At 56.0% G+C, this 139380-nt stretch overlaps 3 protein-coding genes across 9 annotated transcripts; 1 reads left to right on the top strand and 2 right to left on the bottom strand.

Annotated features, from left to right (window-relative positions):
- Nucleotides 1–527: 527 nt before the first annotated feature.
- On the bottom strand, nt 528–20575 carry PTTG1IP (PTTG1 interacting protein). The gene is made up of 6 exons (XM_074323988.2): nt 20387–20575; nt 13534–13586; nt 9761–9869; nt 5800–5977; nt 4843–4889; nt 528–2309 (listed from the first exon to the last, which is right to left on the bottom strand). The coding sequence occupies exons 1-6, from the start codon at nt 20508–20510 to the stop codon at nt 2263–2265; spliced, it is 558 nt and encodes a 185-aa protein (XP_074180089.2). The 5' UTR covers nt 20511–20575; the 3' UTR covers nt 528–2262.
- Nucleotides 20576–26744: 6169 nt separating this feature from the next.
- Nucleotides 26745–49796, bottom strand: ITGB2 (integrin subunit beta 2). 2 transcript variants are annotated; one of them, XM_019715734.3, is made up of 16 exons: nt 49660–49796; nt 40696–40756; nt 40369–40457; nt 37181–37361; nt 36769–36939; nt 35879–36120; nt 34769–34924; nt 33793–33888; nt 33326–33415; nt 32277–32417; nt 30485–30672; nt 30169–30413; nt 29802–30021; nt 29181–29410; nt 27424–27590; nt 26745–27230 (listed from the first exon to the last, which is right to left on the bottom strand). In XM_019715734.3, the coding sequence occupies exons 2-16, from the start codon at nt 40751–40753 to the stop codon at nt 27168–27170; spliced, it is 2337 nt and encodes a 778-aa protein (XP_019571293.2). In that variant the 5' UTR covers nt 40754–40756; nt 49660–49796; the 3' UTR covers nt 26745–27167. The 2 variants fall into 2 exon arrangements, with proteins under 2 accessions (XP_019571293.2, XP_019571294.2); XM_019715735.3 differs by having other exon boundaries at nt 49697–49791.
- Nucleotides 49797–64128: 14332 nt separating this feature from the next.
- SLX9 (SLX9 ribosome biogenesis factor) lies at nt 64129–114500 on the top strand. 6 transcript variants are annotated; one of them, XR_016019720.1, is made up of 8 exons: nt 64136–64370; nt 72285–72393; nt 85283–85351; nt 93790–93940; nt 98545–98613; nt 99853–100073; nt 100557–102300; nt 114150–114500. XR_016019720.1 is itself a non-coding variant. In XM_074323781.2 (6 exons), exons 1-6 carry the CDS (start codon nt 64233–64235, stop codon nt 99974–99976), a joined length of 657 nt encoding a protein of 218 aa, XP_074179882.2. In that variant the 5' UTR covers nt 64133–64232; the 3' UTR covers nt 99977–100124. The 6 variants fall into 6 exon arrangements, 4 of the variants coding, with proteins under 4 accessions (XP_074179916.2, XP_074179882.2, XP_074179801.2 ...); XR_012493355.2 differs by having other exon boundaries at nt 100557–114500; XM_074323781.2 differs by lacking the exons at nt 100557–102300; nt 114150–114500 and having other exon boundaries at nt 64133–64370; nt 98548–98613; nt 99853–100124.
- Nucleotides 114501–139380: the final 24880 nt, after the last annotated feature.

Here is a 139380-nt window from a genome sequence, read left to right as displayed (position 1 = left end):
AGGGAGGGCAGGGGGCAGCCTCGGGACCTGGGTACCAAGCTGAGACACCACACACATTGTGAAACGGGCCGGAAGTCTGTGTTCACCTGGAGCACCTCCCTGCTCTCCAAGTACCAATGGTCCCTCACAATGGTTCCACTTACAAGTTTTCGACTTCACATGGTGCAAAAGTGGTATGAACTCTGCAGAAATCGTAGCTCGAATTTTGAATTCTGGTGCATTCCCAGGCTGGGGTATGCGGTACGATCCTGTCTCGTGCCGCTCCGCAGCAGGTAAACTGCAGCCCCACGCCAGCCCTGCGATCGTGAGGGTGACAACGGGTCCTCGATAGTGTCTTAGGCTAATGTAAGTGTCCTTAGCACGGCTACGGTGGGCGAGGCTGAGCTATGAGGCTGGCAGGTTCGACATAGGAACTACACTTTTGACTTCTGATGGGTTTATCTGGATGTAACCCCATCGGCAGTGGGGGAGCATCTGTAATCTTATCAACACCACTGAGAGATGAAACACAAGGAACACAAAGTATATTCAGCAAAAGCATGTATTAAACCATTTAATGGAAAGTGGTTAAAAATTAAGGCACTCCAAACTTCTGGTTTCCTTGAGGCTGCAGGTGTGGGCTGCTATCAGTACTTGTCACGTGGACCAGGCTGGCCTCCCCACGGGCTGGTGGGCTCTGCACTCACGACACGGTTACACACTCTACTGAACCCACCCCAGCTCCGCTCTCAGCGCAGCAGCCCACTCTGAGCGATTCACATACTGTAACCACTGCACCAACACCAAGTTCATTAGAATCTATTGTTACAAAGTTTCTTCTATGAATAAAAAGCAGAAAGTGAAAATTCGCAGGCTGCTATAAAACTTAGGAATGTTTCACAATACTTTAAATTGCTGTCAAATGCCCAAGAAGTCAGAGAAATAAGACTAAAGACTTTTTAAAGGTTAGTTTCTTAGTGTGTGTGGAAATGTTACGTCACAGCACAGACCTCTGCAGTTACAGGCTCCTCACGCTGTTTGCTGGTATCTCGAGCACATGGACTTGCATGTGACTTTATCTGATGCGTGGAGAGCAGGAGTGTGAACACGGACACACGGCTTCTGCTATGTGACCGCTGACCTGCTTTCCCGAAGCTCAATGTTTACCAAATTCAGAGTAATCGGGCATGGGCACTACTCCAGACTGACTCAGGCTGCGCCCAGTTACTTCCTCGTCTGCGGCCGCCCTGCCGTGTGCTAGTCTAGCTACTGAAGCCACGCCTCTTGATGGGAAAGAAATGGAGCCACTATACGTGGTGCCACAGGGCCCCTGGAGGCCACCAATGATGACCTTCAGAGAAGCCACCTCTGAAGGACAGTCTGATGACACACAGGTCAAAGGGCGCGGCTCAGAGCAGGGCCATCTTACAAGCAGGACAGTCAGCAATGGCACCGTGTGGAACCCCCACCTGGTGCACAGAACCCCCCAGAGGGGCTGCCCAGAGCACGGGGCCAGGGCACCGCCTGCTGGAAGGGAGACGCTCCGAGACCCAGGAAAGCGCCTCAGAGGACAGGTGACTGCACACGGACTGACAGGGTCACGGGGGCACAGGAGGGCCCAGCCGCCTTGGGGGGGTTGTTTCAGAACTGCATTTACAATTCAGGCTCTCACTGGAAAACAGTCTTCATGTTCTAGTAAAGATACAAATTTAAGTCACCCAATAAATGGTCTGACTTTGACAGTAAAGTTTTTTGATGAAATCTTTTAGGTGGGGGGAATAAAATCCAATCATTAGTTTGAAAAAGGGTTTCAGGTAAGTTTCCTCATCTATGCTCTTCACAGCAGCTGAGCCAGTAACTAAGGCCGCTGACACTGCCCTGGACGCACAGGGCCGCCTGACCTGACACCTGGAAATGCCCACCTGTGGGTTCTGGGGAATGAGGAGAGGCTGGCGTCACCGTGGGAAGTGGAGGGTGGGGACAGCAGTAGACCCTCGGGATGGAGGAGCACAGAGGAGGATGCAGGACACGTGGCTGGGGGCTGGGCTGTGTGGCGACAGCTCCTCACAGACCAGTGGAATGTGCAGTTTCCTCCGGAAAGTCACAGTAAAAACAAAAAGCCAACCTCCGCAGGCTTAACATCTCAAGTGAGGAGACACAGAGAAAGAGAATGGGACAGAGGCTCACAGGACAAGGCAGGCCTGCCCCCGGGGCGGCCCCCATCAGCTCACGTCAGGGTCAGGAGCAGGCGGCCTTGGGCTGCTTACAAGACAGGAGTGCGCTTTAGTTGTTCTCAAATCGGGCATATGGGTTTTCTTCTTTAAACAGACCTGAAAACAAAATGGACTTGGTTACAAATGCACAATTCCGACAGGAAACAAAATCTAAGAAAGCAATACAACTGAGTTTTACACGAAGATTCACTGAGGCCATAAGAAAAACGAGTATTCTAAGCAGATTCAAATACTCCGCTACACCATTTCTGAAAGTCAAACCATAGGTAATTTTAAAATTGAAATAAAATTTACCAAAAACAATAATTTTAAGAAAAACAGATCCTAAGAAGTAAAGACTTAATTGTTGATTCTCTCAAAAATAAATTAAGACATTTAAAGCCGGTATCTCTTCCCACAGTGGTTGGCTAATATTACACAGAAAAGAAAACAAAACAAAACCACCTTACTTTAAATGTCCTTATTTACAAACGTTGATTAACTTTTAGAATTAAGTCTAAGAAGAACTAAGGCCACCATCAATTTAACTGTCTAGTATTAGGACAGAACCACAGTAAAATGTGTATTTAACCGTAAACATAAGTATCCAGAGACTAGGCGAGTGCTCTTCATGGGGACACACACTCCCCGCCCCCCGAACCTGTGGCACCCACCACTGCAGCCTACCCGCCTGCTGCAGGGTTCCGGTGTTCAGGGTGGGGGTGGGGAGAAGACAAGAAGGGGGAGAGGAGGTGGGGGATGCAGCAGGGTGCCCGTCTGTCAGGAGGCGGGCGCCTCAGACTTGGGAGACTCCTCAGACTTGGGGAGACTCGGTAAGAGCCAGCACAGTCCGTGCCCAAGAAGCAGCAGTCAACGTCGGGCTGAGAAGAGGCAACAGCTCCCAGCTCTACTTCCCGTTCAGAGGGGAAAAGAGGTGAGCTGTTCTGTGATGAGGAAAGCAGACCCCTTGTAAAGCCAAGAAAAGGCTTTCACACGGGTGGTGTGCAGACTGGACCACGGCACTCACAGGACACGCCACTCATCCCTGGTAACCCTGGGGCTTCCTCTCAACGTCCAGGCCATGCAATGGGCTTTACTGGCACACAGTTAATTTCATCAGTGTAATGAAAGGCCAATTAACCATGGAAATGGTAGGGACATCGGTACCTGTTACAGCAAGTGTGCCGTCTACTGAGAGCCCTGGCTTCAGGCCCTGGCACACAAGCAGGGGCACAGCCGCGTCCGAGTGCCTGGCACTGGAAAGCACTTTGCTGTGTGCGCAAGCACACACTCACCTTGTCTTTTATTTGCATTCATGTTAATCAGATGCCAGAAAGCTCCTGTGGAGGCTTCTCCCTTTCGTGGAAGACCAAGCTGCCCCAGCCAAGGGGACGCATACTGACGCTCGGTGGGCGTGGCAAGCACCCATGCCTGGGGAGGCTAGGGGACAGGGGACTGCACCCCTGGGGAGGCCACCACCACCGACGCCAGAGCAGGCCCCACACCGGTGTTTGTGCTGCAGCTGGGAAGAGCATGGAGGCCGGGGGCCAAGACAGGAGCGGCAGCTGTGACTCACAGGACCCCAAAGGCAGCGGCAGGGGGATGGGGCAGCAGCCTCAGGCCCCAGACCCAACACGTGGGGCCGCCTGAGGCCTGGTGGGGAGCACAGCCCACAGAGGCCCTTCAGAGGCCTGTACAGACGGGAGAAGGCCGGCCGCCGGCGGGCCGTACACAGCCCAGAGCAGCGGCCACCGCAGTCAGGGAACTGAGCCTTCAGGATTTACTGTTTAGTGGGGAGGGTCCTACAATACCACTAAAGCACGGGATTTCTGTGTACACACATGGAAGACGTCAAGTGCACGTCGCAAAAGATTCTGACGTGCTCTTGGTCGAGTCCAGGATTTAGCACAGCAGCCTGGTCCACTTAGCAGGGGGCAAGGGTCGAGGAGGCATGGCACAGCGCAGCTCAGTGCCAGGGGCCCCAGGCCTGCCGTTAGGCAGGGCCTCGCTCGGACGGGCCAAAGGAATACACTCGTCATTCCCCACAACGCTGAGCAATCACTGAGCAGGAGCAGAAACGCTAATGTCATCCCTGAGTTTGGAAACCAGTACAGAAGCAACTAACCACAGGAGCAGACTTGGTGCGGCTGAAACACTCAAACACAGACCCTCCCTACCCTCTGAACAAAATCAAAACAAAACTAGGACGGAACACCCAGCAAACAGGAAAAATGACAGCACGGCCTGTGTTGCCTGGCTCCTTAAAAGGAGCGCAGCTGCAACCCCGAAGTCGGGGTGACAGTGCCGCAGCCCTGGGCAGAGACCAGAGACTTGCCCTGCACTTTCGCGGGCGCAGCCCACTGCAGGCAGACAGGGTGACAACAGGAAAGGGCCCACAGTGGACCGCTGCGACGCCCTGTATTCCCTGAGCAAACAAGTGTCCCCGGAGGGGTCTGGCTGAGGAAACTTGTTTCGAGGCTTCGTCTCTAAGGCCTCCGGGGGATCAGCTCACAGCAGCACCTCTGGGAATAAGCTGCTCCCAGAAGCGACTTCCTTCGGTCCCGATGAGCCCACAGCCCAACCTCCAGGGCACCAACAATGACCTGGCATCAGCTCCTCACCAACCAAAACGGAGTCAAACAGCTCTTACCATATTTTTTCCTGATTTCATCATGTCTCGACTTCATCTCTGCTCTCCTGAAAAACCAAGGAATCTCGTTTAGCACCAAAATACAGTGTAATTTTCCAAGCACCACCCTTCATTTCGTCAGCAGAGAAGCTGTAGGTTGGTTCTGGTTCCCGGGAATGAGGCAGGGTGCGGATGAGCTCAGCCACCGGACCACACTGCACTGGGACAGGCCGGGTGACGGTTTTCTCAGGCGCCCCAACATCGTGTCCTTCAGTTCTTTATTTGAACGACAGCAATTCAAACGGCCGATGCTGAGAGTTTTTAGAAGTTCTTTTCTCACATGAAGAAAATGTACTGATCCATAAAAGTCTTGTGTGAGGTTCTCGAGATGGTTTGGGGCATGGAAATGCTCGCTTTGATTTAGGGGAACATAGCTTTAGGGCGACGGCGTGGAGACGCACCCCGCCTCAGGAAACACCAGCTGCTGTCCTGACAAGTTATCACCTCCCTGAGCCACAAGCCTGCCCTCGTCAGGGCAGGACAGTGTCCTACGGCCACATCCACACCCGCCTAAGTGCCCCATAACCAGCGAACTGCTATTTATCAGCTTTCATGGCACAAGAGAGCAATTTGGCCACAGGCAGACAAGTGACCCGATCACATGCTCTCCCCCTCTGAGCCCCCATTTGCTCATCATAAATGAGGGCCGAACAAACTGCCAGCGTAGCGTTGAGAAGCCACAGCCACGACCCTGCCAGCACCTCCAGCCACAACCCTGGCTGCACTGACTAGAGGAAACAAACCAGGAGGCGGCAGGCCTGCGAAAGCAAGGTGGTGGCCCCGGCCATGTCCCCACACCCAGCTCCCCACTCTGCACCACAGCCTAGAAGAACCCACGACTTACAACGCTGCTTGCCACTGCCCCCAGATCCCAGTGCCCTGGAGGGAGGCCCCGGTGGGACGCGCCCGTGGCCTCACCTCTCTTCCTGCCGCACCCTCCTCTCTTCCTGCTCCCTCATGGCCTTCTCCTCGCTTCTGTCCGGCTTACGGTTCCTCTTCTTCCTTCTGCAGCAGCAGCAGCAGCAGCAGGTGACAATCGCCAGGAGGAGGATGCCCCCGATCACCGACATGGCGATAATGAGCGCCTCGAAATTCACTGCGGACGCCAAGGGTCAGAGCCAGAGTCAGGGCTGCTTGGGGGGGGGGCCACCAGGGAGCACCTCTCCCCCCCATGGTGTGCCATCTCAGAGCCACCAAGGGTCGGAGCAGAGTCAGGGCTGCTTGGAGGGGGGGCCGCCGGGGAGCAACACCCTCACCTCCCCCAATGGTGTGCCATCTCACATCCAAGGGCCCGGGGAGCAGCTCACACACAGCCAGCACTCCGACAGTGTCAGTTAACCACGGGGGGCAAGGTCACGGGGAGCTAGCTCTTCCCACCACCAGATATTGAAAAGATGTTTTGAGCCCCAGAAAAGTGACAAACACCAGGAAGAGTAGCCTAAAACATTTTAAGTCTTCATTTTGTGGAACTCATGGAAACGAAAGTTAAGCCTGAGGTGGCTTATTCGGTGATCTGAGTCAAAGCCGAGAGTGTTCCATTCACTTCCCACAGGAACAAACCGCTGAGGCGAGCTGAGACGGACCGTGGAGGGCGGTGTGGACACGGCGCCCGGTCGGCGTCAAAGGAGAGTATGACCTCCTGTCTGGACCCAACTCCGGAGACAAGTACCAGCTTAAGACCGGTTTTACAATTCTTTTCACTTTCTCTTAAGGATTTATAAATTAAAACCAGTCAGTATCTGCCTGTTCAATTCGTAGGTGTTTGTCAATCATCCGTTAGAACAGCCACTGAACAGGCTTCAAGAGCTGCTCAGGGTGACAGCAGTGTCGCCAAGCTCTGCGAACCCCACGGCAGTTCCCTTCCTTTCCGAAGGTGAGGTTAATCCCTCCAGCACTGATCCTCTCTCATCTCACTGGTCTTGCCTGAGGCAAGGGTGGGGCCCAGAGGGCAGCGCCCACCCTCGGGCAGCGAGCAGACCCCAGTGCCTGTGGGTCCCTCCAGCCCCCCTGTGCCTGTGTGGACCCCAGACACAGCTCCGGGTGGCCGCTTGTGTAACAGCACCCACACATCCACATCGTTTATTAGTTGTTTTTAGAACCAAGAAGAGGCATGACACGGTCCTGGAGGCTAGAAGTCTGAGATGAAGACAGCAGGGAGCTGGTTTCGTCCCAGGTGTCCCTCCTTGGCTTGTAGACCGCCATCCTTGCCCTGTGTCTTCACTTACCTCCTAGTCTTCTAAGGATACCATCATATTAGATTAAGGCCCATCCTAACAACCTAATTTTACCTTTAAATTCCCAAACACAGTCACATTCTGAGGTACTGGGGGTTAATTTTTGGAGGCCACAACTCAGCCCAAAAAAGATGGTAATGCAACTGCAAAGCAAACACTTATAAGGGAATTTGATGAAGTATTTTAAAACATCCACTTATTTAATTAACAAATGTTTAGCAAACATTTGCTAAATATGAACTTGGAGCAGAAAACTACACTACACTCTAGGAAATAATACTGAAAAACATATAAAATAAAGATCAGAATTCACGGGGTGGCCGGTTGGCTCAGTTGGTTGGAGCACGTTGCTCATAACACCAATGTCTCCAGTTCGATTCCCACATGGCCAGTGAGCTGCACCTTCCACAACTAGACTGAAAACGACAACTTGACTTGGAGCTGATGGGTCCTGGAAAAACACACGGTTCCCCAGTAAAAATAAATAAATAAATAAAATAAAGATCAGAATTCTTAAAAAGAAAGGAAGAAAGAAAAGAGAGAAAGAAAACAGAGGAGTGACAGCAATCAAATGCCTTGAGGTTGACTCATGTGAACTGCAAGAAATCGTACTAATGGGTGTAGTTACAAAGGAGACCGTCACTAGCAGACGGTGGAACTTCTGACTAGAGAAATCTAGAAAAGTCAACTTTAAAAACCAATGAGGTCAGTAAGATAGCTGGCTCTGGAATCTTCCTCCCCTCAAACAGCTTTCCTGATTAGCTGCTAAAATCAGTTACAAATAAGAACAGAAATCCCATCCTAGCAGGAAAGAGAACCATGGGCTGCTTTCCCCGTGAACCCCACACAGCGACTCTGGTGCTGAAGGAAGGAGGGATGCCCGATGGCGGCAGTGACACTTGCTTCTGGACAAAGGCTCAAAACGGCCAAGACCTCATTTCTCTCTCTCCAAACACCACACACAGTTCAGGGAATCACCACTGACCCCACGACCGTTTTGCCCACACGGGACAAAATGCCTCTGAACTGGAGGATGAGAAGCACGTGTGCAGCCAGGCCTACGTTTAGTGTCAAGTGCGCCCTGACACCTGCTGAAGCAGCAGGCCCTCCAACGGCACGACCACCAGTCCCCTCCCCACCTGCTCCCACGGGCAGGGCCCTGGCCAAACCACCGTCCTCACCGTGGGGAGCAGGCAGCTCCTGCTTGTCTCCGGGGGGCAGGCCTCCGCTCTTGCCAGCCTGTGGAATTGCTCCAGCGATCACATCTTCTCTCGGGACCGGGGCACTGCACCCTCTCCTTACGACCAAGCCTCCTCCGACAGCCCCTGGCCCATTCCCGTGTCCCCCTCCCCGAGACTGTGACTATACATGATAAAGAAACTGCTGTGGATCTCCTCTGTCCGATGTCCCCACAGTTCTAGGGCGGTACTTTCATTTCACAAGAGAATTCTCAAAAACGCCCACCACCTGGAACACCAGCCTCAGACACCAGGGAGACGCCCCCCCACCCCCTCAATGGGCTATGAGGAGGGTGACCGCATACCAGCAGGGACATGCGACAACTGGGACGCCCACATGGCCTGTAGTGGTCGCACACCTCCCAAGGCTGGACGTCAGTGGGTGCTTGAGGCAGCGATCCCGTGTGTGCATGTGTGCGGTGCAGTCTGCAGGGGGCGGGGGACCTACCACGTGTGCACCCTGTTAGAAGTCCCACTTCACCTTAAACAGCTCTGCTCAGTATGCCCGGGCCCTGCCAGGAGTGTCTCTGGGGCAGGGAGAGGCTCCACAGGAAGACAGCCGTCACGTGGGGGCAGACGGCAGGAAGCCCAGGACGGCCCTTCTGTACGAGGGCAGCAGAGACCACGGCCGGCTGCACAGGCATGACAAGTGCATATGCGTGTACCTCTGCACACCCATGGGCGCCCACACTGCTGGCACCCCACAGCCATACACACGAGTGGGTCCCGGGGCCTCGACACTGGAGTGAGCATGACGGATTCTAAGATGGAAATCAATTAGACAGATAAGGAGTAAGCTGCAGGCAGATGCAAGAGGCACACACACAGCTGAAGCATCAAAGAGCCCCAAGAGAACAATGGCTCCTTTACTAGCTTAAGAAGGCGACTTCTGCATGACCCCAAACCGGAAGCCACAGAAGAAAGGACTGATAAATCCGACTATGTAAAAACGGGATCCACATAGCAACACACCGCAAACAAGTGTAAAAGGCCAACTAGGAACTAGTTTGGATCTCACAAAGGGCCACCTTCCCAAGGAAAGAACACCCGTGACACCAACCGCATGCAGACAGAGGGACATGAGAAAAGGTAGGCATGCGCTCACGCTGAGCGGGGACCCCCTGCAGACAGCGCGAGGAGTCGCCAGGGAGGTGTGGAGGCGTCCCCGAGGCAGCCCTCCACTCACCCTCCCCGACTGCCGGGACCAGAGAGACCCAGTGCACAGCCATGGAGACGGCCTGCCTGGGCCCCAGACCATGGTGGCTTTCCCACACCCCCGGCTTCCCGCTGGGAGCATCACACAACTACTGGGGAGAGTACCTCGTGGCAGCTGAGGTTAACTGAGCACAACCAAAATTCTCAAGACGGCACTGATTCTGCAAGAAGCCAGTGAAAATGCGGACTTACCCCAGCATACGCCCCAGCGTGCAGAGCTCAGCTTACACAGAGAAGCAGGAGGCAAGATTTTTGTCACTGGGTAATCGAGGCACGCGTTATCCGTGTTGCACCAAAGACACTGAAAGAGACGGACATTGGATGAGCGCTAGAACTCCAAGGAAAACACGCAGAACCAGACTGCTCAGGTCCCAAACCCACACCACCTGTTCCGCCAGCCACCCACCCACTCACCCTCAGGGACGGTAATGGCCTTGGCCCCAACCCCCACACAGCACTCAACACCCTCCCGTCCACCAAGACCCATGTTACTCAAACCTCTTCTCTTAGGCACCCTGCACACCCACGTGGCCTCCATGCTGACCCTGAGATGCCAGCCGGCTCCCTGGCCAGGGTCTTTGCACGGCCTGCTTCAGAGCCTGGAACGTTCCTCCCCAGACACAGGTGGCTCCCTAACCCTCTCCAGGAGGCCTACCCTGAGCAAGAGAAACTGCCCTCTCACCCCATTCCCTTCTGCAACACCTCCTCCCGACACACTCAGGTGTCCATTGGCCTGCCTGCAGGAAGGCAGGTGTCTGCGTGTGACACGGGAGGAGCCCACTAAGCACCTGGTGGTGGCCTTCTGCGGCTGAGGTCATCACCACATAAAGAGCCCACCTTTGACCTCTACACGTGCACGGATGAGCAGCCTCACCTCCGGCCATCCTAAAGACGATGCAAGCGAGCTCAAAGGGGCTGGACCTCAGAGCTGGGACCTCACAGGTGCTCAAGCCCCCGTGTCAGGGAGGCAGCTCGGGGAAGGACGGCCTCCACCGCAGCGAGGGCGAGCCCGGAGCTGGCACTCAGCCTGCAGAAACCTGCTCACGCAGGTCAGCACTGGGCTTGGTAGTTTACGCCTTGAAGGGAACAGTTTTCCTTGCAGTTTTTTGTTTGTTTTGTTTTGTTTTAAGATTTTATTGGGGAAGGGAACAGGACTTTATTGGGGAACAGTGTGTACTTCCAGGCCTTTTTTCCAAGTCAAGTTGCTGTCCTTTCAATCTTAGTTGTGGAGGGTTCTGTTCAGCTTCAAGTTGTTGCCCTTTCAGTCTTAGTTGTGGAGGGCGCAGCTCAGCTCCAGGTCCAGTTGCCATTGCTAATTGCAGGGGCACAGCCCACCATCCCTTGTGGGATTCGAAACCAGCAACCTTGTGGTTGAGAGGATGCGCTCCGACCGAGCCATCCAGGAGCTCAGCGGCAGCTCAGCTCAAGGTGCAGTGTTCAATCTTAGTTGCAGGGGGCGCTGCCCACCATCCCTTGCGGGACTCGAGGAATTGAACTGGCAACCTTGTTGTGGTTAAGAGCCCACTGGCCCACGTGGGAATCTGCAGCCTTCGGAGTTAGGAGCACGGAGCTCCAACCGCCTGAGCCACCGGGCTGGCCCCTCCTTGCAGTTTTTAATGGGACGGAAAGTCACGGTGGTTTTCTGTCCCAGGTTAGGGTGAATGTCTATTACAAAGAATATTACAACGGAGCCTGGGCTTCCCCAGGCCTATTTACGTAACATCCACATTAGTGTGCTGTGTTTACAATGGTTCAGAGAGTACTTAACCTACAGCAATAAAACCCTTTCAGGGGCGGACAGGTGGCTCAGTTGGTTAAAGCGTGAGCTGTGGGCAACAGGGTTGCTGGTTCGATTCCCACATGGGCCAGTGAGCTGCGCCCTCCACAACTAGAATGAAGACAATGAGCTACCACTGAGCTGCCAGAGGGGCGGCCGGATGGCTCACTTGGTTGGAGAGCGAGCTCTTAACAACAGGGTTGCCAGTTCAACTCCTGCAAGGGGTGGTGGGAAGCGCTCCCTGGAACTAAGATTGAACAAGGCAACTGGACTTGGAGCTGAGCTGCGCCCTCCACAACTAAGGACAACTTGACTTGGAGCTGATGGATCCTGGGAAAAACACACTGTTCCCCAATAAAGTCCTGGAAATATACTCTGTTCCCCAATAAAGTCCTGTTCCCCTTCCACAATAAAAGCTTTAAAAAAAAAAACCTTTCAGTCTGGATGTTGGAGACTGTTGTGCATTTTAGTGGTTTTGTCCTGGCTTAACAATTGTTGGCCAATCCTCCATTTTCAAACAGCTCAAGTTTTAAATGCCTACTGTCCTGTTTTTCTACAACAGCTTTACCCACAGCCATGGAGTTCTCCCCTGAGCTGGTGTTGCGGGTGTTTTGTCAGCCTAATGAAGTCACATGCACATGCTCAGCAATTCAAGTAACACCAACAGGACACAACACACAGCGTGTCCCCGGCCTCCCTTCTAGCGTACTCAAGCTCCTGTCAGGCCTCCCAGGCACTGCACACCCTTCCAAAAACTTCCGTATGTCCCCGGATTTGCAGGCGCGGGCCGACTCATTTTCATCCACATGCACATGGATGAAATTCTGACCGGACCTGCCAGGGTTCAGAGTGGGGGTCAGACCTTCAGGGGAAGTACTCACCCCACCGTGATCTGGACACATCCCTCATGTACACCCCCCTGCCCCCACGAGGCGACACTTAAACAGGACAATGTCAAAGGTGCTCTGGGAACTGCAAAGTCACGTGGACCGCAGGCCACTTTCTTTGCTGAAATGACTTCCAACAGGAAAATACACACTGAAAAGAAGCACCATTGAGAAAATGCTGCTGTGAAGACCAGAGCCACGTGGGGACCTGGGCCACGTGGGGACTAGAGCCACGTGGGGACCTGGGCCACGTGGGGACTAGAGCCACGTGGGGACCAGAGCCACGTGGGGACCTGGACCACCTGAGCCAGGTCAGTGTTGTCAACAGCAATACGTGAAACGCGCTCCTTTGCAGCTTCATCGGCAGAAGTATGACCCACAAGGTGTGTCTGGGACCCACAACACTGCCACATGGGTATGGGTGCTTTTTGAAAATCTGGCAGCATCTTATGGCAGAAGCTGTCTGATAACATCTTTCGTGACGTGTCTCGTGTCGTGAAACCCCACTGCTGTGTAGTTCTAACACATGCAGAAGGCCCGACAGAAGCGGGGGCCTCCCCTAGGACCCCAGGCGGAGGCCCTGCAGTGGTGTTTTTCTCCCAGCCACCCCCAGCCCAGGCCAGTTTCCCTCGGGTTGTCGGGGCAGCACTGTGCTGAAATGGGCGACACTCACAGCCGCAGGGCTGCTGCATAGGGGCTGTTGGGGAAGCCGGGGGCGGATGCATAGGGGTTGCCAAGAGGGGTGGCAGCAGGACCCTAACAAACAGCACTGTCCCCACAAGTCCTCTGACGAGCCCAATACGGTAGTAAGTTCTCCAGCGTCACTCTCTACTTCTCCCTGATGGCCAGCTGTAAAAACCCACAATAGATCCTAGGACACGCCGCACTTCTTAGAGAGCTGAACCCTCATCCCTGGGTACTTCCACTGTGTGCAAGACGGGGTGCCAATAGGGCCTCTGCAGGCCTCTAAGGTCTAATGGCAGCAGCATGAGGCCCTGGCACAGGTCACCAGTCAGCGATTAGCGGTGCTCCCGCTCCCCTGCACCCCACCTGCACCTTGGGGGGCCCTGCGCACACTTTTATAGCCCTACACCTGTCTCAGGAATTAATATGCACGCCAACGGTGCTCAGGTGGTATCTACAGCCTCTGTGGACAGCTCGATATGCCTCAGAAAGGCTAAAACAACACCCAGTCCCACCATGAAAACACCCCCAGAAGCGGAGCCATGACACACCAGCGACCCATGGGTCACAAAACTGGGTCTGCTTCCAGGTCACGTGCTGGCCCTTGTGCTACTTACAGAGACATTTTTCAGACACTCTTCACAGGTTCTGTTTGTGTTCTGAGAACAAGCTGTGGAGAAAAGAAGAAACAAGTCACTGAAAGTCATGTGTGAGAATTAGCCAGGAGGGTGGGTGGGGGGGGTCCTCTCTGGGCTCCACGGAGGACACGGGAACAGCACACGCGGTCCTGCCAGCGGGAGTCTTCCGGGAAAGGTGGCTCAGCAAACCCTTGGAGGAGGCAAGCCACGGGGCGGGACCGCAGCCCACCAGCTGGCTGAGGCTACCGGCTCAGCAGCGGACACTGTCTTTGGAACCAATGTCCACAGCAATGCGAGGCCCACATGAATAAAGCCAGGCTCTGGAGCCCTGGCAGCCCCCCCGCCCCCCGCAGACAGGCACATGCTCCCGGCACACACGGGAGAAGCGAGCTCCAATCCTGCAGAGCCTGGGGCCTCCAGGAGGCGGTCAAACCCACACCGCCTGTCGCCCTGAGAAGCTAACCAGAAGTCAGAACGTGGGGCCAAATAAAGCACTTCCAGTGCTGCAAGGCAGCTACAATCACCCTGTAAGACACACACACACACTGCAAAGGGCTCTGTGCACAAACTCGGGGGGCCCCGGGAATTGCAAGTTAAAACCCTAATGAGATACACTCCACATTCACCAGAATGGCTAACATCGCAAAGACTGACAGCGCTCAGTGCCATGCAGGCTGCCGAGTGGCGCAAGCTCTGGGACAGTGCGGTGGCCGGGCCCAATGGCTCCGCGCTGAGCAAAGGCCTGGCACGCAGCAACTGCGCTCTTAGGTCCCGTACCCAGAGAAATTGGAACGTACGTCCCCAGGAAGACTTGTCCAGGAGTGTTCACAGCAACTTTATTTATAATGCCCAAAGCTGCCAACAGCCCAGGTTGTCCATGTACAGACGGATGGACAAACTGGTACGGCACACAATGGGACACTTCAGCCATCAGAAGTAGTGCTCTTCATACGTAAGACATGGGCCACTCTGTAAACAGTGTCAACAGAGCCGCCCGAAAACGGAGCGGGGCTGCCGTCCCCGAGGAGCTGCCTGGCCCATCTCACTCCTCAAACCTTGGAAAGTTAAAACAGCACAAAACAGCCCTTGCACTGGGACTGAGCAATGTGTCCCCAAGAGCTGTTTGCAAAGGTAACAGGAAAACCGCCATTACGACTCCGGGACTGGACGTTAAAGACGCTCATAGAACCTGTGTCATTGTGCTGTCACCTGCACTCAGAGCAGCCTTCCTTCTAGGGATGGAACCGCCCCCTGCCCTTGTGGTCAGCACCCCGGCCTGTCTCCTCCGGCGGCCACGGCTCTGCCTGAACCACGCTGCGCGAACAGCTCTTCTTATGGATCCCAGCAAAGGCTCCCCAAGGCCTCGCACTTGGAAGGCCTTGGACTTTCAGGGGAGTGGGTCTCATCACTCACCCAGTGGCCCACTCAGGATTCCTGCACGTCACCGCATCTACAACTTTTCTCCGGAAAAGACAAAGGTGGACCTGTAGTTAGCGACACATGCAGGGAAGTGCTGGGGACAGAGCATGGTGTCTGGACATTCAAAGTGCACTCACGGAAGGGTCGGTCTGGTGGACTCCTGGATGGATGAGCTACAACCAAACGCAAAGGCCAAAACAAGAGTGTCGGACACACGAGTGTTCACTCCATTATCCAACTTCGTTGTGTGTTTGAGTATTTGCATAATAAAATGCAGGGAAAAGAGCTTTAGCTTCAAGTTACAACTTTTAGTCACTGTGTTTGCTAACTGGGGCTCACTCTGAAGCGGCTGAGTCTTCTATTCAGAGTCTGTTTCTTCTAAATCGTATTCCTCCAAATAAAAATCCCATTTTACCTGAGACGGAATGAGAAAGGCCACCGTGCCGTGTGTTATTCTGTCATTGTATTATTATTGAGTACTACTCGTCGGCATCTTCAATGGTGTGCTCTTAGGTTTACGGCTGGAGCTTATTTTACACTATTTTAAGTGCTCAGAACAGCAGATTTTATTCAGCCCCAAGAGGTAAAGAAAAGTAACAAGCACTGAAATGCCTCGGTTTCCGAAAGCACTGCTGAGAGGCAGGGTGACAGTGGCACTCTGGTAAACACAGCACCACTGCCATTGCAGAGGTCCTGATGCCCTGGCATGTGGGAGAACGGACAGGCAACTGGGCAGGGGCGAAGCCCCCATGGTGTTGGGGGAAGTCTGTCTGCCATGGGCCCAGAAAGGGTAGCACCCGGTAGCGCGGGCACGTGTGGGCCGGGCCTTGATTTCTAGACACTGCTCCCCACTAAACGGAACCAGGGCTCCTAGGACAAACAGCAGATTCCAGAACTGGGGCAGAGAAAGGACAAGACCAGTCCTGGGCAGCTTGCTGTGCCGGAAAGTGGCACAAACTGATGGGGAAATAGTAACAGGGCCCATAAGCCAGCTTGGAGGGGGGACCTCCCTGTCAAGCTAGGACGTTTCAAACACCAAAGTGAATGACAGTAATAGACCCTGCCTCTTGAATTGTCCGCGATTTCATACTGACATGAAAGACAGAGAAGGCAACCAGCAAAGGTAGAAGTTTCACTTTGCAACCATCACAGTAAACAGGGGCATCAAGACCACTGTGCCCAGTTTAATTGTCACTTATGACAAGAAAATGGCACTGAAAAGTGATCAAATAGCTCCAGGGTAACCTGTGACGACATGACAAAGTGACAGCAGGTGCCTCCCGGGGTGAGGACAGTTACCAAGCAGTTGACAGAATCAGAGGAAGCCAGACGAGACCAAACTGAGGACCCTTCCACAAAGCGACTCTCTGGAAACACAGGCAGCTGAGGAGTACTCAGAGGAACAGAGATTAAGAGACACTGTCACCAAGGCCCTGCGGGAGCCTGCACGGGGACGGGACGGGTCACAGGCCACTACTGGGCTGACTGGTCAACTGTGCACAGGACTGCATGTTACACCAAGTAGGCACGTCTCACACTTCCCTGGAGCTGTCCATATCCGGGTCGTCAGGCGCCTGTTACATGAAGAAGCCATCGTTCTCAGGAGAGAACCCTAAGAATTGAGGGGTGAAGGACCACATCACGACTTACTCTCAAACGGTCTGGTCACACCAGTAACAAGCAGATAGGGCAAAGCAAACGTGGCCAAGCCTGGGACCCGAGGGCGAAGCGGGAGGTCACCATCTGGCTGTTCCTTCACCTTCTCGGCAGCAGGGCCCGGGGAAACCTGCCCGACTGCCCAGCACCCACTCTCAGGTCCCTCGGAAAACTCCTCATTGGTCCTAATGGGCCACAACAAGCAGGGGAGATGAGGTACAGGGACTTTTTCATAGGGACTTTTGTTTTTAAAGTCTTCTTGATAACTGGTCTTCCTTCTGTGAACCAAAAGAACTAAGCTCCAAAGTGCACACCATTAACCTCGTCCACCCCCAGGGCTGCTGACTGTGGGCCGGTGTGAGTCAACGAAGAGGCATGGGAGTGAGGGCCTGGGCACTGCCCAGCCGTCCTCCTGTGCCCCGCACACACGCACGCACACGCACGTGGCCCTAACAGGGCAGGTTTCCAGCACAGGCAGAAACAAGCTCAGAGCTGGGAAGGGCACTCTGCTCGCCCCAGAAAACACCCCATCATCTCGCACAGCAGGAAAGCACAAGACGCTCACCACGTGCTGCTTCAGAGACGGGATGGAGGGTGGGCTTCCTTCCCTCATCTCATCACAGGGTACAGAAAACCCTGTGCGCACAGCCAAAGGACAAAACTGCCCTGTGTCTTATGGCTGATGCTGAATGGAAATGTCCTAACTTCTGAGTTCGATGACGGAAGGTCTTCAACTAAGATCCTACTTATCAAGGATTAGAGAACTTTAAGTCTCATTCACTTTGGAAGTTAAAAGACGGGAGAGAGCGAGAGAGAGCGAGAGCGAGAGAGAGAGAAAGGAGGTTCTTCTGTAGGATACACTAACCCATGACCCACTTTTGAGTGCTTTCCTAAAGTTACAGGTGAGTCAGTTGATTAGGTACAAAAGGACACACACCAGCATGTGGAAAGAGATATGTTTTGTAAACAAGGAAATGAATAAGAATATTGTTCCTGGTGCATGTGTCATACAACAGGCTGAGGGCTGCAGGGGGCCGAGCCCCTCAGTGGCAGGTCAAGTCCCTATTTGGACACTGTGCCCACTGCACACCACACAGGCCGAGCACCCTGCCCACACTGCCCATTTCCCGAGAGACAAGGGCGGAACATTCACTCACACTGAGAAGCCCCAGTCACCTTCTAGCTCAGAGCGACTGGAGAGTATGTTAAAACCATGCACCAAGGGCACACACGGTGACACCTGTACCACATGGGAGGAGGACCTCCAAACCCAGCCCCCACTGTCAGGAGCAGTCGGGCGGCCCCCACGAAGCTCCTTTGGACCCTCCCACAGGACACCGGGCTGAGGTCCTTTGAGGGGTCGTCTTCCCCAGATGTGAAAATGAGACCCCGGCCGAGTCTGACGCCGTGCACAGTATAAGTGGGGTCCAAAAGCCCACGCAGGCTTCCTCAGCGTGATGAACACTGCTCTCAAGCTTCTCAATGCCTCGTGGGCTCGCAACCAAAGCACACGAGGACACATTAGGAATTGTTGGTTTTGCATTGGCGTGATGTCTTCTTAGAATTCACACACCTGTGCGGGTTAATTTCATGTGTCACCTTGGCTGGGCCATGGGACGCCTGATAGCTGGTAAAACATTACACTGGGTGTGTCTGTGAGGGTGTTTCCAGAAGAGACTGGTATGTGGATGGGTAGATTGAGTAAAGCAGACCGGCTTTCCCGATGCCATGGCATCATCCAGTGCATTGAGGGGCCCAACAGAACAAACAAGCAGAGGGGGGCAGAGTTGCTCTCCCTGCTTGAGCTGCGACTTTCATCTTCTGCCCTGGGACAGCAGCACTCCTGATTCCCAGGCGCTTGCACTGGGCTGGGACTTATGGCATCGGCTCCCTGGTCTACACCACCGGCTGTCCTGGGTCTCCAGCTGGCAGACGGCAGAGTCTGGGACCCGTCCGCCTCCACAGTCCCGTGAGCCAATCCCTCACAACTCTCTCTCTAGCCCGACTGGATGTGCTGCTCTGGAGAACCCTGACTACATTCCTTACAAGGAGGACAGTGTCTTAGAGTGTAGTCACATTCTTGTGCTATGACAAGCAGGGGAACCTCCCGCGAAGCACACTCTGTGGGAGGGGGGCCCTCAGTGCTGTAACAGTGCCCTCTCCAAGCAAAGGACAACGCAGACCCCAAGGGCACCTGGGCAGTGAGCACCACCTCAGCCTGACAGCATTCCTCCCATTTAAGGTGATGATGACGAGAAAATCACCACCCACCCAGGACGTGGGGTGCATCCAGGAGACAAAAAGAGGCATCGCTACGAGCTAAAGCCAACGAGAGCGGCTTCTGAGGGGCCTGACAGTCAGAGGACGCCACGTGGCTAGAGAAGCTGTTTTCCCCCCGAAACACTGAAATGGCAGCTCTGGTTTGCTTTCCAACCCACGGAAGGACATGCCCACACACTGCACATGGGGTCTCTGGGGCGTCAGAGTCCAGGGCGGCAGGAAAGCAGAGTGGTCAAACACACACCTCAGCCATGGCCAGATTCTTGTGTGCGCATAAATGCTTTTGGCAGATAGCCAGCCACTCTGCTTGGTAAAAAGGACTCATTCCCCATTTCTGCTCAGAACTCAACGGAGACCAGAAGTTCCCTTTACAGGACAAATGGACTGCTTTGTTAACGAACGTCACCAACACACACAACTAACTAAGCACATCTGGAAGTGGATTAGAAACTCAGAGTCCTGCGCTGGAATAAGCATTCAGTGAGGTCACAAAGAGGAAAGCAACTTTCTGTGCCAAGCAGAAGTTGGCAAACATGCTGGTCCCTCCCGCTGGGCCTCGGTCCATTCTGCTTGTAAAGGTTGTGAAGCTGAGATTAAGCGGCCGCCCCGGGGCTGTTTCCCACTAGTGATCACACGGGAACTGAGAGCTCCACGAACAGCAGAAACATCTCTAAGACAGATCCAACCACTACAGGCCCCAGCTGACACGCTTCCCCACTTTCCTCCAGGCCCGAGGCTGTGTCTCCGCCTCATCCGCCCCCCAAGAAGCCAGCCTGCAGCAGGAGAACCCGCTTTCTGCAACTCTGCTCCCCTCAAGTCACGCGATTTCCTCCACTCGCGGGCCCTCCCCGCCCCCCACCACCGCCACCCTAACGCTCGTGTCTCGGTCAGTCCCTCCAGGAACGCAGCTCCTTAAAGGCAGGTAAGAACTGTCACCAGTGTGGTCCCGCATCCGGCACACAGGACACTGGGTTTTTCAACAACAGGCGGAAGAGCCCAGTGAGCACGGCCCCTTCGAGCTCCGAGTGCAGCAACGGAAATCAGCCTCCGGGCGGCAGACGCCACGGCTTTCCTGCCTCAGCCCAAGGCGCCGACAGCTCCCGAGGCGCCCTCCTCGCGTGGCGTCGTGCCCGCGACACCAGCCCGGCCTCCCAGCCGCGAGGGGCCGGCACCGGGACAGCGGCAGCGGCCAGCGGCCAGCGGCGCGACTCGAGCAGCGTTCAGCTCTACCTCCCGTCCCGAAGCTAAAGCCGAGGGCGGCTTCCCGGGGGCCGAGGGCCGGAGAGGCTAAGGGAGGGCGGCGCGCGGAGCCAGGCCGCCCTGCAGGCCCGGCCGCCGGGGCGGAGCCTAAACAGAGGCGCCCCCGCCGCGGCTGGACCTGCGGGACCGGACGCCCCGGCGCCCCGCCGTCCGCGGCCCGGGCGGGTGGGCGGCGACCCCACGCAGCTGTGGCCCCAGACCCCCGCCCCGTCCTCACCCGTCCCGAGCGACTTCTGCCCCGCGGCGGCCGACAGCAGCAGCGGCAGCAGCAGCAGCAGCGCGGCGCCGCCGAGGGGCCGTCCCCAGCGCACCGTTGGCGCGCGAGCCCCGCCGGACCCCATGGCGGCCGGGCAGTCGGTGGAGCTCCAGCCAGGTAGCCCCTGCCCGGAAACGCTGCGCGCCGGAAGTGGGCGGCACGGGCCGCGGCTCGCCCCGCCCCTCGCGCCCCGCCCCGCCCCTCGCGCTCCCCCGCCCCTCGCGCTCCCCCGCCTCCCGGCGCGGCCCGGCGCGGCTCAGTGCGCCTGCGCAGCTGAAAGGCGGCGCCGGGCCGGGGCTGCGGCGGGTGAGTGCGCAGGTGTGGCTGCCAGAACCGGGCTGTGATGGAGTCGCCGCCTTTTAATACTCCTGCGCGGCTGTCAGTGGCGTTTGGACCCTGAAATGGTGGTCCTGAAAGGTGGTCCCGGGGACTGACTGCGTCGCGCCCCCTAGGGTGGTCCCCGCGGGTCATGGGCAAACGCACTTGGACTGACGCCGGCCTGGAAGACACCCGCCCCAGGGTCCCCTGGCGTCCCGCCGGCCTTCATCACCGACTCCCCAGGTCCTTCTCCGCGGGCCCTGAGCATCCTGACCCCTGGCCGTTCACCCACACGCGCACCACCCCTCGCCCATCCCCAGGAAGGAAACGCGCGCGGTGTCAAATCATTGACTGCAAGCAACCTGGCTGGGTGGCCTGATCCTCGCTTCCTATCTGGGCAGGTCCTGGCGGGTCGTCTCGCCCCAGGTATCTACCTTCCTCAATAAAAAGTTTATCTTGCCTTAAGCAGCCCTGTCATTATTCTTGTGTGTGTGGCTTCATACACCCTTGAAATCCCAGAGCAATCCTTTTCTGAGACCCCTCAGAGGCAAACACCCTCAAGGGAGCACATGATCTGTCACCTACCCTGTAATCCAATCAGAGGTTTCCCCCACCTTGCTTTCTCCCACCTTCCTGTAAACTCCACATTCCCTCAATCCCAAAGGTATAAAAAGAAACGTGAAACTGTCGTTCACCAGACCATCTAGGTCTTGCTCCCTGGAAAGTTAAGTTGTCAGTTGGCTTAACTAACCTCTAAAAATTCTCTACAGGTTTGGAGATTGTTACGTCGACACCTGGAGACCCTTTACCCCACCGAGGGGACCCAGGGGAAGGAGAGCAATTTGGGGAAACATGCCTGTCCCACATCGATGGGGGCATCTGCAGGGGTTTGGGACCTGAGTCAGGAGTGGGGACTGTGGCCGTGCAGACCACGTGTGAGGATGGGCTCACCTGCAAGGGGGTATTAAAGGGGTGGGTCAAGACTGTTTGTGTCGAGCCAGCAGCATTTACCGGGGGAGGCAAGGATGACCTGCAGCCCAACGTTGCCTGAAAGCGATTCCATCGTGTTTAGCTGCGTGCGTTTGAACAGGTTCGGTAGATACAATAAAGCCTGATTCTTTTCCGAGGCATGAGAGGACGTGGCACCACTAATGTGGGAAAGGGTTGGTCTTTGGCTAGTCTGTTTCAAATACGCTTGTTTATGAAGAGGTCAGTCATCGGAGTGGGGAATGAGCGACGCTAGGTGACTGCTAGGGTGATGGGGACCAAGGTGGCAGCCTGGGCAGGCTGTGTCACACTGCAGAGGGAGAGGCCTGAGGCAAAGGATAGGACGACTGACTGAGGTAGGTCAGACGGGGAGACACACTGAGGTCTCGGAGAGAACAGGCAGGAAAGGATATTTGTTAGGCGCGGCAGGAGGAACCAGTTGCAGGAGACCAAGATTGGTCTATTAGAATGTATTTGGTGTGTTTGAGCTGTGGGAGGTCAGGCTAGAGCAGAGGGAAAGATCAAAGAGGCGGATGGAGTTTCATAGGAGGGGGATAAACAAGGCTGTTCCTCCTTCAATACTTCAGGGGGTTTTCATTGACAGGCTCCAGGACATGACCCACACCCTGGCCCCAGGTCGCTGTCCTGACCGCTGATCACAGGCCCCTAGGAGATAAAGCAAGACAGGATCAACAAGACAAGATGGCCTTTAAGATAAGGTTTCTGCTCCTGGCCTACATATGGCTTAACAAATTCCCCTCTGGGTTTGGTAACTATTCTTAGGAAAAGGGGCAGTGGTCAGTCTTCTGTAACTGCAAAGGGGTGGGTTACTTCCCAAACGAACCCTCAAGAAAAAGGGTTCCCTCTTGTCCTGGAGGGAAGAGTTCAGAGCTTGGATTAGAGAGCAATTAGTCAACTAAAATGCGAGAGGGGTTAATTTTAAAAAATGGTCTTCCCAGTCCCCAAGTCCAGGGGGAGGGGAGACAGCAGGAAAGGGTGAGGGAAAGGATAGGGGGCAAATGGAGGTCAACCCTAGACCCTCTTAATCGCCCGGAGGACAAGGGAAAACGACAGGGCATCCCCCTGTCGTTTTCCTCAGGTCCGGTGGAAGGGAAGTGTGCGGACCGGGCAGGCGTCCCTGCCGACAGCTGACCCAGGGGCCTGGCAGCAGGACACGGTCAGGCCTAGCGCTAGGTCTTGTAGCAGACGGCAAATCTGACTGAGTCAGAGGGTGAAAGTGGGAAGACTTAGGGTAGCAAGACGGGCTGAGGAAAGTTGGAGCGTGGGGGGGGGGGCAGCACGGAGGTGAGAAAGGGCAACAGGTAGGGAGGGCCGACGTGGATCATAGGGGTTGTTTCCCGGCAGAGGTGAGAGCCAAGGGCCCTCCCCAATGGCTCCCTGACTGATCCCAGGCTCTGGATTGCCGAGGAGGGCTCCTGGCATGCCTCGTTGTCAGCAACAAGGCCAGAGCCCCTTTGGTGGCCCCTGCAGTGCATAACGGGAGTAAGGGGAAGAAGAAGAACCTTAAAAAGGTCTTCCTCTAGAGAACGTACAAGGGATGGGGCAGCCATGGGGTGAGAAAGTATCCCATCGACCCCCACAATCGATACGAGGGAGAGAGTTTGCCCGAAAATTTGGGGCGTGCTGAGTAAGTGTCCCCTGTGTCTAGAAGGAAAGAAATGGCCTTACCGGCTACTAGGAGAGTTACCTGTGGTTCCGTCATGCGTATGGCAGAGGTGGAGGCCTGTGACGAGACTGGGCCCCTTCATCCTTCATTGGTGCCGAGGATCCGCAGGAGGGAAAGGTTAGTTTCATCTGCTGGTGCCGTGGCAGGCGTGGTGTTTGGCTGGGACCTGGAAGTGGATGTTCCTGAGCCTTGAGGGGCTGGAAGGCAACCCGACTTCCAGTGGCCGCCACAGCTGCATAGGGTGCATTAGGGCAGGAGCGGCTCCTGTGTCCTGGGAGGCCACATTTAAAGCAGGCACCTGGATGCTTAGGCTGCGCAGAGGATTGGGGTCCGGGTTCTTTCCTTTGGGGCCAGCCCGGCCTAATGGCCTGGGAAACTGCTGCGGCTGCCATCTGTAAGCCTGGGTATGGGCCTGTCTGCTCTCCTGGTCTTGATTGTTGAAGACCTTAAAGGCCAGTTCTAAAAGATCTTGTGAGGGTGTGAGGACCCTTCTCTAGTTTCTGAAGCTTCCTGTGAATATCAGGGGCCGAGTGGGAGAAGAAATGCATCTGGCATCCGGAGAGTCAGGATTAATGTTAGTGTAGGTTCATAGGGCCTCTGAAAGGCGGGAGAGAAAACACCTGGGTTCTCCTGGCGGTCCTGGTACATTTCCCTAACTTTTTCATAATTGACAGCTTTCTGAATGGCTGCCTTCACGCCCTGAAGGAAACAATTAACCGTATGGTCTCTCTTTAGGCAGTTGGGATTGGGCTGGGGATGAGTCTGGTAATTCCAGTTAGGATCCTGGGTAGGATCGGCTGTCTCACCAGGGATATAGGTGCTATTATTTTGGCGATGCTTGGAGTCTGCTATTTCCCTTGCTTTTCGAACGATACGATCCTTTTCATCAGACTTAGTACATGTGGAGAGAATAATACAGATGTCCCACCAAGTAAGGTCATAGCTAAGGCTGAGGTATTCGAACTCTTTAGTAAAGCGGGAGGGATCAGAAGAAAAGGAGCCCAGCTTAGATTCAATGTGACTCAGGTCTGTCATCGAGAAAGGGACATGGACCCTAACAGGGCCTTCAGCGCCTGCCACTTCCCTGAGAGGCAGCTGGGTGGCTGGGGTGCATAAGGTTACCCAGATCAGATATGAGGAGGGGAAGAGAGGTCGGGAGCAGGCGGGGCAGCAGTGGAGGAAGTATCGGGTGGTGACACACAGGCAGTGGGTTGATAAGATGGGGGCTTTGAACTAGCGGAGGTCGGGGAGGAGAGGAAAAACCAGGGGGGTCCAGAGCAGAGGGAGAAGCAGAGGTTGAAGCTAAACCTAAAAGGCATGATTCACCCTTAGGTGGGAAATAGGACGAGTCCCATCGCAGCTCAAAGAAAGCCAGGAGGTAGGGGCCTCGCTCCATTTATCCTGCCGTTGGAGATGGTTGTCTAAACCTCAGAGAATATCAAGGTCAAGAGTTCCGGTAGGCGGCCAACGTTCGCCATTATCAAGCTTACATTGTGGCCAGGCCACAGTTGAAAAGGAAATAAGGTGTTTAGCCTCTAAAACAGGGTAAAGTCCTCTCTTAATGCGTCCAAAAGGATCCCCCAAGGGAGTGAGTCCCTGGGGGAAGAGGAGGAGCCAGAGCCCAGAGTAATGAAGGAAGGGAATGGGGGCAAAAGGAGGTAAAGTCTAGACCCTCTTAATCACCCGGAGGACAAGGGAAGATGGCAGGCGTCCCGCTGTCGGTTTCCTCAGGTCCGGCACAGGGCAAATCTGACCAAGTCAGAGGGTGAAAGAGGGAAGACTTACCTAAGTCGTCTGCCGAAGGGTAGATGAAGGCAGCTCCCCGTAAGGGCCACCAAATTGTTAGGCACACTGGAGGAATGAGTCGCGGGAGACCAAGGTTGGTCTGTTAGAATTTATTTGGAGTGTCTGTCTGAGCAGTGAGAGGTCAGGCGAGAGCAGAGGGAGAAGACCATAACCTCCCCTGAGCAAAGAGGGGTGTGGAATTTTATAGGAAGGTGTAAACGAGGCTGTTCCCCCTTCAATGACAATGGGTTTCAGGGCATGACCCAGCCCTCCAGCTCCACACCCTGGCCCCAGGTCCCTGTCCAGACTGCCCAGGCCTGCTCTTCACAGGCCCCTAGAAGATAAAGCGAGACAGGATCAAGACAAGATGGCTTTTAAGATACACTTTCTGCTCCTGGCCTAAATATGGCTTAGCAATGTTGATGTCAGAGCAGCTCTGAGCTGGGCAGGTAGGAGCCCTCCCACCCCCACCCCAAGACACACACACAGTGGTCACCCCTCGTGACCCCAAGGAGGAGGGCCGGCAGCAGGACGGTCAGCAGTGGGAGCTCCTAGGAGCTGAAGTTCATGGGCGAGGGACTGAGTTTGGTTTCCGCATGTCATGTGCCTCCCTCCCCAGCACGTGTCATTTGTTACTTTATACTGGCTGCGTGGTCACACGCTTGTGGGTGAGGACAGGGAATGTATCGTGTTTGCCCACTTTTTCTTCCTGTTGACTGGCACATAGCTGTGCCCCATTCGTACTTTTTGAACGAATGGAAGTGTTTGAATCAAGAGTTATGCTGGGATTGTAATAGAGAACTATATGTTTCCAGGGGGATAGTTAGGGCGAGCGTCACCTGAAATGTTCACGTACGGGAATGGAGATCCACAATACACACCACTATCCACACCTGTCACCTCTCATATCTGTGCAACATGGAGATGAGACAGCGGGCACTGCGTGGGTGCAGAGGAAGTCAGGGTCTTGGACCCTGTCCCTTTCCCCAGGGACCCCAGGACTCCCACCCTCACGGCTCTCACCGGCCACACCCACACGGAGCCTGCTGACGCGATGCAGATTGTCCAGCGCTCACATGCCTGGTTCTCACACACGGATAATGCCATGTATGGTGATTACAGTAATTACACAAGACTCAGCTGGTTCACTTGGCTGAGTGGCCCTGGGTCAGCCATGACTTCCAGGTCCTCCCGTGAGGGGTCCGTGAGAAGTCACTCACTTTAAAGTCTCGGCCTGCCTCCCACTGCCCCATCCCCCAAGAGCAGGTATAGACACTGGAGAGGAGGTGAGGGACGCCCATTTCAAGGCTTGCTCTCAGTGATGAGGTTCCACAGGGGCTCCGCCTTGGTGGGGCTCCCCACGTCTTCTGAAAGCCGCCTAGATGTGGAGCAGGAACTAGGACCCAGAGGGGTCTTGTATGCACGACCGACAGGTGAGGAAGGAGACAAGAAAGTAAAGTGAGGAGCAGTGCCCACAAGCCACCGGGACCCTCCAAGTGTGACAAGAGCAGGGAGCGGGAGGGAGGACGTAGTACACAGAGCTCAGCTTCCAAGGAAGTTTATTACTTTTTCTACACATGATTGGAGACCAGTATAACCAATGGATGTGATTTTATACCCTGAAAAGTACAAATATAAATACGTTCTTAACACCTTTAATCAAACGGCCATCCTCATTTTTACATAGGAAAACATGTATCTAACCTCATCAGACTCGAACAATCCCTTTTTCAAGTCTATCAAAGGTCGTACATGTAAAAAGGGAGGCTGCTTCTCCTGACAAGTGCAAAGAATCACCTGGACATTTTGAGGGTAGAAGAAACTGCATTTTCTGTGAATGGCTGAAATTGGCAGGCGTTGAAAGCCAAGTCCGCGCGCAGGGTAGCGTTGGCCTGACGGAGGAGATGTGGTTTGGGGGTGCTTCCATCTGGCTGGTTCAGACAGCTCTGTCCTCATGAAGCACCCCTAACTCTCAGCAAACTTAGGGTTCATGACTGTCGTGGTAGCGCTCTTGAAAAGGGGATTATCCTGGTGAGAAAAGCCAACGGGACTTGTGAGAGCAGGGAGGGAGGAGGCAGGAGCCCACAGTTCTAACCAGGTTGACAGGGCTTGCGCACAGCAGGGGACACTCTGGGGGAGGGGGCAGGTGGGCCGCTGTGGAGGTCACACAGGGGTGGGTCCGAGGGACCAGCGGCCTGGCTCCCCGGGGACGGCCACTCACATTGTTCCACTGAGACTTGAGCTTCTCCTTCTCGAAGCGCTTGTACTCCCTGAGGTCGCTGATGTGGGTCAAGGCTTTCCAGATGACCAGCAGGAAGACCCCGATCAGCACGACTCCCGCCACGGTGCCTCCCACGATGGCAGCAACGTTGGGGCCCACTGGACACTCTGAGGTGAGGAAGCCACAACACTGAGCGTCAGGCCCTCCACGACTGCCAGGCCCCACGTGTGCCCCCAGCCCAGGTCACTGCACGGTGCTCAGGTTGAAGCTTCCCCACTGCCAGGCTCACAGACACAGGTGTGAGCCAACCGGCTGGCCCGGCCCCCAGCCAGGGAGGGGGCAGGGCTGGGAATAAGGCCAGGTCCTGCAGTTCCAAGTAAAATTGTGAGGACTCTTGTTTGCAGGGAAAAAGCGGCCCAGATTGCCAGCTAACAGGGCAGAGAGTGGACGGAGCATGGCTGTGGACAGGCTGTGCTCTCCAGGCCACTGGGAGGGCTCCCATTGTGGGGAGAGGAGCTGGGAGCAGGTCTCAGTCCTGCAAGTCCTGGTGGACGGCTGGCCCACGCATGGTGTGGTCACCAGGTGCCGGGCCTCCCAGCCCTGTGCTGTGTCCCAAGCTTCTCTGAGAGTTTGTGGGCTCCCTGCACACCTTGTCTAAAGCTGTTAGTCATTCCATGGGGGTCTATTTACCCTAAGTCCCTGTGTCTCACACGCTGTGTCGTCACTCAATGTACCTCCTCAAAACGTCCCTACTTGCCCCCCCCCCCACCTGCTGGGGCCTGTGGATCCTGCACCTGTCCCCTGTTCCTCCCAATCCCTTCCCTGTGTTCCATCCAAGGGCAGTGCCTACTCTGGTCCTTGCTGTGCCCAAGACCCAGCCCAGCCCACCCGATCCACCTCTGCATTTCCGTGCCTGGACCTCGAGCAGCTCCTTCGCAGGTATGCGCCCACCCGGCCCCTCCTGGGTCTTTGTCCAGGTTTTGAAAACACACTTCAGGTGTGTCGCTCGCTTTCCTGAAATCCTGCTAAGGGTGTCATGCTATGTTTGGAAAGAGACCCGAATTCTCCCCAGGACTCAGCGCCCCGTGCCTCCAACTGCACACCCTAATCCCATGTCTGGTCATTCTCTTCCTCTGGTCTGAACTGCAACGTGTCCTCCTCCCAGAGACCTTCTGTCCTCTGACCTCCGGGAGCAACTCCTGCCATCAGCTTTGCACCCTATGTCCCCAACTGCAGCGTCCACCCCACCCCCATCTCAGTGCTGGTGTTCTGACGTGTTGGTAGAGGGCATCCCACCCCCTTGGCACATAAACCCCGTGAAGACAGGGTTGGCGTGTCCATGTCTGGACACTGCTGGGCCCAGGGTGTTCCCGGAGCCCAGCAAACCGACAGGGAGCAGCGCTGGGAAAAGGCAGTGCCTGGGCTCCCCGGGCCCCCTCCTCAGGGCTGAGCTCGAGCACACGCAGTGTCCACAGCCACACAGCTGCCCCTGGCCAAGCTCTGACACGCGGGACTCCAGGCCTCAGTCCGCATTCCCCAGTGATCACCTGGGCCATGTGTTCCCACTAGTGGGGTCGCGTCCCCTCGAGCCAGAGCACAAGCCATCCACTGCCTGTCACCCGTCTGAGGTGAGGCCAGGACTGTAGGAGAGGGCCCTGGTCCTGGGTGCCCGCCTCCCGCAGGGAAAGGCCCAGCCTACACAGCAGCCTCACCATCACCGGAGCCCTGGCTGCCATGTCATGCCCGTGGGGCCTCACCTCGGGCCTCATCCACGTGGATGTCGTATCCGTCCCTCCCATCCTGCTGCCACAAGGTGTAGGTCACCCAGCAGCCGTCCGAGTCACGCTCCTTACACTTCCGGGTCTGCTTGGGGGTGCTGAACCGACCTGCCTTGTGGGGCTCACTCAGCAGCTTCAGGTTCTGGCACTCCACACTGCAGTTCTTCCCGAAGGGGCCCTTGTCGAATTTCAGGCACTCGGCACAAGAGCTGTGGAGGAGCCACAGCGTGAGCGCGTGTGCAAGAGGGAGTGAAATGGTGCAAGAGAGCGTGTGAGAAGGTGTGAGACAGGATGTGTGAGAGTGGGAGGGTGTGCTGGTGTCTGGGCACCTGGGGGGGCTGATCCTGGGACTCTGGGGCTGAGCCCTGCTGCCTGTGTGGCCAGGGTAGGAGGGGGTGCTCCTGGGCATGAGGTGGGCAGGGACTGTGGGACATAGAAGCTTGACAAATGGGGCCCAAGACAGCCAATGACCTCCTGAGCTGGAGGACGGCAGCCCACAGGAAGCCCTGTGCCCTCTCGGGGCCTTGGGCAGGCAGAGGGTTTGCACTGGGGGCTCATGAGAGTGCCAGGATGGGTCCTGCCAGGGCAGCACTCACTCACATGTACTGGCCACAGAGCAATGGGCAGCCTTGGCACTCCTCGCAAAAGGGTGGCTGGTAGCCTGCGTCGCACTCACACACGTTGCAGCGGCACTGGCCACGGCCACTGCACACGGATCCCCGCGAGTTCCGGCAGCCTTTCGTGGACTGCTCGCACTGGCAGGCAGAGCCCTCGAAGCCCGGTTTGCAGAGGCACTTGCCACAGAAGCATTCCCCCCGATCTGGAAGACAGCAAGGCCACTGCAGAGTCACCCCCACCAGCCCCCAGACCCTCTGACCTGGGCCTCTGCTCACCAGGGCCCAGGCCAGACCTGCTGCTGCAGGCCCATCTGTCCTCACGGCCTCTCTGCCCGCCAGCTGGTGCTCACCGTCGCCCCCACAGACTTTCCCATCATAGCGCTCGCAGTTGACATTGTCGCATTGGCAGAACTGCCCAAAGATCTTCTTATTGGGCACGTCACTCGTGTGGCACAGACACTGTCCACAGATGCAGTCCCCCAGCCCCGAGCAGATGATGGAGTTGTTGTCTTTACGACAGCTTCCTTCCAGTTCCTGGCTGCTGCGGCCCTGCGTCTGGCACTCACAATTCTTCCCAATGTAGCCAGCGTCGCACCTGGGCCGGAGGGACACAGGTCAGGGCATGGCGTGGGGTGACTGCAGGGGGGCGGGGAGCAGCCACCTCACCTGCAGATGCCACACTCCATGGAGCCTTTGTTGCTGCAGACGCTGCGGTCCTGGCTCACATCCTGGCACCGGCATTCACACTGCGGAAGGACACGCACAGTCACTGTGTCCGTGAAGCCCAGCGCCCGGATGACAAATGACTGCTCCTGGATGCACTCCGTGGCTGTGACCTTCACCTGGAAGGTGATCTGGGAAGGGAATGGCAGGGCTCAGCCAAGGCCAGGAAACCAAGGTTAACACCCCAGCTCCCAGGCATGGAGGGCGCAAGCCTCTCAGGGGTTGATGGAAGGAGTGGATGGAGGTGGGGGGAGGGGAAGAACACAGAACACTCCGAGTTTCTCCGGAACTTGGGACTTGAGATGAGGAAGTCAGAATGAGACATGGAACATGGTGGCAGCAGGCCCATGGTGCTTCCCGCACCTGCCATCTCTGGCCTGGTCTTCGAATACTGCCCATCATACAGGCATTAAAAAAGGATCTTAAGAGCTGGCCCGGTGGCTCAGGTGGTTGGAGCTCTGTGCTTCTAAGGCTGAAGGCTGCCGATTCGATTCCCACATGGGCCAGTGGGCTCTCAACCACAAGGTTGCTGGTTCGATTCCTCGAATCCCGCAAGGAATGGTGGTGGGCTACGCCCCCTGCAACTAACAACAGCAACTGGGCCTGGAGCTGAACTGCGCCCTCCACAACTAACATTGAAAGGACAACAACTTGACTTGGAAAAAGTCCTGGAAGTACACACTGTTCCCCAATAAAGTCCTGTTCCCCTTCCCCAATAAAATCTTTAAAGAAAAAAAAGATCTTAAAGTGACTTTCTAAAGGACGTATATTTTGTCCCTAAATCCGGCATGCTAAGGTGCCCGAATCCCACAGGAGGCCCTAGGTTCTGGATGCAGAGTCGTGTTCTGACCCTGAATAAAGGGTCAAGATCACGCCCAGGAGGACCCAGTGGGACAGAGGCCCCACCAGCCACACACACACCTGACGGGGATGCCCCCACTAAGCCCCAAGGAGGGTTGGGCCAGCTTGTCAAGAGCAAGGCGCACGCCAAGTCAATTTAAATTAATTTCCACCTGGTACATTAACACAGGGCAGAAACATCAGGAAGAATGTATGTATAAGAAGCAGTTGGCCAACCACAAGGTTGAATAAGTTCCCTCGTGGATCACCCAGCATGAGGGGGAGATAGTTGTCTATAAGTTCACAGACAACATTCAGTAACGTGTTTGAAGGAATTTCGATGTCATATTTAAAAATGTAATCAAAGCAAGTATCTTACTGAATGTTAGTTCACAGCCTGAGAAAGGGAAAATGTAATTGCTATGGTCACGATACATTTAAAATATTAGGAAAACAACTCAGTGTTTATTTCTAAGCATCTGCTGGCCCATGCTTTAATGTCTCTCAAAAAGCAAAAAAAAAGCAAAAAAAAAATCAGGAAAACCGCAACCCAGACGTGTAGGGTGTGGAAGGAACGCCCTTCTTCTCCGGGACTCGCTGTTCCAGCGTCTGCTTCCAGGGGGCGCTGTCATCCCGCAGTCGTTCTGTCCACACTGGGGGAGTCTTCTGGGGTGGTAGGTAGGATGCCCTGTGCAGGCCTGTGGAGGGCACCACCTGCTTCTGCCCTTAATACGTAAGACGTAAACCTACTCAAGTAGTGTTTGGCCTCAGAGAGGATTTTAAAGGAAGGGAACTGGACCATGGGTGGACCTTGGCTCCTGCCCTGTTGCCAGGGTGCACTTGCTTCTCCCTGTCACTGGGAAAGAACCTTCCAGACTGTTGGGATGGAGCTCACCGGGACGTTGATCTGGACGCCATCGCAGTCCCCTCTGGGCTGGTTCACCTGCGATTCTCCATTACTGCAGAAGGAGTCATAGGTGACTTTCAGGGTGGCGGGGAGGGTGCTGTGTTCCAGGAAGACTCTGGAGGAGAGTTTCTGTGGACAAAGAGCGGCTGCTGGTCAGGGAGGTCTTTCCTGCTGCCCCCAGGCCTCAACTGGTGATGGCTTCTACACACCTCCCGTTTCTCAATCCCTCCCTCTGCCCACACGCACACAGAGAGCCGGGTAGGTGCCTGGTCCTGTGCCCTGTGCAGGGGGCCGTGGGGCTACCCATGCCACAGCCTTGCCCTGAAGACAGGCCAATGAGGGGATGACATAGAGGCAGACCACAACCTCATGGCAACAGGGGCTTCACCATCCCACTTGCCACTGAATCCCCAATAACTGGCACAGGGAGGAGCTGGAAAACTGAGTGAGAAAGAGACAGAGAGAGATAGTCAGAGAGATGAAGAAAGAAGGGAGAGACAGAGAAAAGGAAAGAGAGAGAGATCGTCTGAGAGACAAATAACAGAGATAAAGAGAAAAAGAAAGACAGAGACAGAGAGCGATGGACACAGAGAGAGGGGCACAGATTGCGGAATGAGCCAATGATGGCAGCACCACCCATGCAAAGATGGGAACACCCACAGGCAATGTCTGGGGTGCACGTGGCCTGTTTGGGGGTTTAGGGCTCCAAGAAGGTACAAGAAGCCATCAGAACCTTCTCAACAGGGCTCTAACTTAATTCAGTGGCATCAGCATTTATGGGGTGCTCCCAGCGAGCTGTGAAGCCACCAGGAAGAGGACCTGGCACTTTTGTTTCAGAGAAGGGAGTAGTGTGGGAGGGTCTGGAGTGGCACCTACCATGCCACCAACAAGAGAGGACACAGCTGCCCTTTGGGAAGCCCTGAAGGCCTGAGGATGGCCCACAGGAGGCAGGGGCTCTCTTCTCCAGACCACCCTTCTGTTGACCAGCAGGGTCAGCACTGGGCGCCCGGGCCCCACCCACGCAGTGTGGGACTCACGTTGTAGGCGTTCTTAATGAGCTGCACCACGTTGCTGGAGTCTTCTGATAGCTCCCCGACGGCCGACTTGGGGATGATGTCGGTGAGCTTCTGTCAGGGTAGAAGACGGAGCATCACTGCGGGAACCCTGGGGCCGCGGAAACCTCAGCAACCTCCAGTTCACCACCCCCCAGAGGGCTCCATCTCGCTGGTGCAATGGTACAACACACCCGATTTCCTCCAGGATTTCAGACTGGGGATCGATCCTCTTTCATCCACATACATGTCACATGGCAGAAAGAGGCCTCGGGCTCCCCAACAGCAGGGTTCATGCCCCCAATTCCATGACCCGGTGTTGCCTTCAGCCCACACACCCGCCCGGCAAAAGGAAGCAGAGTCAGCCTGTGGTGACACTGGGCTTTGTCATCACCCAGCTGAAATGGCTGCGCCCCACCCTGTCTGTCACCACAGGCCACGGGTGCACGCACCTCGTACGTTCCCACCATTCTCTTGGTAACAGCAAAGATGGGCTGAATGTTGTTTTCGGCCAGTTTGTGTGCCAGCTGGCCCACCGATGGGTAGTCCTGGACAGGAGATGCCTGGTCAGTCACCCCGAGGCCGGGCCTGGCCGTCAAGGCCACCTGTCCCCACCACCCAGCAGAAACCACTGCCCAGGGCCCAGAGGCTGAGCCCTTCCACGTGCAGGACGTGGGCCCTGCAGAACAATGTTGACAAATACATAAAATAGTAGGATTGTGAGAGAAATCAGTTAGATGGAGGCATGGTTTGGGGGACATTAAAATTGTGATGTGCTTTTGATCTAGGCACTGAAGAAACCTAGTGGCGAGTCATCACTCCCAGACAGTTGAAGTAGAGCCAAGAGTAAGCAAGATTTTGAGGTGCCCACATTGCGGGGTGCTGGGGATTCCTCTGGCTCGATTGGGGCAGAATCTCAGACACCACCCTCAGTATGGGCACCTATTTTCGTAATTGAAGGACATTCTCAATTTCAGGCAGAGGTTCCCCCAAACCTCAGGTTTTACATTGATCCCCTCCAAGTCATGCACCCCTGAAATCTACCCACCAGCACCCTCCCCAGGAGTCTGTGGGCTTGAGGTAGAGGTCCCTGAGTTGTACCATCTCTAAAGTCCTTGGCAGTGCCCAGAGTTTACAATTTCAGGGTACAGAACATCATTTCACAGTAGGCCAGGCAAACTCCTGTGAGGGCGTTCAGGTCCACGCTGCACCCCCAAGGCAGGGAATGTCTGAGTTCTCTGTGCCATTAACACTCCTCCACTCAGAGGGAGGGCCCCTTCCCGGCCTTCTGCACTCCCAGCTGTGCTCTGTCAGAGGGCCTGGAGCGACCCTGGCCTCCGGTCCCCCTGGGCAGAGCCACAGATACCTTCCTTCCCAGTCCCTTGTCTGTGCCCCTCCCTCCAAGGACTCCGGGGACGAGGCACTCACGAACTCATTGCTTCTTTTATACATGTTGTCCTCCAGGTGACAGTGGCCGTCATTGGGGGTCAGGATGGCGCCCAGTTTCCCGTCGCCCGCGATGTGGAAGCCGTCGTCCGTGGCAAATACCAGCAGCCGCGTGACGTTACGCCAGCCAATTTCCTTCTGAGAAGGAGATGGCGGGCTTACCTGCCTCAGTCTCCCCATGGGGCCATCACAGAGGAAAGGAGGTGAGGTGTCGTGCCTGCCCCCCTCTCCTGGGTTTTCCAGGGTGGAGGACCCACAGACAAGACCCAGGCCAGGACCAGCTTCTCGACTTAGGGTCTCCATGTCTGGTCCAGATTCCAGCGCCGAGGGGAGTGGGGGTGGGGGATTGGACGACAACTTCCCAATGCCCAAGTAAATGTGTGGGACACTGAGTGGAAGTGAAGTATGTGTTTATACTAAAAAACATTCGTCCTCTCAGGCCCAATCAGTGCAGACCTGGGACGAAGTCCTAAGGAACTGTTGGCAAAGAAGGAAAGAAAATACTCATAGAAATGTCTACCATGATGTAAATGCAACACGAAAGAGGAAGGAACCTTAAGGCTCTGAAATGGGGGATAGGAGAGACAGGCACATTTGCAACACGGATGTTGTCACAGTGAGTGTCTCTGTGATGCAAGGACAACAGGCCAACGACCCCAGAGCAGCTGGAAGCCGGGGTGCGGAGGCCGGGACCGCGTGGTTTCAAACACGGGTCGTTGGTGCCGTGGTACCATTTCCATAATACATGCAGTGGGTGGACTGAAAGGGCAGGGTGGCTGGGTGAGGGGCATGCAAGCTGGACAAGGCCACCTAGGCCACGCGACCTGGCAGAGCCTGGCGAGGACGCCTGTGTCCCGAGGGGCCCAGAGTTCGGGGATGGTTCTGCTCCAGGAACCGCCAGGACCCGGCCACTCAGTGGTCTCTCTTTGCAAGATCCTTTGCTCGCATTTAGGTTTCCGATGATCTGCCTGACTTCCCCATCAGATGACAGCACATCTGTGGGTGACCGGCAGGGCCCGGGGCTGGTTAGGTCCCTACGATGCCCCTGGGTGCTGGTGGGTTCAGGCTGGGAGAGCCGAGGCGGGGCCTTACCGAGCACGCAGCGACCTGCATCATGGCGTCCAGCCCGCCCTCGGGCGCGTCCAGGTTCCCAGAAATCAGCTGCTTCCCCACCTCTGTCTGGAACTGGTTGGAGTTGTCGGTGAGACTCAGCACGTGCCTGAAGGCGAACGGGGCCTGGCACGCCTTCTCCTTGTTGGGGCACGGGTTCCTCAGCTTCTCGGGGTGTGTGTTGACGAAGGGGAGCACCGTCTTGTCCACAAAGGACCCGAAGCCTGAGCGGCAGCGTGGGGTGAGTGGGGTGAGTGTGGAGAGGGCACCGGTGGCGGGAGGGCGGAGCCCCAGGCCTGGGGCCACGGGGTGCAGCCCCAGGGTCCCTCCCCCTCCCCCATACAGCGCAGGGGAGAAAGTAAGAGGCTGTGGGCGTGGGGGTGTGCAGCTGTGTGTCCAAGCACGTGCACGTGTGTGATGGTGTACGCGTATGAGAGAGCGGCTTGGAAGGAGGTAGAGATGAGGGTGGGGTGTGCCCTGCTGCCTTACACACTCCTGAGCCTGACACACTTTGTCAACAAGACCCTGCTGTGTAGCACGGAGGCCCCTCAGCCCGGTGTTCAGAGCCTGCGTGTTTGCTGGGATTGTCTCTTTAATCGTGTGATTTGGTGGTCTTTAATTTTGTAATAACTGGCACTGTAGGACTGTTGTCTTTTGAACATATCAAGGAACAAACAAAAAGAGAAGGCCAGAGAGGAGAGGGAGCGTGCACAGTGTCAGGAGGGCTAGAACCCGCGCGTGTCCTCAGCAAGAATGCCCCAGGACCCTGTGTGCGGGGCCCCCAAGGCTCTGCCCCTCAGGACGTGGGGCAGGGAGGTGTGGGCAGCAGGGCCGGGCGGGATTTGGGGCAGGACTGAGTGGGTTGGCCTCACCGATGCGGCCGGACTCGGTGATCTCGTTGAGGGCCCTGAGCAGGTCGCCCCCCAGCTTCTTGACGTTGATGAGGTCGTCGAGCATGGAGTAGGACAGGTCCATCAGGTAGTACAGGTCGATGGGGTAGCCCTTGGCACGCCTGAAGGTCACGTTGAACACAGCTGCCTGACCTGCCGCAGACATGGGAGTGAGTGAGGGGCAAGTCGGTTTGGTCAACACTGGTTTAAACAGTTACTCAGGCCGTTGGCTACAGGACTTCTCAGAGCCTTTACTCTGCCAGAGTTATCGGCCTTCTGAGAGGGGGAGAATGGTGTTCTCCAGATGATTTTTCTCCCTTTTGCAAAGAACAGAGAACATGGGATTAAGAGATTCAGTCCCCAACTGCAGACCCCCAGCTGGGGCCAAGCTTACCTGGTCTCAGGGAGAGCGTCACTGTCTGTGGGGACAGCTGCTTCTGACTCCCCTTTTGGTTGTCCTGGCTCCTAACAACGCTCCTGGGGTCTATGATTTCATCAGCCTCACATTTCATAGAGAGTAGCTGCTCCCGTGTGTCACAGCGAATGGAGTCAGGCTGCCCTGGCCCGGTGAAGTTCTAGGGGTGGGTGGGAGGCAGCTGTCAGGAGGGGGCAGGAGGAAATACAGGGCTGACCCCCCTCATTTGCTCCGGGATGCAGATGTCCCTGTGGTGCGGGGACAGGGTGGGGCCTAGCAACTCCTGGGAGACAGCCCGCCCTCAGATGGCCTCTCCATGAGGCTCCCAGACCACAGCAGAGCTGGGGGCGGGCAGTTCTCCCGCGGCCTCCAGCAGCAGAGAGCACTTGAGAACCAACATGTCAAGCCCAGGCTGACCGTTGGGCAAACCCTCCATAGCCCAGAGCCAGGAGCAGCCTCACTGAGCGTCCGGCCAGTGGTCCTACCCTCTCCATCAGTAGAGCCTTTGTGGGAGGGAGTGGTTCTCTCCTAAGGGCACACGGGTGTCCCCTCCCAGCCTGCGTGGCAGCATGGAGGTACCTCAGGGTACCCGGAACACAGGCCAGGGCTCTGGGCAAAACCTCTCACAGTCCAGAGGGAACAGGGCCCGAGGGGAGCAGGGGGTCCTGGGACCGGGGTGCTTTCCTCATGACCATTTTGCCCCCATAAAGGCTCCCTGGGTTCTAACATGGCAGGAAAGAGAAGGGACCACAGTGGGTGGGTCCTGGCGCTGGGCCAGAGCAGGCTGCACCCAGGGCAGGGCATGCTAACACGAATAGCTGCTGAAAGCATATTCATATCTGTGCTTTCTTTCTCAATGGAGACTCAGGGGAGTCACCAGACAGCCAAAGGCTGGCTAGGTGCAGGGGCTCAGGGACATGGTGCAGGGGCAGGGGAGGGGCTGTGCTTCCTGAACTGCCACTGCACTGTCTCTCTATTGGAACCCCGTGAATGCCTTAGACACTTGAGAAATAAAATGAATAGGAATGGAGAAGGAAAAACCCCAAGATGTAATCACACGAACAGTTGGCCCTACAGCATTTCAAATGACTGTGCTAAGCTTACAACGGGGGTGGGGGCTCCACCCTGAGAGCTGAGAGGGACGTGTCCAGCCCACCCAGTGACCACCCCCTCAGAAGGAGGAACACCGACCACACCAACTTCTCCCTTGGGTTGCCCGGGGCAGCGGTGTGGGCTGGCCACTCTGAGAGGCCTGTCCTCTGTGCGTCATAGGATTGAGACAGTGAAATGATTGTGGCTTCTCATCAAAGGGAACAGGAAGCCTCAGAGAATGGCCTGATTCTGCGGCTGGGCCACAGTGGGGACAAGCATGCAGCATCTAATACTGCAGAGTAAGAAAGGGCTTGCAAAGGAGGCTGGGGACACCAAGGTCACAGAGCCAGCCTAGAGGAGAGCCCTGTGGTCCTCTTTGGAACAATTTGAGCATGAAAACGACAAAATGGCAGTGATAAGTTATAAGCTACCGAATACAATAAAAATCTATGGGTTTTTATGTACTGGGTTTCCCCGAAAATAAGCCCCAGTTAAGATCGTCAGCCAGACGGACACATTTAGTACGTTATGACAATGTTTCAGAAGAAGATGACATGACTGTACTTGAATAAATGTAGATTGTTGTACATGAAAAAATAAGACAACCTCTGAAAATACTCCCTAATGCGTCTTTTGGAGCAAAAATTAATATAAGACCCGGTCTTATTTTCGCAGAAACACGGTATAAGAGATAGAAAGAGAGGAAGAGAGGTAGAGAGGGAGGATGGGAGAAAGAGAGAGAAAGAGAGGTTAGGGGAAGGAAAACTCTCCTGACATCAGAGGCCATAAGAAAGAGTCAATGAGGGGCCAGCCCGGTGGCTCAGGTGGTTGGAGCTCCGTGCTCCTAACACCGAGGTTGCCGGTTCGATTCCCACATGGGCCAGTGAGCTGCACCCTTCACAACCAGACTGAAGACTATGAGCTGCCACTGAGCTGCCAGTGGGGCAGAGGGATGGCTCAGTTGGTTAGAGCGCAAGCTCTCAACAACAAGGTTGCCGGTTCAATTCCCACATAGGATGGTGGGCTGAGCCCCTGCAACTAAAGATTGAAAACAGCAACTGGACTTGGAGCTGATCTGTGCCCTCCACAACCAGACTGAAGGACAATAACTTGGAGCTGATGGGCCCTGGAGAAACACACTGTTCCCCAATATTCCCCAATAAAATGTATTTAAAAAAAAAATTGGGGCCGGCCCGGTGGCTCAGGTAGTTGGAGCGCTGTGCTCCTAACGCCAAGGTCGCAGGTTCGATTCCCACATGGGCCAGTGAGCTGCACCCTCTACAGCTAAGATTGTGAACAACAGCTCTCCCTGGAGCTGGGCTGTGGTGAGCAGCCGGAGCGGCTGTGTGCTGCCAGGGCTGCCATGAGCTGCTGTGAGCGGGTCGGTGGGGGGGAGCGCAAGGCTCATAATACCAGAATGGGCCAGGGAGCTGTGTCCTACACAATTAGACTGAGAAACAACTGGCTTGAACCGGAGTGGGGGGGTTGGGGGAAGCAGAAGAAGAGGGGGCAAAAACGTTTAAAAAAACTGTGTGTGTTCAGAACCTCAGGGCCCCCCAGGAGAAGGGGGATGTGGCCAAGAACTTGGGGTCCTCAGGGAGGGTGCCTCTCCTGGAGGAGGGTGCCCTGGGACAGGAGCTGTGACTCAGGGACACGGAGTTACCCTGTGCCCGGGTTGTGCTGGGCCTTTGCTTTCCTTCCCAGGGGCCTCACCCTAAAACATAAGACAAGAGGGACTGAGGGTCCCCGTAGGGAACTTCTGCACTTCCTGTCCGTACTCTGAGGGCTGCACCACCTGTCAACTCCCCGGGACATGTCCCTGCCTCCTGCATCAGGGGCCCAGGGCACAGCACTACAGCGCTGGCCGGACCTAGCACAGTGTCACTCAGTCAGACTCCAGGCTGCCCTGGGACAGGGCCTGTCTGTCTGTCCTCAGTGTGGCTGGGCTGCTCCCACCACACTGTGAAAGGAGCCTGGTGATGGTCCTGGGTGCCCGCAGTTTCAGAGGCAGAGAAAAGCGGTCCATCCCAGGAGGTGGGAGGGCGGGCCTGGCCGGACAGGCGTGAGGCTCTTACCAGCTGCTGGCACCAGGCACAGCCAGGCCCCGATTGGATGCAGTCCTGGCAGGTGTTGACCTTGTACTTGGTACACTCCTGGGAGAGGACTGGGGATGAGAGAGACGGGCTCAGTGAGCGGGACTCCCACACGGAGAGCCAGCCAGCACACGGGGCTGCAATGAGGGGTGGGGTGGCTGGATGACGAAGCCTGCACGGAGGGGGTGGCTGGACAGGGAAGGTCAGCAGGAGGACCCAAGGACGACGGGACAAACCCAGGGTCATGTGTCTGCCAGGTGCCAGGGAGGGGCCGATCCTTCCCAGACTGGAATGTTCTGCAGAACTCACCAGACCCGAGGGAGAGCAGACCCGCCAGGGTGAGCAGCAGCGAGTGCTGACGCAGCATGTCCTGTGGAGGGAGAGGTCTCGGTGACAACTCAGGACCCCAGACTCTGTGGCGAAGTGCCAGAGGGGCCCCTCCACGCCAGCCTGGAGCAGCACTGGGAGGCCTGTGCCTGCTGCTGGGGTGTAAGCTCGTGAGGCCAGTAGAGGTCAGTCTCCCTGAGTGCCCTGCAAGGGGGCTGCATGCCGGCAGGAAAGGGGCCCAAGTGGGGCAGCTGGGCTGCCATACACCTGAGCCCACCGGCCCTCCTGTGACACACACGCACAAACACACACATACAATCACACCATGTGCATGCCATCATATACACGTGCACACGCATGCTGGCTTCCTGGGGGGGCGGGGGCCAAGGCTGAGAACTCTATAGCTGGCTGTGGCTTTGATGTGACACAAAGGAAACTCTTAGGCAGGAGGCAGCGGGCAGGAAACAAAGATCAACACAGTTTATCCTAAATGTGATGTGAATGCCAGCCACTCTCCCCAGGGCGGGCCTCTGAGGCTCCTGGGGTGCCGTGTCCCCCAAAATACTGTCCCACGCCAGTGGGCCAGCAGGGGGACCGTGGAGCCCTAATTGGGGTCGGTCTACCTAGGCTGGCAGAGGGCCCAACGTGGGGTCCTCCTGGGGCCTGCCCGTGCTGAGGACCAGGTGGTCCCTGCCATGGCCTGTGGGGTTCTGGGTATGCATGTTCCCTGAAAGGGGCTCTGGGTGTGCCCCGCTGGTGGGTCCTGCCCTCCCCTCTGCTCTCCTGCCCAGCCCCAAGTTCCTATCTCTTTGGAGGTGACCCTGCTCCCTGTTCCCCACAATATTATACTCAGGTCCCAGAAATATCAAAACCTCCCATTTGGGTCAAAAGCAGAACTCCTGCCTGCTCTGGCTTCTGGGTCATAGTAGCGACCAGCCAGGGAGGCAATTTCAGTTCACTCCAGGCCCCCCATTTGTGAAAGCCCCCATGTCGCCCCATTGTGGGCCACACGGTTCAGGCCAAGGCTGGCTGGCCTCGGCTCTCCCTCTGGCTCCCCCTAAGTTTGACAGCTGGACTTGTGCCCCAAGTGTGCCTACTGAACCCTCAGCTGACCTGCACTGCTCCAGGGCGCAAGGCCCAGTCGGCCTCAGGCTAGCACCCCACTTCTGGGGCTGAGGCTGCTCCAAGTAGAGGGCAGGGAGCCCCGTCCCCACATGTCCCAACCGCGCCAATGGTCCAGCAGGGGGAGCAGGCCTGCCTCAGGGCTCACTCTGTGTGGGTTTCCTCTGCGTGATGGGGGTTACAGGCCTGCACCCTGCTCTAGGAGGACTGGCTTGGATGGTAGTTGTGTGTACAGGGGTCTTAGCACCTGGCACCTGCAGGCCCTGGACTCAGCAAGGACAGCTGGTGTGAGAGCGAGTGGGCAAGCGGGAGACCCAGGGCTGAGCCAAGGAGAGAGGGCAGGGCCAGGAGGGAGGAAGGGCACGGTCCGAGCTCAGCCACCTAAACCCAGGCCTGGGGAGCTCCTGCACAGGCAGTCCTCTGATGTCCCGATGCCCCTTTCCCCTGCCATCTGATGCCTGGGCGTCCACCGCCCCAGCCAGGCTCCAATCTCCCCAGATATAGGATGAGCCCCTCACCAAGACTCAAGGTACAAAACCCCAAGTCAGGCGGCTTGAGAAACCCCAGACCCAGCGGCCTGTGAGGACCTCACTCCTCCCCACCAGGAGAGAGATGGGTCAACGGAAGGCAACTCAGGAAGTGGCGTCACCAAGTGCCCTGCACCAGCCAGCTTCCTGAGGCCCTGCACCAGGCTCCATCCTATCCACAGCCAGTCACCCAGTGAACGCAGCTAAGGAGGGCCCCATCTCACAAGGGACAAAGCGCTAAGTCAGGTTCTGAGATGCGGAAAAGAGCAGTGAAGAAAAACAGAGACTATTCCTTCCAAATCACACACCCTCACATGAAAAAATATCCATATTTGGTAAAAGATAAGAAAAAGAGGAAACATTAGAAAACAAACACAACTTGAGCAAGAAGCAGAGGGAAGCAGAGCATCTCAGTCAGGACAAGAAGCTGGTGTCAGATCGGGTTTCTTGCCAGAGACGCAGCTTTGGCCAAAGTGCAAAGTCTCCGACGAGGCCACTCGAGTCCCTGGCCTCACTGAGCGTCAGCACTTCACATGGAAGCCTGCCCTTGACTGCCGTCGTGGGGTCAGAGAATAAACCCACCTTACTTACAAGAGGTGCCAAACCAAGTAACAGAGAGCAGCAAGCATAGTGGCAGCCTGTGGGAAAGTGAAAAGAAAGAGAACGCAGGGGTCCCTCCTCACCCCGGGACTGGACGATTCATGCTGTCTCATGGAGGAAAAAAGCCAATGTCTACAATGGGTCTAAAAGAGACCTTAGCCTTTTTAAACCAAAATGTGACAGGATCTTTTTTATCTTTTCTATATCAACACCAAAGAGAACTGGACAGAACGCGGCTCCAGGGGGGCTCCCACCACCTCAGATTTCGGGGGTCCAGACTGAGCCAGGGGACACACAGGGCAAGGGGCCCGAGAGGACACAGCCTACAGTTCGCTGACCCTCCAGCACCACGAGACATTGTCCAGGCTCCTGCAGACACAGTCGCAGCTGTTAATTCACTGTCAGTGAAGACCGAGAGTGGAAATTTGAAGGGCCACAGTTTCTGACCAAATGGAATAAAAGCAGACCTCCCACCACACACATTAATCAAAAATTTTAAAACACTGCTGAATATCTCTTAAGTTAAAAAGGAAATCAAACTTACATTTACATACTTTAGAAAAGGTGATGCAAACATCCTGTGTGCAGTGCGATGGCATTTAAGGGGACATGAGGCCGATCCTTAAATGCTTCAGTTGTGGGTGAAAAGGGAAGTTGGCACATGCCCAGGCACAGAGGATCCAGGAATGAGAGAAAGAGCAGCAAAGCTTTGGTAGCAGAGGCAGGAAACACACAGGGAAGGGCAGAAGGTGGTAAACGAAAAAACAAACAAAAAAGCAAACATTGATAATTGCATCGAAACCTGTTTCCTGGAAGAGAAAATGTGTGACAATCGCCACGGAGCTTTGAAAGGAAGAGTCAAGCGGGGAGGCGCGTGTTACTTTCAGGGCTGTGAACGTGCTAAGGAGCTTCAGGTCCACCACACAGCCAGGGGCCCAGTGAGGGAAGAGAGTGGGTTGGACAGCGGCCTGAGCAGAAACGCGCCGTCCTGGGAAGGGTGCTCTCCCGGCAACCACGCACCTTGGTGCCTGGTGACTATCAGGGGCACACCAGCATGGCACCCTTCCCACCACGACCAGGTACATTCAGTTTTAGGAAACAAAACGATAAAAGAAATAGACGAATGTATATCTCAGAGTAAGGAAACCTGAGGGAAAAAAGGTAAAGAAGATAGATGACTCTGAAAGAACAAATTGGTACATAAAAAATTGAATTGATGAAAATATTTAATTACTACTATCTAATGTCAAAGGCGAGTGAGTGGTAATCCTCATCTCCAAGGAGATCTGAGACATGGATTAACAAAAGGCAAGCGGCCCCAAGTAAAGGCTGTGGCTGGAACAGACAATTCACAAAGGAGGACACACAACCGGCTAACAAACTGGCCAAAGTCTCCCTGGCACGTGTTCAGGCGTAACAACAAAGTGACTGCATTTCTCATCTAGCTATAGAACGGAAAATGTTGTGAACACTTCTGGTGCCCACCCCAGGGAAGCCGCACAGCAACGAGACGTGCAAACAGCTTGGTTTCCACGGTAAAAAAGTGACTATGAGAGACCAGGAAAAAGGTAAATGTGCCGAACCATCCAGGTTTCTGTCTTGGTGGTGCCACTGTACGTTTTGCTCATTTTCTTCATTGTTTCTGTTTGCATTTTCCAATCGTTCTACAATAAACATATGGAATGGTTTGTTTGTTTTTTTGTTTTTGTTTTTTTTTAGTTCATCCACCTAAAAAAATCTGAATTTCATGGTGGTTGATGAATTGCCCTGAAGTTTGCTATCCAGATTCCAAACGCTGTCAGTTTTCTGTCCCTTCTGCCAGCATTTGTGAGGCCGGTTACTCCATGGTGGTGGGAAGAGCTGACACAGCTGCCAGCTGGCAGGGACCTCCCTGCTGGGACGCCTGCTCATAGGTGGCTCACGCACTCTCTCTCTCACTCATCCATACACTGAGCAGGTGTCTGCCCATCTCTTCTCTGGGCACTGGGATTCTGACCTCTGCCGAGACCTCGCAGCACCCTTCCCCCCACACTCCCATTGAATTTCCCTCACGCGCGAAAGCCCACATGGCCACATCCTTATTATTTAAAATTAATTGGGGGGAAGCGCTGTTCCCAGGAGCTGACTGTGAGTGCCCCCAGCTCCTGGAGCACTGGCAGAGAACGTGGCCCCAGCTGGGGTGCACTCAATGGCCCGCTGCTCCGGCATGTCCCTCCCAGGCAGGGGCCTAGCTTGGTGAGGGCTCGCTGTCCCTGCGGCTGGCTGCAGCCCCTGCCTTGGGTCCTCAGCCACCAGGAAGCCCCCAGACCATTTCTAGCTGTAGCCCAGGCTGCAGCACCCTCAGGTGACCCTCTCCCCAGAAGCTTCCAGTACAGCTCAACCATACCACGTGGGCACACAGGTCTCTGCATCTCAGACTGGCCGGATCTGAGCATCCAAGAGGCCCGACCCCCATCCCAACCCCACGGCTCCTGCCAAAGGGGAAGAGGCTGGGACTCACTCTGTGATACCTCCTGGGTGGGGGTCATTAGCTTTGGGAGGCCCTACATGGAGGAATGGGGGTCACGGCAGACATGGCCAGTCTTCACAGGGAGCTTCCACCAGTGGGTCCTGGTCCCTGCCTGGACAGCCATTCAGGACTGTGGGTCCCACAGTAACACGACTGGGCATTGCCCACAGCACCCGCCCTGCTGGCCTGGCTACACACTACACTCATGGCCTCAATTCACTCACATCCACGGGGGGCTGGGGGGTGAGGGGGGCAGTGTGCCTGCTCCCCACTCCACAGGATGGCTTGGAGAGGGTCAGTCCCTTCCCCAAGCCACATGGCCAGGACAGATGCCGGGACTGGAGCCCACATCAGCCTGATCCCAGGGATGACACTCTCAAACCCACACCCAGCAGCTGAGTGACTGTGCACAGGCCATGTCAACCCTCTGAGCCTCAGCTGCCTGTCTCGTTACAGAGCAGCAAGGATGCGATCATGGCGAACTCCATGTACCAACTTGGCTGGGCCACAGGACCCATGTATTTGCCCACACTCTGGTGTAGATGCTGCTGAGAAAGTGTTTCTCACATGAGAGTAACACTGAACCACTGAACTCGGACTGAAGCAGACTGCCCTGCACAGTGTGGGAGGGCCTCACCCGGTCAGTTGAAGGCCTGCAGCGTCTGAGGTCCCTGGAGGAGGGAATGCTGCTTCCACAGGCTTTCCAGTTCCAGCTGCAGCTCAGACACATCCCTGGGTCTCAGGCCTGCCCTGCAGAGTTTGGGTTTGCCGGGTCCCACAATCACATGAGCCAATTCTGCAAACTAACTCTGTCCCTGTACACACTCATGCACGCACACACTCACACTCATGCACACATACACTCTCGCCCACACATGAGCACACACACACAGTCACACTCACACATGCATGCCCCATACACACACGTGCACACACACACACTCACATTCACACACACACTTGCATACATGCATGCAAGCACATGCACAAACACACACTCACAACACACATATTGGTTCTGTTTTCTGGAGAACCCTGACTTCGCAGAACCCAGGGTCGGGGAAACTTGCTGGGGGTGTGTTTCACAACCTCAGAGAGAGCGGAGGTGAGTGGGCCATGGTGGCTTCCTGCTGTGCAGGTTCTAGAGGCTGCGAGGGCACAGCTGCATCCCTTCCTCACCCCATCACAGCTGTGGGGGGTGGCAGCACACCTCCCACAGAGCCCAGATGACCCCGGAAGCTGGGCTCTGCCTGCTCCCTGACTACCTGGGGCCCTGCTACTTGACTGCTGGGAGGGTGAGTGGCCTGGACACCCTCAGCTTCAGAGGTGGGAGCCCAGGGCCAAAGCACAAAGGCCTGCCCAGGTCACAGGCTGGGCAGCTCCGGGCATCGACTGTGACTGCCAAGATTCGCGTGGCCTGTGACACCACATCACCAAGACATCCACACCGATGGTGGAAGCAGCTGGAAATCACCAGCCCAGTCAAGGGCTCCCACTCTGCCTGTAGTATCCCCTGACTGAGAGAAAAGGGACTGGAGAGCTCTTTCCTGCCCCCAGGAGCACTGAGCAGCACCCCTCTCACTTCAGGCCCCCACCTCCCAGTGCAGTGGCTGTAGCCAAATGCAGACTCCAGATAGCCCACTTGGTAGGAAGCCCACACGTAGAGAGGAGGTGCCCGAGTTGTCTGGGACAAGTGGGGTCTGAAGATCACAGGGCCGTCTGCGGCTCGGGCACCTGCCCCACCCACTGTCTGCCTGTCTTCTGAGGCTCGGGCACCTGCCCCACCCACTGTCCGCCTGTCTTCCGCAGAGCGTGCTTGGCACATGCCCTCGATTGGGGCCCCACCCCTGGTCACAGGCAGGGTGTGAGGTTTGATGATGACAAACTGAACAGTATTGTTCCAGTTCTAGTTTGTGTAGAGGAAAACAGTGACGACAGCTAGCACCCTGACCTGCCCTGCCTGGTGGGTGTCACCCGGACGTCACCACCAAGAGACTGAGAGCCTCAGAACTGGGGGTTTTCAGCATGGGCAGGCCCCTTACCCACTGGGTGAACATAAGTGGTATTAACCCCTTGCAGGCAGTGTTCTCATCTGTGAAATGTAGCGAGCCACCCCATGACGTCACCCCAGGCAGCACTGGGGACACTCACAAAGTGACAGGTGTGCACAAAGGTAAGCCCCCCAGACGTGTTCCACAGAGCTGGTGGGGCCTCAGCCACGTGAGGTCGCCAAGGGCTCACTGCTGCCCTGCCCAAGGGCAAGCACCGACCCCAAGCCCTCAGAACTCAGCCTGGGACTGAGCTGCCCCTGCAGGAACCCTCTGGACACAGGTCCCCTTTGCCCACATGTCCCCACACCTCCATCGCCCGGCAGTGAGTTTTGAATTCTACGTTTGGCTATAGAGTCAGTTGGAGGAGGTGAACTATGGGCTGACCGCGCGCAGCCCTCCCACTTCACAGATGGGTGGCCAAGCGCCCGCTCATGTCACACTCTTCCAGGGTGGGACAGGATGCAGACCTGCCCCTCCCAACCCCTGGACAGCGCGTGCCTCCTCAGCAGAACCGCTGCAAACCACTGGACAGTCTCTTCCTCACGACGAAATCTCCAGGTAATAAACGTGTCTTGGTGCAGGCCTGCTGTGCACAGGCAAGCTGACCACTGCTGGGCAGGGCACCCACTCGGGTTTCAGCACAGACACTTGAGGCTACTGGAGCGGCATCTGGCTGCCCAGCCGGCTCCTCAGGAAATGCCTTGATTTTCTCCCTGTGGGGAGCACTCGGGTGACCCTGACTCCCCTCTGCCAATGCTTGTCTCATCTATTTGCTCACTGGCACATGCTGAGTTGCAGTGAGTCCCCACATGGCCTGGGCGCGGCCAGCCCTCAGTCACCCCTCCTCCCCCCACCCCCAAGGTCAGGCATCCACAGAGTAAGGCCCTGTGGCCTGCTCCGGATGGGCTCAGCCTCTGCCATGCTAGGACCTCCTGCTGGACTCCCTGAGGCTGCGGGGCAGCCCTGGCACAGGCCCCAGACAAGCAGTGGCCAAGTGCAGCCCTTGTGGGGTGAGGGCCCCTGCATCACGGAGCTGCTGGGTCACGGATGGACTCCCGAAGCGTCTCGGCAGCTCTCCTCTGCGATTCCCCAGCACCTGGCCACCTCACTGCACACAGACCCTACGCCCTTGGCCAGGGGAGGACTCACGGTCCCCTGCCCCTCCCATCATGCTGTCCCCCCTCCTCCAGCCTGTGGTTCCAGGTGCTCTCAAAGGAGGGGAGCGCTGGGCATGGCCTCCCACCAGCAAGCAGGTGCAGGGAGACCAGCAGGGGCCAGCAGTGGGGACCCCACACGACAAACATACACACTCACCGGTCAGGGTGAGAGGACAGGGCTTGGGTGCCAGGGGCAGGTGGGCTGGAGGAGGGCACAGCAGTGTGCGGTCGGGGCTCAATGAAACCGGGCTCCAAATGCCCCCACCCCCACCCCAGGAGACGGTGGGACAGGCCTCCAGTAGCCAGGGTGTGGGAGGTTTAGGTCACACACCCAATGCCTGTCCGCCTAAAACTCAACTGTCACCAGTGCTTTCACGTCTTCAGGCCTGAGCTTGTGAACCGCTGAGAAACCAAGAGAAGCAGTGGACACACCACAGAGAGACCACGCTACGTACACGTTCACAATACACATACGCACTCTCAGACACATGGGCACAGACTGGGGCAGACCAGCCCAGGCAGCGGTGCAGGCGTGAACAGAGGATGGGGCTGATTCAGGCAGAAAGAGGAAGAAGCTGGCGAGGCCCCACTGCCCTCTTCCCCAGCCCGGCTCGCCCAGCTCTGCACCCGCCAGCCAGGGGGCTTGCCTGCCCCCCAGTATCCTCCTGCCTCTGCCGGGCTTCCCAGCCCCCATGTCAGGGGCTCAGCAAGTGTCTGTGGCTGTTGGGAGACATCGACCTGGAAGCTGAGGCCTGGTTTCTTACAGACACCTCCACGAGTCCGCACAGTTCTGCCCCTCGCTGATCTTAGTAAAGGGGCCTGGAGTGGACGATCCCAGGGCAGGTGACATGGACCAGGGCCCACAGGGCCCCTCCAGGGCTGGGCCACCTAGAACTGCAGCCACACCCAGGGAAAAGCCACCGGCTGAACTGGCCCCTCTTACTGAGACCAGCCTAGACACAGGGGCTCGGTTCACTCACCCCGCTTGATGGCCTGGTGACCGTGGCAGGGACTTACGGCTGGGCTGGCAGGGGCTTCTGCCCTCTCTTTCCCAGGCTGGTTCTGTGGCACGTCTGGGATGACACTGGCCAGCAGAGACCTTGACGGCGAAGGCTTCCTGTTCAATTGCAATTGGGCACAATTGGGAGGAAGCTGTTACGTTTGGGAGATTGCACCACGTGTGGCCCATGAACCCTCCCTCCCCCTCATGGGTTCCCAAGGGGGGAGGTCAGAGGAACACCTGTAGAAGCCAGATGGGAGATAACTTTCATTGTGCACATCACAGCCAGAAGCAGAGGGATGTGAAAGGAGGGATAACTACAGGGAGGGGGTCCAAGGCAGCACCAGAGCGAGAGAGCCACTCACCCACACGCCGAGGAGGTGGTTGTGCCCTGCAGGGAGCGGGGAACCACCGGGTAGGAGACCTGGCTGCAGACCCAGCACCCAGAGGGGAGAGTGCACCCACCAGAGAAGAAGCAAACTGGGGTGGGCATTGGGCATGAACTCTCATTCATGGAGACAAAAAGGAGCAGAAGGACAAAGCCTGGAGAGCCAATCAGAGCGGGATGAGGGATCAGCTCGGGGCACAAGGCCGTGGGGAGAGGGACACACATCTACACACGTGGATGCCCAACATCCATGTGACCACAGGTGTCCAGGGGGGAGAAGAGTGATGAGAGCGGAGATACGCAGACAACAGAAGAGACGTTTCGGACCGAGAGCAGGCCAGATGGAGCCTCTGCGTGGGGTTAGGCAGGAGGAAAATGGTCCTGTAGCTGGGTTCATGCTGATGCTTTCCCAGAACAAAGGATGGCAATGGAGTTATACATGGAGAGGGAGAGGAAAAGGGAGAGGGGAGGGGGAAGAGAGAGAGATGGAGGCAGAGAGAGGGAGAGAGGGAGGGGGAGAGAGGGAGGGAGAGAGGGAGAGAGACAAAACACAGGTCACATACTAGATACAGAAATCTAAGAGCCACACCAACCAATCACATTCATGGACAGCATGACATTACTGTTACTTTTGTGGGTGTGACAAAGGTCTTATGATCATCTTAGAGTCCCCATCCTTTAGTTACATGTTCAAATAGGACACATGACTTGATGTCTCTGCTTTGCTTCCACACAGTTGGGTGGGGAGGGATGGCAGACAGTGCGCAGGGGTGCAAATAAGAGAAGTGGCCGTGAGTGATCATTGGCTGAAGACAATGTTGGGGCCACTTGGATTCTTTAAACTACTCTGTCTATTTTTGTATATACGTGAAATTTTCTGTAGTAAAAAAAAATTTTTTTAACTTTGAAAAGTAAAAAGTTGTTTAATGGGTATAAAGTTTCAGATTTGCAAGATGAAAAAGTTCTAGCGATTGGTTGTACAGCAATGTGAATATACTAATAATATTGAACGGTACACATAAAATGGTAAAGATGGCTACATTTATTTTATGAGTGTTTCATCACAATTAAAAAGAAAAAAGAGGTGTAAAAAATGCTGTCTATCAGGTGACCTGCTAAAAGAGATGCTGCAGCTGGGGGAGGAGCTTCAGGGACAAGATCTCATTCTGAAGAGGAGTCTGGGAATAACCCTCCCCACACACACACCACCACCCCTGTAGAAATTCCATTTGCAGTCACTTTCATGGAGTCCTTCTGGAACATCAGGACGTCACCTGCATTTCATCAGGTATAACTGGGGACGCCCTGCGCCGGCCTGACACTGAGCTGGAGGTTCAGAAGCCACAGAGCCTGAGCCCTCTAAACATTAGGGAGGGTTCCAGTCAGCAGGAACATAAGCAAAATGAGAGGGGTCCCCCAGAGTGACATCCAGGTGTAGGGGTGCAGGGGGCAGCCAGGGGAACTTAGAACTGAGGAAGAGATGCGAGAGGCAGGCTGTTTTCGTTTCCTTGCTGTCCTGAATGCTGGCTGGGCACCCCCAGCCCCGCTTCCCATCCAGCCAGGTCCCTACAGCAGGAAGCCCGATAGCCGGGAAGGTGGGCTCCTTTGTGATGGTTTGAGGTAAGAAGTGTTTCTGATGTAGAATGTTTTCTTTGTGCCAGGATTGTGTCTCGTGAAACCAAAGAATGGAAACACAGACCAAGGAGAGGTGAGGATTTTTATCTTTTAAAAGAGGATAGTTTAGGGCCGGCCCAGTGGCTCAGGTGGTTGGAGCTCTGTGCTTCTAAGGCCAAAGGCTGCCGTTGGATTCCCACATGGGCCAGTGTGCTCTCAGCCACAAAGTTGCCGGTTCTATTCAAGGGATGGTGGGATGTGCCCCCTGCAACTAAGATTGAACACAGCATCTTGAGCTGAGCGGCTCAGTTGGTTGGAGTGTGGGCTCTCAACCACAAGGTTGCCGGTTCAACTCCCGCAAGGGATGGTAGGCTGCGCCCCCTGCAACTAACAATGGCAACTGGACCTGGAGCTGAGCTGCGCCCTCCACAACTATGATTGAAAGGACAACTTGACTTGGAAAAAATCTTGGAAGTACACACTGTTCCCCAATAAAGTCCTGTTCCCCTTCCCCCAATAAAATCTTAAAAAAAAAAAAAAAAAGAGGATAGTTTATTGAAAGCAAAGGGTCAGAGCTCCCACATGGGAGGGGGTCCCGAATGGGGGTGCCCAGTGACTGAGGCAAAAGCTCTTACTTTTATACCTTCCCTTGCCTGCTTGGGGAAGGGGGCTGGAGCCTTCTAATGGAATTCATCTGTCAGGCTTGTCCTGCTTGCCCATCCTGAAGGGATTAACGAACCAACCCATCCCTAGCTATCAGATCTGCTCCTTTGTCGGCCAAAAGGGATTTATGAGATAATTTATTAACCTCAAGGCGCATTCTCATATCTTTGTCCTGGAGTGAAGGAGACATTCCAGAACCTGGATTTTCAGGATATGGCTGTCTTTTGCTTATTCCACCAGGAATATTTCCTGTCTGCCTAACAACATGTTAACTAAACTGTCTTATTTCCAGCATGGAAAATGTGAGGCAAGGGGATCCAGGCTCACTTGACAGAGATTCCCGGGTGGGGCTGCAGCATTTCAGCCTCACTGGGATGAAGGGTGGAGAGTCGGGGTGGGAGGCTGAGCAAGGCGGGAATACCTGGCCCAGCCATTATTAGAGGGGCCTGGGGTCCAGCCCCCCCCCCCCAGACATTCAGAGGAAGCACAGCCCAGCACTTATCACCCCAAAAGCAGGAAGCAACCTCACCCCAGGTGACATGAGGGTGTTCCCGTGGAGGCCAGGCTGCTGAGGGCTCTTTCCAGCTTTCAGCTTCTCCCTCTTACACCTTCACTCTCTGGCCTCTGCCAGCTGCCCCCAAGCTGGCCTGTAAACTCTCCCCCAACCCAACAACCTACCTTCTTCTGACCTTCCCCCATCTTTACTTTTTAAAAAACATTTGCTCCTACTTGTGACTTCCTCCTTCTGCAATGTTAATTCAGCTGTGGCTCCCTTTGTGGGAGGCAGGGGCTGGGAGGAGCTGTCAGAGGCAGCTGTGGGGGTGACAGGGGGGCGGCAGGCACACTCTCCTGGGGGTGGGGGAACAGAGCAGGAAACTGCCTGTCTGTGCTCAGTTCTTTCTCACCCCATCCCCTAGCAATCCACAGAAACAGGCAGAAAGCTGCCCAGCCTGGGTGATGGAGACCCCTAAGTGGAACCCAGGCCAGAGAGAACAGATGCCTGGGGTTCCCAGCCAGAAAGTCCTGAACACTGGCCCGAGCGCCCCAGGCCCTCCTCCCACCCAGCCCCACTCCACGCAGCTTCTTAGTTGCCTTCCTCTTTCAGGCTTCCTCCCTCCCAGGGAGGGAGCTGAAGAGGTGGCATTCCTGCTTCCCTGACACACCCACAGAGGGGAGGCCAGGGGCAGGGGTGAGGGTACAGGTAGGGGCCTGGCCTTTGACCTGAGCTGGGTCCCCCACCCTCATCAGAATGCAGAGGTTAACTGACAGGCTTGACCATGAGGAAAGTCACATTGAAAAGTGTGTTACAGACTGGGGACAGAAGACACGGCTTCAAGTTCAAAGGAGATTCGTAAGCAAAAAAGTTAAGCAAATATCAACTCTGGGGGAAAACCAGAAAGTTGTAGAAGGAAGATGTACTCAGAGTATGTGCTTTCTGCTTAGCAATGCAGAACACTCACACAGTAAATGAGGAGAGACCTGAGCAAAATCCAACCACCACACACGCTCTCTTGCTCGAGAGAGGAAAGGGGTGGGTGGGATGTGGGGAGCTGTGCCTCAGTTTCCAGAACAGGAGGTGGGAGCTGCCTTCCCACCCCTCTAGTCCATTCCCGCCATGCACCACGAAGGCCAGGCTGAGCTGTGGGGCCACCTAACCATCACCCAAGTCTTGGTCACTCCTCTCTCTCCTGGAACTTATCAAATTGCCATGTTCTGCTCAGTCAGTGGTCTCCACCAATGTGGACCGTGGGCCATCTTTGGGGATGAGAGCCCTCCAAAGTCTGAGCAGGTTGGTCCTTTCAGACCCTGGGCTAAGGGACTAGGTTTCCACTGGTGCTTTCTAGGCCCCTCTCACCCCAGGGGCCTGGCTGGGGGGAGGCTCACGGTCGAGATGGATCTAGCACTTGGGGCCCAAGGGCACACTGAGGACACTGGGTCCCTCTCCTTCTCTGGACCTCAGTTTCCCTCATCCCTCATCCCACTCTGTGTTGTGCAAAGGGCCTGGCACACGGCAGGTGCCGAGAAATGAAAGACGTGAGTAATAAAAGAATGAGACGCAGTCCCATGATCACGAGCCTGTGGAAAAATCACAGCAGGTTTTTTGTTTTGAGGGGAAGGTCTATACGTGGACTTACAGAGAAATTTCTTCTCATTGAATTTTCTGCTTTACCTTTTAACTTTGAACCTGGGGGAGCACTCTAATTTTTCTGCTCTGGGTTCCTTGCCTATTGTAGATAGGAATCAAATTCTTCCCCCTTCCTTCTGGAAACTGCTGCTGAGACCCTGGCCTTCTCTGAGTGTGCAGAGCAGGAAGTAGGAAGAATGCTGCAGGGTGAGGCCAGGCAGCCGAGGCCCCCTGGTGGGCAGCACGTGCCCTGCGCATCCCAGGAGAAGGTGGGTTTCTGGCAGAGTGAGAGTTAGCAGGATTTTCTCACAGGGCTCCCAGCCTCTGTGCCTGGCAAGATCTGCAGAGAACGCCCACTTCACCCTCCCTCCCACCTGGCCCGCTTGCCTCAGCCAAACCCAATCTACCAGGCTCATTCCTGAACACAGCTGTGGTGCTGTCCCCACCCACTCCCTGCTGCCCCCTCTGCCCCTCCTGAAGGGTGCAGCCCAAACGGCTGTCTTCCTGGGCCCAGAAGGTGGATGGGGCTGAGACCCTGTGCTGTGTGCTGGGTGGTCACCAGGAGGACATAATCCTTTCCACATTTCAGCAACAATGAAAACCCCAAGTTCAACAGGCTGCCTGACTCAGGGAAACAACCCACAGGTGCAGAGAGGGGCTGGCCCCATGCTCTGCCCAGATCCTGGGCACTGCTGGCATCTCGGGGCAACGGGATCAAAGGGGTTTTAACATTGAAAATAGTTTTCATTAGTTTCCAAATCGCTTACAATCGCTGCATATTAACTTTATGATAAGCAAACGATGTTACTATAAATCGAGTTAATCAGACACAAAACCAAACCAAAGGGACCCAAACCCCAGAACACCGCCCTGTGAGGCGGTGCCGGGACAGAAAAGAAACGCAGCTGACGGATGGGCGGGGGCTCAGAGGCCGCCCCCGGAGCGCGGAGGCCAGATCACCTTCGGGGACAGTCCACGAGGGCTGCGCCCATCACGCCGCTTCGGACAGAGCGTGTTTGGGGAACTCGCAGCTTTCGCAACCTCCTTCCCAGGCCCCTACCCCGCTCCAACCACTTCCCCCAACCGCCCCCGCGACTCCCGACTCCCGGGTGAGTCCGACACCTCACTTCACCCCAAGAGTTTCCAAATTTGGAAACTCCACAGTCCCCAGTCGTTCGCGTGCGTCCGATTCCTGTCGCGTTCCTGGGTGCGAACATGGGGACCGGCCACCTGCCGCAGAGGCGCTCAGAGTGGGCGCCTGCCGCGCTATCCCAGGGGCCAAGGCGGCCACGTCTGCGCGGAATTTCTGGAAATTCGCCCAGTTACGGAGATGCTCAGACGACAAAAGACCCCGTAGAGACCCAAACCGGTCGTTTAAAACCTCAGACGTCCCTGAACCAAAGCCAAAGGCCGCAGTCACCGGGCGGAGGCGACCACAGCCCAGCGAGCCAGGCCCCACCCCCGGGCCCAGGGTCGCCAGGACCCAGACGCCTCCATCCCCCCGGGCAACTGAGAGGCACAGGCCACCGGCTTCCGTCGCGGGCATCTGCTCACCTGCTCCCCGACTGGGTCCGGGAGAAGCTTCCGGCGTGGCCTAGACGCCCCTCGCGGAACCAGGCCTGGGGCAAATCCGTGGGGCTGGGCGCCTGCCTCAGTCTCCCTACCCAGAGCGGGGGGATGGAGCCACTGCGCGCTGAGGTTCCCGCAGGTCTCAGCGGTACGCCTTGGAGCTGCCGCCCCCTTTCCACAGCCGATTCGTTCTGGAAGCGCGGGAGGGTCTCCCAGAGGAGAGGGGGTGCCGCTTCCCTCCCCGTGGTCCCTGGGGCAGGGAGCGTGCAGGAAGCGCTCGGGGAGAGTCTGGACGTCACCCCTGCCCGGCTCAGGCACCCGAAGGCCTGTGCGCTGCACGGTGTTCCACGCTGACACCCGACACCCAATCCTGATACCCGAAGTCCCCGCCTTTGCTCCTGACCTACACCCGGGTCCTGGAACCTGCTGAGCGCGTGCTGCCTCTAGATGCTCCTGCCATTTCACCTGTGGACCCTCAAAGATCCGGGAGGCATCCCCCTTGTGGAGACCGGGAAACTGGCTCAGAAGTTGCCCAGGTAAAATCCAAATATTTATAAACTGGTCATATGGGAAGAATTCTCACTTTTACTTAGGTAAGTTTGAAGCTGGCTTTCACTTCAATATGTGTTCTCATGGAATGTACTCCCACAGCAGAAAAATTACCAGGGCTGTAAATCAGAAACCACACAGTACTGGTTAACCAACAAGACTGCATGGCTGCCACTTAACCTGCTGTGAGAAAGATGTGGCAGAATGGCATGTATCAATTTTCATCCCATTTCAAAAGTCAATATTTAAATAAAGGATATCCAAAGCCAAGACTTCATGTTGAGTGATTCAATTTTTTTCTATAGCTGCGTGGCTGCATGTGCATTTTGAGTGCTTTCCTCGCTATGCTTTCCCTGTGTGCCAATGAGCTTGCTTCCCAGTGTCTGTTGTTTCCAGTTATGCAAATGTCCCATCGTGGCATCATGGGGCTGTTACTTTAAACGCTATTCAGAGCTGTTGAGTGAGGAAAGATGTAATTATCAGGTGAGTCCTGTGCAGGATGTAAACGTGAGAACACACACACACAACTTACTCTTTCAGTCTAGATCAAACTATATTTTCTTTGAAACATATTCACCAGGAAGAACACTTCTTGTGTGTGCCACCAAATAAATTCAGAAGAAAAAAAAAATTCAGCTCCACAAAATTTGAAACGCTTTAATCAAAGTTACAAATTCCCCATATTTTCTCCAATTTCTTTCAATGTTTTTAAACATGGAAACAACTAGCCTGAAGGGGGAATAAAAGCTTATCACTTCAATTTGAAACATTTTATATAACCCCGGCCAGAAAAATCAATGGGTTTGTTTGCATTTATGCTCTCAAATACCTAGATATTTTTTTTGGTCATACAGAGCTCACCTCAGAGTTCTCCAGCGACAAGATATACCACGCACACTTAACCTTGGTGGAGTGCCTACTATGTGACTGGCTTTTAACACATGCTAGCTCAACCAATCCTCCCAGAGGAAGGCCTGAGAAAGTATGCGTTCATTACCCCATTTAAAAATAAGGAATAGAAAGCCAGAGAGGTTTTGATTTGACTAAAGGCATGCAGAGCTCTGATTCTAATCTAGTCTGTCTGACTGCAAAAGCACGTTTCTCTTTGGCTCTTCTCTATTATCAAATTTTTAAAAAATGGGCAGAGAAGGGTTTAATGGATTGTCCCCTTGTGTAAGCAAATACAATCTCATTTGAATTTCAGTCTCACCAAATAGTGTCCTAGGCACGTTTTCTTCTGTTTCTCCTAACTTGAGCTATTAAACAGGTGTTTGATTTCCAAGTGATCAATCAACAATAACCAATGACAGGCAGTACCGAGCAGGTTAAAATGAGCTCTCTGCAATTCAGCAGATAAAACTAACTGATTGATACAAGACACTCTACAGGGTATTCTCATATTAACTCCAGAAAGTAAATAACACATGTGGAGGAATGCACCTGAATATTCTGAAGTCTCCTTAGGTTGTTGAAGGTAAACAAATGGGTATCTGGCCAGTGTACTTGCTAAAACACGCCTCTGCATGGAAACTCTGTACTGGGAAAGCCGGATGTGAGGTTCCAGTTTACCTGCTGTGGACGATGTATGTGATTGAGGCAACAAGCCAGGGAGTGGCCGGAGGGGACTTCTTAAATGAGCTGGAAGTTGGCATGGGCTTGAGAGGTTAGCATCAGGGTAAGGCAGAGGCAAGGGTCCTTCAAGAAGAGATGATAGCTAAGTGAGGATCAAGGCCTGGGATAGACCCGCAGCTTTTTTTTTTTTTTTTTTTTTTTGGGGGTGGGGGGAAGGGGAACAGTGTGTACTTCCAGGCCTTTTTTCCAAGCTGTTGTCCTTTCAGTCTTAGTTGTGGAGGGCGCAGCTCAGCTCCAGGTCCAGTTGCCGTTGCTAGTTGCAGGGGGCACAGCCCACCATCCCTTGTGGGAGTCAAACCGGCAACCTTGTGGTTGAGAGCCCACGCTCCAACCAACTGAGCCATCCGGGAGCTCAGTGGCGCTCAGCTCAAGGTGCCGTGTTCAATCTTAGTTGCAGGGGGCGCTGCCCACCATCCCTTGTGGGAGTCAAACCGGCAACCTTGTGGTTGAGAGCCCACGCTCCAACCAACTGAGCCATCCGGGAGCTCAGTGGCAGCTCAGCTCAAGGTGCCGTGTTTAATCTTAGTTGCAGGGGGCGCTGCCCACCATCCCTTGCGGGACTCGAGGAATCGAACTGGCAACCTTGTGGTTGAGAGCCCACTGGCCCATGTGGGAATCGACCCGGCAGCCTTCGGAGTTAGGAGCATGGAGCTCTAACCGCCTGAGCCACCGGGCTGGCCCGCAACTTTTAAATACACTTACCAAAACACCAAGGACATCAGGATGAAAGTCTCACTTCAAAGGTAATGGTTAAACGGAGTGGTTAAATGGTGTGCCAGCCACACAGCTACGACCAGGGCTTGAAGATAAGTCTACTCACCGGCTCTCACAGTCACTGTGTTTCCACTCTAACAGTGGTTTCCATCCACTGTCTAACAGGGAGGCGGGACTCAGGAAACCTGTGGGGAGTCAGGGCAGGGGTGTTCAAACATGGCCGTCCTGCTTTTATCTCTTCTATATATTGGACTTCAGATAAGATTTATTATAAGAAAAGAGTCTCTTTGTGTTAAAGAAACACTTTTCAAGGCTTTGTTAGTGATTGACACTGTTGAATTCTGTGCTATGTGACACAGACATAAATATCAAAGGACAAAAAGCCTTTGCCCTCAACTAATGAACTTACTCATTCAACAGTATGGAGCGTGTGCCTGTGTGCCAGGTACTTAGCTATGCATCGGAGATTGAATGGTGAGCAAAAGCTGCAGGTTTGGCCTGGGGTTGGGGGGTGCTAAACCAGGACATTAATCAAAGAATGCCACAAAGAAATACAAAACCCAACTACGATATGTGGCATGAGGGAAAGTTGCAAGATGCAAGGAGAATGGATGAGCAGGAAACATCAACGTAAGGTGTCACTGTGTTAGTAGAGGTAAAGTAACTATGTGAACCAACAACTATGACAGCTGTAAGTGCTCAGTACGTGAGCACAGGATTATGGTAACAGATGAGGCTGTGATGGACTCTGCCAGAGGGGCAAGGACACCTCACAGTGAAGGTGACCTTGATGCTTCATCTAGGAAGGGGCCATAGGACACGTTCTCACAGGAAAAGGGGGGAAGGAAGGATACCTCGGACAGAGGCGTTGTATGTGCAAAAGGGTAGAATTTAAAACAACGACAAGTCGTCCTCAAGAATAGGGTAAAAGGTTGTTGTCCAGAAAAAAGAAATGGAGTTACAAACATACGCAAGGGCCAAATCAGACAAGGCCTTCCGCGCTATACTATCAGTTGAGCTCTAACCAGCAGAGCCTGCCATGGTGGTGATGTGGTTTCTGAAGGCTGTAGTCAGCAGTGTGACATGATCACACTGCATTCCAGAGGACTCACACAGGAAGCCGAGTAGAAGACAGTAGAAGACACAGGAAACAAGAACACTAGTGAGAAAGCGACCATCAGAAGCTGCTACGACTTACAAACAAAAGACAACTAGGACTGTGGATTTCTTAGGTTTCCTAGCACATGACATGCAAAAGGCGAGTGAAATGAATGAATTAAATGAATGGGAAATAATGTTGGCGTGCTAGTGTAGGGCAAGTATGCAAAGAATCACGAAAGACAAGAAAAATGTTATGACCTGATGCTATAGGAAATGGGAAGTCACTGAAAGTTTTTGATCAGAGGAGGAGGAGGAGGAGGGGTTGTTCCCACCTTGCTCAAGTCACCTCCAAGCCAGTCCGGCTCCCCTGGGTCCCCGAATGGGCCTCCCCTCCAGAAATGAGGTCGGACTCAAGCAAAGCAGGGGTTGGGGGGAGGAGACGGTGGGGAGAAGGGCTGATTGAGCTCATTCCTGGGGCCCCGGAAGGCTCACCTGGAGCAGGGTTCAGGGGGCTGGGCGCTGCACTGGGAGGCTGGTGGCCAACCCCCGTGACCAGACCAGGAAGGAAGGCCTGACACTGGGCACACAGATACCTGCAGGATGAGGGCCTTAAACCAGGGCCACACAGGGCTGGAGCTCCAGGTTGTCACTGGCCGTCCTGGGAGAAGCAGCTCTGCTGCTCTGCTCGCAGGTCTCTTTCCGCTTCGACACACATCCTAGGGGTTTGGGAACCTGGAAAGCTGGGCCTGCCGCTTCACTAGGAAGTCCTGGCAGAGCGCCCCAGGACCTGGCGGAGAGCCACGCGTGGCGGAGGTGTTTGCACATATCGGAAGCCATCCTTCCACATCTGTGCGGGACCCCAGACCCGGGTGCGTGGAGATCTTTCTGCAGCTCCTGAGTGACCATACCCTGTGGGGGCCGGAGGGGCTCTGTCGTGCAGGGTGTCATGCGGGGTCTCTGGTCCTGCTCCACACATAAGAACGCAGGACATGGTGAGGCCAAAAAGGAACACCTACGGAGCCATAGATAGGGGAGTCACACCACTATATTCTCACTGGCAGCTGGGTTGGAGACACAGGAAGCAGGAGCCACACGATCCACAAACCACCGTCCACTTCTCTCTGCCAACCAACCAACCTCACTTGCTAGCTGCAATCTGCCATGCTAACTGCAACCCGCGCTTGCTAGCTCAGCCACCATCTACTTGCTAGCCCCCATTTGCTGCTAGCGTAGCCACGGCAGTTATATTAGTGGCCAATGGCTCACTGGTTACAGCTGACGGCCAACTAGCCACAGCTGATGGCCACCAATCACAGTTGATGGCCATTTAGTACCTGAGCCAGCAGCTTTCCATGTGAGGCCGAGAGCCTGGAAACTGTGCTCCTGGCGCTGTCCCCATAGGCTGGGAGTCCCGGACAAGTGCCTCACACTGGGATCCTCCGGCGTCTGCACCAGCCTTCTTCCCAGCAAAGCAGAGCAGGGAAGTGTGAGTCCTGGTTGGCCCATGAGCGCCCTCCGGTGACAAAACATTGAGTCAGAGAAAAAACAAAGAATTACCTCACGCTGCCCCAGCTGGGCCTGTGGGGGTGGAGGGACCACCGAGCCATGAGGTCCCATGGGGAGGCAGACAGCACAGGGGACAGACCGAAATGCGGATGAGAGACAGGAAGGGCAGAGCAGCTGAGGGAGAGGGTCTCCGGGGAGGTCAAAGCCAGGGGTTCCTTTCCAGGGAGATCATGGCCTGGGGACCCCTCTGGGGAGACAGGGGTGCTGCAAGCAGAGGGCGTGTCCATTCCGGCCCAGCGAGAGGGCAGGGAGTCCGGAAGGAGGCCAGGGCAGGAGCTTGGTGGAGTGGGATTTGGCTGGTGGGGCATGGGAGGGGCTGTTGGGGTGGATGTGCCAGGGAGCTAGGGGAGATGGCACCTCAGTTTTGGAGGAGCTACGTGGGGGACAGTTGCTTTTCCTGAGGGGGACTACCTTGCTGGGGCACTGGGGGTAGACGGGAACAAGAATTCCTTTCGAGATTCCCAGGAAACTTTCAGGAGGAGGAGAGAACCGGGGCTGCAGATGGAGGTCAGAGTAGCAGCGTGTGGCAGAGAGCGCCATGGACAGGGCACAGAGGGAATGAGAGGACAGGCAGAGAGAGAATGGGCCCGGGACTTTCCTAAAGTTGTGACAGATCCATTTTGGAGCAGTTGCACAGTCTTTTCCTTTTATTGAGACAGTATCGACTGCACAGAAAGGCAGAAATAACCCCTGGAACTGAGGCTGTCCCACAGGCCTCTGGACTGTCCAGGAGCCGACGTCACTGGCTGGAGCAGGCAGGGGACCGTGTCCTCTGGCCAGGAGCCCAGCCGGGGTCTCTCTGCCGCGACGGCTCAGGTAATGAGACTGGTTGGACGCTGAGGACACAGTGTGTGAAGATCAGCGGTGTCAGGCCAAGGAGCAGCTTCTGGGATGCTCCCTGGTATCCTTGCAGGGGGTGCCAGGGGGACAGTTCTCGATACTGGCTGAGTTTGTCTCTGTGCCTGTCTCTGTGTCCGGACTCTCTCTGCATGACTTTTATCAGCAGGGATTCCCTCTGTGTTCTGGTTGTGTCATGGCTCAGCTGTAGACCTGCGCTGCTTCCTCGGGTTGGACCAGGCTTCTCTCGTGTCTGACGACACAGCCTTAAAGAAGTCCTAGGTGCCACCGGATGGCTGGGGTCACAACTGGGCAGTGGGCACAGCCTTCTCCACACTTCGGAAAGCCCACCTGCTGGGCTGACGCCCTCTCCACCCAGAGGTCCAGTCAGTCCAGCTCCCAGTCAGTCAAGAGGTTCAGCCACAGGAGGCTGGCTCTCCTTCAACCATCTGGTCTGGCAGGTGCTGGGCAGGTGCTGACAGGGGGAGGCTCCTACAGAGTGGGGTCCCCTGCCTGGGTGCTGCCTTCTGGAGTTCTTCCAGGGACATTTCTCTCTGGCCTCGCCTGGATCTACGCTCTGACATTGCCCCTGTGTGTTCCAGTGTCTCCAGGGGGCTTCATCATCTACAAACGTCCCTGTCCATGTTGGACATTCTGGAACTGGACAAGCCAGCTCCTGCAACCCTGAACAGACCTGGAACACCCCGAGTAGGGTATTGACTTGCTGCAGCGGTTGGGGGGGGCACACTCCAGGCTGAACACCCGTTTGTCCTTCCTGAGAAGTGGCACCAGCTCTGTGTGGGGCTGGCCGCTTCTCTCCGAGGCCCACTTCCTGTGGGTTGCTTTCCGCTTGGCTCCTGGACAGGCTGAGTCCTGCGTGCTGGCACCCAGGGCCTCCCTGGGATGAGGGAGGGGGAGGTGTGTCCACTGTCCTGGCTGAGCCTGGACTCCTGTGGCCCCAACAGAACAATGTGCTCCTTGGGGTGGGAGTCACACTCACCCCAGCGCGTTTTCCCCAATGAGCCCCTCAGGGCTGGACACACGGGAGCCTGCGGGCAAACTGCGGCGATCAGAAGCGCAGGCCACTGAGGTGCTGGTTCTGCAGCTTCCCAGCAGGTGACCCGGCAGGGCAAGTCATCCCCCCCCCCGCGTCCTTTCCCAATGAAACGGGCGAGTTACACCCAAATTCAAGGAATTGTTTTGAGGAGTAAATGAAATACTGTAAAAAATACATGGACACAAAGTAAAGGTTCAGTCACAGTTAATGAAACCAATGCACTCGCTCAGCCAGGGGTCGTTGGGAATCCGCTTAGGCTCAACCACACTGGGCCTCAGCTCCCCCCTTGTGGACGGGACACCACCTCTCATAACATGCAGCCCCCCCCCCCCCCAGTCCTCTGATTCTTTTCTCCCCCAGAGCCTGTATGAAAGACTCCAGTGTCATGTGCGAACACAATCGTGTGTTTTCAACAAGCTTGGTCCCATCCAGGGCCATGTTCATCGTCTCCCGAGTACAAGGAGGCTGCCTCGATTCCAGCAATTAGCCCGCACCCGGAACGGTTCCCGGGGCGGGGCCCGAAACACAGCCCCGCCCCTCTGCTGCTGTACTCGCCTGCGGCTCCGCCCCTGGGGCCCGCCGCTCCCGAGCGCCTGCGCAGCCTTCGAGGGAGGCTCCCGGAACCCGGCTACCTGGGCTCTAGTTTCTGCCCGGCCCGGAGAGCGCTGGACCGGCATCCGGCAGCCCCGACGCGTGTGCCCCGCTGCTTCCGGCCAGCGGCGGATCTCAGCCCAGAAGATGGGGAAAGTGAGGGGGCTGCGAACCCGCGTGCACCAGGCTGCCGTGAGGCCAGCGGGGGCCGCCGCGCCCCTCCCCGCGCCTGCAGTCCAGGCGGCGGCCCCTCCGCAGACCTCGGCCGGCGGAGTCAGGGGGAAGGTAAGTTAGGGTTCGCGGGCGGTCCCGGGCGGCTGCAGTGAGTGTGTATGGCCGGGGGGCGGCCGGAGTGGGGCGGGGTCGGCGGGGGTGGGGGCGGGGGTGGGACGCCGCGTGGGGCCGCCTCCGGGGTCCTCGTGGGCTCCCGGCCCCTCCTGTGGGCGACCCCGCCCCCCACCCCCGCCCGTGTTTTTGCACCGTCTGCCGCCTTCGCAGTCAGCGAGGGGTGGTGGCCGTGGGGCTCAGCTCACGTCGCGACGGCCGCGGAGGGGTTGACCGGCACCGCGCCTCTCGCTGGGCGCGAGACAACCTGACACCTCGCACCGCAACGTCCGTTAATGCCCCCGGATGTGCAGACGTTCCGTTTAGGGCTTAGGTGAGCTCCCGGGGAAGGAACGAGAGCCCCAGGTTTGCCGGAGAAGTGAAGAGCGAACGGAAAAGCCCTCTGCCACGTGGCAGCCGCCCCGCGCCGCCCCGCCCCGCCCCGCCCCGCCCGGCCCCGCTCCGCTTTGTCCGCTCTGGACGTGTCACGCGGGAGGGTGTCTTTGTGCTCGGCTCCGTGGGCTCCGCACGACGTCCTCGACGTTCATCCGGGCGCTGTCTCACACCAGTGTGAGTGTGTCGTTCCTTCTGTGGCAGAAGAGCCTTCTGCGCTGTGGATAGACCACCTTGCTCATCCGGCGCCTGACCCTTGAGCTGCCCTGGGAGCATTTGGTGGTGGAAGCCTTGAGCGGCGCGTGTAACCAAGGGCCAAGCGCAGGGGCATCAGACAAGACCTCGCTGGCCTGCGGGGACCGTGCCTCGTGCTGTGGATGCCCACGCCCGCAGCTGTGGTGACTGAGCACTTGGTACGTGCCGGGCGCTTTACGTCTTCCCAAAGCCCTAACCCTCATTGTGCATCTTCCCAAAGCCCTAACCCTCATTGTGCATCTTCCCAAAGCCCTAACCCTCATTGTGCAGGTGAAAAAGCTGAGACTTTAAATAAGTTACCGAGGACCCTCAGCTGCTGATGGAGCTTGAACCCAGGGTCTGGCTCCAGTGTTCTGGCTTTTATAAAAGTGATTGAGGTACAAGTAACACGCCATAAAATCCACCCATTCAAAGTGTAGGATTGACTGGGGTTTTTATTAATAGTGTATTTGCAGAGTTGTGTGACCATCACTACAAATTTCAGAACATTGCTGTCACCCCAGAAAATAACCCCGCACTTATCAGTCATTCAAGTAACCACGTATCTACCTTCTGTTTCAATGGATTTGCCTGTTCTGGACATTACCTGTAGATGGAATAATTCAGTGTGTGGCCTTTTCTGTCTATGTTCTTGCACTCAGCATGTTTCTGTGGTTCTGCCCTGCAGCATTATTTTTGTAGCACTCATTTCTTTGTTGTCTTCATTCTTTTTATGGCTGAAAACCATTCCGTTGTGTGGGTATAGCATACACACCACACCACACCACACTTTGTGTATCCATTCATAAGCTGGTGGATGGGTGGTTTCATTCTAATTTTTGGCTGTTGTGAATAATGCTGCTGTGAACATTCATGTACACATTGTTCTGTGGAGTGGAATTGTGGCTGGTACGGAGCACTAGGTTTAACTTTTGGAGGAATTGCCTATTTCCCACAGTGGCTGCACCATTTTACATTGCCGTCCGCAGCACGTGAGGGTTCCAATGCCTTCAGGTCCTCACCAACTCCTGTTATGGTCTGTCTTTCTGGTTAAGCCGTCCCAGTGGGTGTGAGGTGGTATTCCATTGTTTTGGTTTGCATTTCCCTAAGGGCTAATGATATGGAGTACCTTTCATGAGCTTGTTGGTTCTTTGGGTGTCTTCTTTAGAGAAATGTCTGTTCAGGTCCTTTGCCCTTTTAAAAATTGTATTGTTTGTCTTTTTGTTGAGTTTTAACAGTTCTTTATGTATCCCGGATGGTCAGCCCTTATCAGGTATATATGGTTTGCAAACATAGTTTTGAATTCTGTGGGTTGTCTTTTTACTTTCTTGATACTGTCCTTGGAAGCAAAGGTTTTCATTTCGATGAGGTCCAGTTTATCTTGTTTTCTTTTGCGTGTGCTTTTTGGTGCTGTGAAAAGCCAAGGTTTAGTTGAAAAGCACAGAGGGGCTTGAGCAGGGTTTGGTCGTGGAGAGAATCTTTGTGAGTGGATGTCCTTCAGGTTTGATGTAATGCTTAAGCTATACATCAGTATTTGGGTCTGAATTCCAGTGAAAGATAGAGTCTGTATAGCTCCATTCCCTGTCATCCCTTGTGCTGTATGTGGGCTGTGCCGATATGTCACAGCCCAAAATGAAGACGTTATAATTATTCTTCCCCCACCCTTCTTCTGTCCCCCGTCCCCGCCCCCCCCGCCCCCCCCGCCCCCCCCCGTTCAAGCTGTTGTTTCTTAGTCTAGTTATGTAGGGCGCAGCTCCTTGGTATTACATTTTTGTGGATTTGAATTACTCTGGTATTATTTGCTTTCAGTCTAAAAAACTTCCTAGTATTTCTTAGAAGGCAGATCTGTTGACAACGCATTCTCAGCTTTGGTCTATCTGGGACTGTAATTATTTTACCTTCATTTTTGTTTTTGTAAATTCCCGTCCCCCATTTCTTCTGCCCCCCCCCCCCCCCACTCTGGTTCAAGCCATTGTTTCTCAGTCTAGTTGTGTAGGGCACAGCTCCCTGGCCCATGCTGGTATTATGAGCCTTGCGCTCCCCCGCTGCAACAGTCGGTCGCCAGTCGGCTGCTCACAGCAGCTCACTGCAGCTCTCGCTGGCTACTAGCCGTTCACAATGGCTGCTGGTCACCCATGGCAGCCCACGGCAGCCCACGGCAGCACAGGGCGGCTCACGCCAACCTCCGGCTTCTCAGGGCAGCCCAGCTCCAGGGAGAGCTGTTGTTCACAGTCTTAGCTGTAGAGGGCGCAGCTCACTGGCCCATGTGGGAATCGAACTGGCGACCTTTGGCCTTAGGCGCACGGTGCTGCAACCACCTGAGCCACCGGGCCGCCGGGCCGCCCCATATTTTACCTTCATTTTTGAAAGATCGTTTTCTGGATTTAAGATTCCTGGTTGACTTCAGTCTTTCAACTTTGCATGTCATCCCACTCCTCCTCGTCCCCATTGTTTCTGAGGAGGAGTCAGCTGTTAATCTTATTGGGGTTCCCTCGAGTGTGGAGTCATTTTCTTTTACTGCTTTCAAGGTTTTCTCTTTGCCTTGAAGCATTGGACTACTATGATGTGTCTCGATGCAGATCTCTTTGTGTTTATTCTGTTTGGAGCTTTTTGGTCCTACTTGGCGTACACTGAGTTTCTTGGATGTGTAGCTTAGTGTTTTCCATCAAATTTGGCAAGTTTTCAGCCATTACTTCTATGAATATTGATGAAGCAGAAAAAGAGTCAATAACAGTGAGCCCCAGGGGAACTGCCCAGGCCTGCATCGCCTCCGCAGGGACCGCCCAGACTCAGCCCCTAGGGATAAATTTTTCTGTCGAAACATCCTTAGAAAAAGGAGATCAAACCCCAAGCAGAAATACCTAGTTTTCAAAGCCTGTGCAGAGTGCTGAGGCCTGTCCTCAGCCTCATTGTAACACGATTAGAATAAAGTAAACATTATGGCTTGCCCCACCCCTCTGTGGGTTTTTCTGTATGCATTCTGGATGAGGACATGGGCAGAAAGAACCTAGTTATAGGGGTGGCCGGTTAGCTCAGCTGGTCAGAGCGCGGTGCTGTTAACAACAAGGTTGCTGGTTCCATCCCCATACAGGCCACTGTGAGCTGCGCCCTCCACAACTAGATTGAAACAACTACTTGACTCGGAGCTGATGGGTCCTGGAAAACACACTTAAAATAAATAAAAGTTAAGAAAAAAACACTAGTTATATAACCAACATATGTCAATTAGATGACCTCAGTATATACGTCAAATGTCCTGAGTTTAGACGTCACATCCTGTAAGGAAATTTGCCTACCCTTTCCTATATAAGAAAAAGCTAACCTAAAGTTAGGTGCCGCTGTCGACTGTGAGACTCTGCCCCTGGCAACCCCCCTGCCAGTGTTTCTCTCCTTACATCCCAGGGCAGCAGTCTTTAGGCACTGCCACGGACATTCCCTCTGCCCGGCCTTTCCTTGCTCTCCCACTTTTCTGAGTCTCGTGAAATCTTTCACATTCTGTGAACAACCACAGGTAATTCTGAGCCAGTACAAATATGTTTTTTCACCATATTCTCTCTCTCTCTCTCTCTCTCCCCCCTCCCCCCTCCCTGCCCCCCTCTCCCTCCCTCCCTCCCTCCCTCTCTCCTTCCGGTACTTCCGTTACATATGTTGGTGTGCTTAATGGCACTCGATGGTGCCATTCATTTTTCCATGTTGACCTTAAAAATAAAGCCATTATTTTACTGGCAAAAATGGGTTTATCAGAAATAGCAAATAATTGTAATTTGGAACACGCAAGCCATAGCAAAAGCTTCAGGCAAGTCCAGCAAAGGAGAGGACTTTATTTTATGGAGAAAAAGAAGGGAGTTAGAGGGGTTGTTCTGAAGGAAAGGCCATTGAGGAAAAGGGCGAGTTGCAGGAGGTGACATTTCCTCACTGGCCGAGATGCTGGGGTGGTATGTTTTTGAAGGAGATGCAGTGGCCATCGTTGGTGATTCTTTCCTGTGAAAGAGTCTTCTGTTGGGGGCTGTAATTGACCGTTTCTCCTGTAAGTGATGTCATGTGGGTACCGGGTATGATCCGCTCTGGCCTGGCCACTCCATTTCTGTGAGGTTTTCCTTTGTTAATTTTTACATCTGCAAGGCTGTTCTGTAAACTTATTTCTGTTCATTTTTCTGTCATGTTCTGTTCCTTTTTTCTTGTCTTCAGATGGCATCATCTCTGTCAATCTTTGTTTAACTTTACTGATTTCCTCTGCCAGCTCAAATCAAGTTTTGAACCTCTCCAGTGAAATTATTCATTTTGATCACTGTACTTTTTGGCCACGGAATTTTTTTATGTTTAACCGTTTCTCTCTGTTTCCTGATAGTCTCTCTTTGATGAGACTCTACTGTCCCTTCCTGTAGTTCGGTAAACATGGTCTCTCTTAGTTTTGCAGCGACATCTACAATGGCTGCTTTGAAGTCTTGAGTAAGTCCGACGTGCACCCTCAGAAGCAGCTGCTACTGCTTACGTCATGCTTCCCTGTTTCTCTGCACGTGCCACCCTGCTGTTGTGGGAAATGGACATTGCGGGCAGTGCACTGGAGCACCCCGGGGGTGTTGGCCTGGGCAGCGTCCTACTTGTGTATTTGCCTGGCTCTGAACTGACCGCGTGGAGTCTACTGGACTCGCCCGCCAGCGTGCGGCCACTGCCCTCCTTGCTCGTATCCTGGCATCCTTTTTTTGCTTGTTTTTATTTTTTTCCCTGGCTTCCTGGATCAGTACAAGTCACTTATTGGTCAGGTTGTGCATAAGCCCCCTTGGCCATAGGTTTTGGCCCTTTTCCTCTGGATACGTGTGAGGCCCGAGGCTGCCATCACCTTCAGGGCTTTCCATTTTTGACCCAGCGTCATCAGGGGCTGGCAGCGTGAGATTCCCTTTCATTGCTCAGAGCCTCTCGGCCACCAGACTGCCATGGACGGTCCTGGAGGTGCTCCTGGGCCCGACTGGTGACTGGTCCCTCAGCCAGTGCCCGGAGCTTGTGCATATGCCCCGTGCCAGGGCCTCTCACCCTGCATTGTGTTTGCTGGGGGCGTGCTTCCCGGGGTGCCCGTCCAGTGTTGGTGGTTCCTGAGGGGGTGCAGCCTGCCCCTTGGGGCTGACTGAGCCCCGTCCTGTGCAGGGTAGCTGGCTGCTGCTGGTACGTGGGGCCGGGAGCCCCGCTGTCTGCACAGAGCCCCAGTGTTCCCACACCCTCAGGCAGGGGCTTCCATTCTGTCCTGATGAAATCAGCCCCCCTCAGAGCCTGTCCCTCTCCTGGGCGGGACCTCTGCATCCACACTAGAGAAGGGGCAGGGACAACTGCGTCTCCCTGGTAACCTCTCTTTACAAGTGGAGCTGGGGTGGTGGCCCTGATCTCCTTGGCTTGTGAGTAGCTGCCCCCGCAGAGCTGGGTAAGGTCGGTCAGGACCCAGCATCGTTGACCGACCTGCCTGGAATAGAGCTTCTGCCCAACAAGTGGGGGTGGTTGGGGCAGGGGCAGGGGGCCCTGGCTCCCTGGCGTCACCTTGGAATACAGTCTGTGCAGCTTGGTGGGGTTGGAACTTGCTGAAGTCTGCCCCCTGCCCCCCGCCTGCTGTGAAACCATAGCTGTGGACTGGGAGCTGGGGGAATAAAGCTCCTGGGGTACTTTCTGTAAAAAAAGGGGTGGGGTGGGGGGACAGGTCGTGGCTCATATGCCACAGATGGTTTCTGTTCTTGATGAGACTTACGATTTTCTCCAGTTCAAAGGTGGTTGGGGCGATGGTCTGCCACACCCCCCACTCTGCGCTTCTCTACATGGGTTTCCCCCCGAGCCCCAGCTTTTGTTCCCTCTGCTGGCCAGGTCAGGCGGAATTCCCACGACGGACAAAATCCTGCCGGACTGCAGGCTGCAGCTAAAATGATAATGCAACAACTCGCCATGAGTGCGAGTCAGCAGACAGTAAGCGTCAGGATTAGACGCCGTGAAGTCAGAAAATAGAATGACTGGCGAGAGACTACAGTCCGGACGCCTGAGCTATGGAAGGCGCGCAGGAACCGAACAGGAGAGAGGAACAGAAGGAAGCCTTACCAAGGCGAGGCCAGTTTGGCGGGCAGAGCATTATTTAGATAGGCATTCTGGAAGAAAAGTGTGGTGAACTTCAACGTGGAGCAGATGCTTAAACAGAGTTCCGCTTTCTAGTCGCGTAATGATGTTGTAGTCTGTGAAAGACACTCAGTGTGACGGCAACACCTTTTATACTGAGCGCCAAAATGTGTCCTAATCCGCTAGGAAGTAGCACTGCAGACAGGTCTAGGTGACAGACATGTGTGACCCGGGACCCCCTGCCGAGAGGTCTCAGCTGAGATGCCCTGCCCCCACCCCCGGTGAGTTTTCTGGGGTTGATTACTGACCGCCTTGGAAGTCCGGGGAGCCAGGCAGGCCTTCTCTGTCGGCCCCGGTGCACACACTGAACCTGGCACCTTCTTGGCGCTCAGGCTTGTTTCTGAGTCACCCCAGTGTTGCCCGTGGGTGTGTGACTCCCCCGGGGGTGGAGGCTGCGTCCTGGAGCTTGGCCCTGCGACGAGCACGGTGTGATGGGCAGAGTGACGAGGAGTGTGTGTTTTTTTTTGTGGGGGGAGGGGGAGCAGGACTTTATTGGGGAACAGTGTATGCTTCCAGGACTTTTTTCCAAGTAAAGTTGTTGTCCTTTCAGTCTTAGCTGTGGAGGATGCAGCTCAGCTCCAGGGCCAGTTGCCGTTGCTAGTTGCAGGGGGCGCAGCCCACCATCCCTTGCGGGAGTCAAACCGGCAACCTTGTGGTTGGGAGCCCACTGGCCCACGTGGGAATCAAACTGGCAGCCTTCGGAGTTAGGAGCACGGAGCTCCAACCGTCCGAGCCACTGGGCCGGCCCACGAGGAGTGTTTCTAAACCTTGACGTGGGGATGAGTGCGGTGGGGAACACACTGCTAGGGTGGCAGACGGGGTGTGAGGGGGGAGAGTGCCGCAGAAAGAGGAAGAAGGGGCCATGTTTGGGAGGAAATCCTGAATCTGGCCTCGGGTGGTCCTTAGGCCCTGAGCCGGCAGCTCTGGCATCTGAGCCCCGAGTGGCCTCGGGCTCCCTTCTGGGGAGCCCAGGGAGTTTCCCTGGGTCCTCCCCTGTGGACAGGCCGGGCCAGTCCCTTGCTGAGGTGTCTCCCTGCCATGTGACAGCTCTGAGGAAGCCACAGAGCGAGGCTTATGTGGTCTGCTTTCTTTCCTTTTCAGGAGTGGGCTTTGGTGAACACTGACCTCTTTGCCAGGACCGAGATAGACCCCAGCACCTTGGTACAGAAGCTGGACCTGGACACGCGGGGCATCCCTTCCCTCAGGAGAGGTGAGTGCGCGAGGCCCACCTCGCGGCTCGGCGTTTGCAGTGCTGCTGCCAGGCTGGCCTTTGCTCGCTCGTGCGCTCAGCCCAGAGCATGTCAGTTAACCTGCGCATTTGTAAGAGGTTTTTAGCAATGGAAAAACTTAAAGTTTTACTAAGATAGGAAGAATGGTATAAAGAAATCTCCCGTGCCCATCGCTCACCTTCAGTGCGTGCGCGCGCACACACACACACACACACACACACACACACACTGCATTATTTTGAAGCAAACGGTGTTTCACTCATGAATTCTTTTTTTCCACTTTATTTCTTTCAGTTATAGTTGATATTCAGTATTATTTTATATTAATTTCAGGTGTACAGCCTAGTGGTTAGACACTTACATACGTTTTCTCCCCCCTTCTTCCCCCCCCCACTCCGGTTCAAGCCGCTGTCTCTCAGTCTAGTTGTGTAGGACACAGCTCCCTGGCCCAGGCTGGTGTTATGAGCCTTGCGCTCCCCTGGCTAAGGCAGTCGGTCGTCAGTTGGCCGTTCACAGCAGCTCACGGCAGCTCTCGCCGGCTGCTGGCTACTCACGCTGGCCACCCGCCGCTCCTGGCAGTACACTGCAGCTCACAGCAGCTCACACCTACCTCCGGCTGCTCACCACAGCCCAGCTCCAGGGAGAACCATTGTTCACAATCTTAGCTGTAGAGGGCGCAGCTCACTGACCCATGTGGGAATTGAATCAGCGGCCTCAGTGTTAGGAGCACCGCGCTCCAACCATCTGAGCCACCAGGCCGGCCCCAATTTATTTTTTATTTTTTAAAATAAATTTTATTGGGGAATATTGGAGGACAGTGTGTTTCTCCAGGGCCCATCAGCTCCAAGTCATTGTCCTTCAATCTAGTTGTGGAGGGTGCAGCTCAGCTCCAAGTCCAGTTGCTGTTTTCAGTCTTTAGTTGCAGGGGCTCAGCCCACCATCCCATGTGGAAATTGAACCGGCAACCTTGTTGTTGAGAGCCTGCACTCTAACCAACTGAGCCATCTGGCCGCCCCTCTGGAAGTTCAGTGGCAGCTCGTTGTCTTCAATCTAGTTGTGAAGGGGGCAGCTCACTGGCCCATGTGGGAATCGAACTAGCAACCGTGTTGTTCAGGGCTTACACCCTAATCACCTGAGCCATCCAGCTGCCCTAGACACTTACATAATTTGAAGCGATCCCCCTGACTGGTCTAGTACCCACCTGGCACCACACATAGTTATTACTGTCTTATTGACTATATTCCTTGTGTTTTACTTTACATCCCCACGACTATGTTGTAACTACCAATGTGTACTATTTAATCCCTTTACCTTTTTCACCCTGCCCCCAACCCCCTCCCATCTAGTTACCATTAGTTTGTTCTTTGTATCTATGAGTCTGTTTATATTTTGTTGTTTATTTTGTTTAAATTTCACATGTAAGTGAGATCAGATGGTATTTGTCTTTGTCTGTCTGACTTATTTCACTTAGCACAATACCCTCGAGGTCTAACGTATTGATTCTTTTTTTAAAGATTTTGTTGGGGAAGGGGAACAGGACTTTATTAGGGAACAGTGTGTAATTCCAGGACTTTTCCAAGTCAAGTTGTTGTCCCTTCAATCTTAGTTGTGGAGGGCGCAGCTCAGCTCCAGGTCCAGGTCCAGTTGCTGTTGTTAGTTGCAGGGGGCACAGCACACCATCCCTTGCAGGAGTCGAACCGGCAACCTTGTGGTTGAGAGGACGCGCTCCAACCGCCTGAGCCACCGGGCCAGCCCCTAATTCATGGATTCTTTAGTACATAGTGGTACCTCGATTTTCGAACATCTCTATTGACGAACATTTCGGTTTACAAACGCCATAAATTTTATGGATCTGTGGTATCATTAGATAGTAAAATTCATGCTAAATTTGCAGTTTTAGGGGTTGATTTTAAAGGTCTGGAATGGATTAATCCATTCTGCATTACTTTCTGTGGTGAAACTGTGCCTCGGTTTTCAAATGTTTCAGAACTCAAACGGTCTTCTGGAATGAATTACGTTTGAAAACCAAGGTACCCCTGTATATTTCTAAAGGCTCTTAAAAAGAAGCATACCTACAGTGCTACTGTCACACCTAAACAAATCAACAGTAATTTATCATCAAATTAACATACAATACAGAATTGTACACCTGAAATCTATGTAATTTTACTAACAATTGTCACCCCAATAAATTTAAAAAAAAAATTAAAAAAAAAATTAACACACAGTGTGCTCACCTCCTCACGACTGCCTCCAAGTTTCTTTGTAAAAATCAGGGCCCATGCAGAACAAGGCCCCTCAGAGCGGTGCAGCTGCTTCCGACCCACTTCCTCCTGTGTTTGTGATGTGGGGAGGCATTTGCCGACTGCACTCTCCCCTCTCCCCACCCCAGATTTTGCCGGTTGCCTTTTGATTCTTCAACAGGTTTCTCTGACCCAGCCCAGTTCTTGGCGGGAGCTTCGGCCTGGATGTGGAGTGAGCCCCAGGCCTGGGAAGGTGTATGAGCTCTGCTGTCCCAAGAGAAGCCTGGATACTGCCCGCGTGTGAGCTGGCATTTAAAAGAGGGCTGTGCCGCCCTGTTGGGAGTGCTCAGGCCCCGGGCAGGGCTGTCTGCGCCAGTCTCTTTGGAATATACTCTATGTTACCTGCACGTGGTTCCAGTGGTTTACTCCTACTGTACGTTTTCACCTGTCAAGTTGTAAGCAGCTGTCCTTTTTGGCTTACTGCTTTAATAGTCAGCCTTTGTTCCCAGGGTTCTCTAGTGAATTGATGTAAACACTTTTCTTAATTATTTTGTTGTTGGAAAATTAAGCAGCACCCAGGCTTTTAGCACCATTTTTCCAGGTTTCCATCTCCAGTTTGTAAACAGCTCTTAGCATTGTAAGATGTGATTGTTTCAGGCACCACTTACATCAGTCGTCTTCTGTGGGGTTGTGTTGTTACTTCCTTGCTGTGGCTCTTTGTTATGTCACTGGGGAGGTGGCTCTGAATCTCCTTGCCATTTCTGTGCATTGAAACCGCAAGGAGCAAACTGTTCCCCCCACCCTCTGAGGCTCTTGGCTAGCACCCTGCAATTCAGACCCACAAGAAACAGATCAGCAAGAGAAAAGCAGTGTATTAGTGCATGTAGTGCACGTCACGTGGCAGAAACGGGGTGGTGAGAACTTGGCCTCTTGCATCTTAGCAAAGAACAGTACGCTTGGAGGCTTCCAGGGCACACACCATGGGCAGGTGGGCACACACCCTGGGCAGGAGGGCACGCAGGGACCAGTGGGGGCAGGTGCTGGCGCCAGCCTTCCTGCGCTGCCTGGGATGGATTCCTGGGAGTTCTCACTTCTCAGGAAGTTGCTTTGGTGACCAGCATGATCCAAGATCCAACATTTGTCTGCATGTCCAGTGAGTCTCGTACTGTTTGTCTGTTTGAGGCAGTTCCGATTGCCTCCCTCAACCTTGAATGAGCGCTTTACGTGTCATAGAGGTTAGCTCTTTGTCCTTTCCTACAAAAGTCCTCTGGGACCTTTTTCATATTGCTGAGGATGTTATTCCTGCAGAGAGCTGACAAATGCTGCTTCCGACAGTTTCCCACGGTGGCTCTTCCCGTCCCTCCGGCCGCCCGTCATCCCCGGCCTTGCTCTCCTTCCCGCCGCCCCTGCTGGTTGTGGGGCTGAGTTGCCTCTGGACATGGGACAGGCTGTGCCGTGGGCCAGGTCGGCATGCTGCCCCGCCTGCTGTTGGCGCATCCACCCAGGAACGAGAAGCCATCTGTGCTGCAGCCAGTGTCCCTGAAGGGACAGGACATAGTTGGCAGTCATGGGGCTTGTGTCAGAGCCCGGGTGCTGTGCTTTGTTGCTACTGGCTTCTGGGTATCTGTTTCACTTCCCAGGACCCTTAATTCCTCATGCATCAGGTGCGCGTGCCATCTGCCGGGCAGGTAGGTGTGCCACCTAGCCTGCCTGGGAGTCCTCCTGGGCTCCTTGAGCGTGCTGGCCAGTGGCACTCCCGTGTCAGTGAGGGCTGGCTCACTTTGTTCCCTGTCACTGACGGCCCCTGCGGGGAGGGTGGCAGGTCCCACTGCAGCGTCCAGCCCCTCCCTGGCTGAGCTCAGAGCAGTGAGGCCCCACCTGGGAATGGGAGGGACATCAGGGCCCCGCTCTGGCGCCATTTCCATGACCCACCTGCAAGGGACAGGTGCTGAGGCTGTGCACCCACCTCGGGGTGGCCCGGGCCAGCACCAGCGTCACTGGGCCCCATTGCAGACCTGCTGGCCCGTTGTCCCCGCCCTCCAGGGCCTTCTGATGCTCCCATGTTAGGACCCTGGCCCAGAGCCCTGTGGGTCCTGCCTGGCAGCTACGGGAGCACAAAAGCCCCAGCACCTCGTCTCCGTGCAACGACCCAGGAGCCTGTATGGGCCCTGGGTTCTGAGCTGTGCCCCACCAAGGCCTCCCTGGTCTCCTGGAGGCCCTGATGGCGCCCCGAGGTGGCCAGACACCCCTGAGTTCCCGGAGCAGGGTCTGTCTCAGCCTCTCCCTGCCCACGCCTTCCTCTTTTCCAGCACCTCTTCCTCCGCCCTGCCTCCTGATTGGCCAGTGCCTGGGTTCCACAAGGGGACAATGGGCCTCACAGTCCCCAGGCCCCAGGCAGGTGCAGGTCATATGGAAAGCGGCGTGCAGTTCCGTGACCTGCTGGGTGTGAAGATGTGAAGGCGGGCCGCCTGTCTGCCTCATGCACTGTCCTCCCGCACTCCTAACACAAATAGAGCTGCTGCCCTGCCCAGCAGCAGGGCTGCACCGGAGGGGGGCTGAGCCCGCTTCGGGGGGTGCCTGGCCTGCTCATGGACCCTTGGCCCGAGTGGACACATGTCCGCTGTGTGTCCCCCATGTGCCCCCTCTAGGGTGGGGGTGTGTGCTCCCCTCCCCCATGCAGATGTGTGCTCACACCCTGCCCGCATCCCTAGGTGTGAGGTGGCTGGTGTGAGCCTGTGAGTGCTCTGCTGCTGGCTTCTCCCCGGAGTTTGCACAGAGCCTTTGGAGCCCTGGCCTAGCGGCCCAGTCTGCCCCCTTTCCCTCCTGCCCCGCTCAGGCCCACCTTCTGATTCTAGGCAGGGGCTCCAAGCTTCCTGTGCGGTGCAGTGCTGGAGCCCCCCACCACACCCCAAGTCCTCTGGCAGACACCCCCACCCGCCCAGATCCCCTTGCAGATGACCGCACCCCTCCACCACCACCAGAGCTCAGCTTTGCCTTGAAGGTCAGGGCCCCTGGGCTCATGTCCTGTTCCCCTTACCCCCCACCCCCACGAAGCAGCTGTGTCGTCTCTTGGGGTGGGGACTTGGGGGCGTGTGGCGTGTTCTCCCTCCCTGCACAGGTCACCACCCGGCCCATTCTAGTTCTAGGCCTTCACTCCTTTATGCTGACAAGTCGCAGAAAACCAGTCTGTTCCCATACAAGCACGGGGGCGTGGGGAGGGTTAGTACTTGGTCCTGTGGCCTGGGCTGGACATGGCAGGTGCCTAGACTCTGAGCCCAGAGAGGTGGGCAGGGTGAGGCTCACCTAGAGGAGGGCAGGCCTGGTTAGGGAGGAGGGAGCAGGGAGGGAACTTGCTGGAGGGACGCCCGGAGCGCGTAGCTGCCCTCACTGTCTCTTCACTGAGCTGAGACCCCACCCCCACAGGGAGAGCTCTGGGCCTTGGGCTCTGCCACCTCGGTGGCTCCATTTCCCCTCCTTGAGCGTCCCTCTGTGCCTCTGGCTGACCTACCCACAGCGGTGCTTTCCTCTGGCCTGGTCCCAAGGAGGTGCAGGTGTGGGGCTGCCCAGCAGAGGGCAGGCAAGCTGCGCTCCGTGCAGGCCTGTCCGAAGGGAGAGGCCATCCTGTCCCCGAGTCCTGCCCCCAGAGGTCCTGCCCCCAGAGGTCCTGTCCCAGAGGCCCTGTCCCCAGAGGTTGTCCCAGGGGTCCTGCCCCCAGAGGTCCTGTCCCAGAGGCCCCGTCCCCAGAGGTTGTCCCAGGGGTCCTGTCCCAGAGGTCCTGCCCCCAGAGGTCCTGTCCCAGAGGCCCTGTCCCCAGAGGTTGTCCCAGGGGTCCTGCCCCCAGAGGTCCTGTCCCAGAGGTCCTGTCCCCAGAGGTTGTCCCAGGGGTCCTGTCCCAGGGGTCCTGCCCCCAGAGGTTGTCCCAGGGGTCCTGTCCCAGGGGTCCTGCCCCCAGAGGCCCTGTCCCAGAGGCCCTGTCCCCAGAGGTTGTCCCAGGCGTCCTGCTCCCAGAGGAGCTCCGAAGTCAGGGCTCTAGCAGACGGAACCGAGGGCTTTCAGGGTGGCTTAGGGTTTTCATAAAGCCCCCCTCAAAGACTGTTGCCCTTTCCTCAGCCTTGAAGTCTGGTAGGAAGCACTGCGCTGGCCCACGTCCCTTGCCTCCAGCTGTAAAAGGGGAATCGAAGAAGGGGGTGGCGTGCAGAGGGGATTACTGCTCCACAGGGCAGACCAGCTGGTGTGGGCCCCCTGAAGACAGCGGACGGGCATCCTGGGGTCTTGAGTGGTGGCATTTACCACGTTTGGGAGCCTGTTTCTTTGCTGTGTGCGTGCTGCCCGCTATTGGAGGCCACCGGCTGCTGGCTGTGAGCTCCTTGCCTGTCCCCTGGGCCCTGGCTGGCTGTTATGGGGAGTAGGTCCTTGGGGCCCCACTGCCTCCAGGGCCATCCTGGCCAGCGCGGCCTGAAGCCTGGTTTCCTGGCTGCCTGCTGGAATGCAGGTATGGACTTCCGGCTCTGGGTCTGTAGCAGCCTGTGCTCACACACTGGGTTTCTGGGCCTGCAGTGACCTGGGGGCTACGGGAGGGGCCCCATTGCGGGCTGTTCTACCTGGTCTGCGTGGATCTTGGTCTTTAACAAACAGGAAGGGAAGGGAAGGGCAACGAGGCAACCCCTGGAGGAACCTGCCTGGGCTCGGGGGGAAGGGCTGGGGCAGTGTGAGCGCTGTGGGGCTGGACGGGGCGGGAGGGGGGTCCCTGCCTCCTCCTTGGTGGAGTGGGGCCTGGTTCTGCCCTGTCTGTGTCGACTTGGGGAGGTCAGTGTGGGTGCACCCTGTCCTGTGCATGAATCCCCCCTCTTCCACTTTGGGACAGGATGCAGCCACGTCGTGTCCCACTATGTGTTTCCCAGCTCTGGGCACTGGTATGCAGGAGGCCTTGGCCCCTGGTGCGTGGGCACCTGTGAGGACATATGTGCGCACGCTGGGCTGGGCTGTGCTGAGGGACGTGCCGGTGGTCGGGCCTGAAGGGCAAGGAGCTGGCCACCCAGCAGTACCCAGAGTGGTCTGAGCTCGCGCTGAGCCTGTCCCTGCTGTTGGAAACCTGGGAAGGTGATGGAGATGGGCCTGGGGGGCGCAGATAGGACTCACTCCCATCGTGCTGGGGCAGGACCGTGTGCCCAGACGGGAGCACTGGAGGCCAGGCCCTGCACCCACAGGGACCGCTGTGTCCCCCGGGCCCACCTCTGGAGGAAGATAGCCTTCCCACAACCCTCTCCAGCCGCAGAAGCTGCACCGTGGCTGGACCACGGTGTCTGTGTTAGAAGCCGGCCCTGGGGTTTAGACTGTGTGCTTCTAATGTGCTCAGTGCTCTGGGGCCCCTGCGCTCATCCTAGGAGAGGTGTCTCATCAGCGAAAGCTGCCTTAGCAGTCAGGCTCGAGGTGTGTTTTGGGGACAGGTTGATGTGGGCCATGGGCTCTGTGAGGTGCCAGGTGTCTCCAGGACGTGTCTCTGATTAGTGCAGTGTGTCCCCAGTGTTTTGTATCTTTGGGTTTTTAACTGGCCCCTAATCACACAGGTGCAGTTAAATAATGAGGAGCCTGGCAAAGAGCAAACGAAGGGACCCAGTCCCTGCAGCTGCCCGCTCGGTGGGGCCACCAGCCTGTGGTCCTGCTGTGTTCTGGTTGCTCCAGCTGCCTGGTGCTCGCTCCCCTCCCCTCCAGTGTCCCCGAGGGGAGCTGCACCCTCTGTGCCCGTGTCACACCACCATCTCCTTGTTAGGAAGCTGGAGCGTGGCCCGCGTGCCAGTGAAAACTCAGGGCAGGGCCTCGGCGTGGCACGCGTCCTGGCGCATGGGGCGTGCCCTGGCCTCACTTCCCCACACACGGTCTTGGCCACGCTCAGCACACAGTGGCCTCATTCCTTTTCAAGGTGTCCAGGTTTGTTGGAGGACGAGACTAGCACTTCGGGGAATGGCTGTGTCCACACAGCTTTGTGGACCCGAGGAAGTGTGTCTGCAGATGAAACCAGAGCAGTGGCATTGCTGAGTCAAAGCGCACATTGAACATGCTGGTGGGCAGGTCAGTTTGCCTTCTTAGACGCTGCCCGTGGGAGCTCCTGCCCACTCAGCCCGCACGAGTCTGCCTCGGCTGTGCCTGGGGGGCACAGAGCGGCCCATGCCGTGTGAGGCTGGGCAGCGGGCTCTGCTGTGTGAAGTGTGCTCTTCCTTAGAACCAGCATCCGTTAGCCTGTTTCTCCATCCGCTGTCCACTTGTGCCCTTTTCCTCGTTTTCTCCTAGGCTTTTCTTACTGGTTTGGAAAAGCTGTTTACATAGGAAGGACCTCTTTTGTTATCTGCACGCTTGCCCCCCTTTGGTAGTGCCTTTTGAGTTAGTTTGTGTAATTTTTTTTCCCTGCAAGGATTTTAAATTTGTATGTAGTCACATCTGTTTTCTTTGTTTTGTAACTCTTCTCTGTTTTTTGTAGTACTTCTGTGGCTTTATTTTTTCTTTATGTATTTCATGCGTTGGGACCTTATTTTGATGTAAGAGGGAGGTGAACAAGTCCTGCTTTGCTTCTCCCCAGATGTGTGTTTTAGGTTGCATTTACCAAGAAGCTGTGAAGAGACCGTGATTATCGCATGACGGCTTGTGAGCAACGTTGCATTTTGTGGCTCAGGCCACAGCAGCCTGCATCTGCTGCTGTTCCGTAGCCTGCAGTTTCCTCCGCTGCCTGTGCCCAGGTCCTTTCGCACAGCTTCTGATGTCGTTTACAGAAAAGCCGATTGCGTGTTGGTTTTCCTTACAGTTCTACTAGGACGTAGTCACGTGGTCTCCCATTAATCATAGCCCCCCGAAACGCAACGCCCGCAAAACCATTTCCTGTCCTCTGACTGTCCTGCACTGGCGAAAGTCATGGTGACTTGATGAGGACTGGGAGAGGGGCTAGGCCGCCTGGGAGGGGTGGCACTGGGGCCGGCAGATGGGTTTGCTTGTTTGGACTTGGTCTTCATTCTGTTTTTTGAGGCTCCTTCCTGAGAACGGAGAGCACGACACGCTGGTCCTGGTTGCACTCCCATTTTATGGGTGAGAAGACTGAGGCTCAGCTGGGTCAGATAGCTGCCCAGGCAGTATCTGTATGTAGTCAGAGCTGCAGAGCCCCTCACTTTGCTACACACAGTGGCATCTCGCCTCTGGCTTTTCCTGACAAAGCAACCTGTGCCTGAGTCTGTTCCAGTCCATGCCTCTGGGTGCTAGGTACCATTTTGACCCACGCCTGAGGTTACTGCTGGCGCCCGGAGGCCGTGGAGGTGCCTTAGGCTGGGCCCGAGGGTGGGGGCCGTTGCCAAGGCCTGGAGGCTGACAAGGTGGGTGTCCTGGCTGTGTGTGAGGCGGGTTCCTGCAGGGTGTGTGGACCAGTGCTCACTGCCCGAGGCCTGTGCTGGCACGGCCTCTGCTTAGGGCTCAGCCACCTGTCCCCTGCCTCCGTCTCATTCCACACTGTGGCTTCTGGAACCTTTCAGACACCCTGGGGCACCTGGCAAGGATGCTGAGGTGAGTGGGGCTCCTGGCCACCTGTGCCTGGTTGGGGGCAGTGCCTGCTTGCCCCCCAGGGCCCAGGACTTCCCCAAGCTCAGCCCTGTAGCCCAGCCACCTGCGGTCCCCATACTCCTGGAGGGCTGGAACCTTCCTCACCGTCTGCTGTGTCGCGGCACGGCGTGTCTGGGTCCTGTCCCCATGCCGTGGAGATGGGTGCTGGACAGCGGTCACGGCACAGGCGTCCTGCCTGTGTGCTCAGGTACAGGGTGTCACGATTTGGGCCACCACCACTGCTCAGAGACGTTTTCTTTTGAAATTAACTCAGAATTATAGACAGTTGCAGGATAGTGTGGAGAAACCTTCCTGAGCCCTTAAGAGAGCTGCCCACGCACGTCTCATCACTGTGCCTCCCTCAGAGGCCGCCCTGCGCCTTCTCCTGGGGGACGTGTGGGTCAGCCCCGTCTTGTCACTGGCCCCCACTGCTCGGTCTCACACCCCAGACAGATGTCCCTCACTCTTACGGGCACCATTCATGGTCAGACACTGTGGAGCCACGGGGACACATCACTCCCCACCCCCAGGCCTCTGACACCCACACATGCTGCACAGATGCCCTCCTGCCCTGCACCTGGCTGCCCCTCCGGATGCTGTGCCCAGCTGGGGGGCGAGGTGCAGTGTGGGCTGGGGGCGGGGGTGTCTGTCGCTCCGAGCAGCTGGAGGAGCAGCCGATCCCCACCGCCTACGCTGAGCCCTGGGCCCTGTTCACGCTCTCACTCCCCCTCGCCCCCCCCCATCCTCAGCAGCGACTGAGGAACGGGAGTGCTGCCCCTTCCTGGTGGTGGGGGCTGGGAGTCGGGGGTGAGGAGCACAGTAGGTCAGCTGCAGGGTGTCTGGAAGTGTGACCAGGAGACTCAGCACGACGACCTCCGTCTTGGACAAAGGGTGACATTCCCTGCCGTCACGGGCTCCAGGGTTTACACGAGTTCCTGGCGCACAGGGTCACCACATGGGTGGCAGGACTTGGTTCTCAGATGCCGTGGCTCTGCTGCGGCACCAGGAGAAGGTACGAGAACTCAGGATGAGTGAGGCGTGGGCATCCATGTAGTGACCTGGGCTGGAGTCACCTTACCTCTGGGGACCGCTAAGGACAGGAAGTGGGGCCGCCTGGAGGCAGACACGCTGCCAGCCGCCTCCAGCGTCTCTGTCTCCCACTCATGTCTTCCCACCTCTGTGCCCGTGTGCCACAGCCCTGACGTGGGCACACAGCAGTCGGGCTGTGTGGTCTTCATGCTCCCAGGCCTGGCAGCACCCGCTCCCGCCCCGGGCCCGGGCCGCATGCGCGCTGGCCGCAGGCAGCTTCCCCACTGGCTGCTCCAGCCTGTGCCCGGGAGCCCAGTGCCGCCTGATGCACCAGCTGGCACTGCCCGAGCCTCCTCAGGCCGCACCACGGCTTCTGTCGACACAGGGTGGCTCTTGGTCCGGCTGGGAGTCAGGTCTGGCAGCGTTGGGCGGTGGCTCATGCCCAGGGCACGGCACCCCGCGGCCTCTCGGCCCTCCCACCCCGAGTGTGCCAGGTGGGGACCAGGATCCTGTGCCTCGCCTCCCCTCTGCCTGCCGCGGAGGCCCCCGGCTGTGGGCCCACCTGTCGTCCTCTGTTCCAGGCCTGGTCCACAGCTGTTCCCCTCAACGCGGCCCCTCTGAGCCTCGCTTTTCTCATCTGCGAAGTGGGACTTGTCATGGGCTCACTGACAGAGAGGTGCCCAATGCTCGCCCAGGTCCGTGCTGGGCGAGTGTCACAGGTGTGGCCTCTTCCTCCCAGGGGATCGGTGAGGGACCTTGGCCTGGTCACTTGCATGGCTGCATTTCCTCATGGGGACTGGGCAGACGAGGGTCACAGGTGGCCTGCTTACAGGGAAGGGGACCCGGGCCTGGCTGATGGCGGGAAGCGCAGTGCTCCGTGTTACTCAGGAGAAGGCGGGTGTGTTGGCTCAAACAGCCGGAACAAGTACCACAGACCAGGGGCTCAAACAGCAGACATTCATTCTCTCCGATTTCTGGAGGCCGGAGGCCGAGATCCACGTGTCCCAGGGCTGTTCCGGCTGAGGCCGCTCCTGGGTGTGCAGACGGCGTCTGCTCCATGTCCTCACATTCTCGTCCCTGTGTTTCTGTGTCCTGATCGCTTCCTTTTATGAGGACACCTGTCATATTGGATCAGGGCCCACCCCAGAGACCTCATTTGATCTCAATGACCTCATGAAAGACCCTCCCCTAATACTGTCACATCCTGAGGTGCTGCGATTAGGGCTTCAACGACGAACTTGGGGGACAGACTTGAGCCCACCCTAGTGGACAGGGGAGGACAGGCTTATGAGGAGGGAGGCCACAGACCTGGGTTCGTGACATCACCAGGACATCAGACTGACCAGTGCTGGGCGGACAGGACAGAAGCCGAGTGGGAGCAGGGCGGGCAGTGGGAGGGTCCACTGGGTGGCCTGTGCTTCGATGACACAGGTGTTCTGGGGACAAAGGAGAAGGTATGTGTTGTGCTCCACCCCCTCACGCTGGCAGGTGAGGCTGGGGACACGTCCCCACTCGGGAAGGCGAGGGTGAACAGAGGGCTCCGGAAGAAGGCACGTGTGGAGAGTGGGTTTTCTTAGTACCTGATGGATCGATGACAGGTGTGGGACCCCTGGGTGCTCAGATTGGGCTCACCTGAGTGAGTCCCCTTGGCTTCGGGCAGCGCCGCCTCAGACATCCCAAGCAGTCGGGGACTGTGAGGCCAGGTCCTGGGCTCAGCAGAAGGGGACCCTTGGTGCCATGGGGCGCCCGCCCAGTTCTCGCGTGCTCAAGAGTTGTGTGGCAGTCCCTTGGCTGTGCTCCTGAAGGTCATCCTGGGGTCGTGGGGGGGAGGGAGCGTGGGTGAGGGCCAGCCTTGCCTCAGAGGGCAGCTGTGCTTAGGGCGCCCTCCTGACCTGTGACATGCACCATGGTGTCCCCAGCTCTGTTCCTGGCTCCGTGGGAGGGGAGCTTCAGGTGTTGTCTGTGGGGAAGGGGACGCTTCAGTCACCCACGTGCGCTGTGTCCTGTGCTCTGTCCTCAGGTGCTGAGATGAAGGCTGTTTTGCCCAAGAAGGAGAAACGGAAGCTGAGACACGAGAGGTGGTTGCAGAGTGAGTGCCTCCCTGTGTCCTGGGCGGCACAGGCTCCCTTCTGGGGCCCCCGGCCAACCCGCTCCTTGGTGGGGCCACCACGGTGGCTGGTGGGTGTTCTGGGGACATGGGTGGCCTGGCCGCATGCCGGGGATGGCCTGCGATGGGCCAGCAGATGGCCCGCAGGGGGTGGTCCTGTCACCCGGTATGAGCTTCTGCAAAGTCTTGACTGACTCCTCCCTAGGAAATGGTCCCCAGAAGTCGTTGCCCTCAGCACCTTGTGTGTAAAACAATTATTTTTGGCCCCACGATGCATTTGTAATTAGAAGGGCTACGTGCTGGTTGCGAGCACTGAAGGACACGGAGCTATGTGAAGGGTGAGTGTCCCACACGGGTCTGGGCGACGGTGCCGTGTGTGCAAGGACGTGGGGCCTGTGGGGTCACGCGGCCTTCTCCCTGCACCCCTGTGAGGGTGGGTTTGCTCGTGCGCTACCAGCCACGCGCCTCGCAGCAGGCCCGGGGCCACTCCCACTGGTTTTCTTTTGGAAAACAGTTACTTTTCATGATGCTGAATATTTGCTGATGTTTTTCTAAAGATTTTCTTGTGAAGATTATTTTGTGATACTTTTCTTACTCTCATGTTTGTAGTGTGATCCTGCTGACTTTAAATTAACTTGGGGTACAGTCGGCTTCTGTGTCCGTGGGTTCCGCATCCGAGGTCAGCAACCTCGATGGGAGATACAGTCACACACCACTTAAGGACGGTGTCCTGGGGGAGGGCACCCTGGGCGGGACAGCCTGGGCCACCCTGGGCCGCAGGGCACCTTGGTGCACAAAACCAAGTCCGTCCGGTCGGGCACGGAGATGGAAACCTGAGATGCTGAGGCTACGGCCGCGTGACACGGCCCCTGTGTAACAGACTTCAGGTGGAGAGAGGGCAGCCTAAAAGTGGCTGCGCAGGCCAGTGACATGTCGTCCGTCATCTCACTGTGTGGATGTGCCATGCTGTCACACGACTGGCAACGTGGTAGGTTATTTAGCACTACGATGTCACCAGGCGATGGGACTCTTCCTGCTCCATTGTCATCTTAGGGGACCACCGTGGTGTGTTTGGCCCACCGTTGACCAAGTCTTCGTTATGTCCTAAACAACCCAGTGTAACGACTGCTGGTACAGTATTTATCGCGTATCAGGTGTCATCAGTAACCTGGAGGTGATTTCAAGTACTCGGGAGGGTGTGTGTGGGTTACCTGCCAGCAGTGTCCCGTTTAATAGAAGGACGTGAGTGTCTGAGGACTTCCGTCCCTTCGGCAGGCCCTGGAGCCCGTGCCCCGCGGATACCGAGGGACGACTGTCCTTTCTTGTTTGTGTTTTCACACGGTTAAAGTATGATGTGTGTTATTTTCTCCTTAAAGGCTTTAAAGAAAGTACACATTTTTAATTTGTTCATTTCTTTACAATTATTTATTTTTCCATCACACTTTGGATATTTCTTCAGGAACTGATCCATTCCTCATTTTGTTTGTCACGGTCAGTGCCGTGGAGTTGTGCAGATGGTCTTTGCAGAGGGGGTTACAGTTCTTTGGTGACGTTTAAGTTTTCTTCCACGGTGGTTGGTCTTTGTTTTACTATTGGAGTCAGTCGTGGCCACTCATATTTTCCCATAAAATCGTCTAATTGAATCTCAATGTTTTCAGGAAAGGGTTGTTGGTTTCCCCTTATTAAGTATCCTGTTTATCACCTTTACTGGTATTTACCTTCTTTAATTTTTGATTAGTTTTTTATCTCTTCCATTCCAAGGATTAATTCTTGTATTTACTTGTCAATTCTGTTGTTTTCTTTTCTAAAATAGTTTCTGTTATTTTAGTACCCTGTTCTTGCTTTCCTTAGGATTGTTTGAGTGGCTTAGCCATTTATTTTTATATGTTTTGTTTAGGAGTGAAGGGCTTTAAATCACCCTCTGAATATATCTTTAGCTACCATTTCCCAAGTTGATTTTACTTAATATTTTATTATGAGAAATTTTGTACAAGAAAGTAGGGATTTTATAGTGGACACCGTTATCCCCCCCGCCTAGATTTGACAATGGACACTTCTTTGTCACATACTGTTCACGTGTCCGTCCCTTCTTTCTGTCCACCCACCAACCCACATGTTGTCTTCAGAGTAAGTTGCAGACATCAGTACACTTTCTCCCAGAGAGTTCTGCTAGAGTTCAGTATTTGTTAATGATTCTTTTTATTTTTATTTTGAGGTAAAATTTACATGCAATGAAATGCAAATCTTAAGCGTGACAAATGCATACACCCGTGCAACCAAAATCCCTTTCAGGATACAGAACCTTACTGTCCCCAGCTGCCCTGTGACTGCCCAGAGGGAGCCACTGTGTGGTCTCTGTGGGTCCCGTGAAGGTCACTGCTCTGGATGGCATGGGAATGCAGTCACATAGGATGTGCTCTCCTGGTTTTTGAAATCCGTTGTGCTGCCTGTGGCCGGGGCAGTGCCCTTCTGTTGCTGAGAAGCACTTCTTTATATGGACATAGCGTGTGGTGCCCACTTTCCTGCTGGCGGACACCTGGCCTTTTCTCTTAGCCACTCTGACTAAGGCTGCTGTGAACATTCTTTACAAGTCTTTTTGTGGACGTATGTTTTCATTTCTCTTGGGTAAATACTTGGGAATGGAACGCTGGGTCATAGGGTGCTCGTATGTTTAGTTTTACAAGCAGCTACCAGACGTTTCTCTAATGTGGTTATACATTTGCACCCCACACCGACGTCGGCGCTCTGGCCGCAGCCTGGCTTATGGCAGTGGAGTGGCTCTGTGGGGCTGATGCTCACGGCCACGGCCCGCCGCCTTCACGTCTGCCGCTGCCCGCTCGTGCGTCCTCTGATGCGCGGTGCGGAGAGGCCCTTTCCCGTCTCGTTACTGAGCTCCAAGCGGTCTCGACCTGCGCACCAGTCCTGGGGCAGGTGTGTGTGGCTGATCATTTTCTCCCACGTGGTTACTTGCCTGTGCATTTTTGTAACGATTTTTTTTTTCTTTGATGACTGGAAGTTAAATTTTGAGGAGTTTTCTTAACATGTCTCTCTCTCTCTCTCTCTCTGTCTCTCTCTCTCTCTCCCTGAAATTTTTGGCCAGTTTCAAGTTATGAAGATGCCATTATGGTCTTCCAAAAACTATACTGTTGGCTTTTATGAGTTTCTGATCCCTCTTGAATTGCTGTCTGTCTGTGGGGTGAGGTACTGGTTAAATTCTCCTGGGTTTTTCTTTTTTTTCAGTGTGGCTATTCAGTTGTTCCAGCACTGTTACGAAGACTTGTTTCCTCATTCGCTTGCTTTGGTGTCTGTGTGCCAAGTCACATGGCCTCCTACTGCTTGTGGAACCTCAGCAAATACCAGGCGGTCGGTCTGCATGGCGGTCACTTCAGAATAAGTCGTGACTCAGTTCTTCTGTTTTAAGATTGCTTCAGGCAGTCCAGCTCCTTGGCACTTCCGTGTAAATTTTACCACCGGCCTGTGAATTTCTTAAAAGCCATCACCACCACCAAAAATCTAGTTGGGATTATGATTGGGATTTCTGTAAGGTTAATTTTGGGAGAATTGCCATTTTAACAATGTTGACTCTTTAAGTCCATGGACTTGGTATATCTCTCCAGTTATTTAGATTTTCTTTAGTTTCTGTCATCTGTGTGTAGGTAGAGTCTGACATGGGTTTTTTTGATAAGCTCATTACTATTTTTCAGTTTTTAAGCTGTTACAAGTGGAATCCTCAAGAGCTTCATTTTCCAATTTTCTGCTAGAATGTAAAAGTATATTTTTAAATATTAGTTTTGTATCTCTGACCTTGCTAAGATCGTGTGTTAGCTCTGGCAGTTATTCTGTAGCTCCCTTAGAATTGTTTACATAAATTCTGGAACCATTTAAAATAGAGCCAGTTTTATATGTTCCACCCAAACTCACGTTTTCAAGTCTCCTCATCTTGCTTCAGTGGCTCCAGCCTTGGGCGCAGTGTTGAGAGAAGACCGGAGAATTGCTCCTGGTCTTGGGGAGCGGGGTGGGGGTCATGCTAGTGTCCTGCAAGCTGCTTAGTTCAGGAGGGGACCCCAGGCCACAGTGGTGCATGCAGAGGCCCGCCTTACAATGGACTTGCCTGCAATTTTCTGTAGATTAGCAAACACGGGCTGGGAAGTAAGGGGGGGATGACAGGGACGCTTCTCTTGTCATCTGTCTTCTGAATTGTTGTGGGACATGGGTGGGCTTTCAGGGAGCTGGCACCAGCCCTCCTGGGCACCATATAGAAACGCAGGTTTCAGCCCATAAACGTTTCCCCGCGTGCAGCATAGCCCGGGGTTGGTTTTGGCGGCCTGATTTGCGTATGAAATACTCTCTGGTTGCACCTCAAGCTAGTTTTAAATTAAACCACTTAGGGTGAATGAGCCCCCCCGCCAGGCTGCTGGAGGTGCCCCCCTAATTGTCATTGCTCTAGGCCCCAGTTGATAGAAGGGACTTTTCCCCGTTTGCTCACCAGAGGACTGGCTGTGAAGGCCTGCTCCTCGTGGGACAGACGGCAGCCTGTGGGTCAGTCCAGGGCGGGCACCCTCAAATGGGTTTCCTGCAGAGAAGTTAATGAAGGGATTATGCCCAGATGAGGTCCAGAGGCGTGGAGGGGGCCAGTGGAGGTGCTCAGGAAACCGGGACCAGCCTGGCCTGCAGGAGTCACCCTCCCAGAAGAAGGTTTACCAGGGTCTGGGCCTCAGAGCACAGCCAGGAGGCAGGGACCGGGGCAGTCAGTGCCTGAGCTCTCCCTCCTGCCTCCCTGCACTGCTGTCTCTGGCTAGAGGGGAAGGGCGCGGGCTGTGTGGGGCACAGGGCTGAGGAGTGGAGGAGCGGGGGCCAGCGGAGAGGGCACTGAGAACGCCCCTGGGCCGAGCCCATCGGCACGGAAGTGACACCCCTGAAATGCATGGTTCTCACCATTGTCGGCATTCCCTCCGCCGGCTGGGATCCAACTCTGAGGGCAGAGTCATGTTTTAATTGCAAATATAATAAGTTATCCCACAGACACTCACTAGCAGACTCCCCTCCAGCTTTCTGTTCAGGAGCGAGCGCTGGCGGGTGGTGTGACATTAGCCTAGCAGACCTCGCTCTTCACTTGTGTGTGTGCTGAGGGGGGCTTTATGATGCATGGTGTGTGTGCGTTTTCCCGTGGCTTCCACACGCCTTTCCACACGCAGCCGCCCCCGCTGCCAGCCTTCACTCCGCTCCCTCCCATTCACCTGTGTCCCCAGCACCCAGAGCGGGAGGCAGGTCCATGAGGCATTGCCAGACAGACTGCCCACCTCGGTGGGCCCAGCACCGCCCCCCTGGCTGCCCTCACCCAGCTGTCCGCCAGGGTCTGGCACTTGCCCCCTGGGGTCCCCAGACTGCTCGCACTTGGTATCTGCTGGTCTGACAGGTGACAAATGGCATCCAGCGTTGTCATTTTCCTTGATTTGCAGTGGAATTGAGCTGCTCTCCCTGTGTTTTTTTGGCCTTTGATTTCTCTTTATGTTTGACTTGTCATGTTTAATTCTGGGGTGATTAATTTTTAGGAATCGTAGAGGGAGGGATCCACCCTTCTCCCAGGAGGGCCTGTCAGCAGTCGGTTTAAGGTGCCTCTTCCAGTCCTTGCCTCCTGCAAGTTCCCCTCGCATGTGGGTCTGTTTGCATTTCTGTTCTTTCATAATTTGCTTTTAATATCCAGTAGGCTAACTCTCTTGTTGCATGTTTTTTTCCAAAAATATTTTGGTTATTCTTACCCATTTGGTCTTAAAAATAAGATTTGGAACAACTCTGCAGGTTTGGTGAAAGTCCTGTTGAGGTTTGACTGAGGCTGTGTCACACTTGTAGGTTGGGTAGGCGGAGCTGGCTCCTGTGGGCTGTCACGACAGCTGGTTGTCCCCAGCTGGAGCTGGCTCCTGTGGGCTGTCACGACAGCTGGTTGTCCCCAGCTGGAGCTGGCTCCTGTGGGCTGTCACGACAGCTGGTTGTCCCCAGGCGGAGCTGGCTCCTGTGGGCTGTCACGACAGCTGGTTGTCCCCAGGCGGAGCTGGCTCCTGGGGGCTGTCACGACAGCTGTGTGTCCCTAGGCAGAGGCCTTCTCTTCCACCACCCTGGGCGCTGAGCCGCCGGCTGTGACAGCTTAGGCTGCAGTCGTCCTTTTCCCATTTTGCCTCATAATGGAGTGTGGTGGCGTTTCAGCACACGTGTGACATTCTGCAGGCTCCTGATCAGATCGGGGACGTTCTGCTGTTCGGTTTTATTGTGAGTGGACAGTGAGTTCTGTCGGGTTCTTCCTGGCACTTCCCGTGACTGTGCCTTGCCCTCTGAGTGACCACTGCAGCAGGCCGCCTGGCAGACGTTCCCAGCGTGAACCATCCTTGCATGCCTCAGACACCCCGTTGGACACCACGCGTTAATTTAAAATGCTCTGACTTGGATTTGTTTAGTGTTTGCTGGTCATCCTGGGGGCCACAGGACTCTGCTTTGCTGTCCTTTGTCCCGTGAGGCGGTGGTACTGGGTCTGCCAGTCTAACCTGTGAGGGAATGGCGGCTTTGGAGCTCACCCCTCCCAGTTCTTCCCTAGCCCAGGCCCCCAGCCCAGGGCCCCATCCCAGGCCCCCAGCCCAGGCCCCCAGCCCGAAGCTCCTATCCCGAGGCCCCCTGCCCAGACCCCCAGCCTGAGGCTCCCAGCCCGAGTCCCCCCAGCACCGGCCCCCCAGCCCAGGCCCCCAGCCCTTCCCACCCAGGGTGCTTGAACTCTGGGAAGAGGTGCTTGGTGTGATGAGGTGCTGAGCAAACTGTTTACCCCCGTTCTGACAGGATGGGAAGTCCCGATTTGTCATCTCACAAATGCCCCTGGGCTCACAAAAAACCCCCGGGCTCTGAGGGATGGCGTGGGCTCGGGAAGAAGGGCGGTCTGTCCCCCAGACTCAGCTCTTTGGGGCCAGGGGAACAACCTTGCTACATGGCCTCTGGGCCACTCCTAACGGGACCGTGGTAGGGACCAGGTGTGTGTCCTGCCTTGGGCCCAGTCAGGGTGGGCCTTTCCGAGCTTGCTCTGGGCCGCGCTGCCCCGGCCACAGGCTGGGAGAGGAAAGGAGCTGCCCCCGCTGGCCTCTGGGAAGCCTGCCAGGCGCTTCTCCTGCTAGATGATGAATACGGTCAGTTTCTGGAAATTCTCCTCTTCTGAAAGTGCTTGTCAGGGTCCCCACGTGCTTTCACCTTTCACACACTTCCTAGGGCCCCACGCACGCTCTCTGTGCTAATCGGGGGCTGTCCTGAGTCTGTCCTCGTGTGGGGCTTGCCATCCAGGCCCCCAGTTCCTCTCAGCCCCGTTCCGTTCCTGGTGGTCACCAGGGCCCTTCTGGGTGCTGTGCTGTCATCACCTCCTGCCCCCGCCCTGCAGGCTGACAGGCGTCCACGACCTCTGAAGTGCCAAGCTGCAGTCGCCACCCCACACAAGGGGACAGCCGTCAGCCCCACGTGGGCATTGTCGCTCTGGAGGGGCCGGCTGGGAGTCCACCCGGCCGTTTGTCAGGAAGGCAGTTTTAGTGCCCTGTTTAGATGTGATTCAGTCTGCACCTCGTTATTTATAGCCCAATAGACCTTGCAGGGTTTGAGGGTGAGATGGTCTTCTCACCCCACATCTGTCACTGTCCTCATTGTGGAGCGTTCTCAGTACCGAGCCTCTTTCTAGAGGAAACGACGCAGAGCAGGTTAAGCGTGAGCGCTGCTCAGTCGCGCTGCAGCCTCCGGCCGCCTGTGGGCGTCGCCTCTGGCGGTGTTTGAGCCACTGGCCTGCCGTGGCTCCCTGGGCGAGGGAGGGCCTCTGTCCGAGATCTGCACACAAACCCCGAGCCCCACTGTGGAAGTCACGCGTTCATGTTTTATTAGCAGTTTTGAAATGAATACCTTTTAAAATGTGAATCAAAACGTAAGCTGTGGTTGTCCAGAGCACAGGCCACTGCCCCCACTACCGCCTCACCCCCCGGCACTTCCAGGCCCCCTTCCCTTCTGTGACACCCCCACAGCTTTGGCCCCTCTGACCTGGTGCATGGTCAGGAATCAGGCTCCCGTCTCCTCCCCCGCTGTCACCTCCTGTCACCTCCTCCTGCGGGGACTCTCCCAGCAGAGGAGGAGGTGATGCCCCCACCCACCTGTGTGACTGCAGCTCCCCCAGCCCCCACATGGCCCGGCCGCCAGGCCCCAGTCCCTTTTCAGGAGGACAAGTCTCCATGCCTGCGGCTCCAGTCTCATCATCAAGCCTGTAATAAAAAGGCGACTTTGTGATCAGGCAGAAAATAGCTCGGAGCCGGCCCTCCTCCCGGCTTCCAGGCAGCTTGTAGGTGCCAGCAGGACAGAAAAGAGTGGCCTGCCCACCCGCGAGGCAGCCCCCTAACCCCGTGCCCCTTCCTCAGAAATCGAAGCCATAAAGCTGGCCGAGCAGAAGCGCCAGGCGGAGCGGAGGCGGCGGGCCACCGTGGTTGTGGGGGATCTGCAGCCCCTGCGGGATGCCCTCCCCGAGCTGCTGGAGCTGGAGGCTGGCGCCCGGCGGCCGCACGCCAGAAGGTGAGTGTCCGTTTTCAGCTGCCTGGAGAGCGACAGGGCTGCGACAGCCGGGACAGGGCTGGCTGCTTGGCGCTGCAGCCGTTGCCTGTTTCCAGAGCCGAGGAGGGGCGGGCGGGCCAGGGCCAGCGAGCACTTCAGCCGGTCCTGACACAGGAGAGACCCAGGCTCCCTGGCCGGAGCCTCAGGAGAGCAGGCAGTGGCTCTCCAGGGGACGAGTGGCCTGGCCGGCACAGAAGCGCCAGGTGCTGCACCGCCGGCTTGCTGCGAGGGCGCTGCCACGTGGCAGCTGCTCCCAGCGCCACCCCTGGATGCTGTCCCCTCCCTCCCGGAACCACACGTTCTTTGGGGCTCTTTCTGCTCCCTATGACGCAGTGCTGGAGGAAGCCCGGCCTGGCCTCCGGAGGCGGCTGGTCAGCAGGGGCTTGGGAAAGACTCGAGGACGTTTCTGGCTGCGTCGCCTGCCCTTCATGGTTTACTGTCGTCTCTCGTTTTGCTGTTGAAAACAGTTCTCTCCCACTGACTTTCCTCTGAGGAGAGAGAGCCTGGGTCCCATCTTTTCACAGCCGGGGTGTCGGAGACTTGCTCAGGCCACCACTGCAGAGCCAGATGGTCCCAGGTCGGTTCCTAAAGCGGGGACACCCAGGACATTGGGGCCAGATGAGGGGGGCACTGGAGCTGAGCCTGAGATGCAGCTTCCATCCGGTTCTGGAGCAAAAATGTGACTGGTCAGGTGTTCTTCCTGCTTCCGGTTCCTCATCTGAGAATGTGCTGGGGCCCGAGGGGAGATGGCGCCTGAACTGCTGAGCTTACTGGGGCTCAGTCAGAGGCTGGCCCTCAGCCACTGAGCCCGCGTCTGACGGGGTCACCGTCCCCACTCAGTGCATCGGCTGTTTGTTTGATTAAACGTGCTTTTAGAATAGTTACGGATTCACAGGGAAGTGGCGGAGGCAGTTCCCATGGCCTCACACTCAGTTTCTCCGAGTAACGCCTTAGGTCATTGTGGTACCTGTGTCATAGTTAAGGGTCCAGTACTGACACGTAAGTAACAAATGTGAGTGAGAATCGACTGATACTCCTAGTGTATTTAGATGTCCTCAACTTACTGTCCTTGTTCTGTCAGCATCCCATCCAGGACACTACATGACATTTGGTCGCCATGTCCCCTTAGGGCTCCTTTGGGCTGTGACAGTTTCTCAGACTTCCCCCCCCCCGCCATCTCCTATGTCCCATCCTCCCCCCCCCCCACTCTGGTTCAAGCTGTTGTTTCTCAGTCTAGTTGTGTAGGACACGGCTTCCTGGTCCAGGCTGGTGTTATGAGCCTTGTGCTCCCCCGGCTGAGGCAGTCGCTCTCCAGTTGTTGGTCAGCCGCTCACAATGGATCACGGCAGCTCTCTGCGGCTGCCGGCCACTCACACTGGCCGCTCCTGGCAGCACAGCAGCCCGTGGCAGCTCATGCCGACCTCTGGCTGCTCACGGCAGCCCAGCTCCAGGGAGAGCGTTGTTCACAATCTTAGCTGTAGAGGGCGCAGCTCACAACAACCATCAAACCCGCAACCTCGCCTTGGGAGCACGGTGCTCCAACCACCTGAGCCACCGGGCCTGCCCTACAGTTTCTGAGACTCTTCTTGGTGGCCTTGGTGACCTTGACCGTGGTGAGGAGGGCTGGTCAGGCATTTTGTAGGATGGCCCTCCCCTGGGGTCAGCATGATAACTTCTCGTGATTGGACTGGGGACACGGGTTGTCGGGAGGGAGGCCACAGAGGTCACGTGCATTCCCATCACACATCAAGGCTCCGTCTCATCACCATGACCGTCCTTGGTGCTGACCGTGGCCCCGGCGGAGAGGAGTCTGTCCAGCCCCTCCACTCCACACCACTCTTCCCCCCCGTCTTCTGTGGCCGGAGGTCGCCGTGCACAGCCCACACCTAGGGGGACGGTGTGCCCCTCCCGGAGGATGGGCGGCCACAGAAGGCACGTGGAGCATCTGCATGAGAGTTTCCTCTTCTCCCCACGGACTCGTCAGTCGTTTATTCACGTCTGTGTGACGCGTGGATGTTGATTTTAGACTCGGGGCTGGAATCCACCACGACCTGCTGAGGCTGGACCCGCTCCAGCTCTGGCCGCTGGGAGCTCTTCCACGGGCTCCTGGCTCCCACACACCCTGAGTGGGTGCCGCGTTTTGGTTTGGAGCCCTTCCTTCCTTGCGGGCAGTGCCAGGTGCTCGGGGCTCATCGTGGGCATTTCCTGCGTTCAGTGTTTCTCCAGGGAGATGGGCTCCTATTGGGAGTGGTGTAAGAAACCACGACATGCGCTGCAGGAGAGGCGGCGTTTCGGGGTGCTCTCTGCCGACAAGTCAAGGAGAGACACACGGTGCACACTGACCCGGGCATGTCCTGCCAAGTCAGGACAGGTTACAAGACCATCCTCGTTTTGAACACTGGCTGCAAGTCTGGGGCTCCCAAACCACGCTTAGGCTTGATAATTTTCTGGAAGGTTGCCACACTCAGGGTTATGGTTTATTAGGGCGGAACGATACAGATTAAACACGGCCGGGGAGACATGCACAGGCCAGGGCCCAGGAGAGTTCTAGACTTGGAGCTTCTAGCCGACCTCTCCCCTTGGATTCAGCACCCGTGGGTGACAGTGTGCGGGGATCTTGCCGAGCAGGGATGCTCAGTGCGCTGGTGACGGGCAGACGGGCAGGCTTTGGTTCGGTCCTTCAGTGCAGTCTTGTTTCCTGCTGAGCCTCCTGCTGACTCGCCCCGTGGAGCCCCTTCCCCATTTCACGAGGCGGCGGTCCCCATACTGCCACCTCTAGGAGCCCCTGGAGCAGGCCCCGCCTGTTTCTCACAGGAAGCGTGTGGCCCTCTTTCTGGCTTTCTGCAGGGCAGCACTTAGAGCCAGGGAGGAAGTTGTGCCGTGCAGGAGGGTTCATGCCACGGGGGTCTTTTAAAGCACGCACATCGGACAAGTGGCACAGCTCACTAGCGTGTCTGTCACCACCGCCCCTCCAGAGGTGTCCTGAAATCGGTTGGAGACATGTGGTGTGCGGACAGCTTTGTAGTCTTGGGCCCAGACCCCAAGTGCCAGGCCTGGGTCCCCACCACCACTGAGCAAGGCCCGGGGCTGCCCCGAGTCAGTTCCAGATCGGGATGAGGCCGTGCAGGGTGGTGGCGGGAGGGCCTGAGCTCTGCGCTGGCGGCAGTCCTCCCAGGGCGTTCCCCACGCTCCACTGGGGAGCGCTGCTTGGCATGGCCTAGCGACTGGACACTCACAGGGCTCCCGAGGCAGTGACGCCGCCAGCCGGTCTTGTGTGTCCGTCAGTGATGAGACAGGGAAGTCGCTCTTCTGTGGGCACAGAGCGTCCACACAGTGTCTCCTTTCTGAGGAGCAGGGGTGGGGGTCTGACTTCACATCACAGTGGCCGGTGGAGAGCTGGCCACAAACAGCACCAGAGGGACGCACCCCCCACACACCTGGTGGACCACTGCCCCCCCACACACCTGAGGGCCCACCAGGCTGTGGGTTCAGGTGAGAGTCTGTGCCCGGTGTTTGGTGTTTCTGACACCCGTGGTGTTTGGGGCCCTTGTCCCCAGGTAGGGCATGCCACATGGGCTTGGCCACCTCAGGGTGGGCTGGGCAAGGCTGGGAGGCACTCGGTGCTCACTTGCGTCCAGGACTGCAGGCCAGGCTGACGGGAGCCGTCAGGAAAGCGCTGGCCTGCTTGACAGTCGGGGAGGCTCTCCCCAGGTTCATCCCAGGTCAGCCACCTGCTGCTGGCGGGGCTGGGGTCCTCTTTCAGCCCGAGCATGTCTGCGGGTCCCTGGGCAGCAGGCTGTGGGCTCTGTGAGCTGCATGTCCACCATCCACCCGACTTGGCCCTGCGGCCAGAACCAGGCCAGACGCTCTGAGGCAGTCAGTCCAGCCCGGGGCTCTCCAGCCGGGAGATAGGCCCAAGCCCAGACCTGCCTGGACAGTGGGGGTGGACGGGTGGCTCTGGCGTGTCAACGCCCCAGCGCCTGCCACTGGGTCGCAGGCGAGTCACCGGCCTGGCGTTATACAGTGTCCTTAATTCGTGGGAAGCCCGTCTGTCGTTCCCCTTGTAATAACGGGGGCTGGGGGTGCACGGTTGTGGCCCCCGCGGGAGGCCGGGCGGGACCCGGTTCTGACTCACCTGCTGGGGGCGCCGGCCGGAGGAAGGGAGTCCTGAGCCCAGTTCTGCAAGCATGGGCCCCGGGAGGGCTGTGGGTGGTGGGCAAGGGGCTCGTGCCCAGGGGGGCACGGGTGGGTCAGTGTGGGAGGAGCAGAGCGCAGTGTCCTGGAGGGACAGTCGGGACCACGTCAGGCTGAGCCAGGGTGAAGGGAAAGGCCTGGCTGGGACAGACTGCCTTGCATGCCTATTTTAAAAGAAGCACGAATTAAAGATAAGGCCTCCTGGTGTTCTCTCCTGCCCCATGGGTCCCTCTGCCCGAGAGGCCACCTGCCCTCCCAGAGTCATGCTGGTCTTGTGCGATCCGAGAGACCTCTGTGGGTCCCGACCTCAGAGCGCGTTTTCGGACGTTACGGGTAAAGCGTGAGCGTCCTGACACCGTCTCTGTCCACAGCAGGGCGAGCAGCGTGCCCCGGCCGGCCGAGCTGAGCCGCATGAGCGCCGCACAGAGGCGCCAGCTCCTGTGAGTACCGCCCTGTCACCAGTGAGGCTTGGCGCTCCCCCACCCCACCCCACCCCCCTCGGGCCAGCTCTGGGGCACAGCCTGTGTCCAGTGGGGCCACGAAGCCGCTTCCTTGGGGCGGTGAGGGGAACCGCTGCCGCCAGCTGTGCGGGACTGCCCTCAGGCCCAGGTCCTCGTCAGGGCCCCCACCTTTTGGCTGTCACCTGGCGTGGACAGTCAGTCATGCAGTGGGCTTCAGGTTGTCCCCAGTAATAGGGAAGTGGGGGCCCAGTGTGGCCTGGCCTTGCCCACGGTCACATGCATGCAGGCAGAGCCTGGGCTGGGCCTCCACCCCACCCCACCCTGAGGCCAGGCTGTCCTGCCACACGAGCCCACATGGGCCCATCCCGGAGCTGTGGCAGGTTTTAGGAGCAGAGGTGTCATCCCAAGGGGCCCCTGGCAGGGGCACCAGTGGCCATGGCTGGGCTTCAGTGCCTGGTTAGCCTCAGCCAGCCCCAGTGCTTCCAGAAGGCGGCATGACCGTGCCCACTCCCAATGGCCGGCCGGCTATAGAGACAGCTGTGCAGAGAACAGTGGCCAGCACCAGGACTCGGGGCCCCCAGCTGGAGGAAGGGTGCACCTCCCGTCTCCATTGGGGCCGCCCACACCTGCTGCCTGGTCTACATGGTGCCCCTTTGTGAGCAGAGCCACTGGGCTGTAGGGCGCAGAGCTCTTGGCCCCTCTGTCCAGGCTGTTTGGGCAGCCCTGGGGGAGGGCGCCTGTTACCCCAGGCCGTGCGTCTACGGCCGTGTGTCTGCAAGACTCGTGCAGGCTGCTGCCTCCCCACGTTTGGCAGGCTCTTGCCTTTGATAAGCTGGGGACGGGGGCTGGAGTGCCAGCACCCCTCAACCCTGCGGTGGCACAGTGTGACCATGAGGAGGCCCCAGGGCAGCCTCTCCCCTCTTGCCTGAAGCCCTCAGGCCCGCTCAGATCCCCTGCCAGGACCCAGCAAGGGTGCGTGCCCTTCTCCACTCCAGAAGCTTGGGGCAGTTTCACGGGCCGGGCTGCCAGTCTCAGGCCCCACTCCTCGCCCAGCCCTTTGCCGGTACCCCTCCCTGTGGTGACCCCGGGCCTGTTCTGTCCACTCCAGGGTCCAGCTGAGGTGCCGGGGGTGGGGTGGCCAAGCCAAGGTGGGTCCTGGGTGCTGAATGCTTCCTGCCAGGGGTCTGGGGTCTGCTGACTTTTAACCTTGACTTTCAGCGAGGAAGAAAGGACCCGCTTTCAGGAGCTGCTGGCCAGTCCAATCTACAGAGCCAGTCCCCTGCTGGCCATTGGGCAGCAGCTGGCGCAGCGGATGCAGCTGGATGGTGGCGGCCTGCTCTAAGTGGCCTGGGTGCCGTGAGCGCCCAGGATGCACACGAGGTGCCAGAGGGCCGGCTGCCTGCCACGTCCCCGAGCCCGGACTCTTCACTTGTTGGCTGGTGGGTGGCACAGAGCCCTGTGAGGGTAAATAAACACCGTGTGAGCTCGCAGTGCTGCGCGCTTGCTTGTGCCCCGGCCGTCCATGGGGCAGGGTGCCTGTTAGGAGCCCCGGGCAGGGGGTTGAGCAGCAGGAAAGTGAACTTAAACCCTCGATCTGAAGATGGGGGGTGGGTGCCTTTCCCAGGCCCCCGGGAGTGGGAGTGTGCAGGCCGTTGTCCTGCGGCTCAGAGGCCGGGGCCCCCAGCAGAGGCTCTGGGCCTGGTGAGGGCTCCACACTGACCACTCATCAGTGTCGGGGACGGGCCTGGACACCCAGCACTTGTTCATGGGGCATCGCATCAGTGCGTCCAGGTGTGGGGCCCTCCGGGCTGCCGTGGTGTGAGCCCCCCGTGCCCCGAGGCTGTCCAGGAGTGGGTGGCTGAGCGGGATTGGAGCCTGAGCTCCCTGCCCTCACTGGGCACCTGGTACCCTTCCCTGGGCAGGGACAGATGCGGCGTCTACACACGGACACGGCGCAGGAACTGGGAAGGGACAGGTGGGACCATGGAGGCTGCAGGTCCATTCGCAGAGGAGCTGACCTCTGGCCATGGGGACTGGGCCATGGCCAGAGGTCAGCACAGCGGTCCAGCCAGCACCACCAATGCCTGTGTGACATAGGCTGTCACCCTCAGCACAGATGGAGTCTCCGTAGGAGAGAAGCAGTTTACAAAGAAGAGTTTGTGACGAGCCCATTTCTGCAGTAAGACAGGCACCGGAGAAGATGGCAGGATGTGCCCGGAGCGGGTGCCAGCTGCCCCGGCTGCCTCCATCAGGTGCGCTGTAGCGGCCGAGTTCCTGGTACTGGCTGCACATCGACTGTGTGTTTTAAGAGAAAAACCTCTCCTCAGGTCCTCCATGCCTCCAGTCTGACCGTGGCTGGGTGTGGCTCGGCCCCTCTTCTCATGGCTGCTCCGTCGGGGCTGTCACTTCTGCCCGGGAGCCAGGACCTTCCCACAGGGGCCTGCGGTCAGCACCAACTGTGTTGCAGAGGGTGGCCCTGTGGGAGAGGGACAGATGGGGAGGCCATGGGAGGAGGAAGGACTGATGGCCTTGTCACGAGGAGGCACCCCACTGATGGGGACCTCAGAACCCGCCCCAAGAAAATGACCTGAGAAGCTGAAAATGTGGGGATGTCACCCCAGGGCAGAGAACCTGGGCCCAGTGCTAGCTGCTGCTCAGACAAGCTGGGGTTACGACTGGCGAACGCAGGGCTGAGGCGGGCAGCACATCCCAGAGCCGACCCTGTAGTAACAGGATGTCTTGCTGAGGCCACAGCCCACAGGCACGTTGGAGACGCCACGTGAGCGGGGAGGGAAGTGCTGCGGAGGTCTCCACCCTGGCGTGCATGCTGCCTCACCTCTGGCATGAGCACAGGTCTTGACCAGAAGTTACGCTCTAACCCTGGAGGCCTCGGTAGGCTGAGCACAGGCACACAGCACAGGAAGGCCTCTTCTTGGGCCGGGCCGGAGGCCAGGGGCTCCACACACTGGTTCTTGTCTTTGAGCAGGACGGGGCTGCCTGCCGGCACTGTCCTCAGGCTCACCTCAGAAGGTGTCCTGGTGGGGAGGCCGAGGGACGGTGACCTCCCCAGCAAACTTCCTAAAGACCCCTGCCGTGGTCCCATGGCCCACCGGGGTCTGCCTCTCCCTAAGCAGCCCCTGCCCTGCTTGGGGCCCTGGTTGCCGTGTCCGCAGTCCACTCTCCTGGTAGCATGTGTGTCCGTTACCGGTGGCCGTGACACTGCTGTGTGACAAACTCCACATGCTCATGGCCGGGCAGCCCCCCGCCCTCTGTCTGGGCCAGGCCCGATCGTCTCGGCTGTCTCAGCCCCTGACTGTTTCCTGGGTAATGTCACCCCATGTGGGGACACTAAGAACAAAAGGAGAACGGAAGTCTGCTCAGTGTTCGCCTGCTCCCTCAGCGCTCTGGTCCCGCCTCTTCAACTTCTGCAGTTTGCCGGGAACCCTGGCGTCCCGTGGCCCATGCGTGCATCACCCTTCCCCTGCCTCCGTCGTCACGTGAGGACACCAGTCGTTGGCTTTGGGCCACCGTCCTCCAGTCTTAACTAATTCCACCTGCAAAGACCCGCTTTAAGGACGGTCACACCCTGAGGCTCCAGGTTCCCGAGGGTGGTGCAGACTACTTGGTCTGGGATGGGCCGGCACCAGGAGGGTTAGAAGCTCCCAGGTGAGTGCAAGGCATGTCCAGAGCCAACCAGCACTGAGAAGTGGGGCGGGAAGACCAGAGCCCGGTGCCGGGAAGAGGTGGGGCTGGGCTATGGCCAAGCCGGGCACTGGGAGTGGGGCACTGACAGCTGGAGGAGGGGCCTGGAAGGTGTGGACCGCAGAGGGCTTGGGGGGGGGGGGGCGTTGGGCGGCTCCTGTGATGCTGCACGTGTGGGAGCCTCCCACACCTCGGGCACCTCAGCCTGAGTCCGCTGCCAGGGCCCTGCAGCTCGGTGTGCGTCCCCAGCCCCCAGCAGGTCTGCTTCTGGCCTGCACTGCGTTCCTGGTTCCCGTTCGTTCTACCACTCCTTCCTTTCCCTTGAGGGTGGGAGCTCCCACGCGCGGGTTGGCTTCACGCTGCTGTGGCGTGTCGGCTGTACCAGGACGGGGTGGGGTGATGGGTTGACGGCGTGAGCCAGGCCAGGCCAGGCTGAGGAGGGCCGGCCTCGTGTGCAGTGTGCCGGGCAGAAGCCCCAGCAAACCCCACCCCCTTTCCCTGCTGGTCCCAGGCCGCAGCCCCCCTGGAGGTGGAGTTCAGGGCGGAGTTAGAGGTGCAGGGGCCCCGGGGTCCTCTGTGAGGGGCGCAGTCACTGCCTGCTTAGAGGCGGAGCCCTGGCTGGTGTGGGTCCCACCCTCGGACGCCTGGGTGACTGGAGCTTCCTGTGACAGGGTCGCAGCCACCAGGCCCTGAGACCACCACGCCCTCACCCCTCACGGGACTCAGACTCCATTTGTGCCGCGCGCTGGGCATCATCACATTTGTCTCGGACACAGAGGGAGGGTGGCGCCCGGCAGAGTCCTGTGCCATCTGAAGCCAAGTGCTGCTGACAGGTGCCGGGTTCCCTGACTATACGTTGTTGTGTAACTAACAGCAGCCGTGTGTTTCTGGAATGTTCCTCGTGCAGGCAGCCTGGGCTGAGGCCATTGTGCTGAGATGCGGGGCCCGTCCCTCCATGCCTCCATGGGTTCTTAGTGGCCATGGCCGGGTTTTCCAGGTGTGTGCTTCCAGGATGTGGAACAGCTGGCTGGCTGCGGGAGACGCAGGGTGCCCCATTCCCGGGGCAGCTGGTCCCCTCTCCTGGACCTGAGGCAGAGGGTCTGTGTGGAGAAAGAACTTCTTTTTGAGTCAAAGAGACTCAACGAAACTGTTTGTCTTCTAAAGATGTTCAAAGAATGTAGATGAAAATGATAATTATGTCTTTCTTAAGAATAGAGAAATTCTCATTGTAAGATTCTTGGTGCAGAATCAGCGATTACTTGTGTTTCTGGATTTGTTTCTTCTGGTGCCAGAGGCACCTGGGCCATGGGGTCTCCCGATGGGCCTGGAGCTTGTCCCTACCTGCGCCTGATGAGGCCCTGGCCAGACCTTGTCTCTGGAGGGGGACGCCCCCGAGAGAGGCAGAGTGGTGGCCGGCACTGCGGGCCGCCGGGGGCTTTTCCTGAGGACATCCTCAGAGCCTCCTGCTGCCCCGTGACCTCTGCCCTGCGTCAGGCCAGCCCCTGAGAGGCCCAGCACAGCACTGGGTGCCCCAGAGGACGGCCCCGGACAGGGCAGCCTCCTGATGTTTGGCGTCTGGGCTCCAGCACACGGCGGTCACTCCCGCTCCGCGTCTCCTGGGCTGGGGAGCAGATTCTAATTACAGAGCGATGTTTAATTAGGGAGCCCGCACCCGTCAGCCCTCTGGCTGCAGGGCTCCTGTGGGACGGGCAGCCCTCCTTGTTCCTCCTGCAGGTGCCCTGGCCTGGCACGCCGGTGTCCCCACCGCACCCCACGGGCCACTGTGCCCTCGTCCTCTGGCCCACCCCTGGCAGGACCCCCTCCAGTTCTGTCTCATTCGTTGCACCCTGGGGTGGGGGCAGTGGGGAGCGGGCCTCTGACTGGGCCTCAGTGGCTCCAGGATCACATACTGTCTCTGCCTGTGTCTTGTCTGACGAGAAGACATTTTATGGCCAAAAGGGGTGACACCCCAGTTCCCCCTCCCTGGCCTGGGGAGGGTTCGTATGTGGGCTCCGCTTGGCAGTCTCCAGACCGTGTCCGTGTGTCAGCCAGGGCTGCTCCGGGCCAGGGTACCTGACCACGGGTCCCCCAGAAAGCAGACCCTTCACCCATAAGGACACCTTATTTGTCCAAAAATAGTCCTTTGCTCCTCAAATTCAAAATACAGCCTCAGTGGTATTTTTCAGCTCTTTATCATAAAAATATTGGGCACATGGAAGTGAGTTTAGGGCCGTCCCACGTGTACGCCGCCAGCTGCAGCCCCAGCCCCGCCCAGGAGACCCAGGGATTGTACCGTGTCGCCTGCGAGTGCTCCCACGGGCGCTCAGAGGGTGACTGCAAACCCAGCACCAGCGCGGACATTGAACGGCAATGTGTCCACCCGCGTTCCACCCCCACGTCGCGTCTGTCCCATTTGCTGGGCGATTTGTTGGTGTCACTTAACCGCATCTGGTCACATGGAGCATCTGCTGCCTCTGACCACCGTCCGTCAGGTGCACAGCAGCTCACTCACCTCGTTGGAGTTTTAGGAGTTGCTTCTGAAACGCTGATTTTGTCCTGTAATGATGTGAAGTGTGACATGGCACTAAAGTGTCAGGCCTGCCACCTCACCTGTGAACCTGTCAATAGGTGCTGGGCGGCTTGGGGGGAAGGTTTGTCCTGTTCCGGGGGTTTGCGTATAAGCGTTGTGCCTGTAGGGGGTGCCTGGCTTTGCCCTGAGCGCTGGGGGGTACCAGAGAAGCAGGGTCCAACCTGTGCCCTGCCTGGGGTCCAGGCCAGTCACGTGGGCCCTGCGTCCTTGGTTTGTGTAGATGAGGAAAAGTAACTCCACAGCTGGATGAGAGACTTGGGTTGGTGATGTCCCCCCTCTCCTGCTGCCCAGGGCTACCTCACATCCTTACACCAGCTCAGTGGGAATCCTGGGGCATTTGGGGGGCCATGCAGCCTAAACCCCAGATAGGAATGATTGGAGAGAGTGGTCCTGGGAATAAATGCGGGAGAACGTGGGGGCGAGGGAGGGAAGGGACAGCATCCTGGGAAGGGTGGCTCCTGTGGGGCTATGCCAACGGCTGCCGTGAGGGGATCAGAGGACCCGAGGTGGCCACATGGCCGCCCCTCTCCTGCTCCTGCACTCAGAGACCCCGGCTCAGACAAGGGCTGTGTTCCGTGATGCTGACCCACGGCCCTGGGGAGCACATAAGCTGTGGTGTGTGTGTGCACGTGTGTGTCTGCACACGGATTCCCAGGCACGTGGTCATGTGCGGTCCCATATGTGCATGTGTTTATATGCCTGTGTGCCTGTGCATGTGTGTGTGCGTGTGTTTATGTGTGTGTACGTGTTTCTATGCATGTGTGTGTGTATGTGTGCACGTGTGCTTTCAGGACGAGTTCACATATCCACTCGGTACAAGGCAGCGTTTGCATTCAGCGGGGCCTCGTCAGATGGGAGGAGACCGTCATTCCTAACGCTGGAGCACGTCCATCAAGGAGAGATGTTGAATTTTGTGGAATTCCTCTTGGCTCCTATTGAGAAAGTCTTGTGTTCTGTTATTTTTCCTGCTGGGGGGTGAACGATGTGATTAATTTTCCACGTGCCATGAGGCTTGGCATCCCTGGGCCCGTGGCAGTCTGCACCCTCCACTTCCCTGGGGTCAGGCACAGCGATGGACTTGACCTGCCCACAGATGTACATGGACGTGACACAGGACACTTTGGGGAAGCCCCCAGTCAGCACATGATGCTCTGAGCTCACGTGGTGACCGGCAGTGCTGCAGCCTGCTCCTGGCAGGAGGACCCCACGGAGCAGAGCACCTGCCCACTCACAGTGGGCTGTGTGGGCAGGACGCCCCCCGGCTGTGGGAGCCGTGGGCCGGGAGGTTAGTTACAGCAGCACGGCCCCGCCCGTGCTGATGGACACCCGTCCTCGGGCCCCACTGAGAGGATGGAGGAGTAGAAACACGTCAGGAGAAGTGCCGTCAGCAAGTCAGGCCAGAACGATTGAGAAACGAGGACTTTCTGCAAGAAATGGCAAGTCAGGCTTGCCTCCGGGGAGTAACAGCAAAAGAGCCTGCCACTGAGGTTTCTGCCCTGATGTGGCACACGCTGTCCCCTGCTGTCCCCTGGGAAGGCAGCTCACAGACAGGTGCCTGCGTGCAGGTGCCACGTGCAGGGGCATGGGGCAGACACCAAACACTGCTGCATGGGTGACGTGGCCTCTGCCATGCCCGGTGTAGCCAGAGGTGCCCCTCTCGGGCACACAACGCCAGTGGACAACGCGGGAGAGACACGGGTGCTCTCTACAGTGGCTCTGTGGACCCAGAGGAAGTACCACTGCTTGACAGCCGAGCTGGAAGAGACGAGTGCCGAAGATGCCACCCAGTGAGGCTTCTGGGCGGCGGCCAGAGGCGCACTTGGAGGAAACTTACATCTTAAATGTTTACATTATACACAAGAGAGAATAAATAATACGTGAGCCAAGGATTCGGCTCCAGACTGTACAGAAGATGAATGAGATAAAGCCCGAGCCCAGGAAGGGGGAGGAGTCCGTGAGAAGACGACGAAGGCAGCGGCAGGCCTGGCGAACAGGGAAACAGTGCAGTTTGGATCTTAACGTCCCCTGGTAGTTGCTTGTGCTGGAATCCAGTGACCTTGTCTTTGTGACCCGGGTGGCTGTCAGGAAAGTGTGTCATCCCTGCCCCGCCAGGACCAGCCTGGGGCCCGATGACCACAGGCTGCCAGCCGGGCAGTCCCTCTGTGCCTCACCCAGCCCTCGTACATGGGGACCGTGACAGGCTCTGCAGATGTCCCTAGTTACACAGCATGGACTTGCTGCCATCTGCATGCCCGAGGAGCCCCAGTGGGACTATGGGCCAGGGAAGTGCCACGTGCACTGTCATCCAGGGCCAGCTGGGGCGGTGGCCCGAGGTTGCCTGCCACAGCCATGCCAGGGCGAGTCCTGGGACCCCGCCTCCTCTGTCCTGTCCAGGAGGGCTGAGCACAGGATCCGTTGTGCAGGGGCCTCAGGAGTGCACAGGCCACACAGCAGCCACTAAGACACGGCCCCAGCCCTGAAGGGAAGTGTCCTCTCCCCGCCCCCAACACTGAGAATGGCACTTGCTCAGCTAAGCACACCCCTCTGCTGGAGAAAGCGGGGACTCTGGAGTGTCACTGTAACATGGCTGGGGCCCCACGTCGCACCTGGGGCTCCTCTCCCAGCTGGACAGATGGCCTCAGCACAGCCACCTACATGCAGCTCAAGGGCCTCGAGCAGAAAGACAAACAGCTGCCCGGGGCGAAAGGAAAGTTGTTTAGATGAAATTAAAACAGGCTGTCGTCCATCCGGCAGCTCTGGGCAGAGCTCAGCCTTGTGACAATACTGGTTCTGTGTCCGCCACGTGTACCTAGAGAAGCATGATTGTGACCTCAGCCTAGGGATGTCACGTTCCATGAGCCTTGTGAGTATTTGTGCTGTCATTCAGGACACAACTCCATGTGCCCTGAGTTCCAAAGGCCGCTGCAGAGTCGCCGCTGACTGTGGGGCCAAAAGGGGGTGACATGCAGTCAGGACCATCACCCACGGTGGTGGTAAGTGGGCGCCGGGCTCTGGGCTGAGGGCTGTGCTCATGTTATCTCCTGGAAACCTCCCAGCCCCACAGAGGCGGTGCCATTCCTGCTCGTGTCACAGATGAGGAAACAGGCCCAGGGAGGCCGGGTGTCCTCACCCAGCGAGTGCAGCCTGAGGCCCAGGTCACCAGCTCACAAGAGCCAGCCGCGAGCCAACTTGGCCCTGGTCTTGGCCTGTGTCCCCAAGGTTGTGGGCTGTGGTGTGGAGGGCTCGGGGCACGTGGGAACAGGAGGAAAGAGTGTTTGGGGGCAGCTGTCACGTATGGCAGGTCAGTGATGGAGGTGTAGCCTGCATTCCTGCACGTTGGAGACAGTTCCCATTTGACTTCCATTTATGAGGCTCCATTAACCACTTACATTTCTGCCCAATTATTTATTAGCCCGTTTCCACAAGTGCCCTGTGGTGCTCAGACTGGGGGCATGTGCATATGGGGACGTGTGTGTGCACCTGTGTACACGTGTGTGCACACATGCATACGTGTGCCCTTGTGTGCATGTGTACGTGCACAGATGGGACGCTCTTCCTGAACTTGAACTCCTGGCCCAAGGCGTCCACTTGCTTGAGGGGTGATAGCCCACAGAGGGAGCTTCTGCAGCAGGTTGGTGGGGGAAGCCTGGTGCGTCCTTCCTGAGAGGATCCCCGTTTCTTCCGTCTCCCTGTTCAGAGCCAGGCCTCAACCTGGAGGACAGAGCTCAGTGGCAGCTCCCTTCTGCCTCCGGCTGGGGCGCCCACAGCCTCTGCCGGGCAGGCCAGGGCACAGCCTGTCTGATCAGATGGTGTTTCCGAGAGCCAGTTGACACATTTTCTGGGAAGCAGCAGGAACAGCTCGTCTCCCAGGAGAAGGAAAACAAAAAGCTGCTGGCAGCCACCTGGGTGACAGGCCCAGGCTCAGCAGCTGGCACATGGGAGGGCAGCCTGCAGACCCGGGGCTGCTGCCTGGGCACCAAGGGCCTAACCCCCTGGCCAGGCCCAGAAACAGGTGGGCTGGCGCCTGGCTCAGCTCTGGGCTCCACCAGCCTGTCCCCTGGGGCCAGAGGAAGGCAGGGCAGGGATCCGAGATGACACGTGGAAATAGGTGTCTGGGGGCAGGGCTGGGGCAGGGCTGGGCCATGCGATGCACCCAGAGGGCCTGCAGGTTCTGGTGGGGACCCTTTTAATTATACTGACTGTCTTTTAAAAAAATCACCTCTTGAGGAATTTTTTTAAATTGGGGTATAATTTACCAATCTTACAATTCACCGTAAAGTGTACAGTTAGGTGTCATTTAGTAGCTTCACATAGTTGTGCAACCATCACCGCCATCTCCTTCCAGGATTTTTTCATCGCTTCAAACAAACCCTGTACCTATCAGCAATCCCTCCCCATCGCCCCTAAACCACGAACCTACCCCCTGTCTCCATGGACTTCTCAATTCTGGACGTTTCAAATGAATGGAGTCGTACAGTGTATGATCTTTTGTGTGTAGCTCCTCTCACTTAGCAGGCAGCTTTCAGGCTCGTCATGTAGCATGTGTCAGTGCATTCCTTTTCATGGCTGGTAACAGTCCATTGTAGATAGACCACATTTTGTTTGTCCATTTATCAATTGATGGTATTGACTGTAAACAAATAGATATCTCTCCAGCAAAATGGGTTTATTTGGGAATGATAAAGAATTCAAACTTAAGACATGTGATCTAATGGTGAACCATGCCAAGTCCCAAGAACAAAGGAGAGGGACTTTGTTTATAGAGGAAAGAGGGAGTTTCGAAGGGCCTTTGTAATCAAAGAGTCCATTGGAGGAAACTGGGAGTCCATCTGAAGTGTAGTGGCTTTTCATTGGCTGAGTGGTTGCCGGGCAAGGAGATGGGCCTCTTTCCCCATGGAGTAACAGAAGAAGAACTTCCTGTAGGGGATGGAGAGCAGGTCTCTTCCTGTTCGGGGTAGTTGATGAGGATGGTAGGGCGTGAGAGCCCCTCCTACAGCTCCTACCAGCACCAGTTTACATGAGATTTCTGATTATTAATCCACGATGGACATTTGTGTGGTTTTCACCTTTTCATTATTATGAGTAATTCTGCAACAGACATTCGTGTTCGAGGTTTTGTGTGGACGTACGTTGTCATTCTCTTGGGCATATGCCTTGGAGTGGAATTGTTGGGTCACATGGTAACTATGTGTAACTATGTGCGGTTACAAACAGAAAAGGACATTTACACCGTTTTTCCTACATATTTCCCCCTAGGGTTACCTCTCTTGGCACTCTTCCTTGTTTCATGTTGATGCCAGTTACCGTGTAGTGTCCTTTCAACCTAAAGGCCTCTCTTTAGTGTTTCTTGCAGAGAAGGTTTGCTAGTGATGAGTTCTCAGATTTTGTTTATTTTTGTTCATTTTGTTAAAGTTTTTATATATTTTGATATTTAAAATATAAATAAAATGACTATTATTTTGTAATTTATTTTTCATAATTTATTTTTCGTTTTTCAAGGACAGCATCAGGTATATAGAATTCTTGGTTGACAATCTTTATCTTTCAGCTGTCTTCTGGCCTCTATGGTTTCTGATGAGAAATCAGTGTTTGATCACATTCAGGATCCCTTGTATGTGACAAGTCACTTCCTTCTTGCTACTTTAAGATCTCTCTCTGTCTTTGACTTTTCACAGTTTGATTACAATGTGCCCAGGTGTGGATCAATTTGAGTTTATCCTTCTTGGAGTTTGTTGAGCTTCTGCGATGTGTAGATTCATATTTTTCATCAAATCTGGGGAGTTTTTGGCCCTTATGTTTTCAAATATTCTCTCTGCTCTTTTTTCTCTCTATTTCTGGGATCCCATTTTGTGTATTTTGGTGTGCTTGATTTTATTCCACAGCTCTGCTCATTTTTCTTCATTCTGTTCCTCAAACTGGATAGGCCAACCGATTTTGAAGTTTGCTGATTCTTTCTTCTGCATGCTCAGATCTGCTAGTGAGCCCCCAGTGAATTTCTTCACATCAGTTATTGTACTTTCTAACTCTAGACTTTCTTTGTGGTTCTTTTTATAACTTCTAACTCTTTGTTGCTCTTCCCTATTTGGTGATACATCGTTCTCATACTGTCTCTTAGTTCTTTACACATAGTTTCCTTCACTTCTTTGAACACATTTCAAATCGCTGATTAAAGTCTTTGGTTAGTAAGTTTAATGTCTGTGCTGCCCCAGGGACAGTTTCTATTGATTAATTTTTTTCTTGTATATGGGACATACGTCCTTGTTTCTTTGCATATCTCTATTTTTAAAAAACTGGACGCTGTAAGTGTCACAATGTGGCAACTCTTGGAAATCAGATTCTCTCCCCTCTTCAAGGTTTATTGTTATTGCTATTTGTTATTTTGTTGTTTAGTGATTTTCTGAACTAATACTATGATTATTTGTCATGCGTGGTCACTGAAGGCTTTCCTCCATTAGCTAGTGGGCAGCTAGTGGTCGCACAGAGATTTCCTTAAGTTCCTGGGACCAATAAGTCTCAGTCTTTGCACCTTCAACAGTCAGCTGGGCAGTTGACAACTGACAACTCTGCATTAGCTCTCGCTTTCTGCCTAGAGATTATCCAGAGTTGAGAGCTCAGGGTCTCCAGGTCTTTGCTGAGCATGTGCCTTCAAGGTTCCCAGAAGATGTAGGAACTTCCCAATCTCCCTGTAGATATCTCAGTCCCCAGCTTTTCCTTTAAAGCTTGTTTGTTAGCCTATTTTTTGCCCCAACTGTTATCCACAGCTTCAGGCAGCTGCACTATTGAACTGTTGCCTCGGATTTTTAAAAAACAAATGCTCTTGGGGAAATGGAAATTCCTACTGGGTAGCTGAGTCAAGGCAGATGAAGACAGACTTGTAAGTGGGGTCTCCAGGGACTATCACACAAGTCAGATAATGACAATATCCTGGGGGTGGGGCTTTAAGGGGGCACCACCACCATTCTGCCCCCTCCAGTGGCTGCCAGGCTGTCAGTCTTCAAGGCTACTGTGCAGATGGGGTTGGCAGATGGGAGTGGGGCATGTTAAAAGCCACAAAGCTCGCTATTCTTACCAAGAATCTGCTGTTTTTCTTGGATAAACATTTCTCATTTCAAGTCTGGTTAATTTCCAGAGCTGTGGAAAAGTTGATTCTGCCCAGTTTTTCCAGTGTTCTCATTGCTTTTATGGATTAGAGCCTCTTCGGATGTTCTTATTCTGCCGTTTTACTTATGCCATTATTTAGAATTTTAAAAACAGCTTTACAAATGTAAAATTGACACAGTAAACTACACATATTTAAAGTGCACAATTTGACAAGTTTTGATATATGTATATACCTATGAAACCATCACCACAATCAAAATAATGCTATATCCATTACCCCCCACCTCTCCCTGTGCCCTCTGTGACCCTTCCCTGTGCCCTCTGCGCCGCCCGCCATCTCCAGGCAACTGCTGACCTGCTCTCTGTCACTGTGGGTTAGTGTGTTTTCTGCAGTCTCACATAAGTGGACTCATTCTGCCTCCCAGCATCGTTACTTTGCGATCCATCTATGTTGCTGTGTGAATTGAGGTTTCATTTCTTTTTATTGGTGATTAGAATTCCATTAGATGGATGTACCACAGTTTCTTTATCACATTGCCGTGTTGGTGGACATTTGGGTTGCTTCTAGTTTTTGGCTATTATAAATAAAATTGCTATGGACATTTATGTACAGGTCTGTGTGTGGATGTGTGCTTTCATTTCTCTTGGGAAGTAAAATGGCTGGATCATATGGGAGGTATATGTTTAACTTTTTAAGAAACTGTCAAACTGTTTTCAAAAGATGTTGTCCATTCCACCAGCAGTATATCACTTCACATCCTCACCAACACTTGAGACTGTCAGTTCTTTCATTTTTAGCCATTCTAATAGGTGGGTAGTAGTATCTCATTATGGTTTTAAGTTCCCTTATGACTAATGATGTCAAGCATTGTGTGTGTGTGTGTGTGTGTGTGTGTGTGTGTGTGTCTGTGTGTGTGTGTCTGTGTGTGTGTGTGTTCTAATTTACTATTTGTATATCTTCTTTGATGAATTTTCTGTTTAAATCTTTGCCCATTTTTAAAGGGGGTTATTAGTTTTCTTACTATTGAGTGTTGAGAGTTCTTTATATATTCTGGATACAAGTCTTATCAGAAGTACAGTTCCCAAATATTTTCTTCTAGTTTGTGTTGTGTCTGTTCATTCTCTTAGCAGTGACTTTTGAAGAGAAGTTTTAAATTTTGATGAAATCTAGTTTATCAGTTTGTTTTTTTATGGGTCATCCTTTTGATGTTGAATTGAAGAAATCTTTGCCTAATCCAAAGTCACAAAGATTTCCTCCTATGTTTTCTTCTAGCAGCTTTATAGTTTCAGGTTTTACATTTAGATCTGTGATCTATTTTGAGTTGATTTTTGTGTATGGTGCAGAGTGTAGATAAATGTTTATTTTCCCCCATATGGCTAGCCAGTTGTTCCTACACCATTTGTTAAAAAGACACTCCTTTCTCCACTGAACTGACTTTGCATTTTTGTCAAAATCCAATTGTCCATATGTGTGTGGGTCTATTTCTGGACTTTAGTATATAAACACCCTCTTTTGGTTACTGTTTTTATAAAGTCTTGAAGTCAGGTAGTGTAAGTCTTCTGACTTTGTTCTTCCCTTTCAAACTTGTTCTGGCTAGTATAGGTCCTTTGCATTTCCTTATGGATTCTAGAATAAGTTTATCAAATCCTACCCAGAAAGGGCGGTGGGTAGTAGCTTCTGGGACGTTGATTGGCATTTTGTTGAATCTATACATCAGTTTGGAGAGAATTTGTATCTTAAGAGCATTGAGTCTTCCAAACCATGAAGGCAGAAAAGCTTTCCATTTCTTTAGTTCTCTTTAAAATTTTTCAGCAGTTTTGTTGTTTTATGTATACAAGTCTTTCACATCTTTTGTCTGATTTATCCTTAAATATTGTGTTTTTAATTTAATTATAAATTATAAATTCTTTTCATTTTAATTTTCAGTTGTTCATTGCTAGTGTAGAGAAATTGGTCCTGCAATCTGTTCAACCCATTCAATAGCTAGTAGTTTTTTTTGTAGATTCCATTAAATTTTTGGCATAGGCGAATTTGTCATCTGCAAATAAAGGTATTTACTTTTTCTTTTCCAATCATGGTACATTTCCTTGTCTTTTCTCATTCCTACTGCCCTGGCTGCAGCCCTGAATGGAAGTGGTGAGAGCATGACCTCGGGCGAGAAGAGTTCAGTCTCACCAGTAAGTATGATGTCAGCTGTAGATAGTTTTTAAATGCCCTTTATCAAGTGGAGGTAGTGCCCTTCCCTTTCTGGTTTGCTGCGAGTTTTTGTCAGGGTGGATGTTGGATTTTGTCAAGTAATTTCTCTGAGTCTACTGAGATTGTTTTCTTTTAGTTTGTTAATATGGTGAATTCTATTGATTGAATTTGAATGTTAAATCAACCCTGAATTCTTGGGCTAAACTCCACTTGGTGATGTATTTTTTCTACCTATTGTTGAATTCAATTTAATAAACGTTTGTTTAGACTTTTTCACCTATGGTTCTGAGAGAGATTTGTCTGTATTTTCTTCTTGTACCATCTCGGCTGATTTTGGTGCCAGGATAACGCTGGTCCCATTGAATACTTGGGAATAATAATTCTTTTCAAGTCGGTGAACACATTTCTGTGCACTTTCTGCTAATTCTTCATTAGGCCATATGTAGGCCAGGAGCAGAAACCTTATCTTAAAAGGTTGTCTTGATCCTGTCTCGCTTTATCTCCTAGGGGCCTGTGAACAGCGGGCCTGGGGGCCTGGGCGGGCCAGGGCAGTCTGGACAGCGACCTGGGGCCAGGGTGTGGAGCTGGAGGGCTGGGTCATACCCTGAAACCCATTGTCATTGAAGGGGGATCAGCCTCGTTTACACCCTCCTATAAAATCCCACACCCCTCTTTGCTCTGGGAGGTTATGGTCTTCTCCCTCTGCTCTCGCCCCGCCCTCCCGCCCTCAGACACTCCAAATAAATTCTGACAGACCAACCTTGGTCTCCCACAACTCATTCCTCTGGCCGTGCCTAACATTCTTCCTTAACTGTCTGGTAGAATCACCTAGTGCAGCCACTTAGACCTGGAGTTTTCTTCGTGGGAAGGTTTTTAATTAGAAATTGAATTTGCTGACCCACCCTCTGCTGTATACTCAGGGAAACCCTGCATCTCCCTGAATGCTACTCGCTTCTCTCTGCGTCTCCATCCTGCAAACTCTTATCTGCCTTGGTCTCCTCAGATTCTCAGCGTCCTCAACTCAGGATGCCCACTGGGGCCCACCTGGGTCCCCTCCCTGCGTGGTGGCCTGGAAACTCTAGGCAGCCAGCTGGGGACCCACCTCGTCTGTTCCCCCCTCACAGGCTTCGTGGCTCTTTGTCGCCAGATGTCCAGCACCTTAAAACCCCTGGTTTCATACATTTTGTCTTTGTAGGTTTTTTGGGTTGTTTGGGCAGGAAAGTAAATCCATTTCCTGTCACCCAATCTCTGCCGGAAGTGGAAGTCCACCATCTTTCTTCCTTTGACTGGAAAGTAATACATGTTTATTGTAGGAAATCTAGAAAATGCAGAGGTGTGTGAAGAAAAAAGTAGGAATCACAACTAATCTCAGTGGTAGCCAATCTGTTTGGTGTTCTTTTTTTTTTTTTTTTTTTTAATTTATTGGGGTGACAATTAGTAAAATTACATAGATTTCGGGTGTACAATTCTGTATTACATCAGCTATAAATCCCATTGTGTGTTCACCACCCAGAGTCAGTTCTCCTTCCATCACCATATATTTGATCCCCCTTACCCTCATCTCCCACCCCCCACCCCCCTTACCCTCTGTGTTTGGTGTTCTTAATAGTACATTTTCTGGTCCAGCTGCACCCCGCCCAGCAGAGGGGCGCCTCACTGCCCCCTGCCAGCACCGTCAGCCGCACCTCGCTCCTGCCCGGGGCCCGGGTCCAGAATGTCTGGGAGAACAGCTGTCCCGCTAGGCCCAGCAGTGACAGCTGGGCTGCTGCCACCCTCCGGCCCACGGTCCCCAGGGCAGCAGGTGCCTTGACTGAATCTCGGGGGATGGACGTTAGGCCCCTTCTACTGTAAGTGACTCTCACTGTGCAATTTCAGGGTCAAAGCGAGTGAGCCCTGCAGGCTGTGACCTTCCGCCCAGTGTCCCTCCAGGACGGTGGGCACATTTCCCGAGTAGCTGTTTAAAACAGAGCAATACACAGAGGCCAAAGGCCCCCAGGCAGGCTCAAAGCAGCCTGACATGGGACTCAAGAGGGTGGGCCCGTCATGGATTCCCCAGGAAGGGCACTTGGTCCCCAGCCCTGACCCTGGGCATGGATACCGCACCCAAACCCTTAGCCCAGGGCTCAGGACCCTGTGACAGTCCTCCAACCCCCTCCCCTGGGCCTGGCTGAAGTTAGCTGAGGGCAGCCCCTCTTCATGGGCCACAAGGATGGGGAGAGGCTAGCGGGCCAGGGGGGGGCAAGGGTCCCTGGGCCACAGGGGAGGCTGGGGTTGAACTCTGGGTGCACCACGAAGGTTCTAGCAGGGAGGGGCAGATCTGCTCTAGCATAACAGTCTGGATGTATTACCTGTTCTCACTCCCACTTTATATATGGGAAGGAAGAGGGAGGCTGCAGGGCCTGGCAGCTCAGCCAGAGTTGGGGGTCAGGGTGCAGCGAGGCCAGGCCCCGAGGGCAGGCTGGCCCATGTTTGTCACACTGTGTGCGCCCCAGCTGGAAAGGCCCCGCCCATGTCTGGGTGGAGAGCCCGTGGTTCAGCTTTTCTCAGTTTTTCCTGATTCCTCCTAAAGTGGTGGCCAGTAGGTGTGAGCCAATCAGCAGGGCAACTGGCTTTAGGGCTCAGCCCCGGTGGTCCAACCAGCAGAGCCCCATTTCCTGCCTATGCCCCCCACCCTGAGGTGGGGCAACTAGGGCCGAGGGGTGAGACAGCCCACCCACCATCCTACACAGCTGTGCCTGCAGCCCACCCGGCACCCTGCTTCTTACCATCCTGCTGCTGAGTAAACGCCCTGGGCAGGCGGCCCGTCTGGAAGCGTCTTCTGTTAGTTACACCTGGAGCTCAATGGAAGCAGCCAGGTCGGTGCCACCGGCAAGAAGACAAGAAAGGCAGGGGGAGGGGCACCCGGCTGCAGGACCCCAAGGCTCACACTGCCCAAAGGAGCCCCGAGGACCCAGTATCCAGCTTGTGAGGACACGGTAAGCCCCCTCTTGCCCAGTAACCCCTGACCTCGATTCAGAGACTCCGGGGGCAAGGCTTTCAAATTCAGTCCCACGTACATGAAGTGTCATGAGTGGGACGCAGCTGTCAAAGAGCAGTCTCACACGTGTGTGTCTTTCCATGTCAGACTTCATGAGAATAAAGCCATGGAGCCAGTCCTGCTACTCGGTTTCCCACGGGGATTAACCAAGGCTCCAGCCGGAGCACAGTCCCCAACAGTCAAGGTGGAGTGATTCCACACAGGAGGCTCCCACAGGTGTGCAAGCGGTAGGGGTTGGGCGAGGCAAACAGAGTCTTAGGAAAGAAGCATGAGAGAGAGTCCTGTGTTCAGCGAGAGTCCCGAGGCGCTGGTGTGCGTTTTGTCGCGCGTTGGGTCAGGACGGTGAGACGGTCAGGACGTGAGGTTTCGGGGGCTCCGTCTGGGACGAGTGCAGGTGCGGCTGTCAGCTCGTCGGGGGAGGCCTGAGCGAGGAGCCGTCAGTGAGCTCTGGTCTTATGCCCGAGACTGGGTGTGGTGCCCCCACCTGCCGTCCCATAAAGTGTCCAGGTGGTCACACTCCACCCTGCGTCTGGAGCTACCTGGTTAGGCGCTCACTGGGTGAGCTTTCACGGGAGGCTCTAGCATGACTGTCGCTCTGACTGACACAGATATCGGAATGATTCGAGTCCATTTTGTGTTCGTAATTAATGCTCTGTACACAGCTGTGACGCCAGGGTGGGGCAACCTGGCTTGCATCGCGCACGCGCGCGCGCACACACACACACACACACACACACACACACACAGGTCAGCAGCATCGTGGGCAGGTGTGGGCCCGGCCTGGCGGTGTTCTGTGTCTGGACATGGGTGCCAGTTTAAGGAGTGTGTTCGTGAATCTGGGCTGGGACCCGCCACCTGCAGAAGCTGTGGAAGGAGATGGCAGCGTCCCCTGTGAAGGGTCTCCCCACAGTACAGCAGTGACACATCGTCTGAGAGCTCTGAGGCAAAGAGCACCTTTCTTTGTCTTTGGCCGGCAGGCCATGTGAACTCAGCCCAACTTTCAGGAGTCAGGACACCCCAGATGTCACCCTGCGAGGCTAAGAGGCTAGACACTGAGGGCCGTGCTGTAGGCTTGTCTTTGGTCACCCACAGCCCTCCAGAAGCCCAGCTGGGGCTCAGGCTGGCGGCTCCCCCAGGAGTCGCTGGCTAGGAGACGGCAGCGGCCTGGGCAACCGCAGTGCAGCACTTGCCAGGGCCAGCAGGCCTCTGTCAAATTAAGTATTTCCGTCCATTTGCTGGATGGATGTCTGCCCAGAGGAGTTCAAATCTTAACCATAAGCAGTGGGTCTGCTTTGAAGTGAATTACTCCTCAGAAGACAGACAGAGGATCCCAGGAGATCAATACTTGGATTCTGGGTTTTTGATTTTCCTAAAAGGATTGCTAAGTGCTGGCAGGCAGGGGCAGCGAGGAGCCTCTGAGGTGGCCTGGGGGACAGACTGTGAGCAGGAGCCCGTAGCCTGGGCTTTGGGGTGATATGTCCCTGGAATTGTGGGGCCCCAGGGAGGCTGTGGGTTCAGTGGGGTGCATTTCTGGTGACACAACCAGACCTTCCGCTGTTGGGGGCTGTTGGGTCTGGGCCCTGCTGACACCTCAGCAGCTGATGGGTGACTGTGGGGGGACAGTCATTCCACCACAGGCGGAGATGGGCCTTTGTGCAGCCCCAGCTCGCATCCACTTGAGACGACAACCGGTCAGCGGCCGTCTGTCCACTGCAGCCCACGTCGCGGGCTGATGGCAGAGCTTGGGCTTCCCCAGGAGGCCACCCCATCCCCACGGCTCCTGTGAAGGGACACCCCTGATGTGTGATCAGTAGCTTTCCCTTTTTATTACAAAATGTGTGTGCATGCTTTTTAGAAACTTGAGAGAGTACAGATTAGCCAAAGGAAGACAGTAAAACTCGCTGGTATTCCAACCCCTCAGCCAGAACCACTTGGTATTTACTTTATTGTGTGGCATTTCAGATATGCGTTGGACCACTCTATCTATGTCACTGGGCACTGTCTTTTCACTTCATGATGTGAGCATGTGTCCACGTTTCCACAGGCCCTGTTGGAACTGGACGCCCCACATTCCTTCAGGGCGTGTCCCCGAGTTTGTGTAAACCTCCCTGTGGTCACATTTGGTTACTCCCAGGTTTCACTCTGTGAATTGTGCAGACTATGTGGTGGCCTTATGTCTTCTATCTGTGTGACGTGTAACTGGGGATCCCCGTTCTCAGACGTGGGTTTGTGAGGCAGGTTTGACCCACCCTCCGGTTTGGAAATGGGCTCAGGGATGGTCATGTAGCCCGAGCGCAGCCATCAGAACCGTCCCGGGAAAGAGGTGCCCTGTGTTCCTGGGGCGTGCCAGCCGTGGGGATACGTCTGGGCCACCATGGAGGTGAGAGGGGCAGGGCCTGGCGACTTAGCGAGACCCAAATCAGAGTCCCCTTGTGCCTCAGCTGCACCAGCCAAGAGTGCTTGCTTGTCTCAGCTGGTGGGAGACACACCCGGAGAAGACCCGGGTTTGCTGTGGGAAACATCTGGACACGTGTAAGTCGGTGCCAGGAGTGGGGTGCTGCACATGGCTGCAGCCCGGCTAGCGTGGCTGAGCTGGGGCGGGGCTCCTGGGCTCTGTCAGTGGTCTCGTCAGGCGGCCCCGTCAGGTGGCCCCATGGGGGGGTCCCGTCAGGGGGAGTCCTATCAGGGGGTCCCGTTAGGGGGCCCCCTCAGGCGGTGGCCCAGCCGCCTCCAGCCAGTTGCCAGAGCTGGGACTCGGCCCAGGGGCTTACCAAGGCCAGGACCGTTGTCTTGACTCCTTCCTGCAGCCTCCCACTCATGCCGGCCCCAGCTGTGCTCTGGCGGCTGCAGATGGGTAAAGGAGGGGAAAAGCACAGCCGAGCAGAAGCTCCTTCAGAGGACAGTAGGCGTCCCAGCTGGTGAGGGCTGTGCACCCCTGAGATGGGAAGGCAGATGCTTCTCCCCAGAGTTAGGCCGAGGATGAGGACGGGCCCACTGCCTGCACACCTCCCCCTGCATGCCTAGCTCCCCAACACTAGGTGTGAGCCTGGGACCACTGCTCACACACCTAACCCCCACCGCCGTCCCTTACTGTTTGCCATCACAGGGTCCTGTGGAAGCAGCCAGGGAGTGAGAGTGGGGTCTCCTATCCCAGCTGTGCCCCTGCCTCTGGACGGGGGTGGAGGGTGGGCAGGGCCTCAGAGCCTGACCTGAGATGGAAGCGTCTTGGTCAGAGGTCATATACCATTGTCTCTCTTGGTTAATGGGCTCCTAGCCCCACCCCGACAGTCAACCCACAGGAACCCCAAGTCCTGCAAACAAAGGCCGTAGGCCTGCGGTTGCTCCAGCCGTGGCAGTTCCGACCCCCCCTACCGCCCCGTGGGAAGTGAACAGCTGATGCGCTGCCTTCCCCAGCTCCGCTGTGGCCCCAAGATAGTGAGGCAGAATGTTGGGCCCCTCTAAGCACCTCGCTGGGCTGCCCGCAGCTCCTGGTCAGCGGTGGGACGGACTCCTTCTTGGCCACGACTGCGTCTTCCTGGCCCAGTCGTCATGCCCAGCCCGCGAGGCTCCATTCCGACCACCCTTGGTGTGGCAGGTCACCAGAGCCTGCAAATGCGTGGGGTGGGAGGGCTGGGCCCTCCTTTGTGTGGCAGGGGGCCCGCCCTGTGCAGTCGGCACACTGTGACTTGGGACCAGCCTCACAGGCTGCTCCCCATACCTGAGCACGAGCTCGTGAGCCATGAGGACCAGGGACCAGGGAGAGGACGGATGCAGGCGGAGGCCAGTGGGGCCAGGCAGAGACCACTTGGCTTTCTCCTCAGCGCTGCTCAGACATCTGCACCAGGTGCCCCTGAGGCTAACAAAATGCGGCAAAAGCAAAAGCCATAGAAGGGCCAGTGCCAAGGGCTGCACTCAGGCTAAGAGCCCCCCACCCCTCCAGGGTCCCCTGGACCCAGGCCAGCCTGCCGGTTCCTGTCCTGGCTGCTCAGGCCACAGCTTCAGCAGTCCCTTCACTGCCACACGGGTCAGTGGCCCCTGCGTGCTGTGGTGGGAGCAGCAGGACTGCGCGTGAGCTCCAGGTCAGGCCCCAGCCCCCACTGGGCCCCACGTCCTCCCTGTGGGTTGGACCTGGATGTGGAAACTTCGGGCCCCCTCCAGCCCAAGTCCCCCTGCCCCCCGGCACCAGGGCCCTGTGTGGGGCGCTGGCAATGCCAAGTCAGCAGCAGGGCCCAAAGGCGAGCGGGCCGGCTTCTTTGCGGCTGTTTTCCTGGAGGCGGCCCCGCCCCAGCTGACTGGAAACTGTCACCCCAGCCGATAGCCAGCTTTTCCCAGACATTCTTGGGCCCCGGGACCCCGGGGGACGGCCCTGGGAAGCACTCAGCTCCGGCTCCCACACACCCAGTTCTGTCGCCACCGATGCCATCAGTCACCACTCTGTTTTTGTGGGCAGCTCACCCGGCGCTCCGGCCATCGGGCTGACCCCAGGGGCCTGTGTGGGGGCTGTCGCCACTGTGGACAGGCAGGCGACGGGCTCTGAGGGGGCCCAGGTGCCCGGGCAGGTGGAGTGTGGCTGTGGGGCGGCTCCCGCGGGCATCAGGGGTCAGATTTGCCCAGCACCAGTGCTTAGGCAGCTGGGCACATGGCTGACACGTCAGTGCTTTGCGTTCCCTCTCATCCCCTAGTTCCGTAGGTGAGAGACTGAGGCTGTCAGGGTGGGCGGGACGCCATGACTGGTGGCCTCATGCATTCCACGGTGCCTGTAAGAGGAGTCTGAGGTCCTAGTGAGGCGTAGGGTGATGTGGGGGATACAGCCACATGACACGCTCTGGACGGGAAGACAGGAAAGCAGGGTAAGGCTGGTCTGCACCTCGGTCCACGCGACCAGCCCAAGGGAAGTGTACTTCAGGCGCTGCCTGTCGTCACGGCCTCCAGCCTTGCACCCGTGCAGCCGGCAGGGACCATCTGGACCAGCCCAGTCCAGGAACATTTGGCCTGGACGTTGGCGCCGGGCTGTGGGGCTGAGCCTAGGGACAGAGTGTTGCAAACGTGCCAGGCTGTCCCCCTACAGGAGGCTTGGGTCACCAAACGGGTTTTAGCAGGTAGCCCTTTCCTGAAGGCTTGGACTGCTTGGGGGTGGGAGGCACCCAGGGCTTCAATGCCACTCCTGCCAGGCCCCGTGCTCAGAGCTGGTCGTGCCCATGGCCCCATTTGTGGGTCACTGACAGAAGAGCTCGGGGGTCCAGGCCAGGGGTTGGGGCTGCCCCGTGCCACAGCTCCAGGCAGGTATGTTGGGCTGGGCTGGAGCGGGGAGGTCGGAGGGAGATTCAGAGCGTCACCCTGGGCTCAGGGAGGGAGTCCCGGCGAGAAGGAAGGGCATCCCCAAGGAGGGGGCTGCTGGGAGCCTCCAGCTGGTCAGTCGCGACGCCTCCGAGTTTCCTGCTGCAGCCAGAACGGGCGAAGGCCCCTGCAGTGTCGGAGGCCAGCAGTCCAGATGGCCTCACTGGGCCGCCATCAAGGGTGGGCAGGGCTGAGCCCTGCGGGTGGCTCTGGGCACAGCCATTGCCCTACCTCCTCCAGCTGCCAGCGGTGCCGCGCTCCATGGCTTGTGCCCCCTCCTCTAGCTCAAAGCCATGGGGCACATGGCGCCAAGTCCCCCTCGCCTCATGTCACTGTCCTTCCCTCCTGCCTCCCTTTTCCACACTCAGTGCAATCACCAGGGCCCACCCCGTAATCCAGACAACCTCCCACCCAAGGTCAGCTGTGGCAACCTTCACTCCCCTTGCCGTGTCACCTGACAGTCACAGGGCCCAGGGATTAGAATGTGGCCGTCTTTGGGGCCACTGTTTTGCTGACTACCTTCATCAAGTCCCTGCAGGTACCCTGGCACTGCAATGGGACCCAGCCAGGAGTGCCAGCCCTGGGGCCTGGCAGACGACAGTGGCCATAAGGAGGGGCCAAGACCCAGCCCATGGTCCCCAGCGCAGTGGGCAAGAGGAAGGGGCCGTAACCGGGGTTCCGATGGCTGCACCTGTTCCTCTGGGGGGAGGGTCCTCGCCAGCCTCTATCAACTCACCTGAGCGCTTGCCAACGGTGTAGGAGATGCTTCGTGCCAGGGAGGCAGTGGTGTGGTGTGGGTGTCGTGGCTGGGAGGCAGCGTTTCTGACCAGATCCTGGTGACACTGCCCAGATGCTTGCTGTGAGGAGCAGGGGTGGCGGTGGGGGAGGTAGCAGCTGCGTCCAGAAAGGTCAGCATCAGAACCAAGCACAGCTTCCACGGGGCGTTCAGAGCACACCCGAGACTCGGCCTCAAGCCGGTGGGCAGGACCATGGAGCCCAGGACGCCCCAAGCCTGCACGTCAGATGTCGGCACTTCTGCTCTGGACACCTCCACTGGAGATGAGACAAGGACACACCCCATGGTGCCCCTGGCAGCCGCTGGGCCTGACACCAGTGTGACACCAGAGGAACCAAACACTGTCCACCTTCCAAACAAGCCCAGAACCCTCCCCGCTGCCACCAGCCCCAGCCACAGCCGAGCCATCCCTGCTGTGCCCGGCTCTGCCCCTGCTCCCCCATCCTGGAGGGGCCGTTCCCAGGCCTGCCACCTCCCAGGAGAGCCTTCCACAGATTTCTCACTCTTTGGAGGGGTGCCCTATCGACAGGAGCAAGTGACTTTTAAGACCCTCTCACTGGGCGCCGCCTTTTTCCAGCTTACTTCCTCGCTCCCTGGGCAGGGCCTGGGACCACCTCCCAAATAAACGGACAGGCAAATCCTTGACTCAGGGGCCAGTCCTGAGAGAGTCAAACCAGGACATACCCCGCAATTAACTGTGGCAAAACATCCACAAAAAGAGAAACACAAATAGCCAGCAACTATATAAACAATGTTTAGGAATCTAAGAATTACAAATTCTAATGGGAAACCATTTTTCACCATGAGGTGGGTGGAGTCTTTTTTTTTTTTTTTTTTTTTTTTTTTTTAGTTGCAGGGGGCGCTGCACACCATCCCTTGCGGGAGTCGAGGAATTGAACTGGCAACCTTGTGGTTGAGAGCCCGCGCTCCAACCAACAACTGAGCCATCCGGGAGGCAGTTCAGCTCAAGGTGCCGTGTTCAATCTTAGTTGCAGGGGGCAGAGCCCACCATCCCTTGCGGGACTCGAGGAATTGAACTGGCAACCTTGTGGTTGAGAGCCCACTGGCCCATGTGGGAATCGAACCGGCAGCCTCAGAGTTAGGAGCACGGAGCTCTAACCACCTGAGCCACCGGGCCGGCCCATGGGTGGAGTCTTAATAACATGACAAAGTGGAACCGGACCTGAGCCTGTGAGCCTGCCATCCCCACACCATTCCAGGACGCCATTTGGGTCACTTACACAGTGATCGGTACACACGCCATCCTGCAGCAATTCCACGTCTATCATTTAAGTAACTAAGCATAAACGTGCACAGAGATCCAGGCATGAACAAGACGTTCAAACACTAAAGCAGCGAAACTCAAAGGCCCAGTAAGAAGGGATTGTGTGTGTCAATTATTGTTGATTCTACAGTGAGATGCCATGTAACCATTAGAAACGCCTGCATTGTGTACTTGCTGTCATAGAAAGATGGTCATTATTTATTAGGTGAAAAGAATGGGATTATAACCCAGTATGCAGAGAATGTCCCATTTCTACAGATAATGTGGACCTAAGGGACAGGTGTCGTTTTGCGCAGGAAAATGTCTAGAAAGGCGAGAGCAAACTCCCAAGTGTGGTCACTTTGGAATGGTTGATGGTCTCAATTATTTAGTTTTGCCTTCCTCTTTTCTCACTTTCTGTAATTCGTATGCATTCGTTCTGTGGTTTGAAAAACCTGGCTCTTGCTTCTAGTAGAGAGCTCAGTTGCCCATTGTGGAGTGCTGGACAGTGTATGGCCGTACAGACCACGTTCACTGGTGTTCCGTGTGTGCCCCAAATCCAGAGATCTGCACACCACCACTCTGACCCGTCACGGCAGGAGCATGGGAGCCGCACGCTCACTCCTGAGGCCAGCCGCTGTAACCAGCTAAGCCCACATGGGGGCTACTTTCTGCAAGGATAGCTATGTCTTCAGCCTGGGGTCATCTCTGCGTCCCTCCCCTTGGCTCTGGTGATTTCCCATTGGTCTCACTCTTGGTGGCCCCATTCAGCCCCAGGGTCCTGTCCCCCAGGTGGGAAACCTCAACGGAGAGTGCCTCTTTCCTCCTAGTTCTGGCTCAAGTCCCAGGGAAGACACTCATTGGCCAGGATTATATCACGTACTCAGCCTGAGCAAATCACAGTGGTGGGGCCAGGTGTGGAGTGCACTGATTGTCCAGACTGGGTAACGGCCCACCCCTTGAGCGGAGGAGGTGTGGTCAGCGTAAGAGAACCACATCTGGTGAGAGTGGGAGGGAGCCCACGGGAGTTGGGGTGTTGGGACACACAGGAGGGGTGAGGACATGCCCACTGCATGTGTGTGTGGGCTTCACACTGAGGGCAGGTTCTGCTTGTGCTGCCCGCTCAGCACGCAGAGCAATTTGTCCCCACACACTCCGTGAGGAGGGGCTTCAGCTACTCCCATCCCTGGGAAGCAGGTGACCTCCAGTAGGTGCAGAGCTGAGCCCTGGCCGGGCACTGGAGGCCGGGCAAGGCTCACGTGGCTGGCTCCTGCCCTGCCTCCTCCACCTCAGGAGGCCCAGGCCAAAGGAAGGAGACGGAGGCTCTGGGCAGCAGTGTTTGGGACCCCTCAGCCACGGTCAGGGTTGGTGGGGGGAGGATGGGGGAAATGGGGTGGCCCCCCTGCCCCTGGGTGCCTGGCTGGTAATCCTGGAGCACCAAAGTCCGCCAGCAGCCGTGGGAGGGGCTGGGGTGGATTTCCTACCGAGAAGGGAAAAGGGCCAGAGGCCAAGCCACAGGGGCATTGGGGCCAGTACTGGGTGCCCAAGACTCCCCACTCCCACACCCCTGCCTGGGCCAGCCAGTCCGAGGATCTCCCACTCCCTAAGACCCAGCCACACTTCACTGGAGGCAGCAGAAATGTGACCTCAGATTATACAGCCACAGCCAACAACATGGAGCAGCCTAGACCGGTGACCGTGGACACAGGACACTGAGGACTGGGACTGGACAGACGCGTGGCCAGAGGGGCCTGGCTGGAGCCCCCACCCAACAGCCTGGGCACACGCGGCCTCCTGGCCCAACGCCAGCCAATGAGCATCGTCCCCGGGACTTTGGCAGAACCAGGAGAAAGAGGGACTCTGCTGGGGTTGCCCACCTTGGGGACACGGCCAGGGGTTGGCTGGCCCACGGGGAGTCTGCAAAGCCAGCAGGCTGGTGAATCCTTGAGGCGCAAGGAGGCGGGATGAAGACGAAAACGCATGTGAAATGCCCGTAAACAACCGGTGTTGTGTGCAGTCGCAGTTTTATTTTTATCCTCAAGCCTCCTGCTGTGCTGGCTGCGGTCCTCTGCACTCTGTGACTGCCTTTCAAAGCTCTCAGGTAGAGAGGCCCCCTGCTCACCCAGCACCTCTCAGCAAACGGAGGCCCTCTGCCCAGTTCTTTTTGCTGATGACATGAGGTCACTCCGTTACTCACTGTGCTGTCTCAGGAACAGAGAGGCCAAGGGCAGGTGAACATCTGTTGCCACTGAGTGGGATCCCAGCAACAGACGTGCAGCCTGTCGGGGACACAGGGCCAGGTCACCCAAATGCCATGAGGTGGGAACCATGATAAAAGTGCGCGCGCAGCAAACAGAGAGAGACAACGTGCATTTTATGAAGCAAAGCCGGCCTTGTGCTGTGCACATGTCATGTGACAGAGGCCTTTGCATTTTCTCTGCGGCAACAAGAGAGTGTCTCTCCCAGTAACATGCCTCATTCCACCAGCCCCACCCTGGGTGTTGGTACACAGAGCGCCTGTGGGCAGCCAGAGGAGTCCCCCGCCCCCCCTCCCCCTCCCCAGGGCCATGCAAGGCAGCCCTCCTAGCACCGGGATCTGCTATTTCTGGCAGATCTGGGGATTTGGTTCCCTGCCCATCACTGTCCCTGGAAGCACAAGCGCTGAATAAAACACGAGCGGTTTCCTCAGACACTTGAGTGAACTGGCAGGTGGGGAATCAACACTTACTGCTGAACCTGGATTGTGTGCAGGGACCTGGGGAGCAGGGGCGGGGTGGCGTTTGCTAGACTGCCACCTGAACTGAGCTTGGCTGGGGACCCAGGTGGAAGACGACAGCTCAGGGCCGACTGGAGGAGGGCAGCCCAGTGGGAGGCCCCTGCCACACAGGCCGTGCCCTCCACCTGAGGAGGGACTAGAACACCACCCTCCCCCACCACCCAGGGGACTGTCAGTCTCTGATTTTGGCATTGAGTGGAGGAGAAAACCTTTCACTTGAGATTGGTGACCCCCAGCTGGCTGTCATGAGGTTGGCACCCCTATTCACACTACCTGAGGGTCCCAAACCCGGAATTTCAATGGAAGTGGTGTCAGGTGAGTAGTGACTGTGGGCGAACCAACTTCAACCTGACCTCAAGGGGTTCCCACAGGTAAAGTCCAAGACATGAAATCACAGTACAAAAAATCACAAAGCACACAGGCACCGAGGTGCTACATGTGAGCTAGAACAGCCGTGGGTAGCAGATACCCGGCTCTGGGGTTTTCAGGGCAGAGTATCTGATAAGCAAGTAAAAAGGACTTGACATGAATAAAGAGCGTGTGACCATAAAGTAACCAGGCCAAATGGGAAAAGACCAAATAGAATTTCAAGGAATGAAAAATATAGTAATGGAGGTATAACTGCATGGATTAAAAAAAATTGGTAATCAATGAATTGATCTAATTGCAGTGAGATACAGGTAAAGAACTAGTGAAATGGGAGACAGAGCTGAAGTAGTGATCTCTGATTCAGCGGAGACAAAGGCATGGAAAAGGGAAAGAAAGTAGCAAATGTGTGCAGTTAAACCTGAAAAGGAGTCTATCTAAGACAATACATGCGATGTCTGTCACCCAAGATAAAACTAATAGAGAGTACGCAAGAGCACAGATGGCGGGTGGGGTAGCTCAGACCTTGCTAAGCAGGCAAGTTGCTTAGCCAGTAAGACTCGGTGCAGAACACACAGCTTCGAAATTTGTTAAAGACGAAGGGAGGGCGGGAAGGGCTGAGGACTGTATAATCTAGTCAGAGACAGCAAAAAGGAGAGAGAAAGAAACAGGGAGGGGAGACAAATACCAAGTTTAAAACAGACACGTAGTACGGAACCAACAAGGCCAAGAAGCTGAACTTTGAAGGTGACTAATAAAATTCACAAGCCTCTCTGGTGATCCTGAGGAAGACACAAGAAGAAGGCACAATAAGTGGTGTTGGGAGAGAGAACAGGAAGAAGATGAACCCACAGAAGCCAGAGATTACAAAGGGGTGTTACGAATACTTTTGTGCTGATATATTTGAAACCTTGGGGAAGTGGACAAAATTCTAGGAAAATATAACAACTAACGCAAACTAAGAAGAAATAACCTGAATTGCCCTATAAACAGTGGATAAAAACCTTACAAAAAAAATCTAGATGGTTTTACTGGCAAGTTTTACCAACATTTAAGAAACAAATAATTCTAAACATTCTAAAAGCTTGTATCATGTCTTAATGGTAAAGTGTTCTTTAACATCAGGATAAGACAGGTGCCCACTGTCATCATTCTAGTCAACCTTGTACAAGTCTAGGGGAGATTCATAGAAAAGACAAGGAAAGAAGTCACAAATGGCTTAAACACATAGACTTTTCACTTCTCATGTAGCTGTGGGCATCCCCTTTGCACACTCTCAACCCTTGGTTGCTAACTCATAGTCTCAGATGGCTGCCCAGGTGCCGGCCGTCAGATCTGTATTCCAGCCAACTGGAGAAAGGTAAGTGAAAAGGAACATGCCTGTTGTGTCTGGACATCACTCGAGAGGCATATTGACCCCTTCCACTTCCACCCCAGTGGCCAGAGTATAATGTCAGACTTATCACTTGGATTCTGGAGTCCAGAACAAATGGAGAATTGGCCCAGGGGCTCAGGGACAATCCCTCAGAACAGGAGAGCCCAGGCCAGGACCAGTGGCCATCCCCAGCTGGGAGCTGTGACTTGCCACCACCATCCACAGCCTGCCCAGCCTGCACCCCCTTTGCAGGACGAGAGGGAGGCCAGGGCAGCTGTGGGATGGAACTGATGGGTCACAGCTCTGGCCCGGGATGTGAGATGCCACATGACCTCACTCATTTCAGTGTCACCGAAAAAGCAGATGCTTGAAGCAGCTGTTTTGCCTCCGGATGTATTAGCAGGAGGGCTTTTAGCAAAGTTGCAGAGCACGGTTGTGTTTTCTTATAATTTCAGCAATTGTATTTTTAGCTCGGGGACTCAGGAGCCAGCCGTGCAGACCAGAACCTAGGAGGTGCCGTCAGAGCCCGGGCACTGGCTACAGGTCCCACTGAGGCCAGACAGCGCCTGTCAGAAGCGCCCAAACCAGAGGTCTGGGGGACCACACTCTGGAATGTGGGAAGGCCTGCCAGACAAAGGGGCCCGCAGCTCGCACGCTGGGTCCCGGCATTGCATGTTAGCAGTGACGTGTGGGGGCCGCACGTGCTGCCACAGAGCAGAAAGGACCAAGATGCAGCGTGGGGACACCTGGCGCTCACAGGCTGACAGGCAGAAGGGATGGAGGGCGTGAGGACTCATGGGGCTCAGCATTTGTCGCCTTTGCCCCCTCTGTCCCCACTGTAGGCCCAGCAGGAAGGGTCTCTGTAACGGGCCTGTAGGCACAGTCTTGCAGATTTCCCCTCAAGGTCATTGCTAAGAATGGGGGTGTGGGTCACAGCTGGGGCTGGCGTGATAAGTGGGCTGTGTGCTCCAGGAGGAAGGGGGCTCCGTCAGCAAGACCGGGCTTGAGTCTCTTGTGCACTTGGGTCTGAGAGAGGCGAGTGCGCCGTGTGCCGCTGGGTCAGAGTCCTGAGCCTGGTGGTGAGGTTTTGGTCCCCGTGGCTAGCTGCCCTCAAGAGTCGGGCTGTCCCCTGCCAGTCCTTGTGGAAGGGGCCAGGGGCACCACCCGCCCAGGAGGTGAGCAGGGTACACACTGAAGGCTCAGAGCCCAGGATGTTAGATGAGCAGGGATGGTGGGGTCGTTCAGGGGGGATGAGCCGGCCCCGCCCAGGACCCCATCTCTGGCTTCCGCCCGCCTGCCTCAGGGCCGGGCGCAGGGTCAGAGGGGAGAGGCCCCGCACTCGCTGAGGACAGCATGGAGCCCCACAGCTCTGGGGCATCAGTGTTTGTGGGTCAGTGACTTAGAGTCCAGGACTGACCCGCACGACGTCGTGATGACCCTGCCTGTGCCCCGGCCAGTTAAGGCCAGGCTGCTGGTCACCCCATCCAACATGCAGCTCTTGTCCCCAAGAACGGGCATGATGGGCGGCCCCTCAAATGTGACCGGCCAACGGGCCTCTGTCCTTGCCGGGCCCCCCACCCCTCCTGAATGGACACGGTTGAGCGTGTGCCCAGCAGGGGAGCTCACTGGCCTCCCTCTGCCCCAAATGTAATGAGGCCGCAGCCAGGCGGAAAGTCTGTGTGTGACAGCTCGGAAATGGCACTAATGAGACAGCGTTGCTGGGCAAAGATGGCACTGTGTGCCCTGGGGCCGCAGGTCCTTCTCACAGGGCTGCCAGCAGCCCTGAATCACCGACTTTGCCAGCACCCTCCCCCAGCATGCGTTTTATAAGTGTCTTCTCTGGGGTCCCTGCAGGGTCTGCGTCTCACCCTCACCCTCAGTCGACCTGGTTTTGGGGGAGCAGAGCCCATTCCCATGAGGCTCCAGCCCGAACCTGGCCTCACGGCGCCTGCCCCTCCATTTCAGCAAAAGTTCTACTTTTATGTCTTATCTTCCTCAGCAGCTGGCAAGAGCCAGTGGACGGTGGGTGTCTGCGGACCTGGCAGCTGTCGCTCTATTTGAGACAGTTCAGGTGGGCGAAGGGCAAAGCAGAGGGTGAAAGCATGACCTGGCACAGGTGGAGGCGCCTCCGGTGGCCGCGGGGCATGGCAGTGTCGGGAGTGACAGTCACTAGGCCTGGTGACATAAGGAGTGGGCTGGGGCTGGCACCGCACGACTCTGTGTTTGGAAAATAGCAAAGCTGCTTTGGAATTACCAAGGGCATCCCCCAGAGTATAGCGGTGTCTCTCCCTCTTGCTAAACGTTCGTTTCCCACTTCCTGGAACAGTTAAGCGTTTCTGCAGTTTCGACACGTGAAGTGCCAAGAGTTCTCATGCTTAGTGAGCAGTAAGTGGCTGGGGTTCGCTAACGTGCAGCTTCTGACTCTGGTCGGCACTTCTGAGCGGCCTGCAGGCCCATGGCCACCAGCGTGGGGTCCACATCCAGGACCTGGCACCAGTTGCATCTTCCTGTCTGACAAGGGTGGGGGTGTCATCTGGAGAATGGAGAGGGACGTGTGGCTAGAGATGGCCCGCTGGCCAGTTGGCAGGTGTTGATGGTGGGTGACGAGGCAGCAGTGAGGACCAGGCCGAGGTGTGAGGTGGGGCCTGGGCAACTGGTGTGCTCGCCCCATAGCCTGCAAATAACGATGCTCACAGTAGAAAATACGGGCAATTGTGAAAATATAAAAAGAAGTCACACCAGCCTTTTATTTTCTTTTTGGTCTGGTGCTTTCCCCACAGTGTGTGCACGATTACATAATCACATTGCCAATTTATTTAAAATTCTGTCTAGGATTTGGGGTCCCACCTAAATGTGTGCTCCTGTGGGGGCCAGGGTGCGGCCGAGTGTCTGCTGGGGTGCGGCCGAGTGTCTGCTGGGGTCATCAAGTCAGGGTCAGGGTTGGGGGAGGGGACCCAGGGAGAGGAGTGGACAGGAAAATAGCTGTTTCTCCGAACTCCTAAGACACAGCCGCCTGACAGGGGGGCCCCCAAGTGTCCTCTAAACTCTGCAGATTGCTCATGCAGTGGGAATGAGCCCACAAAATCCTGAGGGCTGTGGGACCTGAAAACCAGGCTCTGCCTGTGTCCTAGTTATCAGCCACCAGGGAAATTAGGGGTCAGAGGTCAGAGGTCTGGAATCTCCTGGAACCATTCCTTGTTACTGGACATGGGGGCTCCATTGTGTTTCTAAAGCCAGGAGGAAGGAGGTAGAGGAAGGAAAGATGGGGGAGGGCCGGGTGAGTGGGGGCCAAGGCCAGCTCTGTCCCTGCCTGTCTGGGGTCTTGGCCCCTGCCCGCCCTGAAATGACCCGGCCGGACTTGTATGTTAGACGGGTCCTGGGTTCCTGACCGTGGGACCTGGGCATATGAAAACTCCAGTGATTTCCGCTGGAAGAACTTAATATCTGCAGGAAGGAAGGAGGTGGGGGATGGGGACAGACACCTGGACCCCCCCCCAGGAGGGTCCCGCACAGCAAGGCACTGCCCTGGTGGCCGCTCTCAGCTCCAGCTGGGTTGGGGGGCTCCGCCCCAGCTCTCAGGGCAGGGAGCTGCCCCTCCCAGCGCGGGTGCGGGGCACGGCAGAGGCCCTTCCTTGGTTAGTCATTCTCCACCTAAACTGGAAAGTAGGCCAGGGCCTGCCAGCGAGAGGTCTGGACCGTCACGGGTGCAGGGAGAGGCGGCCGCGGCGGGAGGCGTCGTGGGCTCTGACTCACCTCTGTATTTATAGCCCGGAGACGCTCCCCCGCTCCCCGCCCGGCTCTCGCCCAGTCGGGGTCCGAGCGGAGGAGGGTCAGGTCTGCGCACGCGCCTGCCGCGTCCTCCGCCCGGGTCTGGCAGCCGCTGATGGGCGGCAATTACTAAAAGTACTAAGGCTCCCGGTTGCTGGTTTTCCCCTCACTGGCCTGAGAGGACGCCCGCCCCAAAGGAGGCAGATCCGTGTTGGGAACTCGGGCCACCTGGACGAGGCAGACCTTGCGGGAGGCCATCGCGCCGCCGCCCCGCCCCTCACACGGAGCAGGAGTGGCCACACCTGGCCCCTGGGGAGAGCGGCCTGGACACCTCCTGCGGGGCCCTGGGCCCCGTGCAGACACAGGGAGTGGATCGCAGCCCCAGGGCTGAGGGCTCAGCTCCAGAAAGTTGGGGTTCCAGCAAATGCACACAGCAGCCCAGGAGATGACTGGAGTCTCCGAGTGGCAGGCTCTGTGTGACATGCGTCCCAGGTGTCACTCTGCCTGTGGGGGCAGCAAGGTATCTGTTCCTCCCACCCCCACCTCCACGGGTTCTGGCCAATTACAGACAAAGGGCCAGCAAATGAGATGAAGGCCCTGCACAGCCTCCTCCGAGTGTGGCTGGGCTGAGAGCAGGAAGGCTTTGCTGTCACTGGACTCCCAAGTCGGACAGGCCGCTGGAGGCCAAACACCTTGGTTCTGGGTCCCAGTCACAGCCTCCTCCAGCGAGGCCAGGCCCCACCCTCCCCACATCCTGGGACAGAGAAGAAGCGTCTGGAGTGGGCACTCTCCCCCCATGTTCTGCACAGCCTCTCTGGGGAGGGGGCAGAGCTGCAGTGACAGAGAGCCTGAGACCCCCGCCATGAAAAGCCTCTCAAGGGTCCATGAACCAACCCCCCAAGGAGAACTAAAACCCCGAAACTAAAACAAGCTGCCCCGTTGGGGGGGGGGGGTTCAGGTTCTGGCTCAGAAAGTGAGGTCCGGTCTCCGAGCAGCAGCTCCATGGGGTCAGCAGTTAGCAGGGACAAGAGATGACCCCAGACTCTTACACAAGCCAACCCTGTGGTCATTTGTAGGGGTGTGACCCCAGGAGCCTCAACTCAGGGTGCAGGGGAGAAAGGCAAAGACCATTTCAGGTCTGGCCTTGCCAGGACCCTGGGCAGTCTGCCCCCTGTGTCTCGGCCCAGGACCCACACATGTGACCACACCGCCCAAGAGGCTGGGAACGTCTCTAGCCACCAACCGTCCCTGCTGGGGAGACCCCCTCCCCACACTGCCTGTCCTCTCACAGGGCACCCTAACCCGTTGGCCACAGTCCCATCTCCAGACCTGGGGGTGACATTTTTCTGCACAATCAGCGTCTCCACACCCACTCCTCTGTGAGCCCACAGGCTCCCAGTGCCCCCAAGTGTGCCTGGCCCCCTGTCTGCAGTCCCCTGGGGGTGGGCCCTGCCGGTGACCAGGCCACACTCTCAGATCCTGTCCCCCTTCAGGGACGGCTTGCCTGACCCATGGACCTTGCACTCTGGAGATTCCCCTGCCTCCCGCCCCGTGGATCTGTCACCTGCGGCTGCTGCTTCGGGCCCTGTGACATCCAAATGACAGACAAGCAGACAGCAGTCCGGTGTCTTTCTCAGAAGCTGAAACCACACACACACACACACACACACACACACACGCACACACACACGCAGCCCCAGGTGAGTCTGGACATCTAAGTAACAACTGAAACCACTAAAGCATGAGAATAAACTAGGGTAATGGTCTGAGACCCTGCAGCGGCCCAGGACCCAGCCTGGCCCTGAGGCCAACCGGCAGAGCTAGTGGGACCTCTTCGATCGTCTAAGAATTTGAAATTCCTCTAGAGCAGAAGATTTAGTGCACATAGCTAGAAGGTGGCGTCAGGCTGGGGGAGGGGTTCTCCCCAGTCCTTCTAAGGAGCTGCTTAGAAGGGGGGTTTGTGCCTCCCCTTCTGGGGCACTTGCTCAATCTGTCTGCTGGGGAGACGATTCAGCCCGCCCTCCACCTCCCCCAGAAGTTCATCTCGGGTGTACCCTTGTCAGGTGCATCTGCAAACACGCTGTGTGGGGACTGGCAGGAAGGCTCCTCAGCGCTGCTGACACTGCTGTGCGGCCCAAGCAAGCGGAGTTTGTTCCTTTGCAGATAGATTCCCATCACCAGTGTCGTGCTTCGGGTGGTTACTTATTCTAAGTCCCTTAAAGTAGGTCTGTCTCTCCGTCGGTTTCGGTCTCTCTTCCTCTGTCCGTCTCCCTCTGTTTTTCTCTGTCTCTCCTTCTCTCTCATGTTTTGTAACCAGTTCTTCCCCTCGCAGGAGCCCTTCCAAGGCAGACATCTGTCTCTGGCTTAGAGGAAAGGCCCGTCGCTGTTTCTCCTCTGCCCGCCCTGTTTGCACACGCCATGGAGTGTGCCCGTGTCCTGGCTCTGTTTCCAGGTCTCCGGCCCCCATGTGACATTTATCTCTTTACATCTGTCTTTTGAGTCTGGAATGATTTCTGAGCATCGCCAAATTCCCAGGTTCGCTTTTTCTGGGGTGTGAAGGCCTCCCTGGCTGTTGCCGCTGCGTCTCAGAAGTGACAAGCCCGCCTTCTGTCCCAGACCTCCCTGTCCTCCCCTCACAGTGGCCCCACCCATGGCTGTCATGCTCACCTTATAGACAACAGGTCCCTTTGAGACTTGTTGGGTGCACAGGTGGGATTTCTGCGCCTGGAAGGGCTGGTCCTGCCCCCCACAGGCCCCCTTCTCTTCCATTGGGGTTCCTCTGCCCCCTCCCTTCCCAAGGGGCGGATGGTACAGAGTCTGTGCCTGTGGCGGGAGTTGGGATGTCAGACTCTTCAGGCCCTGTTGTTGGCTGGTCCTGCGTCATGGGGAACCCAACCCCCAGTCAGCGGAGGGCAGGGCAGCAGTGGTCAGGGCCGGCCCTGGCTCCTCGGTGGGGTGACGTCCCTCCAGCACCTGCCAAGCCAGGGGAGGGCCTGGGACTGTGTGCGAAGCCCCTGTGCACCTCCTCCCACCCCTACCCCATCTGGGGTGAACCTGGGGGCCTCCACTGAACCCCTCTGCATCCCCACACGTGAGGAATCATGGGGTCAGCACACCCCCTCCATCACGCTGGGCTGTGCGTATATTCTGGAAACTGAGTAACATGTCCCATGGAGGACACACTTCCCGCTCCTCCCCGCCAGAGGTTCCTGTCCCTTTGGGTCATTTCAGTGAGAGCTGGCAATGGGAGGAGGAAGGGTGTAAAACCAGAGGCACCCCATCATGAGCCAGAAGCGCATTCGTTTTTCATGCTTCCACTGTGAGCTATGCAGACATACCAGCACCCTGTGAGTGGGGGCACCTGTGTTCTAGGACCTGGGGTGTGCTTGAGGCCCCATGGTGGGGCCTCCCCCAGGCCTGGGGTGGGCGAGGGGGGACTCAGCTGAAGCCTAGTCCCCTGACGCTGGAGCGGAGAAGCCCCCTTGCTGATGCACTGTGGCCTGCGTCTGAGGACTTGTCACACTGAGGAAACGCGCGTGAGGGGACGGCAGAGTTTACCAGAGGTCAGTGGTGGCAGAGGGCCAGTTCTGTAGTCTGTGGGGAGCACAGGGATTTGTCTTCCTGTCTGAGTCTCGCTCTGCAGTGGGATCTGTGGCCACGAAAGTTCTTGGCCAGGACGCTTGTGTCTTAGGAAATGTCGGGCTGCACTTTTATTTTTAGCTTCGGGAATGTGGCGCTTGATAGTTTTTGAATTTTTTAAGATGGGCCAACTTTAGGACGAGAACTATGTCGCTTGACCCCAGGCCAATCCTGGATGCTCCTGTCGAAAGGGGGGTCACAGCTCCATACTGTGCAGCACGAGTTGCCCCCTGCTCTGCCCCTGTGCCCAGAGCCCCCCCAGTGGCCAGGAGGAACCAGAAAGCAAACAGCTCTCCAGGCTGGGGCAGGAGACGGGCTCCCAGGCTCTCCATGACCTCATTGGACGGGCCTCTCTGTGAGTGGCGACCGCCCCCAACCTCAGGGCGACGGGCTGCAGAGCAGGATGCTACCCGACTCAAGCTGGTGGTGAGCACGCAGCAGGAGGGCTTCTCACAGCCCTTTCATTTCCTGGGGATAGTGGGGTGTGGAGCGTGTGTGTCGGGGCACCTCCCTCAGGGCACTTACAGCCAGGAGAAGCCGAGTGTGATGGCCATGACCTCCGTCGGGACCTCCCACACCTGTGCCGGGATCCCGCTGTTGTTATCAGCCACCAGGCGGAGATCAGGGTGCTGTCGGGTCACACCCCGACCCCCCTCACTGTACTCAGCTGCTCCCCCACAGCCCCCTCCCAGCGGCCCAGACTGTCTCCATTCACCCCAAGCTCGCGGTGAGCACTGGTGGGGGAGACATGGCCCTTGACTTGGTGTCCTGGTTGGAGTCACCTGCCTGCCCCAGTCTCCACCCCTTCTGAGACAGGAAGGCCCCCGTGAGGACGAGATGGCGGGACATGCAGTGCCCCCCGGCCTGCTCCTCACTCCTGCCTGGACAGTCATCGGACTTGGCCTGCGTGGAAATGCTCTGTGTCCCAGACTGGAGGTGGTTGCAAACAGAAAGCACTTTCCTCGATCACTGCCCGTGCCAGGTCCCGAGAGGGCGTGAGCCCTCACGCTCTCTGGCAGGTACTGGTCCCCATGTGCCAGCCTCTGCTGCTGCTGCTTCCTGCCGTTTCCTGGGCAGGTCCTGGGCCCACCTGGCACCACCAGGGTAGGAGGTGCTCCCAGGAAGAACTGCTGCCAAAGGCTGGGGCAGGTGGGGTCTTCCGGACGGGCTGCATCCTGGTGCTGAGGTTCAGGACCAAAAGGCAGCAGGGTACTGACAGGGGTCTGCTGGGGATGCCCCAGTGGGGGCAGGTTCTCCCCTGCAGACCCCAACCATTCCCTTCTCTCTGCCGTGCTCGCCTTGTACCTTTCCTGTCCCAAACCCGAGCAGCCATTTCTCCAGGAAGCCCTGTTTCTCGTGAGAAGTGGTCGTTAGAGACCACGTCTGGGTGCTGGGTGCTACTAGGTCGCCGTCGTGTCTGAACTGCTTCAGGGGACAGATTCAGACATACGCATGTTTTTAAGAGAAAAAAGCACGAGTCCTTGCTGCTACTTATTCAAGTGTATTATAGTTTCCACTTCACTTCATTGGCTTTACATGGATGTCTCGGGTGTCTCTCTTGTCTTGTATTGGAAGCCTTGCTTATTAACAGCAGTGACTTAATTACTTATTTGCTCACTCCTTCAGTTTATCCACGATAGTTCCAAAATGACAGCACTGATAGGACATCTAACGATATGAGTCCCAAGTGCGGGCTGAGCTTTCTGTGTGGTTCTCTGAATCCTTAGAATATTTCCCACTGGTGACGTACAGTCAAAATACGGGACGTTCTCTTTCCCCTCTGGTTGCCTCTAACGGACTTTATTGTAGCCCTAAAATTATTTCAAGTCTCTTGAAATAATATATTTTGAAGTCATTTAATATGTACAAACTTGTTTCCATTTGTTTTATATTTTTAATTCTATTTCTTTGAAAAAACATAAAAGACAATCACGTGATCCCAAAGTCATAACTACAGTTGACCCTTGAACAACGTGGGTTTGAATTGCAAGGGTCTACTTATGCGTGAATTTAAATTTGAAACATGATTTTTTAAAAAAAATTCAGTTGGAAGGCTGGAAGAGAAAGAGGAAGAAACTTTTCTAAAATGCAGAGAAAAAGGACAAAAGATGTAGGTGAAGGGGGGGAATTAATAAGTATATAGTCTCAATCTGGGTCCTCCTAAAAACCACCTGATAGAAATTCCAGAATAAGAAAACAGAAAATTTTGGGGAGGAAATACTAAAAAAGTTAATAGGAGAAAATTTCCCAGAGTTGAAGAAAGACAATCAGACTGAGAGGCCTCAGTGTCCTAAGTGGGGTGAGGACAAAACACCCGCAGCAGACACACCTGCTGAAATTTAGGGACATCAAACACAAGGCAAAGATTGTAAGACTTGGCAAGAAGAGCTGCCTACAAAGGGAAGGAGTCAGATTTCCACAGCAGGGCCTCAGGGCTTCGAATAAGCCGGGACTTAGAAGCTAGGATTCTATACCCAGCCCAACAAGCTGTGAAGACTGACAGTGAAGCAGAGGCACGCTCAGACACAAGGGCTCAGACACGCACTCCCATCTGACTTGCAACAAAATTTGAAAGAAACAGGAAGATGTGGGATCCGAGCAAAGTGACCTCACCGCAAGAGGAATAGCGCAGAGATCCGAGTGGGCAGGTGGGGTGGATGGGGGGCAGGGAAGCAGGGCTGAGCCGCGGCCGCCCAGTCAGGCCTGCTGTGAGGCCCTCCCGGCGCTCTCTCCTAACCCAGGTGGAGTCCTTTCAACAACAGAATAATCAAGAGGCAAAATGAGCTGGGTGGCGACAT

This window comes from Rhinolophus sinicus, chromosome 17 (genome assembly GCF_057876585.1).
Source record: "Rhinolophus sinicus isolate RSI-liver-muscle chromosome 17, RSI-T2T, whole genome shotgun sequence".
Lineage (NCBI taxonomy): Eukaryota > Metazoa > Chordata > Mammalia > Chiroptera > Rhinolophidae > Rhinolophus > Rhinolophus sinicus.
This window is presented reverse-complemented; position numbering and strand designations above follow the sequence as displayed.

Bases quoted from the DNA above. Each gene is read 5' to 3' on its own strand.
- PTTG1IP (XM_074323988.2), bottom strand. From the start codon at position 20,510: ATGGGGTCCGGCGGGGCTCGCGCGCCAACGGTGCGCTGGGGACGGCCC. The intron at 9,870-13,533 runs GTAAGTAGCACA...CGTCTCTTTCAG, and splicing joins AGTGTCTGAAAAATGTCTCT to TGTCTTTGGTGCAACACGGA. The intron at 4,890-5,799 runs GTGAGGCCACGG...TTGGTTTTTCAG, and splicing joins AGGGTGCGGCAGGAAGAGAG to GAGAGCAGAGATGAAGTCGA.
- ITGB2 (XM_019715734.3), bottom strand. From the start codon at position 40,753: ATGCTGCGTCAGCACTCGCTGCTGCTCACCCTGGCGGGTCTGCTCTCC. The intron at 30,673-32,276 runs GTGAGCTCCATC...TTCCCTTCCCAG, and splicing joins GCGTCCAGATCAACGTCCCG to ATCACCTTCCAGGTGAAGGT. The intron at 29,411-29,801 runs GTGAGTGAGTGC...GCTCCTCCACAG, and splicing joins TTGCTCTGTGGCCAGTACAT to CTCTTGTGCCGAGTGCCTGA.
- SLX9 (XM_074323700.2), top strand. From the start codon at position 64,233: ATGGGGAAAGTGAGGGGGCTGCGAACCCGCGTGCACCAGGCTGCCGTG. The intron at 93,941-98,544 runs GTGAGTGTCCGT...CTCTGTCCACAG, and splicing joins CGGCGGCCGCACGCCAGAAG to CAGGGCGAGCAGCGTGCCCC. The intron at 98,614-99,852 runs GTGAGTACCGCC...CTTGACTTTCAG, and splicing joins GCACAGAGGCGCCAGCTCCT to CGAGGAAGAAAGGACCCGCT.